Raw genomic sequence first — 116012 nt, forward strand, 5'->3', positions numbered from 1 at the left:
GCCACTCGGGAGCCCTAATGCATGTACTACTCCCCTTCCTCCACCCCCCTTCACTTTTCCCCCTTTTTTTATTTTGGTTTCTTTGGTTCTTCTCTCTTGAAAATAGCCTGTGGAAATACTCCCGAGCCTGAGATTATAGTGTGTGCGTTATCTGTTGAACCCTTATCTATTGGCGTCATGTGAAGTGTGTGCGTGTGTGTGTGCCCGCGCGCTTGTGTGTTTTACGAGTGTGCGCGCACCTCTCCATGATCAACAACCAACCAGAGGCGGAGCCGAGGCGCTGACTGTAATGCGATAGCTGCTCTGTTCAAAAGTGCTATTACACACACTCTCACTCACTCACATACACACGCCGCTGGAGCGCATAGAGACACTCCGCTACAGACAGAAAGACTAGAGTGGTCCCAGAGATGGAATGAATTCTCCTTCGGAAGATATTATATTCATGTTCGTCACACTTCTCATGATTTGCGCTCCATTCTTGTCCTAAATACGGAGACTTCTTGTCGGTTGATAGTTCAGTCAACTGTGTCTTATCGGTCGTAAATGCAGGAGTAAATGACCGGAGTCCTGGAATCCCTGCGAGCACAGGAGAGAGAAGGGGGGGAAGGCAAGCGCTTCAGTCGTATTTGGAGGTAGACTAAGAGCCGCTTATCAGACCCTATAGGAAATACCCCAGGAGGTTCCAAATCAGTGGACAAGCTCTGTATGGAACCGGGGAATTAAGAGGAGTTTATTTCATCCACGTTGCTCCACGAGGCTAGATAACCCAGTCATGACGAAAATATTAAAGTTATAATTTGTAAGTCGCTCTGGATAAGAGCGTCTGCTAAATGACTTAAATGTAAATGTAAATAAGGTGGCATCCCAGTGTGTCAAGTAGCCTATATGCCTGCTTCGGAGGGAAAGCTGTTCACCGCTGTCTTTAGCCCATTTTTATTCAATTAAGTACACTTGGAACAAACATTATTCGTTGATTGTTTTAGTAAAATAGGCTACGTGGAGTAATAACATTTGTTCCTACATTTTCTGGAAAAAAAGGGTCTCTACATTTTCTGCAAAAAAGGGTGTGTATTTTCTTGATGGACAACTGATTTGATCCTGGGAGGTAACATTTATAAATAACAAGACACTGAACATTGCCAAAATGGATATGCTACCATCGCTGATTGGATTTTTACTTGCAATGTGTCTAACACCGGGAGTCCGTGGAGACAAGGGTAAGTTCTCTTCAACACATGGGCTGTCAAGAAACGTGTCCGAATGTACCCGACACTACCCTTTATGGGTGATTTAAATTCTGAATTTACTTTAAACTATGATAAAAACTGAAAGCTCACATAGTTTTTTTATTATAACATAGTTTTTTTTATTATACCTGTGTCTTGGAGACTGACAGGGAAAATAGCTTGTTTTTCTCAGGTTTGGAAAACTCGTTTGGTTTTAAAGCACGAGCTCCATTTGTTTCAAATCAGGAATTTCAACACATAGGCCGTGAATGGCATCAGATAGCCTACTGGTTATCAGACAATGTCTATCATGTGTAGTGTAAGCGTACTGGTATTTCCCACAAAATGTTCTCTCAGCCTTGAAAGATGAGCCCATTCTCATTCGTTATCCTAGTTTGTCCAGAACAATATTGCAATTCCACTTCTTTCGTATACCAAGAGTAATTGGACAATATTCCACCCATGAAAAATTACTGGGTGATATGTTATTTGATACTCAAAAGCTATTCTATTATGCCCCCAAAATAGGTCATTACCATTTAATAAAAGTTGCCATAGCATGGGGGGGTACATGTTAAAAAGTTCCACTGCCGTTCATCTTAGGCAGGTTTTGTAATTTTATGATCACAGATTTTTTTAAAGTAATAACCCTACATACATTAGCATATAATAGCCCAATGACTGCTTTGTAGGGTGATAATTCCATAATAATTATATAATTAAAAAAGGGGGAAAAACGGACCTACTTTCTTTTTGTTGTTGTGTTTCTTGGTAGAGTTCATGAATGAATGCTAAACTCTATACGCGTCTGTAGACAACATAATCCATTGACCAAACCAAAATAATGCGCCTCAAGTGGTATTTTGCTGTTATTGGATAATGACAAGAATATTAGTTAGACTAACCACCACCATCATCATTAATATCAACAAGAACACCAACAACTCGCTCATTATCTCAAGAGTCTTGCAATCATTATGGTGATGGTTTGTGCCCGAATCGCACTTGTGCCTCCGCAGCTCGAGGCGGCGCCACACAATCAGTTCTCCGCTCGCGCTGCAACATTAAGACCAGAGGACACATTTTGACAAAAGGCCACCTTCCATTCCATTCAGGGAATCGTGCTGATTTTACACTAGCTGGCTTGCTTCTTAAGTCACAGTAGTTGTATCCATAATTCATGCGTAAGAGTTGTTCTTTTGGTTGTAGTTTTGGAATCTTGTCTAAGTTCCGACTCCCGATCTAGAGCTCTCCTGAGCTTTAAAACACTGTCTGGTTTCTCACTCCCGTTCTGCTCTGTCTCTGTGCCCTACTCAGTGTCGCATCCCTGGCTGGTTTACGGGACTAGTCCTATGGTTCTTCCTTAGAATGTGCTCCAAAGTGTGTGGTGTGTGTGTGTGTGTGTGATTCTTGTTTGCATACATTCAAGTGTGTGTGAGAGTGGTTTTGGACCTGCCATTTAGAGAGATTCAATATGATCTGTTTGCAGTGTTGGCTGCCTGTGTGCCCGTTGATCAGAGACAGATGTGGGCCTTTGGCAGCTCTCCCCCAGCTTGCTCAGATACCTCAGCCTGCCAAAGCACTCACTGTTCCAGCCTTCTCCTGTCCTCCTCAAAACAGCACATCTTGTACATACACACAGCAGCACGAGAGAGAGAAAAAAGGAGATGTGGGAAAGACAGGAGGTTGTGAGAGAAAGAGTGACAGAGATGTTGTGCAGGACAAGAGCATGTTTTTCAGGACAAACACCAGAGTGAGAGAGAGAGAGCACGAGAGAAACAGATAGAGATGAGGAGGAAGGGTACAGTATTTGACAGGAGGGGGTTGAGTACCAAACAGCAGGGTCACAGAGTTTTAAGAACAGAGGGCAGGAAGAGGAACTGATGATGTTGGGCGTATGAAAATGAACACTACACTCGGGGGTCGGAGAGCAGAAGAGAGAAGTCTGTGTCTTTGTCCCAAATATCACCCTTTTCTGTATTTAGTGCACTACTTTTGACCAGAGCCCATAGGGCTAAAGGAGGGAATAAGCTCTGGTCAGAAGTAATGCACTACAATAGGGTGACATTTGGGATGCACAGAATGTAACCACAACAGTGTGACTCATGATTGTGTTAGTATAATTAAGTCATTCGTAATAATTAACTAGTAATTAATTGAACATACAGGACCAGTGTGTGTCTTCTTTGTCTCTGTATGTTTACCTTTCTATCTGTTATAATGCAGATGAATGAAAAGCTTTATTTTCCTCCTCTCTCTCTCTGCTTGCTTCTTTCTCTCCCTCGTTCGCTTCTTTCTCTTGTCTCCCCCACCTCACTGTCTCCCTCTCCATGGCCCCTCTCCGCTGCCCCCCCCCCCCTTTCCCTCTCTCTCCCCCAGAATCTTTTTTAATCTGCCCCAGACTCCTATAACACATCAGCAGCGGAGAAACAAGGTCAGAACTGTAGTTGTTAGCATTCAAGAGCTGAAAAACAAAGGGGCTGTGGTTCAATACCTTGGCCAGGAGACGGGCTGGGGGGAGGAGGGGGCCACGCCAGTCCCCTGGAACAAGCCGACTAGGGTGAAATTATAAACAAGGTCACCATAAATAATACACCTATCGGCTAGCTGGTGGCCCCTCGGCCTGCTGCTTAATGTGTGTGCACGCACTCACACACACTGCACACACACTGCACACACAGGTCATTTATCTGGACAGCAGTATTTTAGCAAAGCAAAACCCAGCGAAACGCAACCATCTGCTTGTGGTCAATTGATCCGTTGATTAATTGATTGCTATACCCAACCCAATGCATTTAGTTGATTAGCCAAAACCACTTAGCCTATTATGAAGAGACATGCATGCGTGCTCTAACTCGGGTTAGAGAGGAGGCTTTTGTCTAGCATGCTAATGGTGAATTAGGGTACCAAATCTGTGTGTTGTTCATTTTGGAACTGAAGTCTAAATGTGTACACTTGAATAGCTATGTTATAACTACGATTTCTGCTGCATATTCATTTAGTATTGTTCCATTTTTTTCTTAATCCTTAATATAATAACAATAGAAGTTATAACATGTCGTTTAGCAGATGTCTTTATCCAGAGCGACTTAGTGTGTGCATACAGTTTCATATGGGTGGCCCCAATGGAACTCAAACCCATGATACCGACGTTGTCAGTGCTCTACCATCTGAGCCATACAGGACACTTTAATATTATCTAAAGGTAGGTAGGCCCTTATGGTAGGTGCCTAATGATTAAAGTAAAGAGCTTTGAAAGTCACAAATCTCTTTCCCTCCCTCCCTCCCTCCCTCCCTCCCTCCCTCCCTGTCTCCCTCCCTCCAGTCTTGTGTGGAGTGGTTAGATTAACAACAGTCGTGGACACAGCCCCTGTGTAGGGATGAACGAATAGTGCCTCTCATCTCTCTGTCCCCCTGATTCCCTCTCTCGAAGCGATATCACTTTTTAATTAAGGTGGGAGAGAGAGAGAGAGAGAGAGCAAAAAAGAGAGAGAATGATGGGGAGATTTATAATGGCCCTTCCACACATTCACAGCTGTTCCCAAAGTGTGACGCCACAGTACACTGATAATACCGCTAATAGAAATTGGTGCATACACACACAGATGTGCAGTCATATGCAGATACTGTATATATAGACGGAGACTTGTACAGTAGATTTGAAGACTTTAAAGCACACATTTTGCTTGCATCCAAGTTCACGCACACACTCACACATGTGCACATATACACCATTATGTGTAGACCCACACATGGCCTCAACTGTTATTGCTACATATATGTTATATATTCTATATCAACATTGTTCATATATGTTGAGGTCGCTATGGCATGTCTGTGCAGTGTTGTGTGCATGCGTGTGTGGAGATGGATGGAGTCCTGAGCCAGCACAGACACAATAATTCATGAGGCTACCTCTCTACTGAACGCTCTCTCCTCATCCTCCCTCCTTATCACACAAACACACATGCACATATAAGACATAGTGTCCTGAAAAACACACTGTATATTCATAAAAACACAAATATTCACATCCACCCTAACAGAGGACTTATACAAAGACATACCCAGTCGATAACATACACAATGCGTGTCCGTACCCCCCCCCCCCCCCCCCCCCCCTCACACGCACACCTCTCCCCTGCATCTACTGTATATCCTACTGACAGCCCATCAGCTCCTCCAGGGTCAGTCCCCACAGGGATGGTCATGTCTTAATGAGCCTCGTCAGGCTCTCTCCATCTCCTCCTCACACTCTCTTTCTTCCTCCCCCTCGATCACCTCCCTCCCTTCCTTCTCTGCCTTAATCCGTCTCCGTCTCACAACCTTTCTCTGCCACTCTCCATTCCTTCTACCCCTCTCTCAATCCCTCTTATCTCCCACTTTTTTGTCCCTCTCCCTCCATCACGCTCCCTCTCCTCCCTCACCCCCCATCATCATCCTCATCCCCTTCATCTATCCCTCTTTACCTGCCTTTCTCCCTGCTGGCATCCCTCTCTCCACCCCCCGTCTCCCCGTCGCCCTCCTCCTTAGCTGTACATGAATGGTCTGCTCAGTTCTGGGAGCGGAAAAGTCCTGAGGCTGCAGGATTCTCCCAAATGGCTTAATCTTCCCCTGGCGGTACTACTGACAACTCCGCACAGCTTTTGGAGAATACAATAGGAGACATGGGTTGCGTCCTAAATGGCACCCTATTCCCTATATCCCCCATACTCAACTGGCGGACCGCGGACCGGATCTGGACTCAGAACGGGGTCAATACGGACCTCTGTTCCAGGAAAAAATACAAAATAAATATACATATATAGTACCAGTCAAACGTTTGGACATACCTTCTAATTCAAGGGTTTTTCTTAATTTTTTACTATTTTCTACATTGTACAATAATAGTGAAGACATCAAAACTATGAAATTACACATATGGAATAATGTAGTAACCAAAAAAGTCTTAAACAAATCTAAATAGATTTTAGATTCTTCAAAATAGCCACTCTTTGACTTGATGACAGCTTTGCACATTCTTGGCATTCTCTCAACCAGCTTCACCTGGAATGCTTTTCCGACAGTCTTGAAGGAGTTCCCACATATGCTGAGCACTTGTTGGCTGCTTTTCCTTCACTCTGCGGTCCAACTCATCCCAAACCATCTCAATTGGGTTGAGATTGGGTGATTGTGAAGGCCAGGTCATCTGATGCAGCACTCCATCACTCTCCTTTTTGGTCAAATAGCCCTTACACAGCCTGGAGGTATGTTGGGTCATTGTCCTGTTGAAAAATAATTGACAGCCCCACTAAGCGCAAACCAGACTGGATGGCGTATCGCTGCAGAATGCTGTGGTAGCCATGCTGGTTAACTGTGCCTTGAATTCTAAATAAATCACAGACAGTGTCACAAGCAAAGCACCATCACACTTCCTCCTCCATGCTTCACGGTGGGAACCACACATGCGGAGATCATCCGTTCACCTACTCTGCGTCTCACAAAGACACAGCGGTTGGATCCAAAAATCTCAAATTTGGACTCATCAGACCAAAGGACAGATTTCCACTGGTCTAATGTCCATTGCACGAAGCAAGTCTCTTCTTCTTATTGGTGTCCTTTAGTAGTGGTTTCTTTGCAGCAATTTGACCATGAAGGCCTGATTCACGCAGTCTCCTCTGAACAGTTGATGTTGAGATGTGTCTGTTACTTGAACTCTGTGAAGCATTTATTTGGGCTGCAATCTGAGGTGCAGTTAACTCTAATGAACTTATCCTCTGCAGCTGTAGCAGAGGTAACTCTGGGTCATCCTTTCCTGTGGCGGGCCTCATGAGAGCCAGTTTCATCATAGCGCATGATGATTTTTGCTACTGCACTTGAAGAAACTGTCAAAGTTCTTGAAATTTTCCGCATTGACTGACCTTCATCTCTTAAAGTAATGATGGACTGTTGTTTCTCTTTGCTTATTTGAGCTGTTCTTGCCATGAAATGAACTTGGGCTTTTACCAAATAGGGCTATCTTCTGTATACCACCCCTACCTTGTCACAACACAACTGATTGGCTCAAACACATTAAGAAGGAAAGAAATTCCACAAATGAACTTTTAACAAGGCACACCTGTTAATTGAAATGCATTCCAGGTGACTACCTCATGAAGCTGGTTGAGAGAATGCCAAGACTGTGCAAAGCTGTCATCAAGGCAAAGGGTGGCTACTTTGAAGAATCTCAAATATAAAATATATTTTGATTTGTTTAACACTTTTTTGGTTACGACATGATTCCATATGTGTTATTTCATAGTTTTAATGTCTTCACTATTAGTCTGCAATGTAGAAAATAGTAAAAATAAAGAAAAACCCTGGAATGAGTAGGTGTATATATTGTTTTTACGAGCTCGTGCTTTGACCCCTGGTATCATATAAAGACACATAAGACATAGAATAATGCGTGGAATTGCAGGAAATTACCTTTAAAACATTTTTTTTAAATTCTCTACCATGCAAAATGTGTATAATTGCCGACAAGAGGGGTGTGAACAGTTTGGGGTTGCATGGGTTGCGAAGTGGGGGTTTGTTACTATGGTGATAAATTACATTATCCATCCGGAGTTTTGCCAACTAGGAAATTTGTGTGACCGGACCTTCTCAAATAGTACTTGAGTACCCTTGCCGTCTATAGTACACTACTTTTGACCAGAACCCTATGGGATTCCCTATGGGCCCTGGTCAAAAGTAGTGCACTAAATCGGGATAAGGGTGCCATTTAAGATGCAGACATGGGGAGAGAAGTACACGCCATAGGCAGACTTTATAGTCCTGCATGTCTGAATCCTCCAGGGGAGATAAAGAGACTTTTCTCTACTTTTGGTTATCTTTTTATTTAGCTTTGGTTGCAGTATTGAGTGATAGGTGTGTTGAGTGATAGGCTGGACTGGCATGTGGGGGGAGTGTGTGCATGTGTGTGTGCGTGTGTGCATGCCCACGTGTGTATACATAAGTGTGTGTGTGTGAGTTTCTATCCCAAGTAAGAATGGTAGGGTTTCGCTATTATATCAAATGTCACCAAATCCTAAGTGTGCCTTTTAAAATACAATAGCCTTGAAAATGTCAACCCTTGAACAGTCTATTATATTTCAACCCTCCAATCTTTTCCCCCTGCTTCCTTTGATGAGGTGCTCACATAACTCGGGAATAGGTGAAGCAGATGAAACAGAATATTGAGTCATCGCCATTTTCATTGATGTCCTCATAATCATTGGGCTGCCGAGTGGCGCAGCGGTCTATGGTACTGCATCTCAGTGCTTGAGGTGTCACTACAGACACCCTGGTTCGAATCCAGGCTGTATCGCAACCGTCCGTGATTGGGTGCCCCATAGGGCGGCGCACAATTGGCCCAGCGTCATCCGGGTTTGGCAGGTGTATGCCGTCTTTGTGAATAAGAATTTGTTCTTAACTGATATGCCGAGCTAAATAAAGGTTAAATAAAAAATTCACACTCAGTCTTCCTTTTCCGATGGTCAGGCTGTGTTCCAATTCTCTACCCTTCTCCCGATTTGTTCACTTGTACACTCCCCCTCATGGATTTAAAAGGTATGAACTGGTGTTGGGATAATGGTGGAAACTCCCTCCAGCCATGCTTGCACCAAATGCATGAGGGGGAGTAAATGAGTGCACACTTCGGGATAAGGGTAAAGAATCGGAACGCAGCCCTCTGTCAGCACGGAAAGAGTTAACCACCCCTAGCATCGTTGTCATGGTGAACATTGTGGAGAGACATTTTTGTCTTCCTAATCTCGCCTTCCATTTAGAATAATAATGACTGGAAAATCATATACTGCAGTAAAATGACTGATGAGAGGCCTCACTGTATTGTCTGCCGATGTGTTTGTGTGTGCTTTGCGTGTTTGTGTGAGATAGGGAATGGCGAGCGAGGCGTGGGCGTACGGCGAAAATAAAGGCTTTGTTACTCTGGCTTCTCATTACAGATTCGGGGTGAACCCTTGTACCCCTAGACAGGGGGTCTGCTGTCACTTCCTGTCTTGGCCAACCGAGCGATGCTATTGGCAGGCTATTGTTCCTGGGAGAGAGCCGATAGGATCAGGGAATGTGTTCTAATGTTTGCAGATTGCCTTGCCAGAACAACAATTACATTTAGAGAATGCTCCCAGAGGAGAGATAAGAGCCATGGTGTGGGATTAGTTTGTCTACATGGGAGGACGTGCGCGTGGTTGTCTACTTTGTTGCTATAGTAGAATTCATGTGAACACTACGTATGTCTGACACAGATATTATTACACATCGCGCGTCACTACATCACACATCACTATGGAATAAGAAGACACATTCTCAAATCAATAACTTATCACTTGAATAGCACAGTTTTTATTCGTAGATGTTTTGAGTCTGTGTATTAACCATATGTCTCTCTATCTCTCTCTCACACTCTCATACTCTCTCTCCCTCTCTTTCTCTCTCTCTCTCAGGTGAGGTGTGTGGGGGCACCCTGGATGCCAGCGACGCAGGGTACATCACGTCCCCGGGCTACCCTCTGGAGTACCCGCCCCACCAGAATTGCCAGTGGGTCATCACGGCCCCGGAGCCCTCCCAGCGCATCGTCCTCAACTTCAACCCCCACTTTGAACTGGAGAGACTGGACTGCAGGTGAGAGAGAAGGGGGAGAGGGGTGATTTGGGGAAAGAGGGCGAGGGAGGCCTTTTGGATATACTTAGGCTAGACAAATGGTAGAGGGAGGAGGAGAAGGCGAGAGGGAGGGAGAGAAGGAGGGAGATTGACCAGGGATGGTTTTAACTTCAGATCTGCCTTTTAACTGGTTAAACATATGTAACAGAGTGTTCATAGTGAGCCATAGTTACAGTTTTGGCCATTACAGTAGGTAAGAAAGGGCCAAGACTGTCAGGGTTAATACTTGAATATTGAGGGGATGAACGAATAGAATTGGTTGATAATAGAGAGGAGGATGAGGTTGATCGGGTGGAGGAGAAAAGGAACGTGGATGAACGAATGGAGAGAATGGTTGAAAGAAAGACGGGTGATGTGGTGAATTTTACAGGAAAACAGATTTGAGAGAGAGTTCAGTGGAGCTATTACAGGCCAGATGGGAACCAGCTTGGTCAGTTTCCTCTTTCATAGAGATGTATAATATGAATCATATGCCTTTCTATTGTCTCTCTGACCTCATAGCAGTCAGTCATCATGCTCTGGCCTGGCTTTAGCCCCTGCCTCCTACTGCTCTCTTAAAGCTGCACTATGAAGACATTTCTCAGCCATTTCCTGGTTGCAAAAATTCTAATAGTTCACCTAATTTCAGTTTACGTGACAAAACAAGCAAGTATAGTGTAGAGAATCATTCTACTATCTAAATCGCTGTGAAATATATTTTCCATAAGCAATATTTTCAGCTGTTTGAAGCTGGTGTACAAAACTGAAAGTAAAACACGTAAAAACTAAACGTAAGAACGGGAAGCATAGAAATTCCGCACATAAAACAGATCTACCTCTTCTTAGACTTGCATTCAATGAGAATGAGATCTATAACTTTTTTTCTATTTCTTTTTGTTTTACCCCTTTTTCTCCCCAATTTCGTGGTATCCAATTGGTAGTTGGATACCACGAAAACACAACCCAACCAACAATGCCCACTTAACCCGGAAGCCAGCCGCACCAATGTGTCGGAGGAAACACCGTACACCTGGCGACCGTGTCAGCGTGCACTGCGCCCGGCCCGCCACAGGAGTTGCTAGTGCGCGATGGGACAAAGACATCCCTGCCGGCCAAACCCTCCCCTAACCCGGATGACGCTGGGTCTCACGGGTTGCGGCCGGCTGCGACAGAGCCTGGACTCGAACCCAGAATCTCTACTGGCACAGCTAGTGCCTTAGACCACTGCGCCTCCCGGGAGACCCATAACTCCCATTTCTATGTGGCTCGGGTGGTTGTTGAACTTGATGATGTCCCTATCTGGTCTTGTGTAACGTAATGCCCTATTAAAATCCCCCTAGTCATAGATAGCATGTGTAGTTCTGTGATAGACGGATACAATGAATGTGCTCACTGTCGTTAAGCAGTATTTCAAAGAGAGAGAGAGAGAATTGAAAAGCCTCCTCAGAAATCCTCTACTTTTTTGTGGATTGGTTTTGTATTAGCCTGAGGGGACTGTGTGATCTCAAGCTTTGCCCTCTCACACTTCCACTCAGATGTGTGTGGGTGCTTTTTTGTAAACGCTGAGTGTGGGTGCACATGCCATTGTTTGTTTGTGTGTGTGCCCCGTGCGTGTGTGAGTGTGCATGTGTGGGTGTGTGTTTCTTCGTGCGTGCTTCTCTCTGTGTGTGTATTTCCTTATTTATGCGTGTATACCTGCACATGCACACATGTTTGGGAGAGCGTGTGTAATCGGCAGGGAACACATGGCAACCACTATCCATTCCGCATCCTGTCCCCCATCCTCAGAGAAAAAGGCCCATACTTTACAGCCCCATTAGAAAAGAGAGCCACATCAACAATGTTATTTATTCATAAAGACAAACCTATAACTCCCTTTTCTCACTAATGCTGCTATAGCCTTTTTATGTAGGATGTGTCCCAAATTGCACCCTATTCCCTGGATGTTTTTTTTTTTTTTTACCAGAGAACACTGTACTGTAATAGGGAATAGGGTGCCATTTGGGACACACACAGATTTAGTTTGTTGAAGATGTGTTCCTAGGCCCTCATGGCCAAAACAGCAACAAAACAAAGTGGAGAAAGCCAAAGTGCAGGCCGACACGCCCCCCCCCCCCCCCCCCCAATCTCCCACAGGGTGCTTTAGACTGGGTTCAAATAGCTTCCAGTTAGTGTTTCTGGTGCAGCTGTGTGTTGTTTCCTCCTTCCTGAGTGATTAGGCATAGCAGTATGTCTGACTGAGGAGACAGCAGGGAGACTTGGAGTTTTTCCTCTCCTGGTTTGAGGTGAGGGAGCGGTAATGCTGGACTGTATTCATTAGTGCACACCGTAGCAAACAGTAACAATTTTTGGGCAACGGAAAACATTTTGAAACGAAAACAAGAGTTTCTTAATTGAACAAGTTCAAGTTTGTCCCTCCTCATTTCGGCCCGTTTTGTTCTTAGTGAATAAATCACTGGAGGGGCAGGAGACTTGGCCAGGGTATTATTTAAATGCTATCTGAATATACTGTATATATAATGTAAATATTACAAATGGACTGTGTTTATTGTAAATATGTGATATAGTTGCGAGAGTTGTAAAGGGCTTTAATCTATGGACAATTACAGTTACATGTCTTTTGTATGTCTCATCACCTCATACACATTATGTCAGTGCCATGGTCTCTCCTGAGAGTAAATTACTCTGAGACCCTGAGCATGCGAACTCAAGGAAAGTGTTCGGTTGGCCCACCTAAGGTCAGCCTTCAATTATAACCCACACCATACTGATGAATTAATCCCTCTCCCGGCCAACCAGCACTTTCCCGGGGTTCAAAGAGTCAAACGCTCTGGTAGCTTCAACCGCACAGATCATCACTGCTGCAGCAATAAAATATCCAGTGTTATGCAGACTTCACATATCTGAGGTGGCACTTTAATTCAGAATTTCATTTCCGGCAGGGTGCCAAATGGCTTTTACCTCCAAGCCCAGAGTAGATTGATGAGGAATAAATGCAATAAAGGCTGAGATGAAATATCAGGCCGATATCTCTAATGCAATCTGCCATTGGCTGGGACCAGGGCTGAAGGGATGATACCGATATGGAGTGCAGGAGGTGCATCCTACTTTCTCCTTAGCTCTCTCTTTCTTTCTCTCTCTCTCTCTCTCTCTCTCTCTCTCTCTCTCTCTCTCTCTCTCTCTCTTTCTGCCCTGGTATGGAAGTACTTTATTTTGCACAGTGGGATTAAACTAATTGAAGGATGTTCGCGGCACACCTACACAGTACACACACACACACACACACCATAAAAGCTGACACACACTTTCGCAAAGATCAATTTTCCACTCATATTGTTTTTATGCAGCTTTTTTTTATTAGGTCATTTTTATTGTGGGCCCCACATTGGCAACTGGAGGTGACGATTTAGTAGAGCTTTGATATCCGTACAGTTCTATCAGGCTGCAGACATGTTCCTCCGTAGAATTGATCATTCAACTTTACAAACGGCACCCCATAATAATGCATCCCAAATGGCACACTATTCCATATTTAGTGCACTAATTAAGGAATAGGGTGCCATTTGGGACGTACACTTAGTTTCATCACGGGGGAAGTGCCATTGAGGCGTAACAATAGAGAGGTTCAACGTGTGAGTGTGATATCATCCTCTGTGTCTGCTACACTCCCTGGGGGGAGATGGGAGCTGTTGGAATCAGATCAATGGCTGTTTTCCGCTTGTAATGAGGAATTGATGGGCCATAGACGTGGGGAGTGTGTATATGGGGGGGGGGGGGGGGGCAGATTAGTGAGGTCATTGCTTCAGGTCTGATCTGCCCAGAGTCACAAGTCATGATCACTGAGTTACGGTCACATTACGGTCCAGTGTACTTGACCACACCAATAGCCACTAATAGTCAACCAACCGATCACTCCGGTCTTTAAATACATATACACTCTCTCATGCTCAGAGAGAGAGAGAGAGGGAGAAAGACAGACAGACACAGACAGAGAGAAACATATATTTTTTAATACAGACGTAAGAAGGTCATACAGGGCATCCCAGCAGTAGATACTCACACCAACCAGACTGGCGGGATCGATGGCGATGCCCCTTTAAAAAGCCTTAGGCCGTAGCCTATAGGCCTATATAGAGTCTTTGTGGTTAGCTGTTAGCGGTTTAGCCCCAGCCTTTGTCCCAAATGGCACCCTATTCCCTAAATAGTGCACGTCCTATGGGCCCTGGTCAAAAGAAGTGCACTATATTAAGGAATAGGGTGCCTTTTGGGACGCAACCCCAGTTATCTGTAACTGTAAAGTTACTGTAAGCAACGGCTCAGAGATGGCCGCTCTGAGTGCTATTTGAGCTATTTTGTTCTAAGGCCAGATTGAAGACGGCAGCCGGGGGAATCTGTTGGGATTTCTCTCCCAGCGTCTACTTAATATTTCAGAGGCACTTATGCCTTATTAGGCGTACATGAGGTGCATGAGGTGGCTCTATGCTAGGCAGACTAAGAAGCCTTACTTCCTTTTAGTGTCTGGGCCTCAGCCCTGTTGTTGACCATCAGTGCCTGATATAGCTGTGGTTGTTGAGCACTTTAGATTAAGAGTGAATAGTGGTAACAAATATATATATCGTCCGGAATGGAAGCAACACTCACACAAATTCATAGCCATTTTTGTTGTTGTTGTACACCTCTCAAAATTGCATTTTGTCAGTATAAACTACACAGTTCAGTTGTGAGTGTAGATTACACCTGCCATGCCTCTATTTTAGGAACAGATATTTGCAATTTTTGTCAAGTGCAACACTCATCCCACAGAGTGGTGGAAGTGAACTCGATTAGACTCTGTTCTCAGTGGTGAGTTTGACAGTCTGGGGCAAAGGGTTAGGAGAAATGGTTTCACCCTGGTTATACCATGGTGTTTTCAGAGTGGTTGCTGTGTGTCTCCCTCTCCCAGACACACACATGCAAGTGCACACACAGACGCACACATGCAAGCGCACACACAGACGCACACATGCAAGCGCACACACAGACGCACACATGCAAGCGCACACACAGACGCACACATGCAAGCGCACACACAGACACACACATGCAAGCGCACACACAGACGCACCAATGCAAGCGCACACACAGACGCACACATGCAAGCGCACACACAGACGCACACATGCAAGCGCACACACAGGCAAGCACGCACGCACGCGCATACACACATACTCCCAGACGAGGCTATCTGTCTGAGGGTCGTCCCTGGCCTGGCGCCTGCAGGGAATGCACAGAGGTGGAGGAAAGTCCCAGAAAAACAAGGAAGGTGTGGAAGGTAATTAGCAGGTTCTGTTAGCAGTTGCGAGGAGGAGAGAAGGATGAGGGGAAAGGAGTAGAAGAGTGAAGGCATGTCTGGACTGGTGCTAAACAACACAGCCCCGAAGGACTTCCTTAAGTTTACACTGCTCACCCCTTATGGGTTTCTTCTGGCCTCTATGGAGAGCTGGTTGAAACCATCATGGGTCCCAACAAGCAGGACTCCACAACCCATAAAGACCCAGTCACATAGTGAGGGAGAAGGGGGAAACGAAGGAGTCAGAAAATGCAAGGTGAACTCTAATGGACTGAGTGGGATTAGGGTCTGTCTCTGTCTGTCTCTGTCTGTCTCTGTCTGTCTGTCTCTGTCTGTCTGTCTGTCTGTCTGTCTGTCTGTCTGTCTGTCTGTCTGTCTGTCTGTCTGTCTGCGCACACATGGATGTGTGTGTGTGTGGATGTGTGTGTGAGAGACTGTTCTCCCACTCGGCCAGCCTTCATACATGTATTCATCAGGGCCTGGGGAGAAGGAGAGCTCAGGTCAATAATCACATCTGAGAAACACTCAGTCATCGCTTCTAATCCACGACAGGCGAGAGAGCCCACTCCCAAATCAATTAAAACCTAATTAGGCTCTCAGTTTCTTCTCAGGCCTTTTATCTTTTACGTACACACTGTAGTGTGTGTGTGTGTGTGTGTGTGTGTGTGTGTGTGTGTGTGTGTGTGTGTGTGTGTGTGTGTGTGTGTGTGTGTGTGTGTGTGTGTGTGTGTGTGTGTGTGTGTGTGTGTGTGTGTGTGTGTGTGTGTGTGTGTGTGTGTGTGTATTTGTCTTAAGCATGTGTCAGTTACAGCCAAAAAACACACATACTTTGTACACACACACACACTCATGGATTGCTAGTTTTCTAAGCTTCACCAAGGGAGCTCTGGAGTAATCCTCTTTTAATAGCCACCGTGATGTAGCATTAGGTGGGAATGTGTGTGAATTGGATCAAGGCCCTCATATTAGTGTAGTTTGATCCTGGGCCTGTGCAGGTTTTTGTTCCAGCCCAGCACAAACACACTTCACTCAACTCATCAACAAAATCATCAAGCCCTTGATGAGTTAAATCAGGAGTGTTAGTGCTAGGCTGTAACAAATATGTGCACACCCTGCGAGGTTCCCAGAACAACCATTAACGGTCACTGATCTCTAGAGACTATGTCAATCGAAACATTCCTGCTCCCAATGACAGTGTATGGGGCTGTATTATTTGCGTGTGTGTGCATGCGTGCTGTTGTGTTTGCATGTCTGTGTGCATGTGTGTGTGCGTGCACACGTGGGTCCAACACAAAACAGTGATCCAGTGCTGTGCTGAAGGCTGCTGAAGGCCTTTCATTGTAATTAGATGTGAGACTGTTTCAACGGCTCGTGTTTGACGGCTCTGTCACATATCCAAGGGGAGGGTTGAGGGGGACGCTTATTAATTATTCGTCCCAGGAAGTCCACTGTGGAAAAGCTGAAATTCGCTGTTTTCATTAATCTGCTTGCTCTGCACTCATATTTAGCCTCACGTTGAAGTGTTTTACCTGTTTCCTTACAGGACAACCAGGGCTACAAGTTGATAAACAATTTGACATGAACAATTGCATTCATGAATTTGATTGACGAATGTCAATAAAGATATAAGGTCTGCCAAGCAAAAACCTGATAAAGATTTCAGGAAAAAAAGTACAGAAATTGTTTGCTCACTGGGAAATGAATATCCAACTAGTCAGTGACAACTGTGTGGAGTTTGGAGGTTGTGACAGCAACTATGAGCTTATTACAGTATTATAGACACTATGTCCTGGGATTTCTTCTGATCTTCTATGTAGAAGAACACACAGGCATGCACGCACACACGCACTCTTACGCACATGCAGGCACACGCACACACACAGTATCTCATTCTCAGGTATGCCCCTTTCCTAGCTTCTTAAGTGTCAGTGACTCGTTTCTGTTGAGTTGGCTAATTTTGGAGAGGCAGGTGGGATTTGTCTGAGTCCAAGTTTCCCCTCTCTCTGTCTCTGAAATGACAGTTAAGAATTTGGGTTAGTTCAGGGAGGTCAATAGGTCTTAGGTCAAAGGTCATATGGACTAGAGTTCAATCACATTGAGCCCCAAAGCTGTTTTTTCTCTATTCTTCTCTTTGTCCTTGGTTTTAAGCTTGAATCATCCATTCAAGCATTCTACTGAAATCAATACATCCTTCTCGAAGCACCTCTTTTAACATATACATGATTAAATAAATCCATAGGTAAGATGTCCAAATTAGGACAGTCTTAGTTTTGATTAAACAGCTCTTCCTGAGAGTAAGGGAACTCCTGCTGAGATTGAAACAATTCCTGCGGCTGTCCTAATATGGACGCCGCACATCAAAACATTTCAAGGATTTTTCATGAAATTCTCTATATCTCATTCTCAGGTATGATTTCATTGAGATCCGTGATGGTGGTTCGGACTCAGCTGAGCTGCTGGGTAAACACTGCAGTAACATCGCCCCCCCAGCCATCATCTCTTCTGGTACTGCCCTGCATATCAAGTTTGTCTCCGACTACGCCCACCAGGGGGCTGGCTTCTCACTGCGCTACGAGATCTTCAAGACAGGTGAGCCAATACTCAAATTATGTCCGGCACCTCGTTATTGAGGCGTTTTTATAGATTTTTATTTGTGGGGGGGGGGGGGGGGGTTCATGATCTTTAAGACAGGTGAGTGAATTCTCTAATTCTGCCTGATGAGCTCTTATTGGGGTGTTTTGATTGGTTGTTGATCTTTGGGGGGGGGGGGGGGGGGCGATGTTATTGGTTGTGTGATTGGGACGTTGATGTTTGACTGGTTGCTGAAAGGTTGGGATGGAGACATATGTAGAGAGATTTTGGCCAATCTTAGATGGACTTCAAGTTGTTGCCTCCGAGCATTCTATTTATTCAATAGAAATGTGTATTTAGAAACCTGTGGACTGCCATTGGTCAACATTGCCCATGAGGCGCTAACATGGCTTTCATCAAACCATGTAATGTGATCTAAGTTCATCCTAATACATTTTTGGGTTGAAACCACAATGTCTCTGGGTGGCCATTCCCCTAACTAGCTAACTAGCCTTGTGAAACGGTGGGATGGTTGACTGAGTTCTTGCTATGGATGCCTTGGGCAGAAGGACCTATGATGACCTTCACCTTCACGTGGGGGAGTCTACCTCACACACGCACACCCATAGACACACTCGCTCACCTCGCAGACTCACACACACCCCGACCAATTAACTTCAAAAGAGGCAGGGAGGAAAATAAACATGGTTTTACAGGAAAGGGGGAAAAAAGCCTTAACTCTTTTCATCCTGTCTGAAAAGCATCTCAGGAATGCCTCTTTTAACTGGCCTGGGATCTGCTTCATCTAGAGGGGGGGGGTGGTGGAGAGAGGTTACAGGCTGTATAGGGAGATGATGAGGAGGGAGGGGTGAGGAGGGGGCAGGATGGGCGAGGGTGATTGAGAAGGGCTACAGGCAGTGAGGAGATGATTACTGGGAGAGGGAGAGGGTAGGGTGAGGATGGGTTGGGATTTGAGTTTAACGACGGTGCTGGTGGTGGTAGTGCATACGAGGAAGTGTACTTGACATACAGTCCACTTGCGGTAGTGTGCTGATACACTGTGCTGAGCTATGCTGATACACTCTGTACTGAGCTGGGCTTTGCTTGTAAGATCCCATTGACATTGATTTGTTTGGGTGGGATTCAGGTAGTAGTACCTCTGTTTCAAAACGTATTTAAACGTGATTTGAAAAACAACCGTTTTGAACGTGGCCCAGTTTTGTCATTTAGCTCTGTTACCAAGGCCACCAGCACAATGATATGATGATGTGATAGAGATAATATTATACACACATACACACACTCTGTAACAGAATGGATGGGTATGCTGTTGCCATGGTTTTAACAAGAGCCTGCTATGCATTTGGGGTGCAAAAAACAATGGTATGCGTGTGTAGGTGTATATTTATGTATGTGTGATATGTGTTCGTGGGTGGTTACAGTGTGCTTGGGCGTTATAGGATTCTGTTTGTGTCTATGTAGGCGTATAGATGTGTGTGTGTGTGTGTGTGTGTGTGTGTGTGTGTGTGTGTGTGTGTGTGTGTGTGTGTGTGTGTGTGTGTGTGTGTGTGTGTGTGTGTGTGTGTGTGTGTGTGTGTGTGTGTGTGTGTGTGTGTGTGTGTGTGTCTGTGTGTGTTTCTGTGTCTGTGTGTGTTTCTGTGTGAGAGAGATCGACACGCAGAGCATATGTTTTGGAGTGCAGTCTTCTCTCCCTTTGCATCCTACACCCATCACGGTTGTTTATTTTAACAAGTCAGGCTCGGGCCAAATAGTTCCGCAAACCCAGTAGTTTACGAGTTCTGGGAGAACATTAGAGACTGCCAGGCACAACCCACCAGTGAGAGAGCGGTTGTTTATTTACAATGATGTTTGTGCACGAGGGATGTGCGTTCTAGGCTTATTTGTGTGCACTTGCAGTGTGTGTGTGTGTGTGTGTGTGTACATGCTCTAGTCCGTATGTGTTTTGAAGGAGGGCGTCACTGGTGGAGATATGATCTTAGGTCAATACACAGCTTGGAGGTGTGTCTGTCCGGCTGGCGGTTGTCCTCAGCCAGAGCCTGACCCTTCAGTCCTGCTTTCGCTGCCGATCAGGGTTGTATTCATTAGGGCACACAATGGAAAACGTTTCAAAATAGTTTGCAACTGAAACTAAAATCAGTGTTTCTTATTGGGCAAGTCCGGGTAATAGTCCCTTCCTGTTTCAGTCTGTTTTCTGCCGTTTGGTGCCAAATGAACACGACCCTGCAGTATATCTCTTCTCTTCTCCTAGATTGTCATCAGCACCCAGGGTTAATGATGAGGAGTATGTTGTAGCTTCATTCAGAGAATACACAGTTAAGTAAGCAGAGTGTGTTTGTGTATACTGTGCCCACCTTCCTATGTTCAGTGCCGATAATGGATACAGGGATAATAAACAGCAATAAGATATTTGACTCCTCACCCTTAACTGTATTCCCAAATCCCTTTTTCCCTGAGCCCCCATCCCATCCCCCTGAGGGAACATGTGCCCCAAAACAACAACCCAAACCCACCCCACCCCCATCCCACACGCCCGCACCACAACCCCACAGTAGTGAATGTACACCCACTGCCCTCCCTCCCCCCATTATTGTTGTGCCCTACTTTCCTCACACACACTGGCGTATTAACCCCTCTTACTAAACCAGCCCCCCACTCCGCCCCCTGTCATGTGACTCTGTTACTGTGACGCTGTTACCACGGCTAGTACGGGAAGACTTCCCGCCAAGCGGCCTCCTCCGGCCTCTAGCACTAGCAGAACCAATCGTGATTCGTCTTTCTGTGGTTCACCTTGGGGGTCATGGTAGCTCCGCCCCCAACCCAGTCTGTCGGGTCACCTTTAGAATGTAGTGGAATGTAGCCCAGATTGACCAGGGTGACTGACCTAGCTGTGACCCCTTCCTAACTGAATAAAGCATGGCTTCAGTGTAGTGTTCTCTGATCCAGTGGTCGTGCGAGCATACATGCACGCGTAAATAGACTGCTGTGTCTTAACTCGCCAAGCTGTAGTACGCTCACAATGTTGTTTAGCTTTTCTTGGGTTTCCTGTTTTGCTTTTCTTGCCCCCCCCCCTCCAGACACACACACACACAAACACAAACAACACACACGCCTCAAGTGTATTTCCGTGAAACCCTTGAGTTTACTCCAGCGAGAGTAGGCTGCGAGACAGAGAGAGAGAGAGGGAAAGATAGAGACTGAGAGAGAGAGAGTGTTAAAAGAGGTTGTAATGTGCAACAGACGGGCGCAAATGTGGAGGTGAACTCTCACAGCATGAGGTGCATGAGGAGAAGGAAAGGAAGACGAAAAAAGGAGGAGGGGGAAGAGGGCGAATGAACAGACTGCGCATCCCTCCTAGGGATGGGGGCTGAAGGAATGGAGCGTGGGAGGGAGGGGGGATTCCCTGACACAACATGTGCACAGACTACTCCGTCAGGCACTCGAGCGGAAAGCGCCGACGCGTTTCTACCCAGCAACTCACCCACTCCCCCCTCCTCAACCCCCCCCCACCGACAGACAGCTCTTGCCAAATGGCTGCTCGTGGTGAAATGTGCAAGCCAGGCGAGTGGCTGCTGTGCCAGACTTGTGTGTGAGGGGAAGAGGGGCTTGTTTTTGTAATGTTCATATAGTTGAACTAATAAGGACTAACAAAAGGGAGAGTACTCATGCATACACACCATCTCTCACACACACGCCACACACATATTTGGCATGTGACGATGTGAGCGTGCGAGACGGGTGGTAACACACACTGGGCTAATATAGACATGCAATGGTGTGATTGAAGCCCTCTTTCTTCTGCCTGGGTAACAGTCTAGTGCACCCTGACCCAGTATTGAGGATAACAGGGCCAGTGGGCCAGTGTGTCTCACACAACATGCTGAGGCTTAACACACGCACGCACGCACGCACGCACGCACGCACGCACGCACACGCACACACACACACACACACACACACACACACACACACACACTGAGGCACACTTTCATTCACAAACACATACCCTGTCTATCATAAACCACAAAACCTATGGAGCATGCAGTATGCGTTTTCATTCAATCACACACACTGGCACACTTTCACAGTGTCACGCCTGTTCTTCCACACAAACACACACACACACACAGCATTCCCTATTCAGTGAGGGGCAGTCAATGAGCAGTAGTAGACCTTGCTGGAGTAGTGCTTTAGCATGCTTTCTCCTGGACTTGTCTGTTGTGTGTGCGTGTGTGTGCGCGCGTGTGTGTGTGTTTCCTCTCTTCCTGCGGTAAAAGGCAGCAGTCCCTATCTCCATGAGGTCTATAAAAGTGTGTCGGCATAGTGACGGGTTAAGGCAGGCATCACACTGGCCTTGTCTCTACTCGTTAAACGAGAGGGTCTGACTGACCAATGGAGGCACAGGAGACACAAACACGCACACACACACACACACATATATGTACACATGCACGGATGGACAACACCCATGCACAAGCACGCACGCACACACACACAACACACATGCGGCCTTTGGAGACACATAGTGAGAACATTCAGACACTACACGTGGTGATGGTTGTGGTCGTTGTGATGTGGTTGAAGTACGGTCATACAAGGTCAAATCAGATCTGGGGGGGGGGGGGGCTTTGCCTCTTCCTCTTTGCTGCTCTTTCTGTTTGCCATGCCCCTCACAGAATCATTGCTATGTGCTGTTGGTAGAGCTAGTCTGTGTATTCGCAGTTTGCGTGGTGTAAGTATGCGTGTATGTGTGTCCCAGCAATGTTTTGAATAACAAGAGAGGTAGAGGAGAGGGAAGAAAAAGAGAGAGAGAGAGAGAGAGAGAGAGAGAGAGAGACAGCGCGCGAGGGTGAGAGGTGGGAACACAGAGAGTTTGGGGATTGTAAGGTGCAGGTGTATATGATCCGTGCTTCGAATAAATGAGAGAGCGAGAGAGACATGCACACAGATCATTAATGTGCACGTCCATAAACACTCAGTAACTCAGGGGTAAGTTTATATGGGAGGCACATCTGTCGAGAGCTCAAGGTGAGCCGCCCAGGGCGCATAAATCTGCATAGCTAATGAGCTGCCGACACGCCGTGCCGCTTAGCGAGCTTACCCCCGTTTGTTTTGGCATGTGTTTTTCTTCACTCTTCTTCTCTTTTTTTTGAAGCAAGGGAGTAAACGCAGAGCTTACTGGGCTGTGGGTTGTGGGTACGGTTATGAGGTTTATGATGAGGCGTGTGTGTGTCAAAGGTCAAATGGGGCTGCTTATATTTGTCCTGTTTCGCTGCATGTACAAGAAGGGTAACCTGTACGAGTGTGAGGTGTGAAATGGAAATGTGTTTTTCTGAATATCCCAACTCCCCCTGAGACACCCTCGGAGAGTGGGGTCATGGCCAGGGATCTGCCATTATTGACGGCGACCCTGAAGCAATTAGGGTTAAGTACCTTGTTCAAGGGCACATCGACAGATTTTTCACCTAGTCAGCTCGGAACCAGCGACCTTTTCGGTTACTGGCCCAACACTCTTAACCACTAGGGTACCTGCCACTCTGTGTGTGTGAGAGAGTGCGTGCATGCGTGTGTATGTGAATATGTGAGTTACACAATGAACTGCAACTGGATTCTATTATTGCTGTCTTGCAGTGACAAATGTATTTTCTTTAAAAAGATACCCTAGTAAAAAAATGATTGCTTTTCTGTGGTAAATTACTCATGTCTGTGTTCTCCATAGGATCGGAATTCTGTTTCCGGAATTTCACCAGTCCTTCCGGAGTGATCGAGTCCCCCGGCTTCCCTGACAAGTACCCCCACAACCTGGAATGTTCTTACATCATCATAACTCCGCCCCACATGGACGTGACACTGACCTTCTTGACCTTTGACCTGGAGAACGATCCCCTGCTGTCAGGAGAGGGAGACTGCAAGTACGACTGGCTGGACGTGTGGGACGGGCTGCCCCAGGGTGAGTGCTTACCAGACACATACACGCATGCATGTCTACACACACATTCACACATACACTTTCATACACACACACATACACACTATATGAGGTACCTGCATGTATTTGAACACAAACACACACACATACGCACACACGTCATCTACAATACCTCAATGAAGCTTTTCCTTCAGCCTTTGTCTCAATAACAATCCCGGAACTAGCCCGTTCCTGCATTAGCCATTCTACACCTCCCAGGACTTTCCCATGACCTGTTTCCCATTCATCCCCTTCATCACGCCTACTTTGCCCCACTTCCCCCTCACTTCAATCTGCCATTATCACACAGCTCTTCCTGTTTGGTAATAGGGAGTATGGTGAAGTTGCCCCTAAATCAAATCAAATCAAATTTTATTAGTCACATACACATGGTTAGCAGATGTTAATGCGAGTGTAGCGAAATGCTTGTGCTTCTAGTTCCGACAATGCAGTAATAACCAACAAGTAATCTAACCTAACAATTCCACAACTACTACCTTACACACACACACAAGTGTAAAGGGATAAAGAATATGTACATAAAGATATATGAATGAGTGGTGGTACAGAACGGCATGGCAGATGCAGTAGATGGTATAGAGTACGGTATATACATATGAGATGAGTACTGTAGGGTATGTAAACATAAAGTGGCATAGTTTAAAGTGGCTAGTGGTACATGTATTACATAAAGATGGCAAGATGCAGTAGATGATATAGAGTACAGTATATACATATGAGATGGGTAATGTAGGGTATGTAAACATTATATTAAGTGGCATTGTTTAAAGTGGCTAGTGGTACATTTTTACATAATTTCCATCAATTCCCATTTTTAAAGTGGCTGGAGTTGAGTCAGTATGTTGGCAGCGGCCGCTAAATGTTAGTGGTGGCTGTTTAACAGTCTGATGGCCTTGAGATAGAAGCTGTTTTTCAGTCTCTCGGTCCCTGCTTTGATGCACCTGTACTGACCTCGCCTTCTGGATGATAGCGGGGTGAACAGGCAGTGGCTTGGGTGGTTGTTGTCCTTGATGATCTTTATGGCCTTCCTGTGACATCGGGTGGTGTAGGTGTCCTGGAGGGCAGGTAGTTTGCCCCTGGTGATGCGTTCTGCAGACCTCACTACCCTCTGGAGAGCCTTACGGTTGTGGGCGGAGCAGTTGCCGTACCAGGCGGTGATACAGCCCGACAGGATGCTCTCGATTGTGCATCTGTAGAAGTTTGTGAGTGCTTTATGTGACAAGCCGAATTTCTTCAGCCTCCTGAGGTTGAAGAGGCGCTGCTGCGCCTTCTTCACAACGCTGTCTGTGTGGGTGGACCAATTCAGTTTGTCCGTGATGTGTACACCGAGGAACTTAAAACTTTCCACCTTCTCCACTACTGACCCGTCGATGTGGATAGGGGGGTGCTCCCTCTGCTGTTTCCTGAAGTCCACAATCATCTCCTTTGTTTTGTTGACGTTGAGTGTGAGGTTATTTTCCTGACACCACACTCCGAGGGCCCTCACCTCCTCCCTGTAGGCCGTCTCGTCGTTGTTGGTAATCAAGCCTACCACTGTAGTGTCATCCGCAAACTTGATGATTGAGTTGGAGGCGTGCATGGCCACGCAGTCGTGGGTGAACAGGGAGTACAGGAGAGGGCTCAGAACGCACCCTTGTGGGGCCCCAGTGTTGAGGATCAGCGGGGTGGAGATGTTGTTACCTACCCTCACCACCTGGGGGCGGCCCGTCAGGAAGTCCAGGACCCAGTTGCACAGGGCGGGGTCGAGACCCAGGGTCTCGAGCTTGATGACGAGTTTGGAGGGTACTATGGTGTTAAATGCTGAGCTGTAATCGATGAACAGCATTCTCACATGGGTATTCCTCTTGTCCAGATGGGTTAGGGCAGTGTGCAGTGTGGTTGCGATTGCGTCGTCTGTGGACCTATTGGGTCGGTAAGCAAATTGGAGTGGGTCTAGGGTGTCCGGTAGGGTGGAGGTGATATGGTCCTTGACTAGTCTCTCAAAGCACTTCATGATGACGGAAGTGAGTGCTACGGGGCGGTAGTCGTTTAGCTCAGTTACCTTAGCTTTCTTGGGAACAGGAACAATGGTGGCCCTCTTGAAGCATGTGGGAACAGCAGACTGGGATAAGGATTGATTGAATATGTCCGTAAACACACCAGCCAGCTGGTCTGCGCATGCTCTGAGGACGCGGCTGGGAATGCCGTCTGGGCCTGCAGCCTTGCGAGGGTTAACACGTTTAAATGTTTTACTCACCTCGGCTGCAGTGAAGGAGAGCCCGCAGGTTTTGGTAGGGGGCCGTGTCAGTGGCACTGTATTGTCCTCAAAGCGGGCAAAAAAGTTGTTTAGCCTGTCTGGGAGCAAGACATCCTGGTCCGCGACGGGGCTGGTTTTCTTTTTGTAATCCTTGATTGACTGTAGACCCTGCCACATACCTCTTGTGTCTGAGCTGTTGAATTGCGACTCGATTTTGTCTCTGTACTGGGACTTAGCCTGTTTGATTGCCTTGCGGAGAGAATAGCTACACTGTTTGTATTCGGTCATGCTTCCGGTCACCTTGCCCTGGTTAAAAGCAGTGGTTCGCGCTTTCAGTTTCACGCGAATGCTGCCGTCAATCCACGGTTTCTGGTTTGGGAATGTTTTAATCGTTGCTGTGGGTACGACATCGTCAATGCACTTCCTAATGAACTCGCTCACCGAATCAGCATATTCGTCAATATTGTTGTTGGACGCGATGCGGAACATATTCCAATCCGCGTGATCGAAGCAGTCTTGAAGCGTGGATTCAGATTGGTCGGACCAGCGTTGAACAGACCTGAGCGCGGGAGCTTGTTGTTTGAGTTTCTGTTTGTAGGCTGGAATCAACAAAATGGAGTCGTGGTCAGCTTTTCCGAAAGGGGGGCGGGGGAGGGCCTTATATGCGTCGCGGAAATTAGTATAACAATGATCTAGGGTTTTCCCAGCCCTGGTAGCACAATCGATATGCTGATAGAATTTAGGGAGTTTTGTTTTTAGATTAGCCTTGTTAAAATCCCCAGCTACGATGAATGCAGCCTCAGGGTGTGTGGTTTCCAGTTTACAAAGAGTCAGATAAAGTTCGTTCAGGGCCATCGATGTGTCTGCTTGGGGGGGAATATATACGGCTGTGATTATGATTGAAGAGAATTCCCTTGGTAGATAATGCGGTCGACATTTGATTGTGAGGAGTTCTAGATCAGGTGAACAGAATGACTTGAGTTCCTGTGTGTTGTTATGATGATCACACCACTTCTCGTTAATCATAAGGCATACCCCCCCGCCCCTCTTCTTACCGGAAAGATGTTTGTTTCTGTCGGCGCGATGCATGAAGAAACCAGCTGGCTGCACCGACTCCGTTAGCGTCCCTTGAGTTAGCCATGTTTCCGTGAAGCAGAGCACGTTGCAATCCCTGATGTCTCTCTGGAATGCTACCCGTGCTCGGATTTCATCAACCTTATTGTCAAGAGACTGGACATTGGCGAGTAGTATGCTAGGGAGTGGAGCGCGATGTGCCCGTCTCCGAAGCCTGACCACGAGACCGCCTCGTTTGCCCCTTTTTCGGCGTCGCACAGGGTCGCCGGCTGGGATCAGATCCATTGTATTGGGTGGAAGGCAAAACACTGGATCCGTTTCGGGAAAGTCATATTCCTGGTAGGAACGATGATGAGTTGACGTTAATCGTATATTCAGTAGTTCCTCCCGACTGTATGTAATGAAACCTAAGATTACCTGGGGTACCGATGTAAGAAATAACACATAAAAAAACAAAATACTGCATATTTTCCAAGGAACGCGAAGCGAGGCGGCCATCTCTTTTCGGCGCCGGAAGTTGGATGATGCTAGATGCTGTTCTTGGGTCAGTTTGGCATTTTTCTCACAAATAGTTAAGGTTAGGATTGGGGCAGGGGAAGCTAATCCTAGATCTGTACCTAGGGGAAACTTCACACCGAAGCGATAGTGAGAGTGCAGTGCATGAGGGGTATCGGTTGCCGTGGCGGTGAGGCGCCTGTGGGCAGAGTTACATATTGCACCATAGCTACATGCTAGTGGTATCAGGAGAGATCAGGAAAGGAAGGGAAGGGGAACACTAGTGGGAGAAAGCTCTGGAGAGCGGCATCAAAGCGCTTCGTATCTACCGCTGGGGCTGGGAGCAAGATGATGTTAGATTAGTAGAGAGGAGAATTTTGACTCTCACTTGCTCAAATATTTTAAACTTGAAATGGGGGCCCCAATACAACAGCTTCAATACCTCCTCACTTAGGGACAAACTACTCCCATTTTCAATGTGGTTTAAATGGTTGGGTCAATCACACAAGCTTAATAGAGATTCGTCTTGGGAGCAGTGTACTTTTCTATTACATGACCCATGTGGGAAGTACATTACATTTACAGACTAAAACCATACATAATAAAACTAAAGTATTGGGCATCAGTTCCATTTTAACTCAGAGAAGAGAGACAATATTCGTTGAAATTCCAATTCAAGAATCGTTTTTTTTTGAGCAAGGGATTTTTCATTACTTGAATTAAGAATTTCAATTAACTTCCTTGATTGTCTGAACTGAAACGGAATTGAGCCCAACCCCATCAAGCACATTAGTCGGAACACTGAAGAGTCTTTAGATCTGAAGGAAAGGAATGGAAAACTGATTTGGGGAATCTTTAGGAACATTGTGTGTGTGTCTGTAATCCTGGGGAGCTGGGTGGGATTGGGTGGGTTTGAGAAGATTGGGTGACAGCAGTGTATAATCTAAAGTCTGCCCCCACAGTGGGTCTTAATCCCAGCCTAAACCACACGAGAGGGAGAGTCTCATGCTGAGACACAGACCTTCAGCGTTTTCATTAGTTGCTTACTCCAGTTTAAGCCTATGTCTGGACTAAAAAGCACTTTCATGGGAGATGCTCACATTCCATAAAATAAAATACACTGATGCTAATAAAACATGTTAAATCCTGAAATAAATATATAAAAAATAGGAAACACATCCGAGTTTGCTTTTTTGCAGGCGTGTAGGAATCCTTTGATGATATCGAATAAACGTGCACGTTTTTATTTAATTTTATGAAATAAATACATTAAAAGGTCTAACAAGTATTTTCTTCAGTTTTTGTCAAACACGGAAAACATACTGTATATGTTGCATGAAGATCCCTCCTAACTATTTGTGTCTGTCTGGGTTTCCAGTGGGCCCTCTGATTGGTCGTTACTGTGGTACTAAGATTCCTCCTGAGATCAAGTCGTCGTCTGGTTTACTGTCTCTGTCCTTCCACACGGACATGGCTGTGGCCAAAGACGGCTTCTCAGCCCGCTACGACATGACACACAAAGAAGTCAGTGACAGTAAGTAGCCCAACCCCTCTGTCCGTCCGTCTGACTTTCGTTTTCTCGTTCTCCTGTTCTCGCATTCTATATCCCTTTCTTTTTCTCTCTCTCTCCTTCCATCTCTCTCTCCCTCTATCATTCTATATGTGTCCTATTGTCTGCATAGTCACGTTCTATCTCTACCTCTCTTGATCTCGCCTCTCACTCCCTCTTTTCTCTCTTTCTTTCCCTCTCCCCAACCTCTCTCTCTCCCCCCTCTGGTCTCTCCCCCTCTAACTCTGGTCCCCCTCTTTCCCCCAAACTCTCTGTCTCCTAACAACACCCTCCCTCACCTGCCCCCCCCCCCCCCTCTCTCTCTCCACAGCTTTCCACTGCAGTACAGCGTTTGGTCTGGAGTCAGGGAAGATTTCGGATGACCAGATCTCAGCCTCGTCCTCCTTCTACGACGGCCGCTGGTCCCCTCGCCAGGCCAGGCTCAACAACATTGACAATGCCTGGACACCCAGCGAGGACAGCCCCAAGGAGTACATCCAGGTCAGACAGTCAAAAAGAGACACAGCGAGAGAGACCGAGAGAGGGAGAGCGAGAGACAGAGATACACACACACACCCTCCCCCACCACACAGACACACACACACACACACACACACACAGACACACACACACACACACACACACACACAAACAATCAAACACTGTTTTGATAATATGCAGTGTGCGAGGCAGATGCAGGATGCTATCTGTCACTTGATAGATGAGTTTGCTACTCAGGAATGCGATGTTAACAGTGGAAGAGTGTGCCATTGATTTTTACCTCCTCTCCCTTATGCCGCTCTCCCTCCCCAACAGCAGCCTCATAGGGCCTGACAGCACTCCCCACTGTCTTTGTGACCGATGGACATAGCTCTTAACCTGACAGTGATGTATAGATCTATCTATGGGGGTATATGACTCAAAGGAGTGCAGGATCTGCATAGTTACTTCATATCTCTATTGTACCAATAACCTTACCTACTAGGTCTCTCGTTCTCTCTCTGTGCCTGGAAAAATGGAGGACGGTAGAATAGAGCAGAATAGAATAAAATGGAATCAAATAAATAGATACTTTATTGTCATCTATTTGTAATAAATGGAAATGTATCTTCCGCTTCTTCTGAAATGTATCTCATTATTTTCAATCTCTTCCCCCTTCTACCTCTCTCTCTCTCTCTCTCTCTCTCTCTCTCTCTCTCTCTCTCTCTCTCTCTCTCTCTCTCTCTCTCTCTCTCTCTCTCTCTCTCTCTCTCTCCCTCTCTCTCTCCCAGGTGGACCTCCACTTCCTCAAGGTGCTGACAGGCATCGCCACCCAGGGAGCAGTCTCCAAGGAGACGCAGAAGTCCTACTACGTGTCCACCTTCAAGCTGGAGGTCAGCACCAATGGAGAGGACTGGATGACCTATCGCTACGGCAGCAAGAATCACAAGGTAATCTAAAACCCCAATGTGGCACCTGGAACCTAGAACCCAAATGTGAAACCTAGAACCAAATGTGGAACCTAAAACCTAGAACTCCAATGTGGAACCCAGTTCTCAAAGTCTCAGTTGGTTGTATATCAGTTTTTTCAACTGCAGCCTAGCTGGCAAAACTGGTTGAAACAACGTCGTAAGGAATGTGAAATTGGTTGTAATGACGTCATTTCTAACAGTTTTGCCCGCTGGGAGACTAGCTGGTTCAATTTGCTCTGGATAAGCATGTCCTATCCAGACATTTAAATTACTCAAATGTAAATGTAATGTAATTCCCACACGGGTCATGTAATAGAAAAGTACACTCCTCCCAAGACGAATCTCTATTAAGCTTGTGTGATTGACCCAACCATTTAAACCATATTGAAAATGGGAGTAGTTTGGCCCTAAGTGAGGAGGTATTGAAGCTGTTGTATTGGGGCTGTTTTAGTCAAATATACAGACTAAAACTAGATTAAAACGTTCTTAATTTGTCTGAAATATATCCCAGTTATCAAGGCCAGGAGAGTTAGCTGCTCTGTTGGTGCTCTTCCGATGATACTGTGGGAATGACTGGGATTTATTTTGAGATTCCTGCTGGGAATGTGTATTGACATGAGTCATGTCCCTATCCCATGAAGTGTCTTCCTGATAGATTAACGAAAAGGGGGAAGGAGGGAGAGATGGAAAGAAGGAGGGAGGAACCTGCCAAACATGAACAATAGACTCCTCTGTGTGCCCATATCTATCTCTGCAATTCATCATCCTTTCACACACACACACACACACACACCAGTGGGGTTGTAAACACAGCTGGAGTGTGGAAGAGGTTTGTGTGTGTGTGCGTGCATGCTTGAGTTTGTTTATGTTTTGTCAATGGGATAAGGTATGAATATAGTACTCATACTCAATGTAAACGCGAACTTTGACCCAGATATGTCAACTCAGCAAAAAAAGAAACATCCTCACTGTCAACTGCATTTATTTTCAGCAAACTTAACATGTGTAAATATTTGTATGAACATAACAAGATTCAACAACTGAGACATAAACTGAACAAATTCCACAGACATCTGACTAACAGAAATGTAATGATGTGTCCCTGAATAAAGGGGGAGGGTCAAAATCAAAAGTAACAGTCAGTATCTGGTGTGGCCACCTTAAGTAAGTTAAGGTTAACCTTAACCTTAAACATTAAGTACTGCAGTGCATCTCCTCCTCATGGACTGCACCAGATTTTCCAGTTTTTGCTGTTAGATGTTACCCCACTCTTCCACCAAGGCACCTGCAAGTTCCCAGACATTTCTGGGGGGGAATGGCCCTCGCCCTCACCCTCCGATCCAACAGGTCCCAAACATGTTCAATGGGATTGAGATCTGGGCTCTTCGCTGGCCATGGCAGAACACTGACATTCCTGTCTTGCAGGAAATCACGCACAGAACGAGCAGTATGGCTAGTGGCATTGTCATGCTGGAGTGTCAGGATGAGCCTGCGGGAAGGTACCACATGAGGTAGGAGGATGTCTTCCCTGTAACGCACAGCATTGAGATTGGCTGCAATGACACAACCGCAACTCGTCAGTGAAGAGCACTTTTTGCCAGTCCTGTCTGGTCCAACGACGGTGGGTTTGTGCCCATAGGCGACGTTGTTACCGGTGATGTCTGGTGAGGACCTGCCTTACAACATGCCTACAAGCCCTCAGTCCTGCCTTTCTCAGCCTATTGGTGTTTTTGAAAAACACCCTTTTGGTGTTTTTCAGCGTCAGTAGAAAGGCCTCTATATTGTCCTAAGTTTTCAGTACTGTGACCTTAATTGCCTACCGTCTGTAAGCTGTTAGTGTCTTAACGACCGTTCCACAGGTGCATGTTCATGAATTGTTTATGGTTCATTGAACAAGCATGGGAAACAGTGTTTTAACCCTTTACAATGAAGATCTGTGAAGTTATTTGGATTTTTACGGATTATCTTTGGGGTACTGAAAAAGGGACGTAATTTTTTTTGCTGAGTTTACGTTAAAGCCACCGTGGACTGTAGAGAGGGGGAGAGTCATCAGCTTTTTTAATCCCAACCTCCTTTCTCCCTTTGGGGCCCCTGTGTGTCTGTTTCAGCTTTGGGTGGCAGTGGGGGGCATACAATGTCTGTGAGGCGATTATTTGAGGAAATGGATTTAGAATTAAATTTAAAAAACTCAACAGCTGGAAAGCCCCCCTCCCCCCCCCCCCCTTCCGCACACATACCACCTCTGACCTTAGAGCGGACTGTCTGGGCCGGGGTTTGTACATTTTAGACTATTCTATTGGTTCATACACACGCACAGGTCTGGTACACACACACACACACGCACACACCCTAAACCTCGTAGAAACAGGTCACGATACTCATTCTAACCGCCTCTTTCAATGCCCTCTCAGTGGACGTTATCTGGAGCTGTACAAGATAGAACGTCCCCTGTCCATTTGTATGTTCCGTGACAGTTAATCCAACAATGGTGGCGTCTGACAGACACACAGAGTTTGAGTTAGCCTGGCCCTAAGGCCCTAAGCCCTTAGAGATCCTTTAAGTGTTTAAACCAGGGAACACGATGGGGGGGCATGGCAATGAAAGGAGATTTGCCCTTCTGATTGTCATTTAACAGTTAGTTTCTAGCTAAACCAATGGGCTGGTTATGGGAGTGTCGGAGTGTGTGTGTGGGGGGAATGTGTGTTCATATGTGTGTGTGTGTGTGTGTGTGTGTGTGTGTGTGTGTGTGTGTGTGTGTGTGTGTGTGTGTGTGTGTGTGTGTGTGTGTGTGTGTGTGTGTGTGTGTGTGTGTGTGTGTGTGTGTGTGTGTGTGTGTGTGTGTGTTTGTGTGCACGTGCATGTCCCACTGGTGATATGTTGTCAGGTATAAGTCAACTACAGTATGAGTGAAGGGATTGGGACATCCTGTCCGTCTGCTGAGCATGTCTGTGTGTGTGTGTGTTTGCAGGATGTGTTTGTCTATGAGTCTGTGCATGTCTGCGTCTGTATTTATTTATGTGCAGAAGTGTATGCGTGTGTGTGTGAGTGTGTGAGGATGCCTGCCTGTATGGGTGCCCATACAGCTCTGGAATTAAGAGACCACTGCAAAATTATCAGTTTCTCTGGTTTTACTTTATATAGGTATGTGTTTGGGTAAAATGCACATTTTTGTTTTATTCTAGAAACTACTGACAACATTTCTCCCAAATTCCCCCAAATAATATTGTTATTTAGATCATTTATTTGCAGAAAATGACAACTGGTCAAAATAACCAAAAATATGCAGTGTTAGCAGACCTCGAATAATGCAAAGAAAATATGTTCATGTTCATTTTTAAACAACACAATACTAATGCTTTAACTTAGGAAGAGTTCAGAAATCAATATTTGGTGGGATAACCCTGATTTTCAATCACAGCTTTCATGCGTCTTGACATGCTCTCTACCAGTCTTTCACATTGATGTTGGGTGACTTCATGCCACTCCTGGCACAAGAATTCAAGCAGCTCAGCTTTCCTTGATGGCTTGTGACCATCCATCTTCCTCTTGATCACATTCCAGAGGTTTTCATTGTGGTTCAGGCCTGGAGATTGGGCTGGCCATGACAGTGTCTTGATCTGGTGGTCCTCCATCCACAACTTGATTGACCTGGCTGTGTGGCATGGAGCATTGTCCTGCTGGAAAAACCAATCCTCAGAGTTAAATCTGTCCGATTCCAGCCTTGCTGAAGCACCCCCAGATCATCACCGATCCTCCACCAGATTTCACAATGGGTGCAAGACACTGTGGCTTGTAGGCCTCTCCAGGTCTCACACCCACTGTGAAATGTTATTATTTTTGACCAGTTGTCATTTTCTGCAAATAAATTCTCTAAATTACAATAGTTTTATTTGGGATTTGGGAGAAATGTTGTCAGTAGTTTATAGAATAAAATAAATAATTTAATTTTACCCAAACACATACAGTTGAAGTCGGAAGTGTACATACACTTAGGTTAGAGTCATTAAAACTAGTTTTTCAACCACTCGACACATTTCTTGTTAACAAACTATCGTTTTGGCAAGTCGGTTTGGACATCTACTTTGTGCATGCCACAAGTCATTTTTCCAACAATTGTTGACAGACAGATTATTTCACTTATAATTCACTGTATCACAATTCCAGTGGGTCAGAAGTTTACATACACTAAATTGACTGTGCCTTTAAACAGCTTGGAAAATTCCCGAAAATGATGTCATGGCTTTAGAAGCTTCTGATAGGCCTATTGACATAATTTGAGTCAATTGGAGGTGTACCTGTGGATGTAGTTCAAGGCCTACCTTCAAACTCAGTGCCTCTTTGCTTGACATCATGGGAAAGACCTCAGAAAGTCTGGGTCATCCTTGGGAGCAATTTCCAAACGCCTGAAGGTACCACGTTCATCTGTACAAACAATAGTACGCAAGTATAAACACCAACACAACAGTTGTCATACCGCTGAGGAAGGAGACGCGTTCTGTCTCCTAGAGATGAATGTACTTTGGTGCGAAAAGTGCAACTCAATCCCAGAACAACAGCAAAGGACCTTGTGAAGATGCTGGAGGAAACAGGTACAAAAGTATCTATATCCACAGTAAAACGAGTCCTATATCGACATAACCTGAAAGGCCGCTCAGCAAGGAAGAAGCCACTGCTCCAAAACCACCATAAAAAAGCCAGACTACTGTTTGCAACTGCACATAGGGACAAAGATTGCACTTTTTGGAGAAATGTCCTCTGGTCTGATGAAACAAAAATAGAACTGTTTGGCCATAATGACCATCATTATGTTTAGAGGAAAAAGGGGGAGGCTTTCAAGCTGAAGAACACCATCCCAACCATGAAGCACGGGGGTGGCAGCATCATGTTGTGGGGGTGATTTGCTGCAGGAGGGGCTGATGCACTTCACAAAATAGATGGCATCATGAGGGAGGAAAAATATGTGGATATATTTCAAGACATCAGTCAGGAAGTTAAAGCTTGGACTGAAATGGGTCTTCCAAATGGACAATGACCCCAAGCATACTTCCAAAATTGTGGCAAAATGGCTTGAGGACAACAAAGTCAAGGTATTGGAGTGGCCATCACAAAGCCCTGAAAAATTTGTGGGCAGAACTGAAAAGTGTGTGCAAGCAGGGAGGCCTACAAACCTGACTCAGTTACACCAGCTCTGTCAGGAAGAATGGGCCAAAATTCACCCAACTTATTGTGGGAAGCTTGTGGAAGGCTACCCGAAATGTTTGACCCAAGTTAAACAATTTAAAGGCAATGCTGCCAAATATTGAGTGTATGTAAACTTCTGACCCACTGGGAATGTGATGAAAGAAATAAAAGCTGAAATAAATCATTCTCTCTAGTATTATTCTGACATTTCACATTCTTGAAATAAAGTGGTGACCCTAACTGACCTAAAACAGGGAATTTTTACTTGGATTAAATGTCAGGAATTGTGAAAAACTGAGTTTAAATGTTTTTGCCTAAGGTGTATGTAAACTTCCGACTTCAACTGTACCTATAAATGGTAAATCCAGAGAAACTGATCATTTTGCAATATGTCTATGTAATTTTTTCCAGAGCTGTATGTGTGCGTGTGTGTGTTGGTGTGCGTGTGTGTGTGTGTGTGTGTGTGTGTCAAAGTATGTGTGGGAGCAGGGTGCCGACACACGGATACAGCAGCTGGAGGTCTCTAGTCATTGTTCCGTAGTGAGCGACAGAAGGTTGAAAACATCAGCCGTTCTCATAAAGAGGATCTGAAGAATCACGCAAGTAGCACCAGGGTCTTAGTCATTAGAGCACGCCGTAGCAAACAGAAAAACAAAAATAAGCAATTCTTATTGGACAAATTCAGTTGGCTCCCTCCCCTTTTTCAGCCTGTTTGATTCAGTTTGGTTCCTAGGAAATACACCCCATGTCTATGATTTTGACTGAAATGGCATCATAGCATAGAGTTCCTTTTGTGCCAAATTGCTATTCCTCTTCCTCTGTGTGGGACTGGCAGTTTATTGTTGGAGCATGTGTGATTTATTAAATAGGCATCATACTACTCACACATGCACATCGTTACTTGACACAGCTCTCTCACATACATATACACACATTTACTCATAAAGACATACACACATGCATTCACATTCGCGCACACAAACACACATTGTGCCTGAATGGGGGAATCACATTATCCCAAATAATAAACAGACACGGTGTGTGTCGCGGAAATGCATTGTCTTACTGTGCTAAATCTGCCACCCTGTAACCTGGGAGAAAAACAGCCCACACTGCAGTTACAGCCTGTTACTCTCAGTCACACACACTAGCTGTGTCAAACACACACACTCAAATGTAGAAACACACACATTTACGCAGGCACGTAGACACACACACACACACACACACACACACACAAACATATACACAGGCATGTCTACACACTCAAGCACATAGACACACACACACATAGGCATGTAGACACACATACACCTAACACACACACACACACACACACACACACACACACACACACACACACACACACACACACACACACACACACACACACACACACACACACACACACACACACACACACACACACTCCTCAGCCCTGCTGGCCCCCTCTTCAAGCCACTAGTGGAAAGCAGCCAGTTGGAACCAATTGTCAACATCTTCATACGGAGCGAGAAACGGAAGGCGGGAGGGAGGGAGGGGGATGGATAGAAAGACAGACAGAGAGAATGTCTTGTGCAGAGCTTGGCCACATCTCCCTGTGGTGCCATCAGCTTCAAGGGAAACACAGCAGAGACGGCAGCGTTGTGCCAAAAGCACCGGGACAGGGAGAGAGAGAGGGGGGGACAGAGAGAGAGAGATGGGGGGGGGGGCAGAGAGAGAAGGCAAATGGATCATCTCGGGATGAGTTGAGCTTCTCTCTCTACTTTCTCTCTCTCTCTCTACAGTAGGTCTCCATTTGTTATTCTTTGTTTTCTCTCCATCTTGTTTTTAGAGAACTGTTTTCATCTGGGAGACTCAGCCCAGTCTGACACTATCTCCTTCCACTACTCTGCACACACTCCCTCTCTTTCGCCGTGACCTCATTCTTCTCCGGAGGGTCATCAATAGTTAAATATCCACGGTGCCTCTGTCCCGCCGGTGTCCATCCGCTCCAGGCATTTGACCGTCACATAAATGTGGGAGGGTTTCCGGGGTGTGTATATGTGTGAAGTGGTGCAGTAGGGCTAGGGTAGGGTGGGTTAAGGGGTTCGTTGGGGGGTTCGTTATAATTTCATGACCTGCCACACGAGGAGACAACATGACAATGTTAATTATTTAGCCCTCTTTGCCCTGTGTGCTGAGTAGGGGCGAAGCTAGACTGGTCACCCCCCCACCTATTCCTTCCCGTCGTCAGGCAGATTACAAGGTTTGCCCAGACGACTGGCTGAATGACACCCACAGTCTGCCAGAGCAAGAATGGCACATCCCATACCATCACATACAATAACACACTCATGTAATTTGCATGAACACATATGATGTACATAGAGCGTACACATGTTCTAACAAAAACTCATGCACATCAACTCTAACCCACACACACACACACACACACACACACACACACACACACACACACACACACACACACACACACACACACACACACACACACACACACACACACACACACACACACACACACACACACACACACACACACACAACTTTATGACCCTTCACGTTTCCAGCAAATGTCCAGGTGTCTAATGAGCGGAATGACTTTTGACCCTGCTGATAGGGTAATTGAGGTCAGGGGTAAGGGGTAAGGATGTAACTAGAGAGAGGAAGAGGAAACAGAGGGGACTGGGGATGTCTGCAGCACGACTCTCATTCTCCCATCCCCACCCTCTCTCTCTCTATTTCTCCTTCTCTCATATCCTTCTTTATTTTCTAAAAACCCTCCCTCACGCCCTCATGTGTCCCCCCCCCCCCCCCCCCCCCAAAAAAAAAGTTATGTTGAATGTCTGACATCACAAAATGAAGTTCTAAAATGTCGTTTTAAGTCTAAGGACAAATCTGTGTGGCGGATGGTGGTTTGGGCCGTTAAAAGATAAGTGACATTATCTCTATACCATCTGGCAGTAGGTGAGAACTGGTTTTCTTCTGGAGGGCGGTTTATGGTTTGGACTCATGGGTGTTAGGTTAACACACACACACATGCGTATGAGCATAAGCAGTGCACAGGGCCAAACAAAATACCGGGGGACAGAGTGGCCTCGGACACAGGGAGAGGAAGATCGGAAGAGATAGAGAGAGTGAAAAGACTGTAGTGAGGAAGAGGAAGAGGGAGTGAAGGAAAGGTTGGCAGAATGATTATAGCCTCCGATACATAGAAGAGAGGGGAGGAAAATATAATACAAATAAAGTCAGAGAGAAGAACAGACAAGTAATGATATAGAGAGTGAAAGAGAGAGAGAGGGAAAGCGAGAGAATTACCATAGACACAAAGGAGAAGAGCGAAAGAGACGCATTGAAAGCACATTCAAGTATTTGACTATAGGCCTACATTGCATATGACAGTAGGCCGGCATTTCATGCAAAAACATTGCTTGAAATAAGCCTTGTTAAAACCTCTAGCTCTGGCGCCCTCTGTGGTCAGTTGGTGTAACGACTCTCCCTGGCTGTCAATCTGGTGCATTTTAGGCCACAACACACGTTTCTACAGTGTCTGTGTCCCAAATGGCACTCTATTGCCTTTGTAGTGCACTACGTAGGACATAGAGTCCCATTTGGAACACAGTCAGTGTCTGCTTTAACTGATATTAAGCTTTTTGCCTGTGGTCCTTTCTTCTTCTGAGGTCCTCTTATATCTGGAGTTGGACGGTCCAAACGGGGGGGGGGGGGGGGGGGGGTCTGGGTGTGTTATCGCATCCCAGAGGACGGTCTTGTGGTTTCCTGTGTCTCTCTGTGGTTTCAGACTTGCGATGAGCCTCACTGGAAAGAAAGAGGGGGAGATGGACAGAGAAGGGAGAGAGAGTAGAGAGAGAGAGAGAGAGAGAAAGATGTTTTTATGGGGTGTGGTTGGTGGAAGACCTCCAGACCGGATAGAGGGATAGGACATGAGGTGGGTCAGACGTCTCTCACCATTGGTTCCTCCCACAAGCATGAGGGGACGTCTGTTGTCTGTCTGTGTCCTTCCTCTAAACAAGGGAGAGGCTCCTCTCCTACAGTCACATTTACCCTCTGACCTCTAACCTCGCTCCCTGAGGGGTCAAGAGAGGAAGGGAGGTGTAAGGAGTGGGGTGGACGTTCAGGACGGATGCCACAGGAAGTAGTCCCTGGTCTTGTCCTGCCCTCCTGCAGAGACTTCCTGTTATTGTTACAGAACGCCCAATCCTGTCCGACCTTGCCCTGTCATGTCCATCAAGCATTTCTGTCCACTGTTCAGTCCCCCCAGGGTGGTAGTGTGTGTGTGCGGTGTGGGAAAGGGAGTGTGTGTGTGGTTGGGATGTGTGTGTGTTCGTTGCGTGTGTGTGTCTGCCCTTCCAAACCCCTACCATCCCTCACCGTTTGCCCCACAAACAGAGACAGAGAGCTGGGTGGGTGTCATTGGATCTGTGTTTAGGTTGTCTGTGCTTAGCTGGGGCTCTGTGTGTGTGCAGCGAAGCGAGACTCACACTGCGGGCTATGGATGTGTGTGGTAGAGAGAGAGATTGCGAGGAAGAGAGAACTGAAAACTTGCTCGCACACTTTTTCACTTTTTGTAAAAAATCAAGTCCCAAAATTATTGTTTGGAATGTGAGGACAAAAATCCCCTCTTTTTGACACGCACAGCTCATAGCTCCATGCACCTGCAGATTTAATTTACATTTACATGTTGGTAATTTAGCAGATGCTCTTATCCAGAGCGATTTACGGTCAAGAAATTGAGCGAGGCAATCCTCTCCTTTCACTGTGTCACTCACTCATTCACTCATCCCCATCACGCCGGCTGATGCATCGGGCAGCAACAAAGGCTATCCACTTCTGTCGGTGTTTGGCCACCTTCAACACTGTGCCCTAGCACTGCTGATGTGTGTGTGGTATAAAATGTGTGTGGTATCTTTTGATTGGTATAAACGTCTAACCGTATACCCCTCTTTGTGTGTTCTCCAGACGTTCCATGCGAACACAGACCCATCTGAGGTGGTGTTGAACCGCATACCCCAGCCCGTCTTAGCCCGCTTCGTACGCATCCGGCCTCAGAACTGGAAGAACGGCATTGCCCTGCGTTTCGAGCTCTACGGCTGCCAGATCATAGGTGTGTGTGAGAGGGAGCCAAGGGAAAAGAGACGTCTCAGTTATTTTGCCTTAGATACTTGAGGCATCTTTTACATTATATCCTCTGTCCCACTGCACGTCAAAACAGAGTATTTTTGAGAGACAAAATGTGTTCCGGCATCTCCTGCTCTCAGTGAAGAAACTTTAAAAATTCCCTTAGAAGAAATGCCAGCCAGTTTATGCATTAACTACGCAGTAACATGAGCACACACACACACACACACACACACACACACACACACACACACACACACACACACACACACACACACACACACACACACACACACACACACACACACACACACACACACACACACACACACACACACACACACGCATACATAAGAACTTCCGACAGCAACCAGAGCATTAGTCTAATCAAAGTTTTACTCCATTCTCAGCCAGCATGTCTCCAATCACTTCCTCGTCCGCATTCGTCTTTTTTCCCTCACTCTCATTCTCTCTACCTTTCCACTATGTTTCTGCTCCCCTTCCTCCTTCTCCTAAATTTCTCCCTCGTAATCATTATTTTCTCTCGCTTTCATTTTCTCTCTCATTCCATACTCTGTTCTTGCTTTTCACTTTTTCTCCCCCTCTCGCTCCCTCTCCACCTACTTCAATTCTCTCTATCAATAGCCTTTCTCTACCTCTGAATAATACTCTGTCTCTCCCCGTTTCCCTCTTCCTCTCCCTCTCCAGCCCTTTAAACTGTTTTTGACTTCAGGATATCAGCCTACTTTCTCTCAACCCCATACAATCTCGCAGATGCAGTATGTCACAAGAAAGGGTCACAATCAATCATTCATGACACTCTTGTTCACTTGTAAACCTTGAACTGTGATTCACAGAGGGAGAGAGAGTACCACTCATTAGCTAGTATTGCAAGTGCATGTTAGACTGGCTCTCACCGTTCAGGTACACACATAGTCACTTGAAGACAAGCACGATGACCTCACGTCGATACACACACTCACATACACACACACACATACATTTCTGTTGCCATTTATCCATAATTTACATTCATTGCCAGTGCTGTGACATAACAGCATGAAACTTTGATCTGTGTGCTCTTAAACCGTCAACCCTACTAATGCTCTCCTCTCTCTCTCTCTCCTCTCTCGGTCTCACTCCCTCTGTCTCGTCTTGTCTCTGGTCTTCTCTCCCCTGTTTCTCCCTCGGTCTCTTCCTCGCTAATCTCCTCTACCGTCCTCTTTCTCTCTCTCTTTCCCCTACCATTCTCCCTCGCTCTTTCTTTCTTCTCTCTCCTAGTTCCATCTCTCTCTCCTCCTCCTCTATCATCTCCTGGAACCCCTCCCCTTCTCTCCCTCCTTCTCTCTCGTTGCTTCTTTTACAGATAATATGTGAGGGTTGAAATGTGATAGTTTTGTGTAATGTATGACATTGACCCAATAAAGGGGATTTTGATCAATAATTTCCCTTCCCACTCCCCCTCCCTTCCCCATCCCTCTCCCCACTCATCTTCTTCCATAACTTCAGATGCTCCGTGTTCAGAGATGCAGGGCCTCCTCTCTGGCCTGCTCCCCGACGCCCAGATCTCAGCCTCGTCAGCTCGAGACATGCTGTGGTCCCCTGGGAATGCCCGCCTTGTGGGCAGCCACTCAGGCTGGTTCCCCAGCCCCGCTCAGCCCCTGGCTGGGGAGGAGTGGCTCCAAGTGGACCTGGGTGTCCCCAAGACTGTCGGGGGGATTATTACCCAGGGGGCGAGGGGCGGAGAGGGGACAAGCAGCACGGACAACAGGGCCTTTGTGAGGAAGTACCGCGTGGCTCACAGTCTAGACGGGAAGGACTGGGGGTACGTTATGGACAGCAAGACCAGCCTGCCCAAGGTGGGTGTGGGGGAGGGGGACATATGTAGGGGTGGGGGTGATGTCGGGGGTTGTGTGTGCGTGCGTGTCAGTGTAAAGTATGATTATACGCATTTAAATAATCTACACAAAGATTTTTGCTTTATTTCTGTTTGTGTGTTGCAGATATTTGAGGGGAATACCCACTACGACACCCCTGAGCTACGGCGTTTTGAGGAGACCCTGGCCCAGTTCATCAGGATCTATCCAGAGAGGTGGTCTCCTGCCGGGATCGGGATGAGAGTGGAAATATTGGGCTGTGACGTGCCAGGTAAGCCCGTGGTATTCTATTAACTTTCCCGGCTTAGACACATGTACACTCCTCTCCCCACCGGAGACCGAGGTTCAATCCCCGCTCCAAACGTTCAATCTGTTTCTCCTCTCTGTCATTTCATAACTGCCAAAATATCCTACAAATATACACTACCGTTCAAAAGCTTGAGGTCACTTCAAAAATGTCCTTGTTTTTGAAAGAAAAGCAATTTTTTTGGTCTATTAAAATAACATAAAATTTATCAGAAATGCAATGTAGACATTGTTAATGTTGTAAATAACTAAATTAGCTGGAAACGGCTGATTTTTAATGGAATATTGACTTAGGCGTACAGAGGCTCATTATCAGCAACCATCACTCCTGTGTTCCAATGGCACGTTGTGTTAGCTAATCCAAGTTTATCATTTTAAAAGGCTAATTGATCATTAGAAGACCATTTTGCAATTATGTTAGCACAGCTGAAAACTGTTGATCTGATTAAAGAAGCAATAAAACTGGCCTTCTTTAGACTAGTTGAGTATCTGGAGCATCAGCATTTGTGGGTTTGATTACAGGCTCAAAATGGCCAGAAACAATTAACTTTCTTCTGAAACTCGTCAGTCTATTCTTGTTCTGAGAAATGAAGGCTATTCCATGTGAGAAATTGCCAAGAAACTGAAGATCTCGTACAAGGCTGTGTACTATTGTCTTAACAGAACAGCTCAAACTGTCTTTAACCAGAATAGAAAGAGGAGTGGGAGGCCCCGGTGCACAACTGAGCAAGAGGACAAGTACATTAGAGTGTCTAGTTTGAGAAACAGACGCCTCACAAGTTCTCAACTAGCAGCTTCATTAAATAGTACCCGCAAAACACCAGTCTCAACGTCAACAGTGAAGAGGCGACTCCGGGATGCTGGCCTTCTAGGCAGAGTTGCAAAGAAAAAGCCATATCTCAGACTGGCCAATAAAAAGAAAAGATTAAGATGCTCAAAAGAACACAGACACTGGACAGAGGAACTCTGCCTAGAAATCCAGCATCCCGGAGTTGCCTCTTCACTGTTGATGTTGAGACGGGTGTTTTGCAGGTACTATTTAATGAAGCCCCCAAACTTTTGAACGGTAGGGTATATTTTTTAAAAGTGTGTGGGCGTGCGCGTACTATATATCATCTGTGAGTCTACTGGATACGCGATTAGGGAGTTGGAAAGCAAGTGGAAGTGGAAAAATCAGGGGAGTCTTGGAAAGAGTGAAGGTTAAAGTTACAGGGAGTGGAGAAAGGGTTGGACGGGTTTTGAGCAATCTGTCCCAAGGGTACCACACACACACACACACACACAGGCACACACTGCTGGTATGGTCTGCTATCCAGATGTGAGGTAGTAGACACATCTGGTCTCTCACTGCTCACTACTCCCACTGGGCCTGCGCAGGACACCTGAGCTACAGCACCAGACAGTGGGCTCAACACCTACACACGCACACGCATACACACACACACACACACACACACACACACACACACGAACACACACACGAACACACACACACACAAACAACACAACACCTCGGCTCCACCTGTCACACAAACACACACACCCTCACTGCAAGCATACAGTACACACACACACACACACGCATACACACACACACACACACACACACACACACACACACACACACACACACACACACACACACACACACACACACACACACACACACACACACACACACACACACGAACACACACACGAACACACACACACACAAACAACACAACACCTCGGCTCCACCTGTCACACAAACACACACACCCTCACTGCAAGCATACAGTACACACACACACACACACACACACACACACACACACACGCATACACACGCATACACACACACACACACACCCACACACCCACACACACAAACACACACACACACACACACACACACACACACACACAGACACACACACACACACACACACACACACACGAACACACACACGAACACACACACACACAAACAACACAACACCTCGGCTCCACCTGTCACACAAACACACACACCCTCACTGCAAGCATACAGTACACACACACACACACACACACACACGCACACACACACACGCACACACACACACACACACACACACACACACACACACACACACACACACGCATACACACACACACACACACACACACACACACACACACACACACACACACACACAACACCTCGGCTCCACCTGTCACACAAACACACACACCCTCACTGCATGCATACAGTACACACACACACACACACACACACACGCACACACACACACGCACGCACACACACACACACACACACACACACACACACACACACACACACACACACACACACACACACACACACACACACACACACACACACACACACACACACACACACACACACACACACACACACACACACACACACACACACCTCAGCTCCCCTGAGCTGGTTCTAGGCTCCTCTCTCTGTTCCCACCCTGACTAGGATGTTCAACACATACACATAAACACACACAGACAGACACTATAATGGCTCCTAATGGGCCTACACAGGACGTCTGTGCTGAAGTCTCAACACCTACACCTACACACTGTAATCAGTGTTAGGGGAGAGCTTGTCTGTGCGTGTGTGTGTGCGGTGTGTGTGTGTGCGTGTGTGTGCGTGTGCGTCTGTGCGTAAGGAACACAGCCCTGTTCGGTGGTGTAAGGAGGATGTGGACCTCTTAATATTTCATCCCACTCTTCTCTGACTCACTCACTATGCCATTAGGGAGGAGAAACAAGGCCAGAACCCTCCATTAACACAGAACAAGAGGACACAAACACACACACGCTCTCTCTCTGTCAGAATAACAGGCTAGTGCTCTTTGTTAGGGACCTTCAGTGCCACACCCACGATTGGCCTACATGACTGACTGACAAATGAGCTGCATTCCTCCCCTCCCTGCATCTCTCTCTCTCTCCTTGCTGTCCTATGTCACTCCCTCCTCACCCCATCACTTCCTGCTGCTGCCCCCAGTGGGGTCTACACATAGGCCCTGGGATTCAAACCGGCAACCCTTCACCTTGAGGCCACAGCCATGCCGATGTTAACCCTGCCACATGTAAAAGGCATTGAGACCAGGTGAAAGCCCTGTGTTAAAGCAATCCGTCACAGGCTCCTCTTTATTGGACATGGAGGATATCCCAGAGAGATGGAGTAGTTTAACACCACACTGGTGTTCAACAAAGCATTTGGTCCACAAGTGTTCACAGCGCTTGAGTGGGAGGGTTGGAGTGCTATGCCTCGTAACACAGGAGGGAGGATTGTAAATCTTTTGTCACCCCTCCTTTTTTCCTCCCACCACCTCTCTTTCTCATTCTTCGCTCTTCTTCTCTCTCTTTCTCTCCTCGCTCTGTATCTGTCTCTCTTTACCTCTCTCTGTCTCTCACTCGCTCTCCCTCTATCCTCTGTCTTCCTCTCTCCCCCAACTATCTCTCTCGCTCTCTCTCACTCTCTCACTATCTCACTGTTAAATCCCACACATGGCTCTGTTCTCTCCTCTCCTCTCTCTGTTCCCACCCTTAGGCATAGTGCGTGGGTCTGTAAATATTTTTGTTCTTCTTATTTCCTCCACTCTCCTCTGCTGTTTCTCATCACACCCTCCCCCTCTCTGTTCTCTGCTGTCCATTCCAGGCTCTTTGGTCTCATTTCTTACACACACACCTCGCACACGTACACACTTATGCGCACACACACACACACGCACGCACATGCTTTGGACACAAAACTCCGAGATATCTCTTCTGTCTTCTTTCAAGATCAACTTCGGAGGTTTCTCTTAGGCTTTGTTTCACAGTCTTCAAGGACATAATGGGCTCTATTTGAACCTCTTACTGCAGTGGGCTAAATTAGGGTCACACAGAGTGTTTCTCTGTAGTCTTAAACAAATCTACTTTGAAACAAAAGTATACACCTCACACACATGGTTATGGGCTTTTTAAAAAAGCCCCCTGTAGAAGAAGACACCATGTCAGATATAGAGTTGAAATGTATTCAATTTCCACTTTATATACATCACAAGAAGAAGGAAAAAAAGTTTGACATATTTTTGGGACGATTTAAAAAAAATAATGTTGATTAATTATGAATTTATGAAAAATATGAATAACATTCTGGCTTTTGATGAATAAATAAATTGGCCTGTCAACACATTTCATGGCTTAATACTGCGTGCTGTTGTCTCCGGTTGCGTTGTCACCCAACTACAATTAGGCTGGTGGCACGGAATATTATTTTCCTAGTCCATTGTGGATTGAATAGCATAGGCTACAGTAATGAGTAATAGCACAGTAAAAAAAAAAAAAACAGCTGGTGTTTGCTCAATATGTTTGGAGTGTTGACAGTCATAATTGTTGTAATTGGCGTCAATGAATAAAGGCCTTTACGCATCGCACTTAAAAAAAATTAGTAATACTAGGCTCCTGTGAATGGTCTTGTATGTGCGAGGCACGTTCTCAATAAGCAATATATAGCCTGGGCCTACCGTTGATATGGTGTTATAGGACTGAATAATTTGAATATGTGCATCTTTGCTAACTGGACAAGATGTGCTCTTTGGAACGGGGATGTGTACAAGCCGAATAGAGTTGCCTTTGCACTGCAGGTAGGCCTATGTGAATTGGGAATAATGCAAAAGCATGATGACTAAGAGTGAAACATTTCAGGGGCGGCAGGTGGCCTAGCGGTTAAAGCGTTGGGCCATTAACCGAAAGGTTGCTGGATCAAATCCCTGAGCTGACAATCTGTCGTCAAGGCAGTTAACCCTCCACGCAGCCTATATGCCCATCATGGAAGGATAGATGAGATAATCCGGTGACAATTGTATTTAGAAACATTTAAGTTAGGTTCCTGTAACAATGTTTTCTGTTTTGTTTGATTAAAAAACAAGCCCTTGTAGGCTACCCTTACCCTACTATAACGAAACAGAAATGTAGGCCGACATTGTAAATAAGATTTTGTTCTTAACTGACTTCCCTGGTTAAATAAAGGTTAAATAACAAAACAAAAAAAACATTTAGAAACCTTTTATGGATAGCCTACTTGGCTAATGCATGGCCAGGATAAGAAAGACACCAGACACATTGCTGTTGAACCAGCTTTCGTTATAGTAGGGTAAGGGTAGCCTATAAGGGCTTGTTTTTTAATCAAACTTAACAGAAAACAAGCAATTGTTACAGGAACCTAACTTAAGTGTTTCTAAATACGATTGTCTTCGGATAATATAATCTGTCTTTCCATGATGGGCATGTGGCCTGTGTGGATTTTTTTTTTTACGCACATCCAAAATAATAACAGGAGCTGGCTAAAATAATGTACAATAGTACATAGATAAAAAGGGGATGTCTGCTCACTGTTTTTGCTGCTCCCTAACTTGATGCTTTAATAAAGCTTTGGTGATTAAGATGTATTTCAAAGTGAGCGAATGGATTGAGCAGGACAAAAAAATGCATTGGGCAGGACCAAAAAAAACCTGAGGCTATGCTTGGTTTTTAATAATAATTAAATGAAATGGGAGAAGAAAGAAAAACGTTTTTGTGTGGGTTTCTAAATACGAGGTTTACGGGCCACAAAAAGTACATATCTCTTGTTTTCCATGTGCGTATGGGTACTGTGCGTCATGGCTGGATAGGCTGCACTTCTGCTGTCAAAATCCATGCCATAAACAACCGTGTTATTGCTAAAACCAGCTTTTGGTTGGTTTTAAATATCCCCACGAGCGCTGCCTGAAATTGGCACTTTGGCGCACGTTTTTAAGGACACAGCTAAAATATTGACACCCCTCCCACCTCCGCACAAGCAAGCTCATATAAACCAGGTAAATTACCAATCCTGGCGCTAGGGTTTGAAAATAGAAGAGCGCCGGCTTTAACAGGTCGAAATTGCAAAGGAAGCGTGCGTTTGACAATTGCGCTGGTTTAATGGGTGTGCGTGTGGGCGGGCGGGTGTGTGTGTTTGTTTTACAGAGGCTCTTTACATAATTGACACTTTTTTTTTTGCTCAAATTTTGTTGAGTCAGATTGTTCAGAGAGAGCTATGGCTGTTTTCCAGAAGAGAAGGAGCGGAGTAGGGGGCTGGGGGGGATTGAGAACAGTGAGAAAGGGGGAAGGGGTGGAGCGCTGTTCACTGTATTCTCTGAAACATGACAGTTCCCCTGGTGCCGTTTGTATCAAGCGTCTCAGTGTAGTACTGATGATTTAGGATCGCTTTTGCATTTTAGATCACAGTAAATGACATAACATAGATAGAGGGCTGAGTAGATCCTAAAAAAAAGTATTCCTACTATAAGACACTTGATACTGTACATATGGGCCCTGTACTCCTTTCCGGTCGGAGGTGCAGCGCTTCCTCATCCCCCTCGACTGCACATTGACTCTGTACCGGTACCCCCTGTATATAGCCTCCCTATTGTTATTTTACTAATGCTGTTTAATTATTTGTTACTTATGTTTTCTTTTTTTTTTACTTACCACTTTTTTTCTTATAAAACTTCTTAAAGCATTGTTGGTTAAGGGCTTGTAAGTAAGCATTTCACTGTAAGGTTTACACCTGTTCTATTCGGCGCATGTGACAAATCACATTTGATTTGAAGGGGCTGTTCCTGCATGAGGAGGCCTTCTGATGCATGAGGCCTTTTGATGCATGAGGGGACTCTATACCTGAATAAGGAGGCCTTCTCCTGCATGAGGGGATCCTCTCCCTGCACGGTTAGGCCTTCTGCTTCTGCTGCACGAGGAGGCCCTCCTGCACGAGGAGGCCTTCTGCACAAGGAGAAAGGCACAGTGATACTGTATAAGGGCCGGCCTCTCGGTGCAGCTCTGTAGCTGTTTCCTCACACATGTCAAGGAGTGGGGAGCCCTCGGGGAGAGGCAGGCTGGTCATAGCTCCTTGTCTCTCTCCCGTTACCCCTGACACCTCTGTCATACACCAGACAGACACACACACACCCCTGTCACACCCCACAAAGGTCAAGCCGTTTCCACTGTGACAAGGCCTGACCTTTGAAAGCACAGAGATGCAATGGCTTGGAGGAAAGGCTTGCGCTAAGGGGGATAAAATAACAGGATACACGGTCCTCGGATGTGAAAAAGGTTAGGGAGGAGTAGGGGGTTAACGTATTTCCGGTGGGGTCCCCATAGCTCCTTGGTGATTAAAATCTGATCGGCCAACTAATTGCCTCAGTAAAGGGTGTGACATTAACGTTAGGCTAATGTCACGCAGTCAGAGACCTCAACAGCTGGGCACTATTCTTTCATGTAGCGGTATTTTAGCTGTGTCTTTCCACAGCGTCAGACGTCCGGCTGTGTCCGTTTCATTCATTTCATCCGTTTCATTTTTTCCTCACAAGCAGTTGTGTCACGGTAAAATGTCAAAGGATCAATCAACTATGGTGTCCATATTAGGACAGCCTCAGTCCCAGCAGGACTCGTTTCAATCCGTCCTAATATGGACAACGTAATCAACTTCCCTCCATGTTTGTTGTCGTCTGTGTTTCTCAATCGCCGCTAAACGCTAACTGTGCTAGCCATGCCCAGGAAGCATCATTACACTGATGTAGCTATTAGCTAGCAGCTATGTTTTTGGACTGCAGATGCATCCAGATTCTGCCCTAGCAGTCTTGCTTTCCAGATGTTCGAGTTTGGTGTGTCTCTCCAGTCATTGCACTCCTAGATGACATCTTGGGGAAAGTATGAATGCTTGGAAAAAAAGGTTTTGCCATCTTGGATGCAGAGTTTTACATAGAAATTATCAGAAAGCACAAGTATACTCTAAAGCAGTGGTTCCCAAACTTTTGGAACGGAGCCTGGAATAGAGTTTCCGCAAATTCTCATGATGCGATATATGGGGCCATGGGTGGATGATAATATGATTAGGACCTTGGTTAGATTGTGGTTCGAATGCAGAGATGACCCAAACCTTTCCCTCTGTCATTGCATAACGGAACCAGGGTTGTCCCATCTGGTCCCAATAGCATGGCCACTTATCGCCGATAACATTCCTAATGCAGTCTGTAGACCATGTGCTGCTGGAAGGAGTGTGTGTGTGTGTGTGTGTGTGTGTGTGTGTGTGTGTGTGTGTGTGTGTGTGTGTGTGTGTGTGTGTGTGTGTGTGTGTGTGTGTGTGTGTGTGTGTGTGTGTGTGTGTGTGTGTGTGTGTGTGTGTGTGTGTGTGTGTGTGTGTGTGTGTGTGTGTGTGTGTGTGTGTGCGCGTGCACTCGCATGCATCCATGTGTGTGTGTGTACGTCCATGCTCGTGTGTGTGATCATCCATTTGAAGGTGAACTAGCTAGGCCCATTCATCACCCATGGAGCCAGTGGTGTCTGGCCTGTCCTGACAGGGCCCCAGCCACTGGTCTGACTGGGCTGTGGATGGAGGTGGAGACAGTGGAGACAGTCGAGACCCATGGAGGGAGGGAGATGTCTGGGCTAACAGACCCATGGAGGGAGGGAAATGTCTGGGCTAAGAGACTATCACCGCCTGGCTCAGTCTGTCACCTCGTCTGGGAGGGGGAGGGAGGAAGGACGGGAGGGAAGGAGCGTGGGAGATGACCTCAGACTCTCATTTAGGTGTGTGGAGTAAGCACTAGTCTGTGAGAAGCTGAGGTTGGGAAATTGTATTCATGGGCAAACTGTTGATTATTCAGAAAGCTGTGGTCACATTCACAATGCGGTGTTTCATTGAGTATGTTTCATTTTGAGCATCTTGGATGTAACTGACAACACTTATGTGTTGTGCCTCCATAGAAACCAGCACGCTGGCTGACACAGCCACGCCGACTTTGTCTGGTCCAATGGAGAGTAGCACTGCCCAGCGGTCGGGCAGAGGTGAGTGTCTGTAAGCATGCTGTGTGGAAATGTTGCATATAGATACTTTATGTTTGTATAATATTGTAGAATGTTTGATGATTGATGTCTCTCTCTCTCTCTCTCTCTGTGTCTTTCTCTATCCCTTTCCCACCCTTTCTCTCCAGGAGCTAGCTCCTCCCCTCCGTCAATGGGTGGTGTGTGTGACTTTGAGCAGGGTCTGTGTGGCTGGACTCATGACCTCAGCGCCCCGCTCCATTGGTCCCTCCACAGCAGCTCCAAAGCCCCAGCCCAGGGCCCCAGCCTGGACCTCGCTCTGCCCCCCACCGGTGAGTCTCCCTGAGCATAGCACAGCTAGCTTCCCCCCCTAAGTCAGGGTTGGCAATGGTGGTTCCCAACAACTATGTTCAGAAGGTAAGAAAGAGGTTAGATAGCCACTTGGGCTAATTTAGCTTGATATACAGTAAAGTACTTGTTTGGTGTTTGTGAACATGTGGATGTACAAAAACTCTGTTTGAGCCCCAGCCGAGGCTGATTTTGTGACTTATAAACACACACAACCACACAGACCTAGACACACACTCACACGCACGCACTTATAACGTGTAACTCATCCACTCTGCTCTATGTGACTGCGCTACAACTCTGTGATGCTAACGGATTGTTCCGGGTGCGTTCTGGGCAGGAAAAAGTTAAGAACCAGTAGCACTTATTAACTACAGAGGCAAGAGATTCCAGAGGAAAAAAACAGGAAAACCATATTCCCAGCCGAGCATTCCTGCCCCTCGATTACCTTGCAGGCAAATCTCTGGCTCCCTAAGTAGCCTTCCATGTACTTAGAGCAATTATTAAGTCCCCTTTATACCCCCAGATCAAAAAAGAGTGAAGCTTTTGGCATATTAATTAAAGATATGAGCAGTTTGGAGTTTTTCTTTGAGGTTTTCTTACACTGACCGTGCTATAAATGGCATCCTATTCCCTATATCGTGCACTACTTTTGACCAGGTCCCTATGAGCCGGTCCAATGGGTCCTGGTCAAAAGTAGTGCACTATAATAGGGAATAGGCGGCCATTTGGGACTCCGCCAAATGAGGGTTAAAGGGATTGTTATCCTGACCTTGTTTTAAAATTCATTGGTTTTTGATATATTTCGAATGGGGCCCATGAAATATTTAACAAGCTGCAGCTGTGAAGAATTAAAGGGGGAGTTTCAGGACCTGCTCGCACTCAAAGTGGTTGGGAATCTCTGATGTCACCTGGGCTTTAGATCGGGGAATCCCTGGGTACGTAGGTCGAGGATTGTAGCCAAATCATCCAATCGGATCGCACTGTTAGTGGTTAGCCTAAGAGAGAGGTTCTCTCTCTCTCTCGCTCTCTCTCTCTATCACTCATTCTCCCTTTCTATCTCTCTCATTCTCCCTTTCTCTCTCTATCTCACTGTCCCACGCTCCCCCCTCTTTCTCTCTCTCCCTCCCCCTCTCTCCCTCCCTTTCTTTATCTCTCTCGTGACCCAGAAAACCCAGACCCAGTAACCTCTTGATCTCTCTCTCTCTAAAATGTAAAAACATAACAGCTGGAGAACTCGCGCCGTAGCATATCAACGTGTGGTGCCCGCGGCGTCGATAACGAGGCCCGTGTTTGTGGATTGAGTTCTCTTTGTCTTCGCTCGCTGCAGGAGACTGCTGAGAAAATGGATTAATAATGCTGTTGCATCACATCACGTGAACGCGCCCCTCTCGATTATGAGCTGTCTGCCGAACAAGCTGCGGAACAATGGGGGGAGCGTTCAGAGACGCCGGGTTCACCCGAGGTGTAGGGAGAGGGGGGTCTCTGCGAACGCATTAAGATCAGTTTGATAAAGTGGGGATGTTTTCTGTGTGGTGAAGACCCGCACGTACACACACGCAGACGTACGGACGCATGCACACACTCGCGCACACACACTCATACACCCATATACACACAGTCACACACACACACACTTGCATTCACACACTCGCGCATGCACACACTCACACACAGATAGACGCACAGCGATCGACAGTGCTATATGGTGCTGCATGGGAGGGCTCCTTACAAACACACACACACACTGATGTGACACACACACTAGAGAGCAGAGGGGGGCTGTCATCATGACAGACTATTAGGGTGGCTACACACACATGCACATACTGCACAGTATAATACACACTTCAATGTACTCAAGCTTTCTCTCCCTCTCACATACAATACAAACTTCAGTCGTCTCCCAGATTTAAGTTAGGTACAAATTGTAGAGTGTACATTTCCTTGATAAAGTGTTAAATTCATTACAAGTGAGTTATCTGCATTTGCATTATGGATGCTGATTGCTGTCCTTATACAGTTGGTCTAAACCTTTAATACAATCAAATAAATGATTTAGTTCCCTCCACGACAGCACATTCTTTTACGACATACATGTAGCTACAGTAACCACCATAACATGGACACAAAAGAGCCATGCTGAATTTAGTTTGCAATCAATCAAACATTTATTTTTCTATGAAAAATAGTCAAGCTTGTGGTTCTACAGCTTCTTATGCTGTGATCCACACGTCAAGGTCTCTGTGATGGACTGAGTCTTTTGGCTGTGACACTGACCCTCCATTTTTGGGAAAAATTACCCTTAAGAGTCTCTCACATTTACATCCTCCTACTCTTGGGGTCAAACACCTGGCAATTGCTGCTGCTCCTCATGTCGTCACCATCTCTCTTAGTGCAGGCTGCTGATTGGTTGTTGGAGACTGCTGTCTGGCTCGATGGCCAAAATATAGCGGCATTCTGCTGGCTAGATGACAAAAATGTAGCGGCTGCTGATTGGCTGGGCCCGACTGTTGTCTTGGTAGTGGCTTCTGATTGGCTGGGCCAGGCTGTTGCCTGGCCTTTAGCTGCTGATTGGCTGGGCCAGACTGTTGTCTTGGTAGTGGCTGCTGATTGGCTGGGCCAGACTGTTGCCTGGCCTTTAGCTGCTGATTGGCTGGGCCAGACTGTTGCCTGCCAAGTGGCTACTGATTGGCTGTTGTCTTTCACCTCCACAACAACATTGACATCCATTGGCTCCATATCCTGATGACAATGCACTTGATTGTTGTTGTTGATCTGGGGCCCCTCTTTCCAGTCCATAAAATGGTCCTGGTCTTGTCCATAGCTGGAGTTTAGCTGAAAGGTGGCAGGGGCTGAGTTGGGCTGGAGCTGGCATGCAGGTTGGGTGTTCAAAAATGGACTTTGCCATTGTCCCTGCAATGAATCAATCAATAAAACACATTGTACTTATAAAGCCCTTTTTACATCAACATTTGTCACAATGTGTTTTAGAGTAAACCGCCCTAGGCCCTGGGCTCTGGTCAAAAGAATTTCACTAGCTATATTGGGAATAAGTTGCCATTTCAGACTAGTCACTATAATCTAGGCCAAACAAACCTGGTTCAGGACCTGGTAGGTAGCCACTCCAGGCGCGGGAGATCCTCCAGTCTGTGTGATCAGCCATGAGGCGAGAACGTCCTTTGGAACCATCCTCAACACTTTCCAGATGAACTGGTCCAAAGGGAATGGATGGAGGGGCCCAAACTGGCTCAGATATTGGAGATAGTCCATTATTGAAAGAACTTGGCGTAATTATATATTGTTTAATTGTTCAGAGCAGATAGCAATGTGATAGGCAATGCTTTCAAGTGCCTAAATGATTTGGTTGACCTCTAGAACGTTGCTTCACAGGTGTTCGGATGACATCACAGCTGCATCACAATCGAGGTCAATGACTATGACATTGTGCACTGTGCTCATCGAGTTCTGTTTCTATGGTCTAGCTTCAACTAAACAGATATAAAGGCCCATTCCTGAATGAAAATGTATTTTCTATGAAATAAATCAAATAAATGTTTTCTATGAAGCTGAGGGATGAAGCTGGATAAATGTAATCACCAAACAATTCGTAGATGGAGCTATAGATGCAAGGACTGAAAGTCCATGGGGTCAAAATGATAATTTTAATCATATTTTGAAGATAGACATTGTTTTCAATTTACACCTGTTGCCTGAGTACAGGGGATATAACATATACTATTTATATATATATTACATAATTACATGTCAGTTTGTAATATATAACGGTTTATACATGAACATTCAGCTGGAATATGGGGATGCTAATATCCATAACTTCATTGTACCTAGTGCCTCTTGGACAATACACACACACACACACACGCACGCACGCACGCACGCACGCACGCACGCACACACACACACACACACACACACACACGCACACACACACACACACAATGATTTTTATCTGTAGTTCCCTCACCTAACTGCTCTAACACACACTGCGATAAAGCACAGGTGATCTTGTCAGCAATGTGTTGATACTGGTCCGTAGCCCACTTAACTCTACATACACACGCCCTGTCAGGTTCAATCCCTCAAAGGATTCCGAAGTCCACATCCAATTTACTAACTAAACATCCTCTTCTATAAACAACTGTCTGCGTTGAACCCAATGCTATTATGTAATGGGGTCTACCTGAATAGCAATGGGAATGGCTCCCTTGGGTTGGCTGTGAATTCATCACCTTCCCTTAGTGCTTGACTCTCTCACTGACCCTATTCTTCTGTTAGGTGTGTTTTGATATGTATCATATCCCTGTGCTATTGTAAGTCTGACCTTGTAGTTGTGGTATTGTGTGGTTTTATTCTTGTGTGTGCAGATGCACTGATGTGCGCACGTGTGTGTGTACACTCCCTCGTGTGTGTGCACATGTGCCTACGTGTATGTATTGCCCATACGTGTGTGTATACGTACTGTGTTCCCCTCACTGCAATATCTCAAGTCTCTAAACCCACCACTGCATTGTCTCCCTTCCCCACACAGACCTGAATAGCTACCTGTACATCGAAGCCAACCCCAAGATGGCGCGGCAACGAGCCAGGATCCTAAGCCCCATGGTGGGACCTGACACGGGGCCTCTCTGCCTGCTCTTCTCCTACCAGCTGTGGGGAGAGGCCCAGGGCACCCTGCGCATCCTTCTCCGCGATGCCCATCACAAGGAGACCCTTCTCTGGGCACTCCGCGGCGACCAGGGCCCCGTTTGGAAGGAGGGTCGCACCATCCTGCCCCGATCCCCCAAAGAGTTCCAGGTATTCGGGCGTCAGCATGCTCCCCTCTCCCTTCCATAGAAATTGCCTGTTGGAGTTAGCTGGAGAAGAGTTAGCTGGAGAAGAGTTAGCTGGAGAAGAGTTAGCTGGAGAAGAGGTAGCTGGAGTTAGCTGGAGAAGAGTTAGCTGGAGAGGAGTTAGCTGGAGAAGAGTTAGCTGGAGAAGAGTTAGCTGGAGAAACAAGCAGAAGTATATTACTAGTGGTTATGTGTTGCAGTGGTCCATATTCATGGTTATCGATTCCATGTATAAGATGTATCCCTGCATCTACATGTAGGTCATTTGCTTCTTCCTCCTCCTTCCCCTAATCTTCCTCCTCCTCATTCCCTTACTCTTCCTCCTCCTCCTCCTCCTTCCCTTACTCTTCCTCCTCCTCCTTCCCTTACCCTTCCTCCTCCTCCTCCTCTTCCTCCTCCTCTCAGGTGGTTATGGAAGGCTTCTTTGACCACGGAACCAAGGGCCATATCATGATCGACAACATCCACATGAGTTCTGGTACACCTTTGGAGGAGTGCACACGTAAGTCTGCAGATTATACAAACATGTGTACACACACTCACTGACACATATACATACATGTGCATACACACACATACATACATGTGTATACACACACCTGACCCTCCAGCACCCCAGTTATTTTCCTCCGTCATCCCACCACACCACTCAACTTCTGTTCCCCCCTCTATCTCTCTCTCTCTCTCATTTCTTCTCTACCTCTGTCTCCTCCTCCTCCTCCTCTCCTCCCTTGGGGTCCCCGACCTGTCACTCCAGTTGTGCTTTAAACACCCCACACACACACAAACACAAACACACACCACAAGTTCCCTCATCAGAATTTCGGGGATAGACTGACTGGTACTTCTGAAAGCCGGGGCGAAGAGATGAAAGGAGAGAGAATGAACGAAAGAGTGGAGTGTTATTCCTCTGCCAGAAAAAGAAAGGAAGAATAGAAAGTAGGCCATAAACGCCCCGTGGGCCCCTGCGATGCTAATCTATGTTTCGTTAGATTTCTTCTTCTCCTCTCGTATCTGTAAACAGAGCTTTCCAGAGCCGTCAAAGCAATAGATCCGGCACAGGTGTGTGTGTGTGTGTGTGTGTGTGTGTGTGTGTGTGTGTGTGTGTGTGTGTGTGTGTGTGTGTGTGTGTGTGTGTGTGTGTGTGTGTGTGTGTGTGTGTGTGTGTGTGTGTGTGTGTGTGTGTGTGTGTGTGTGTGTGTGTGTGTGTGTGTGTGTGTGTGTGTGTGTGTGTGTGTGTGTGTGTGTGTGTGTGTGTGCTGGGCTTTTTAATCTAGCCAGAGCAGGGGGGGTTTAGGAGTAGGTCTTAAACAGATCACAGACAGACCGTGGGTTTTGAGCCAAAAACCTGCCATCATCGAGTTTGACTTCATAGAGTTAGGCTGTGTGTGTGGGGGGAGGGGGGGGGGGGTGTACGGTAGTGTGGTTGTGAGACGAAAGATGAAAACCCGTCCTCCCTCTGTCAACCGGTGTGGAAGTGCCTCTCCCCCTCTCTACCCATTTTCTCCTTCTTCCTCATTCCCAAGGCATGCTGGGAGTGCTCTTATCAACCAGCGCAGTCGAGTTTGTTCACAGCACATTGGTGTTACCGCCAAAAAGTCTCCCCTTCCCAAGTCACCCCTCTCACAGGCCCCAATTCTTTTTGTTGCCTTTCCAAGTCAATCAGACTCAACGTTGTGTGTGCAGTCAGCCAGCCAGGCAGCAATCTTCCCCAGCTCAACTGGACTCCACAACTTTGAATGACTCAAACTTCACACAGTCGCCCTCCAAGTCTCCCAACTCACAATAACACACTCTTTGACATTGCATTCTACCCCAAGAACACATACCTACAGGCTCTTTCATTCTATTTCTTTTGAGTTGCAGTACTGAGAAAGTTGTCAATAGGCTATAGAGTGATATCAGTGCCAACAGAATCCGAATTAAATTTGTTTAAATGTTTTTAGCTGACTTTCCTAGCTATTGTTCAGGTTATAAACAGTCTTGTTTCTCTCTTTCAGATCCCTTTGCTGCCTTCCCTCCCGACATGACAGGTGAGTTTGCGCCCCTTTAGCCGTGTAATGATGTCACTTCCTGTGCAAATCTTTCCGCTTCCTGCTCGCTGCGCTGCACTGTACAGCTTTGGCTAATGGGAGCTTTGCTTGATGGCACCCATGTGACAAGCCCAGTCCAATCAAGAGAAATGGGTGTGCAAGAGCTGTGTTCGCCACTTGATTAATGCTGCCTTGGGGACAAACGATTCCCAAAATCATCATCAGCATCCAGACATCATCAAACGACATCAGAGCCCACTGAATCCAGCAGAATCCAGTTTATTGCAGAGAAATTCATACTATTGCTTTGACATGTCTGCCTCAATAGAAATATTGGGAGAGCTATAGGGGATTGATGTTATTGCTTGATATAGCGTTTTTGGCTGCTGATTCCAATACGATAAGAGCTTGGGAATTTGTGTGTGTGATGTGTGCAATTTCTTCCTCCACCGCGACGCACGCAAACATACACACAGACACAGACACACACAGACTCATACACACACACATGCACGCACGCCCACACAGACACACAAAAGCACACACGCAAAAACTCACACATACACACTTCCTAGTGAAACGTAATCAAATAGAGTGACTCAGCTGCGACGCCGGTGTCTCTCTCATCCTCTCAGCTCTGTCTAATGAGCGTGTGCACAGTGCAGTGGCAGGTACACGCACCATTTCCCTCTGTAATTATGTGACATGGTCGAATACTCAGGGTGGCTTCAACTCTACACCGTACATGGAGTCTCTCAGCTATCTCTCACTTTCTCCCTCTCTCCCTCGCTCCCTCTCTCTCCTCTCTCTCTCTCCCTCTCTCTCTCTCTCTCTCTCTCTCTCTCTCTCTCTCTCTCTCTCTCTCTCCCTCTCTCTCTCTCCCTCTCCCTCTCCCTCTCCCTCTCCCTCTCTCCCTCTCCCTCTCCCTCTCCCTCTCCCTCTCTGTCTCCCTCTCTCTCTCTCCCTCTCTCTCTCTCTCCCTCTCTCCCTCTCTCTCTTAAACTGCTGGTTTTGGTCCATTTTCTTAGATGAGACCTAAGAGTTCTTGGAAACTGTTGTCGGCGTATGATTTCACAGACGTGTATGAATAGGAAGACGTTGTTAGGGCGATTGCGCAAAGAATGTGAGAGGGGTTCATAGGATTGAAGTGGAGGAGCTGTGTTAGTAGAGGAGGGTCTCCACTGAGATACTTCTTGGCCTGAAGAGGAAAGAACTGACCAAGAGAGCAACAAAAACAAAGACTAGAACAGAACAGCAATGTGTCTTCCAAATAAATCCATTTGAACCTGCCAAACATATTCCATCACTGTCTCCAAATTAAAGAGAGAATAATCCAGAACATTCCTATGTGGGCTCCATGGGGTCTTATGATTGGTCAGTGGAGCACTGGGATTTCCTGTACCAACAGGAAGTAGTGGCTCCTCGTTGGGGGGGAAAATATTTTACTTCATCAGCGTCGTCACGTAACGTTGCATCAGTGACTTTTCAATTGAATGTACAAAAAGTCAACAACGTACACAGTTTGTGTCTTGATCCAACCCAGGTGTCAATCATAAATCAACCACAGGGCTTGAAACCTCTTTGGTTTGATTTCGTTCAAACTGAAATGATATTTGTTGTCAAGTTAATTAGGTATCAATTCATATTGTTCAGATGTCTCCGTCCAGTGGGTCTGTGTGTGTGTGTGTGTGTGTGTGCGTGCGTGCGTCCGTTCTGTTACAGCTAATTATCACACCCTTTGTTTCACACCCAAGTTATTACATGAGACCTTTATTCATTGGAGCATTGGATCAATTCAATCCCACAGACTCATTTCAAATCTGTAGCTATACTCCACTGCTCTTAGTGTGAAAATCACCTCTCTCACCATCGACTGCCACCCAAGCTTCAATCCTCAGATCAAAAAAACCCTGATGCATTTGATTTGTTTTAGCCATTATCTGTGATGAATAACTTTTTTCCCCCGTTTGAGCTGGCATGCTTGTGCATGCCCATGTGCTCGTACGCCTGCTGTTCATGTGATGGAAAGCCACAGGGGAGAAAAAAAAACACAAAAAACAAAGCAGTCCATTGGATGTGCTTAGCTTGCCTCCTCTCTACTACCCCCCCGAGCCAACATATTCCTTATCTCTCCACCAGGGGGAGGTGTTCCTGGCGGGAGTGACCCCACAGTTGACACGTTGGCGCTGCCACTCATACCCACCCTCTGGTACTACCTCGTGGCCGCCGGGGGTGCCCTGATACTCCTGGCAGTGGCCATCTTGGTACGGGCGCTCTGTTGCCATCGACGAAGGCTGGCAGCGAAGAAGAGCCAGCTCTCTGTGGCCTACCACAGCCAATCCCAGTACTTTCAGTACTCCCAGTGCTCAGCCAGTAACCCGGTAACGGCCGCTCCAGGGACGGAGCCGGTGCTCACCGTGAGGCTAGACAACCACGGCCACCAAACATATGCCCTCTGCTGAAAGGAAGCGGTGGGGCTTACAGCTAAACACCTCCCCTTTTTGATGGCATGGATCACGGATGATGCAACGGGGGACAAGGATCGGAGTGGTATTGACAGTGACATTTTCTGTTAGGTCCTGCTTTCATCAGCAGCGGATGTTATTGTTCACAGACTAACTCTTCGAACACTATTTCTATCATTTGAATCTGCCTACGGACTACGGACGTAGTTTCGGTCACTGTTTTTATGGGGGAGTTGGTCGTAGGACATTTCACACTTCAAGCTGTGGTGATGTGATTCAGAGAGAGATGAAGCGATCTATGTGAGTGGCTCGTTTCAAACCCAACCTCCAGCCTTACAGGACTATTGGTTCTAGTTCTGGTTCCTACCCCCCCGGGGATTCCTGAAATCGCACCAGCACGGACACACTCGGTGTGGGCTAACCTCCCGGCCTGGTGTGGGTGTAGTAGTTCAGCCATGTAAGACCTCCAGCGCTGTCGGACCACAAACAGACAAGTGAGAGATACTGTCTTACTGACAGCTCCGCTGGAACACTCTGAGGAGAGAGAAGAGCGGGAGGAGAGGGAATGCTACAGTCAGAGACAATGGATGCGCTACAGGAGAGGCTTCATTATAAAGATAGCGCGCCAGGACAGGCTAAGGTGTCAGTGTTACTATTACTGAAGGAAATGTTATAATAGATACACTGTAACGATTACTTGTGTTTTGTTTATTATGCGCGGGCCGGGTTATTGGGTATTCCAGTGTAAGACTAAAAGCATGTTTGAATATGAAGTTGAGCATTTTTTGTGTCACTCTTATTGACCTGAGGAATCAACCTCATTCACGCAGCTCAATAATAATATTTCAGTGGTCCCACACTGGAAACCCTGCATCAAGCTTTTGATTGAATTATGACCCCTCAGTCAGTCTGTGAGCAGAGTCCCTGTCTTTATAATATCATTATCAACCATCATCATCATCATCATCAGTGATTAATGCTCATTCCCACATTGTTTGTGTTCTATCTTGGAAAGTCCTCAATGGCGTCACCCATGTGACAACATGTGGCTGGTAAGCCCCACATCCAACTCTATGCAATACTCTCAAACAGCTGTAAGACTTTTTTTTCTGTTGCGTGTGCTCTTAGTTGAGAATGCACCAAAACATCATGGAAACCAGAGACAAACTACAAACAATGCTTCCCCATAACTTAAGAATGATGCTGGCGGGATGCATCCCTCATTAGAGCATTGAGGGTATAAACAAAATGGCAAAGAATGTAATGGTATAACTGGTGGCCAAGAGAATTGGAAATATGTTTCAAATGGGACCAGGCCCAATTATGATAATAGTTAGCACATATTTAAGTTGGCTGGTTTGTTAGTGGTTATGTCGAGCTCTGAGAATCAGATGGCCCTTAAAGGGGAAGTTCACCCAAATTACAAAACAGTGGCCATGTAAACAAAGCCTAAGCATGGGTTATATAGACTGCTTTCAGGGGATTTTTTTTGTTTTTTTAATTGTGTAGTTTGGTTGAACTATCCCTTTAATGATAAACAGTTGTCTATCTCACCATTATAGTACATCCAGAGCTAGTTTAGTTCAATACCTGCCCATTTAACCACCAAATATGTCAAAGGTGTTTTCCGATCTCAAAAGTAGTCTATGAGATGAGTCCACGTCCCATAGTTGTGTAGATCCAGCTATATGCCTCAACCTCGAATGAGTGGAAAAGATAAACACCAAATAAAATCAGCAAATGATGGTGCTTCCATTTACAACCGGTGGCCTGGGATGTGAACTTATCTCAACATAAGACCAATTCCCAGGTCTGAAAGCATCTGACAAACTTTGAGTTTGGAATGAACTGTCCCTTTAAGTAGGACAACCGTGTTTGGGTTAGAGTGATGCCTCCACACAATTAAATAGAACATTTCTACGGAAGCCACCATGTTATCTGGGGGGGTTTGAAGAAGGCTATAAGGACCATAGAGTCTTCCTATTAAGTTGGGTGAATGTGTGTGGCAATCAGGCTTTTTACTTTTCTCAGAGTGAAGAGGAGTTTTTTGGCATCCACTCACAATGTGCTTTTAAATCAACTGGGGGTTGGGCACCCCACTCTGTCCATCTCACCGTAGGTCCGCTCCAAGCTCTTAATATCTCTAATTAGGTAATGGAGCGATAACATTTATTTAGGCTGTAGTAAGCACTTTTCTCTTTTCCCATCTCCTGCACACACAGACACAATCTCTCACGCAAACACACACACACCCACATGCAGTCTCTCTCTCACACATGCGCACATGCACCCCTCCCCCCACACACACACCAGCAGCCAACAGCAGTTGCCCCTGGAGACAATATTAATGATTCTCGTTGAGGGCTCCAGTTAAGGTGTTCCTGCCAAGCACTTACTCCCACCTCCGTCCACATGCCAAGTGTTGCGCACACACCACTCAAGATGAAAATAAACCTGAAGTTAAAGTGGCGTTTTCAAAAACAGCGTCGGGGTGAATTTTGGGGGGGTTGAACGGAGGGCTAGGCTTATGCACTCCTAAGCACCACTCTCAGTGCTGATACTCATTGGTATCTCATGATGATCACACCACATCGCAACGCAGTGGGTGGAAGCCAGGATGGGAACTGTGTTTGATTATCTCTTTGTCTGTTTAGCGCTCAATGCATAATCTATTTGTATGATGATGATGATGATGATGATGATGATGATGATGGTAAAATTGTTTGCTGATACTTTACTTGGGCTTTGCACCTCTTTGTGAGCTATGTCGAAAGTGTGATTTGAAATAGTTAAATGAATGTGAATATAGTATGATCTGTGGTAATAAAGTGATATTTTTCTACATTGTGGTATGTGTCTGTATGCCATTGGACTTTAGCAGCCCCAACACATATTATAGCAATTCATTACTGTAATTAGTAATTACAGTGAAAGAAGATTTGACATAGACAGCTTACATTATTGCATGAAACCAAAATGTACTGTATGGATGCTTGGCATTGTACATACTTTGTACAATTGTTCTGTTGTATCTTCTTCTCTCATAGATAGGAGACCAGAGTTTGGAGACAGCAGACTTTTTAATGGCAGGGACGAGTTAGATGGAGGTAAGTGCTTCCATCAACTACAATGTATTTCATGTGTCCATTACTGCAATAAGTTTTTCCAAATGTGAAAAAACACCTCGTTTCTAATAAGCATCTCTCTTTTTCTCTCTTTCTCTCTCCCTCACTCTCCCCTCTCTCTCTCTCTCCCCCCCCCACATCTCCCCTCTCTCTTCTCTCTCTCCTCCCTCTCCCTCTCTTTTTCTCCTGTCGTCCAGGCTGGGCGTTCCCCGAGGAGTTGAGTACGGCGGCCCCGTCCTCCGAGCCACTGGAGACGCGCGTCTCCTCCTCGGCAGACAAGGACAACTCGTGGCTGTACACGCTGGACCCCATCCTGGTCACCATCATCGTTATGAGCTCCCTGGGCGTGCTGCTGGGCGCTGTGTGCGCCGGCATGCTGCTCTACTGCACGTGCTCCTACAGTGGCCTGTCATCGCGTAGTTCTACCACGCTGGAGAACTACAACTTTGAGCTGTATGACGGCCTCAAGCACAAGGTGAAGCTCAACCAGCAGCGCTGCTGCACCGAGGCATGAGGAGAAAGAGTGGGGAGAGGAGAGGGGTAGAGGAAAGGAGAGAGGCGGCCATTTTGAGGAGATTATCTTCTCCTTTGTTTTCTCTCCTTTGCTTGGAATGTGAATTTCCTTTCTGAGCTGAAGGACTACACCTGCCAGATGGAAGGACATTTTGGGGAAATTACACTTTTTAGACTGATCTTGAGACCCCTCCACCCTGCTTCAATCAAAGCGGTGCAGTCCAGGGTGGGGTTTTCTGGACCAAAACCAATGAGGGAAGGACTGGGTATTTCCCAAAGTGGTCCCTATAGCAGACTGTTCCATTGCCAGGGGAGTTCAAATATCAACACATATCAATACCTACTATCCCCCCCCCCCAAAATTGAGAACTCCATATAAATACATCATAGTTTTCTAGGTCTAGTTTTTAAACTGGAAAGATGTTATGCTAAACTCCTTGACACAGAAAACGCCTTAGACAGGTGTTCATGCAGTGCTTAGATAGTATTTCTCTATCACGTGGACACAGTGGCCTAGAACCTAGTGAAGTGAATTCTTTATGAAGTGTTTTTGTTGAGTTAGACTCTTGCGTCTCTGTAACACATCAGCCTCAGTTCTCCGCCCCATTTTCTGACAGGTCTGGGGTATTTTTAGACTAATCACCGTCTTTGGTGTGTCTTTTTGTTATTTGTTAAATTCTTCTCTGTTTTCTTTCTCGTTTTGGCCTGTTGCCAGCCTGTGAATGCTGATAAAGAAAGGAGGGAATGGGGGGAGAAGGGGGGGGTTCTAATCATGTTCTCTTCTAAACGTGTTCCGTTTGAAGATAGAAAGCAAGGGAGTTTATTGTTAGATTTAGTTTCAGGCAGTGGTTGCCGGTGGGTTTGTATCGAAAAGGTTGGCGGTCGTGTTTACAGTAAACTGTGGCTAGGTGAAGTAAAAGGTTAAGGTGGAGATGGTTTTGGCCAGTGCAACCTATGGATTGCTGGGAAATCCAAGCAGAGACTGAATAGCCATCTACAAATGAGAACTGATGAAGAGAGAAGAAGGAAACAAAAATATGAATCAATGGAGCACAACGTCCTAAATCAACCTCTCTGGGGACAATGTACTCTGTGTGTTGGATGAGTAACGAATCGACGATAAAACGCAAAGTGGGATACAAAAACAAAAATATATATATATGTTCTAGATCGTTACTTGACAGTGGACACACATCTGAGCTTTAAGTCAGCGATTGGTAGAGGAAACACCAATGGAAGGAGACCATTTCCTCAGAGTGGACCAATGTGGTCTTGGTGTCATGGTTCTTCACTTGTGCGCTCCTCGTTTGATGTTTGTTGCTCTTTTTTTCACACTTTGACTCCATTTTGCGTTGTCACGGTGAGGCTGGCGTTTTTAACAGGAAACAGGTTTATGGGGAGAGGTAAATCAGGAGGATTTAAACACACATCTGCTCCCTCTGGACTCTCTAGCCTTGTGAAGGAGGAGTGGGAAAGAGAACAGTAAATCTTTCCACTGTACCTCAGACTTCTCACTTTCACACACACTGATCACACACACACACATGCATACACAGCGTGCACATGCTAGCACGCACACACCGAAGAAAGAGTATCCTGGTCATTCTGGTGCAATGATGGGCATGTATAGGGCTGTGTGCGTCTGGATGCACTGAAGTGGACCCAGGCTTGTGCTGACCGAGAGGCCCAGGTTGTTGGGGGGGGGTCGCTGGGCCGTGAGGTAGAGTCTATCCCCTTCCACCCTCCACCCCACCAACCCACATTCCCTCTCCTATCCCAGAGGCTCCCATCACTGGACCCCACTGACTCTCTTCCAAGTGCCTTGGAGCTTCTGTGATCCAGCTTGCCTTTGTAGCCCATATCAGATTACAGATACAGAAACAGTAGCACAATCTGTCTGGGCAGGAGGGGCTAAAACACACCTCCCTGGGCAAGAATGAGTCAAACTCACCCCTCTGGGCAAGAGAGGGGCTAAACCTCACAAGGACGACCCTGACACTGGTCAGACCTAATTGTTGCTTGGGGGCTTTGTACAGAAATGTTCTTTTTATGATTGTTATTAATATTGTTATTATGATTATTTAATAAAGGATTTATACCATACAGAGAATGTTGGTGGTCATTTGTCTTGCTTTGTGTGAGTTTCAGATGGGTTGTTAGTATGAGGACACTGAGGTAACCTCGGCTTATACACACCCACACTCATACACAGTACATTGTGTCGTCTATAGCCATGTACACACTTGTACACTCTAACAAACACCCTCACAGGCACATTTCTATTCACACACTGTACACTGTTTGTATTCACAAACTCTCTGTATAGGTCACACACACAGGCTTTCAAACACAAACATGAAAACAGACATGCATACACACAGTGTCAGCCAGCCATAGTTTTCCTCTCATCTCTCCATGGCCTCCCATTAGCCCAGACCTCTAGTCACCCTTGTTCAGGAGCTCCAACATCAAAGCTTTGAAGTGCCCAGCGTCTCTCTCACACACACACACAAAGCACACACACAAAGCACACACACGCATATGATTACTCTGCTTCCTCCATTTACATGGCTCCCCATCTCCTACACATGGTTTTGTTTGGCCATGTCAGCCCTCATACCTAAACACTAACACAACCAGAAGGTATGGCGTGTAACATATCCGTGATTTCAAGGATTTCTCTGGCTGGCATTGGTAAGAGGGAGGAAATGGATACAGTCATAATATGAATAGACTGTGTATTGAATTTAAAGGGAAGTTTTAATGAAATTACGTCAATTCGCTAAACTATCCCTTGAAGGGGGAAATTTGTCTCACAACAGACCAAAAAGGTAATTGTCTCATATCTTTTTATATCCCTCACAATGGATTGACAACATTCACTGTTAGCTACTTCCTGGGAACTGTGGCTCAGCTTTGAGTTGGGCTCTTTACTGACGGTGTAATACCCACTGCTACACAACCAGTGATTCAGAGCCTCGACACATGTTGTTACCCAGTCAAAGTGGGTGCGCGGCTGTTAGCACGCTCTGCGGTGCAACATAACAGCCCAATTATGGTCCCTAAACGCAACACCCGAACCAACAGAGGAGCACACCACCATCTGTTAGCTAGCGAGCAAGTGTGATTGATCCCAGCAGAAACGAGCACACCAGGCACAAACCATGACCGAACCGTCAACAAGAAATGACCAAAGAAGCCTGATTGTCGTTGTTCTGTGCAGGGGGGGGGCTCTGTTCTTAGACTCAAATTATAAAGTAAAATAATGTTTTGCCAAATGATGTTTTTTCCCTTTTCTCTGTGAGTTGGAAATGGAATATTCCACATGAGCTTTTTCCTTTCCTGACATCAGAGAGACGTCTCGCTTCTAACGTTGCACCCGGCCAGACCAGCCTTCAAAGCATCTGTAAACTGATAGGGCCAGATTAAGAGCGGCAGCGCCAGTAGTGGACACACAGCTCATTACTCATTCTGTAATCACAGTGTCTGTGTGAGGGCTACAGTGGTTGCTCCACTAAAAGTTTTGCGATTATGCTGCGGGACTTTGTAGGTCCAATCATTTATTTGTATCTTGATTATATGTAGAGAGGAGAGTGTTGTGTGGTGTGATTGGGTGTTGCTGTATATTTTGTTGGTTGTTGGTGTATTTGTTGAATGTAGGTTCGTTGGTTTGAGTGGATTTTCTCTGTGACTGAATCGACAGATGAGAGAGAGACCTATTGACAGTCTGGGCGAGTGGGATCTGATCGAGATGGAGCGACAGTCCATTCAGCCCATCAGTGATGAACAGGAGCGGACCCCAGAGAAGCACCAAGAGACTGACCCAGTATCCCTTTCAGCAGTATCCAGACCCCTCACATCACTCCCTCCCTCCCTCCCCCCACACACACTCCTTCTCCCTTCCACTGAGCAGCCCCCCTGTCTCACAAGGCACGCTGGGAAGTCAGCCCAGTCACATCCCTGCCTGTCATGTCCTGTGTGCCAATGGTTCAAAGCTTATATCTGGGTCAGAGGAGGGGTGTACAGGGGATCCGGGCTGCTGCTGCCATAGAAATGGAATTAGATTCTAGAATGTGACATAAGGTTTGAACCAATCTAGAATAGATTATCCCATTCAAGTCAATGTTCTGTGATAGGTGGACCGGCGGCCACATTGAGTGTACCCATAGGAGTATTTCCATGGACTAACCTAATTACGTCCCTTCTAGTAATTATATTTCTATGACCGCTATCGCCCAAACACAGTGACATCCACAGCCACCTATCTAAACATTTACAGAAAGACAGGCTGTCACTCTTTCCTGGCGATTCATTCTCATCTCCGCCACTACAGGATATGGCTTCTGAAAGCAAATAAATTGAGGAAATATTAGAACAAGAACATAGAGTATCTCTGTTTGTGAGCTCAAACTAGGCCAGACTCAATGTGAGGTCTGTGTCCCAAATGTAACCCTATTCCCTGCATAGTGCACAACTTTGTAGTAGTGTAAGTACACCACTATATAGGGAATAGGTTGCCATTTGGAATGCAACCTGGTTCTCGCTCCCCTGTCATGGAAGGTCATCATGGAGGAAATTCACTCAATATACATATTCCCTGTGAGCTGATTGAATGATGCGCTCTTAAAGCTGAAGACAGCACTCCAAGAGGAAACGGTCAATTGTCAATATATTGCTCTGTTTGTGATTACCATTCAGATGGTAATTTCTCAAGTTATTAGTCGACCTTTGAGGTCAAATGTTTTTCATAAAGATCTAATATCTATGGGGCTCCCGAGTGGCGCAGTGGTCTAAGACACTGCATCTCAGGCGTCAATGCAGTTCCTGGTTTGAATCCAGGCTGCAACACATCTGGTTGTGATTGGGAGTCCCATAGGGCGGCGCACAATTGGCCCAGCGTCGTCCAGGTTTGGCCGGGGTAGGCCGTCATTGTAATTAAGAATTTGTTCTTAAGTGACTTGCCTAGTTAAATAAAGGTTACATTTAAAAAATAAAAACAACCTCATAGATATAACGTCCCCTGTCTATGGGACCTGTGTGGTTTTGGTACTGGTTCCGACCAACATTTTTGCTTGTACATAGATCTGTGGACATTGTAGATCGAAGCGGTAGCCCTGGTTCTCACGGACACAGAAGTATATCTCTTCTGCCTGTGTCACGTAGGATGTGAAATCTGACACCACTTGAAGCTGGGATTTCCCTCCTACCATTTCATTCGCTCTTATGACTGTCCATCAACTTCTGGCTAAACCCTACGTTAAAGCCACTAATTAAGCACATGCCTGCAATCCTTATGCCATTCAAAGCAACTGGGAACTCCGACTTCAGTGCATTCAAGACAACTGGGAAAAATACTAGCTCCGACTGAGAAAAATCGTTTTGAAGGGTCATCCAACTCGGAATTCCAAATCGGAAACGCTGGCATCTTTCTAGAGCCCCGAATTTCTGACCTGGAGATCACAGACATCATGATTTGACCAAGGTTTTTTTTTCAGAGTTTCCAGTTGTCTTGAAAGCACCATTACATCATAGAGCAGCAGGGGAGAGTGGTTTGGTCACTCTAGTACATTCAGAGATTGATTTATAGCCAACTTTATCAAAGTAATCTAAAATAATTCAGAGATTTTAAACAAAAAACATATTCTGTTTGTCATAGATGGACATGATTAATATGAGATGAAAGGCAAGTTCCTAACGAGTTCAGGAAGCCAAGCTAGAGCTCTGTGTGACGTTCACAGCGGTGGGGGAAGACGTTTTGTTTAAGAGAGACCTTTACATTTTTATTTATTTATTTCACCTTTATTTAACCATGTAGGCTAGTTGAGAACAAGATCTCATTTACAACTGCGACCTGGCCAAGATGAGGGCAAAGCAGTGCAACACAAACAACAACACGGAGTTACACATGGAATAAACAAACATGCAGTCAATAATACAATAGAAAAAGTCTATATATAGTGTGTGCAAATGAGGTAGGATAAGGGAGGTAAGGCAATAAATAGGCCATAGTGGCGAAATAATTACAATATAGCAATTAAACACTGGAGTGATAGATGTGCAGAAAATGAGTGTGCAAGTAGAGATACTGGGGTGCAAAGGAGCAAAATTAATAAAATAAATAACAGTATGGGGGATGAGGTAGTTGGATGGGCTATTTACAGATGGGTTATGTACAGTACAGGTGCAGTGATCTGTGAGCTGCTCTGATTGCTGGTGCTTAAAGTTAGTGAGGGAGATATGAGTCTCCAGCTTCAGTGATTTTTGCAATTCGTTCCAGTGAAGGCGGCCAAAGGAGGAATTGGTTTTGGGGGTGAGATATACCTGCTGGAGCACGTGCTACGGGTAGGTGCTGCTATGGTGACCAGTGAGCTGAGATAAGGCGGGGCTTTACCTAGCAAAGACTTATAGATGACCTGGATCCAGTGGGTTTGGCGACGAATATGAAGCGAGGGCCAGCCAACGAGAGCATACAGGTCGCAGTGGTGGGTAGTATATGGGGCTTTGGTGACAAAACGGATGGCCCTGTGATAGACTGCATCCAATTTGCTGAGTAGAGTGTTGGAGGCTATTTTGTAAATGACGAAGTCAAGGATTTAGAAAATATGCACATTTATTCCTACAGTTTTGTTGAATAGGAAATATAAAATATTAAAAATATGATATATTTTATAGGATGTATCATATTTGCACTGTGTACTTGAGCTTGTGCCCTCAAAGGTGATAACACCTCAGCAATGTATGACTATTTTTACCAGAAAGGTGAGATTTGAACTTTTATTGAAGTATGCAGCATTACTAGAAATTGTTAATGCCCCTCATGATAAATAACTTTTTGGGAATACATAGATTTGAGATCACCTTTTGTCGCTACTTTCACTGTCTGTTTGTGACAGAAAATCGGTCCTCAGTTGTCTGCACAAAGTCCTCTTCTCTCTTCTCAATGCAACATGTCAACTGCCACCACAGACAATATTTCACTCTGGCCCCATACACACTCAACTGATGTACAAACCATTTGATACACTGGTTGTGATTAGGGCTGTTACAGTGATCATATTACTGTCACACCAGCGGTCACGAGTCATAACAGCAGTCAAATTCCACGTGACCATTTAGTCACGGTAATTAAGCTTCTCCAAGCTCTGATGCTGCTGATGGTCATTAGTAGCCTACCAAACTTGCTAACTGCCTGGTACTCGGCACTCTATTGTCCATCTAATCTAATCAAACACTTCATGAGAGCCCATGAGCTCATGTTGCACAACATTTCTATAGGCTATGCAATTGCGTGAGAAAACAGAGTGATGGCCTCTATTAAAAAGAGGAGGATCCCAACAGCTTTCTATAGGCTAGGCCTACTATATTTACTTCTCAACTTTGCTAATATTAAGCACATTGCTTATCTTTACAACAGGAGTATAGCCTACCTGGCTGGCATGAAAATAAACCACAGGGAAAAGCGTCCTCCATTCGCTATAAGTGCACAGATGACATGTATTTTTTCTGCTGCCTGTTTCGAGACAGTTACATGATAATGGTCCATTCTAAAAAAAGAAATATGTGTAGGTACACGGAGTGGACATTCTGAACCTTGTTTGAAGTCACCAGGTCACATGACTAAGGAGCTATTGAAATTCAACATTTTGAAAAGTTCATGTAAAACCATATGAGATGAAAATTGACAAACTAAAGGGTGTGCAATATGTAGGCCCACTGAGTGGACATTCTGAACCTTGTTTGTACAAACTAAAGGGTGTGCAATATAGAAGGGTAGTCAGTGGACATACTGAACCTTGTTTGAAGTCATTAGGTCACATGACCAAGGAGCTATTGAAATTTGAATGTAAAAAAGTTTGTACTTTGTTTACGCTCCCTAACTAATTCAACTAGGAATATAAAATGCTGCTCACATTTCCACGTGTTTATTCACTTTGGAAAGTGAATTGATGTCCAAATTGTGAAAATAAGACCTGGGCAATGTTGTGTGCAATATTTCCAACATCATGACACTTGTTTGGAGTCTGTGGCTCAAGTGGTTTGAAAGCTATTGAGGTTTGAAAGCGCGAATATCTGTCGAATATCCAACTTGAAACTGTCTTTACCTCGGTCATTTACCGGGTGGGGAGAGAGAGAGAGTGGAGGAGGAAGCTTGACTTGAAGCGTTGGGCAACTTGTTGTTATGACATGGATTATCTTAAACTTCTCTAGGATAGGGTGCAGAGTTTTCACTTAGGGAAAAATAGCGTGCGCAATTTCAACTTCGTGCTACTCATCCCCAGAATATAAGATATGCATATAATTAGTAGATTTGGATAGAAAACACTCTGAAGTTTCTAAAACAGTTTGAATCATATCTGTAAGTATAACAGAACTTATATAGCAGTCAAAACCCTGTGGACTAACTTTTTTATTGTTCAGTTCCTCTATGTTCAATGGATTGTGTTGGGCAAACCAGAATTCTAATCAGTAAATGCGCAGTTTCTACTGCTTCCACTGGATGTCGCCATTGTATGGAAAATGGTTAAGGTTTTTTCATAGTGAGGTGAAAACGATATTAACCCGGAAGTGGAGTGACGTCGTTTGTTTATGTTTGAGATTTGGGCAAGAAATGAAATGTTCCGTGAGTTTGTTGATATCCTGTATTGAAAACAGATTGACCTGTCTTCAATTTGATCGATTATTAACGTTTACAAATACCTTAAGCTGTATTACAAAAGTACTTTGAAATGTTTTGGCAAAGTTTAGAGGTAATTTTTTGTTAGATATTGTGTCGTGATTTTGCTCAAATTGAACGCTGTTTTTCCTGGTACAACGGCGCCAAATAAATGGACAATTTGGATATATATGGACGGAATTAATCGAACTAAAGGACCACTTGTGATGTTTATGGGACATATTGGAGTGCCAACAAAAGAATCTCATAAAAGGTAATGCGTTTTTTATATTTTATTTCTGCGTTTTGAGTAGCGCCGGCATGGTTGAAATATGCTTCTCTCTCTGTTTACTATGGTGTATCCTCAGATAATAGCATCGTTTGCTTTCGCCGAAAAGCCTTTTTGAAATCTGACATGTTGGCTGGATTCACAACGAGTGTAGCTTTAATTTGATATCTTATATGTGTGATTTAATCAAGTTTAATTTTATATAATTTTTTTGAATTTGGCGCTCTACATTTTGACATGGCTGTTGGGACGCAAGCGTCCCATCTATCCCAGAGAGGTTAAAACTTTTTAAGGCTAGGGGGTAGTATTCAGAAGTTTGGATGACTGAGGTGCCCAAAGTAAACTGCCTGTTACTCAGGCCCAGAAGCTAGGATATTCATATGTATGGTAGTACTGGATAGAAAACACTCAATTTTTGATGTCATTGGAGTTTTCAATGCTTTTCTATGGGAAAGTCTAATAGTTAGGACCCAGATTGCAGTTCCTATGGCTTCCACTAGATGTCAACAGTCTTTAGAAATTGGTTCATGCTTGTTTTTTGTAAAATGAAGTATTCGTATTCTTTCGAAGTATCCCTCAGAAGGACTCTAAGTCTTTTGGCGCGCTTGAATGAGTGCGCACTCCTTGTTCTTTTTCTCCGGTATTAAACACAGTTTATTCAGTCTTAAATTTGATCAAATATTTACATATTAGGGTACCTGAGGTTGGATTAGAAACGTTGTTATAATTGCTTTGACGAAGTTTACAGGTAACTTTTTAGATTCCTTTGTAGGCATGTTGGGCGAGTTGGAACAGGTGTATTTCTGAATCAAACGTGCCAAATAAACTGACATTTTTGGGATATAAAGAAGGACTTTATCGAACAAAACGATCATTCAGTGTGTAACTGGGACCCTTTGGATTGCAAAAAGATGAAGATCTTCAGAGGTAAGTGATTTATTTTATCGCTATTTCTGACTTTCGTTATGCCTCTGCTTGTTTGGAAAATGTTTGTGTGCGCGCCAGTGAGGGCGCACAATCGGTTATTTATCTCCGGGAATGAACATACTATTTTCCGTCTTACATTTTATCGTTTATTTACATATTAGGGTACCTGAGGATTGATTAGGAACGTTGTTTGACTTGTTTGGACGAAGTATATTGGTAACGTTTGGGATTAATTTTGTATGCATTTTGAACGAGGGGAAACCAATGGATTATTGAATGAAGCGTGCCAACTAAACTGAATTTTTGTGGATATAAAGAAGGACTTTATTGAACAAAACGACCACTCATTGTGTAATTGGGACCCTTTGGATTGCAAAAAGATGAAGATCTTCAAAGGTAAGGGATTTATTTTATCGCTATTTTTGAGTTTTGTGACACCTGTGCAGGTTATGAATTCATGTTAATGCAGGAAGTGGGTGAGGCGCTGTCCTCAGACGATCAAATGCTATGCTTTCGCCGTAAAGCCTATTGTAAATCGGACAAAGCGGTTCGATTACCAAGATTCTAAGCTAAAGAATGGTGTATAACACTTGTATTTTTATGAATGTTTAATATTACTACTTTTGTTTTTTGAATTTCGCGCTCTGCAATTTCACCGGATGTTGTCGAGGTGGGACGCAATGATCCGATTAGGCCCACAGAATCATACCTACAGAGGAGCGGCTTCTATGAAAGAATTTCGAGTTGGCTTAATTTTGGACTACCAAGCTAGCTAACAAGCTTGTGTGTGCAGAGTGGCACCAGAATTAAAATACAAATTTTCCAGTTTTCGGTTCTGTTTCTTGAACCGGTTCCAACCCCTGATTTGAATACTGATCTCAGATAGTAACTTTTGAGAAACTATTGGATTCGCTGCATTCAACTAATGGCAGGGCTGTATCTGGAAACGCATGTTGAAGATCGAAATAGATAGAATAGAGTACACACCATCTCCTATATTATTCCAATCTATCTGAAAGTCATATTTGGTCGACACAATACATTTCTATCGAAACATTCTGAATGTCCATTGTCCCAGGTGTACGTTATAAAGTCAAACCAATGATATTTTGTACAGATAAGTAGAATGTCACGGCCGTCGTAAGAAGCGGACCAAAGCGCAGCGTGGTGAGCGTACATATTCCTTTTTATTAGGATGATGCTGCCAAAAACAATAAACAATACAAAAACAACCGTGAAGCTTAAGGCTATAGTGCCACAAACTAAGACAACTTCCCACACTGAAAGTAGGGAAAAGGGCTACCTAAGTATGGTTCCCAATCAGAGACAACGATAGACAGCTGTCCCTGATTGAGAACCATACCCAGCCAAAACATAGAAATACAAAGTCATAGAAAACAAAAACATAGAATGCCCACCCCAAATCACACCCTGACCAAACCAAATAGAGACATAAAAAGGCTCTCTAAGGTCAGGGCGTGACATAGAAATAAGTTTTATGCTCAAATACTGTATGACTCTCAATATGCCACTGAAAAGGTTGAAAGCTGCAATAATTGTATTGTAGCTGAAATACTGCAGAGTAATTCAAAGCCATTTGCAAACTTTGCAAATAGAAAGTTGAATGCTTAGCAAAATCAACTTTGAGCATCTTTTTCCATCTGAGGGTAAGTGTTCTTGTTTCAAACACACACTATACTATATTTAAATGGATAATTTACCCAGAACACAAACTAACATGGTTTTCCACCTACCTTGGCTGTAGTTGATTCAAGAATGCAGTTTTTGGATATTTGGTTTCGTTTAGACACTTAATAGCCATATTTTGTTACTGTTAGTATTCTCAGTAACACTTAACATTAAACTGTTCTTGTGCCTGTGTAATAAAATTGCAATTACTTTTGGAGCATGTTTTATTAGCATATTGTTACATAATACTTTTCTAATTACATTTAATTGCATATGTAATGAGCTGAGAGTTGTTGTAACTACTGTACACAAGAGGAATGTTCTTTATTCCATTTATGTATTAACTCCATTAACATGCAAATATAAAGCAATTTCCAAAGTCCTATGTAACAACAATGTTGCTACTGTAATAATCGCAAAGTTACTACACATGTGTAAGAACTTGATGTCAAGTGTTACTGTATTACTTCATGTCTTACTCTTACTTACTGCCAAAGTGGTTGAGGTGTGTTGCAGTGATTCCATATCCTTCATGTATTTAATTCTAATATTATTAAGATTCATATCTAAGGGCCCTCCAAACCATGTGCTTATGATAATATATTTAGACAAATTCAACTGTTGTAGTTTTTGGTTCTTCATCAAACATTTGGCAGCCATCAAATAGTTTTGCATATATTCAAATACCTTCAAATATTATTTGGTTTCCTGAGAGGTATTCAAAATACTTTCAAGTATTATTTGTTTTTCTGAGACCTGTATTTGAATATCGAATAAAATAGTTGCCTTTTAGTTGAAACTCTATATAAACTACAGTATGTACAGTTGTGGCCAAAAGATTTGAGAATGATACAAATATTAATTCTCACAAAGTTTGCTGCGTCAGTGTCTTTAGATATTTTTGTCAGATGTTACTATGGAGTATATAATTACAAGCATTTCATAAGTGTCAAAGCCTTTTATTGATAATTACATGAAGTTGATGCAATGAGTCAATATTTACAGTGTTGTGTCACGACTTCCGATGAAGTCGGTCCCTCTCCTTGTTCGGGCAGCGTTCGGCGGGCGACGTCACCGGCCTTCTAGCCATCGCCGATCCACTTTTCATTTTCCATTTCTTTTGTCTTTGTTTTACACACCTGGTTTCAATTCCCCAATTACTTGTTCATTATTTAACCCTCTGTTCCCCCATGGTTTTTTTGTGAGTGATTGTTTGTATGTATACGGTCCGTTATTGTGGGCTAGTTTATTGTGTTGTATTTATTGATTCCATGAGTAAATGACGTTCCTTACTCATTTCTGCTGTCCTGCGCCTGACTCCTCCACACCAGCTACACACTGGCCGATTACGTGTTGACCCTTCTTTTTCAAGACCTCTGCAATCCGCCCTGGCATGCTGTCAATTAACTTCTGGTCCACATCCTAACTGATGGCAGCCCATTCTTGCATAATCAATGCTTGGAGTTTGTCAGAATTTGTGGGGTTTTGTTTGTCCACCCGCCTCTTGAGGATTGATCACAAGTTCTCAATGGGATTAAGGTCTGGGGAGTTTCCTGGCCATGGACCCAAAATATCGATGTTTTGTTCCCCAAGCCACTTAGTTATCACTTTTGCCTTATGGCAAGGTGCTCCATCATGCTGGAAAAGGCATTGTTCATCACCAAACTGTTCCTGGATGGTTGGGAGAAGTTGCTCTCGGAGGATGTGTTGGTACCATTCTTTATTCATGGCTGTGTTCTTAGGCATAATTGTGAGTGAGCCCACTCCCTTGGCTGAGAAGCAACCCCACACATGAATGGTCTCAGGATGCTTTACTGTTGGCATGACACAGGACTGATGGTAGCACTCACCTTGTCTTCTCCGGACAAGCTTTTCTCCGGATTCCCCAAACAATCGGAAAGGGGATTCATCAGAGAAAATGACTTTACCCCAGCCCTCAGCAGTCCAATCCCTGTACCTTTTGCAGAATATCTTTGCTGCCCTTCTTGACACCAGGCCATCCTCCAAAAGTCTTCGCCTCACTGTGCGTGCAGATGCACTCACACCAGCCTGCTGCCATTCCTGAGCAAGCTCTGTACTGGTGGTGCCCCGATCCCGCAGCTGAATCAACTTTAGGAGACGGTTCAGGTGCTTGCAGGACTTTTTGGCCACGACTGTATAGTACCAACTCATTCAAGGGTTTTTCTTTATTTTTTACTGTTTTCTACTTTGTAGAATAATAGTGAAGACATCAAAACTATGAAATAACACATGGAATCATGTAGTAACCAAAAAAGTGTTAAACAAATCAAAATCTATTTTATCTTTCCTAACTGACCTAAGACAGTGCATTTTTACTAGGTTTAAATTTCAGGAATTGTGAAAAACTCAGTTTAAATGTATTTGGCTAAGGTGTATGTAAACTTCTGGGATACAACACGATGGCACAGCATTACAGGGGGGAAATTATGTTTGAACTTGCTCTGAAACGTCGACATCCAGACACTGGTAAGAACTAGCTAGCTAAGTAGAATTCTTTTCTTCTTTTTCTTTTTTAGCTAGCTAAGTAAATCTGAGATCAAAATTAATTAGCTAGCAAGCTAGCTAACTAGCTAGCGAGCATAGACCAATGCTACCTGCTCTCATAAGAGAGATCTGCAATTGATACTAACTTCAATCTATTAGCCATATAATGAATTACATTCAGAAATGTCACCTGATGGTTTCTTTGAATCAGTACACCATACACACAATTTCTAGCCCGTGACAGCCACCTAGCTAAAACTGACGCGCCCCTACCAAGACGTCAAAACCTACCTAGCTAGCATTAGCTTGAAGCAATAGATTTGTGCTACATGCTCCCATAAGAGGCGATCAGCAGTTTATACTAGCTTCAATCTATTATACCTAGAATTAATATAATCCCTATAGTTGTATTGTGACATTTAATGAGTTATTTGAATCAGTAACGTTACACCACACACACTAGCCAGCTGATGGTCAGTTGGACGTGCACCCCATACTGAATTGTCAAAAGCCATGCACACTCGTTTCCCGGTTGAGCACACACACAGCATTGCTAGCTCATTAATAATATAGCTACTCACATGTTCAGGGTTTCTGGTTTTCTTTTATATTCCAGAATTGCGTGACTGTACCAGTCAGGAAAGTTAAAATCCCAAATTGTAATCATCATCTTTGTTGGTGGCATATGTAATTAGTACAACAAGCTTTGACATGCCAAATGTGTGTTCAATGTGTCTGCTTCAGTGCCATCATTACACGAATGCAGGGGAAACAGTTTTGCCAAAATGACTTCAACCAATCCCTGTGGTCTAGATGATTGGCATCTATGCGGATCAAAGTTGCCATGTGAGGGTGTATTAGGACAGTACAACCACGTCAATACTAGGTTTTATTCCTGGCAATGTCCATCCATGCAATTTTTTTGTAAATAAATAAATAAAGATGCAAATTTAAGAGCCTTTTTGGGAGCAGGTATGAAATTAATAGATGAACTGAGTTATGACAGTGAAAATGATAATGATAATGTTTGCACAAGATAAAATCAACGTTGATTATATCCTATATTATAGAAGAACTGAAAAGGAGTATGATCATATGTTTGCACACCACATGTCAGTATCAATTATTATCATCCATGACACAATAGAATCATTAGGATGCACGTCCCTGATTATTTGCTCGATTAATTTCAGTTGAGTTTGAGGGCCACATTCCAACAAAGATTGATAACATATCCCCTTTATCTGAAGTCAGTGTCAACACTATTTGAAGAAATAGCACAAGTGGCAGCTGAGCCCGTGGACACAACTCCAGACAACCCATCAAACAAGAAATCCAAGATTCCACCCATGGGTAATCCATGTGGTCCCAAATGCAAGAGGCAATGTACTCAGAATATTTCAGAGGGTAGACAAAGGGAAATATGGGAAAAGTATTGGGAGATGAAGTATAAGGAGAAGAGGACATGGATCTTCCACATGGTGGCACAGCAATCTAAGAAAAATATCACTGTTGGCGCTGACAGTCGACGCTGCAGGTCGTTTCTGTACCGTCTTCCAAACCAGAGCGGTTCTGCACAACAGGTGTGCAAAGTGTTTTTTCTGACAACATTGGGCTACCACCCCAAAAATGCAAGTCAATCACAAAGCTTCAGCGAGCAAATTGAACATGAATCCAATCCTGTGTCGTGTCTTTGGCTATGCCGGATTAAGTGATATGACATGCTATTCTATAAAATCCTTTCTCTGTAATTAATATTACCTGATTGAGCTAATCATGTAAATGTAATTAACTAGAAAGTCGGGGCACCACAAAATAATATTTATAGAGCAGTTATCTTCGAATAAACTCTTAAAGACCTAGTAATATTTTACATCAATAGCAGTCAATATTAATCGTCACCTTATTTCAGTCTCATCTGAAAGTTGAACCCTGGCTAACAAGTTGAATCAGCAATACAAAATTGGGTTTAATTATATATTTACTAAATACCTAACTAATCACACAGAATTACATATACACAAAATGAATCATACATTGATTACAAATTACGTCATAAAGGAAAACGTCCCTAGCGGACGGAACAGATATGACAGCTGGTTACCCAAAGAAAAGGGGGTTGGGTTTGAGTGAAAGAGCGGGAAGACTGAAGAACAAAGTGAGAAGCGATGTCTCTATCGGGCCGTAGGCAGCTACTCTATCGTAAATACAGAATCTTTTGCATTCTAAATTACCGCCCATTTGGAAAAGGAAAATGCAATAAATATTTACTCTGAGCTGCGCTTCAATAGGTTGGTGGTAGATGGAAGGCCGTGTTGCCCAACAGAGTCCTTTGAAGAGTGTCTCTGGTGGTGAACAGGAAACGTTGTAGTGTCGTTGTTGTGTGGTAGACGGGATACTCTGTCCGTCCTTTCCTAGCCCACGTTTACAGCGGCCGCTGCTAACTCAACGGCTAGGAGGTATCACTTCTGTAGCGAATAAGAGTTCAAAGTTCATACCATTCGCAACCAAAGCTCACGCTGAGGTTGGCTTCGTTCTGTAGTTATTATCTGAATCGTTCTGACATCGGATCATCATCCTAATGTACCCGGAACAGAAGGTTACATTTTCGTCAAGGGCTCATATAGTGGAGGGAGAAGGGTGTGTTTCAAAGTTTTATAACCCATGTCTCTTCACAGGGGCGGGCCACTGATTGAGCAGAGCCCTAACCTTATGAAAACCCAAATCTCTCATTTGGAAGCTAAAATTACATTTAATCCTTTCACCAATAATTTATATTTAAACATTTCAATTGCACAACATTTCCATGTGAATCTGATAACTATAATGTGTAGACTTTCCCAGATACAGTTTAGGTCGTCCTGTCATCAGTCATAATGTCTCAGATGAAAACCTTACTGACATCATATTCATTAAGTACCAATGCATATTTTCAACTGGTTCTATTACAGAAATATGGTTCCTTTCCCTCCACTTGTTTGATGTTCCAAGACTCTCTGTGTCAGGTTTTGGCCAGGATTATTCCGGTTTTGGTCACTAGATGCCCCCATTGCGCCTTTTTGAACCTTTTGTTTTTCCCTTGTTCTAGTTATTATTTGCACCTGTGCCTCATTTCCTTGTAGGTATTTAAACCCTTAGTGTTCCTCAGTTCTTTGCTCTGTGTTTGTATGTTAGCACCCAGCCCCAGCCATGCTGTGTGTGGTTTTGTTCTTGTTTATTTTTGATTATTCTTTTGAGGTTTGTTTTTTCCCTGCTGTTCTTACCACTTTGTGGATTTTCTTTGTATCTTGGAGGATATTTATTTTTTCTCTTGGCATTACTTTTGACGTTGTGGATTTATATTTTTTGCCTGAAGATCTTTTTCCTTTATTAAACCACCGTCTCTAGTACTGCTGTGTCTGCCTCATCTTCTGGGTTCTGCCGACTATTAGTGACTGTTTCTCACACCGGGTCCTGACAGAAACACAGAGCCATTATAATGAACCCAGAGGCAGCCAGTACCCAGGATTTTTGTCCCATGCTGTCCCACCACGAGGGGACTGTCCAATGCCACGAAGCTGCTCTGGTTCAGCAAGAGGCCTTAATGGCTAGACATTCTCAACTTCTGTCGGAGATGCTGACTTCCATAAAGCAGATTTCTGATCGACTGTCCCCGGCAACCGCTTCTGCCCCAGTACATCAGATTCAAGTGCCCGTGGCAGTTAACCCCCTGGCTGAACCTCGTCTGCCGCCTCCCCAACGGTTCTCAGGTGATCCGAGTGTTTGTAAGGGGTTTTTCACCCAATGTTCTCTCTCCTACGAGCTGCAACCCTCGTCGTTTCCCACCGACCGGTCCAAGATAGCATATATCATCACCCTGCTGTCGGAAAAAGCCCTAGCCTGGGCTACTGCTGTGTGGGATGCCCAAAGTCCTTGCTGTGCCAGCTACTCTACCTTTGCTGAAGAATTCAAGCGAGTGTTTCAAGGTCCTACCAGCGGCCCTGACTCAGCCAAACAGCTCCTGACTCTCCGCCAAGGTCGGCGCAGCACGACGGACTATGCCATCCAGTTCCGCACGGTGGCAGCAGCGAGTGGCTGGAACGACGAGGCGCTCACAGTGTGCTTTTTGAAGGGTCTTTCCGACACCATCCAAGATGAACTGGCCACTCGGGAACCACCGGACAACCTCGAGTCCCTGATCAAGTTGGCCTCGCGCATAGACCAGCGTCTGAGAGAGAGAGAACTCAACCGTAGACCTCTCACCCTAGCTCCTGTCGGTCCCAGCTCCGAGTCTCCACCTTTATCCTCGCTGGCTCCACCAGAACCCATGCAGGTTGGACGTATCTCCCAGGCTGAGAGAGACCGCCGGATGAGGGAGCGATGCTGTCTATATTGCGGCAAACCGGGCCATTTCCGCTCCACGTGTCCCGGGCTCCAGGGAAACGCACTCTCCCGTGCAGGCCTGGGAGGACTGTAACGGGAAACATAACCTCCTCCCATCCATCTAACTCCCGCCTGCTCATTCCAGTTACCCTTTCCTGGGACAACCACGAGCTTCCCCTTCAAGCCTTGGTAGACTCTGGAGCCGCAGGTAACTTCATGGATGGTGTCTGGGCGAAGGAGAATGGCGTTCCCTCTGAACCTCTAAGTGACCCCATAAGGGTTACTACGTTGGATGGAAGCCCTTTGGGATCTGGACTTGTCACTCGTGTCACTACCCCCTTGCGACTTTCAGTTTCCCAACACCAGGAAAGTGATGAACTTTCATCTGATCTCCTGTTCCGAGTTCCCTCTCGTCCTTGGATACCCCTGGCTTCACAGCCATAACCCTCACATCGACTGGTCTGTGGGCACTATCAAGCAGTGGGGTCCTACGTGCCAAGCCACTTGTATCTTCCCGAGTTCCCCGAGTTCCCCTCCCGAGTCTCTAGAATCCATCGACCTGTCCCAAGTTCCCGAGTGTTACCATGACCTCAAACCGGTATTTAGCAAACAGAGGGCCACCAGACTACCACCCCATAGACCTTACGATTGCCCCATCGACCTGTTTCCGGACACCTGCCCCCCCAGGGTCGGATCTTTTCCCTATCTCCTCCCGAACGAGCTGCTATGGATACCTACATCAAGGACGCTCTGGCAGAAGGCTTCATGCGTCCATCCACCTCGCCGGCGGGAGCAGGGTTTTTCTTTGTGGCCAAAAAAGACGGTGGATTACGTCCTTGCATCGACTACCGGGGACTCAATGCCATAACCGTCCGTAACCGCTACCCGCTACCCCTTATGGCCACAGCCTTTGAGCTGCTCCAGGAAGCAGTTGTCTTCACTAAGCTTGACCTGCGGATCAGACCCGGTGACGAGTGGAAGACCGCTTTCAACACGCCTACTGGTCACTACGAATACTTGGTGATGGCCTTCGGCCTGACCAACGCCCAGGCTGTGTTCTAAGCGCTCATAAACGATGTGCTTAGGGATATGCTTAACATCTTCGTGTTTGTTTACTTGGATGACATCCTCATCTTTTCGAGCTCCCTTCAAGAACACACTAAGCATGTCAGACAAGTACTCAAACGCCTCCTAGACAGCCATTTGTACGTTAAGCCGGAAAAATGTGAATTCCATTCCTCCCGAGTACAATTCCTGGGATTTGTAGTGGAACCCGGTCGAGTCCAGATGGACCCCAGGAAGGTAGGGGCGGTAGCGGATTGGCCCACCCCCAAGTCCGTTAAGGAAGTTCAGCGTTTCCTGGGCTTCACTAACTTTTTCATCAAGAACTTCAGCTTGGTGGCAGCCCCTCTCTCAGCTTTAACCAAGGGTGGCAACGCAAGGTTTCTGTGGGGAAAAGAAGCTGAGACGGCCTTCCAAGGACTCAAGCAGCGCATCCTCTCTGCTCCCATCATGACACTACCGACGGCGGATGAACCTTTTGTGGTGGAGGTAGACGCATCAGAGGTTGGTGTTGGAGCTGTCCTGTCTCAGAGGGGTGAAGACAAGAGGCTTCACCCTTGCGCCTTCTTCTCTCACCAGCTTACCCCGGCCGAGAGGAACTACGATGTGGGGGATCGTGAACTCCTAGCGGTTAAGATGGCATTGAAGGAATGGAGACACTGGCTCGAGGGGGCTTCTCAACCGTTTCAAGTGCTTACGGACCACAAAAATCTGGAGTATATCCAGCAGGCGAAGCGGTTGAACTCCAGACAAGCTCGATGGTCTCTTTTCTTCAATCGATTCCAGTTTATTCTCACCTATAGACCCGGGTCGAAGAATCTCAAACCGGACGCCTTGTCACGAGTCTACGCTCCTGCCATTCGAGAAGATACTGACATGCCTGTCCTTCCTACCGCTAAGATCATGGCTCCGATCTCGTGGCAAGTTGAGGATACCGTGAAACGAGCTCAAGCCATCGAACCGGGTCCTAAAGGAGGTCCTGCCAATCGGTTGTTTGTTCCCAAGGCAGCGAGGACCCAGGTCCTTCTGTGGGGGCACTCCTCTCGCCTCACCTGTCACCCGGGCGTAGGTCGCACCTTGGAGTTCATCCAGCGAAAGTTCTGGTGGCCCACCATAAAAGAAGATGTTGCCACTTTCGTCAAGGCCTGTCCCGTGTGCTGCCAGGGCAAATCTTCTCACCTCCGCCCTCAAGGACTCCTTCACCCTTTATCTATTCCCCACCGACCCTGGTCCCATATCTCGTTGGACTTTATTACTGGCCTTCCTCCGTCCCATGGTAATACTACTATCCTAGTCATCATCGACAGGTTTTCTAAGGCGTCCAGGTTCGTCCCCTTGACTAAATTACCTTCTGCCAAGGAAACGGCTGAGTTGGTGATTAACCATGTGTTCCGAGTCTTCGGCATTCCGCAAGATATGGTTTCCGACAGAGGTCCCCAGTTCGCCTCAAGGTTTTGGAAGGCCTTCTGCGAACTCATAGGGGCCACTGCCAGTCTATCTTCAGGGTACCATCCGGAGTCCAACGGCCAAACCGAGAGGATGAATCAAGAGCTGGAAACCACCCTCAGATGTATGGTCTCCAACAATCCGTCCACATGGTCGTCCTTTATGGTTTGGGCCGAGTACGCGCACAACACCTTGTGCTCCTCCTCCACTGGTATGTCCCCGCACGAGTGTCAGTTTGGCTATGCTCCTCCATTGTTCCCGGACCAGGAGGCAGAAGTCAGAGTGCCTTCAGCCTTGAGGTTCATCAGACGCTGTCGGCTTACGTGGAAGAAGGCCCGTCTTAATCTTCTGCGTTCCTCACAGCGGTACCAACGACAAGCCAACAGACGTCGCCGTCCCGGGCCTACCCTGCGCCTCGGCCAGAGAGTATGGCTCTCAACTAAGAATCTACCGCTACGGGTGGAGTCTCGCAAGCTGTCCCAGAAATTCATCGGTCCATTTAACTTCTTATGGCTGCAGGGCAGTATTGAGTAACTTGGATAAAGGTGCCCATTTCAAACAGCCTCGTACTCAATTCTTGCTCGTACAATATGCATATTATTATTACTATTGGATAGAAAACACTCTCTAGTTTCTAAAACCGTTTGAATTATATCTGTGAGTAAAACAGAACTCATTTTGCAGCAAACATCCTGATAGGAAGTGCAAAATCTGAAATCGATGCTCTGTTCTAGGGCCTGCCTATAAATGGCCTTCATATATATCAGTATACATGCACTTCATACACCTTCCACTAGATGTCAACAGGGAGTGAGAGAAGAAATGGAGTGTATTACTTGATCTGGAGTCGAATAAAAGCTCTTGGCATGACGTGACCCCAATTTCCTGTTTCCTGGAACGCGCGAGAAGGGACCTGGTATTGCCTTCTGTAAAGCTGTCGTTATAGACGACTAATATCTCCGGCTTTGATTTTATTTGATACATGTGACAATATCATCGTAAAGTATGTTTTTTCAATATAGTTTTATTAGATTTTGAATTTTTTGGGGGAAGTTAGGCGTGTTGCTTTGTCTGCGTATGTTCAGGAAGGAGAGCTTCGCGCCACTTTGCTAGCTTTCCGTGCTAATTGACTGGAGAAGAGGACATTCTAAATCCAAACAACGATTGTTCTGGACAAAGGACCCCTTGTACAACATTCTGATGGAAGATCATCAAAAGTAGGACCCATTTTATGATGCTATTTCATATATCTGTCGAACATGTTGTACTAGTAGTTTGCGCCCAGATTTTGGGCACTCTCTCGCTATAACTAAGCTGGATGTCGTAATGAAGTTATTTTTAGAATTCTAACACGGCGATTGCATTAAGAACTAGTGTATCTATCATTTCCTATACAACATGTATTTTTTAGTAATGTTTATGAATAGTTATTTGGTCAGAATATGTGAGTGTCAGAAAAATATCCGGACGTTGTGGGAAAAAGATGCTACGTTAGCACAATGTATAACCACTGATTTCAGCTCTAAATATGCACATTTTCGAACAAAACATAAGTGTATGTATAACCTGATGTTATAGGACTGTCATCTGATGAAGCTTATCAAGGTTAGTCAAAAATTATATATATTTTGCTGGTTTGTTACGATCGCTAACTTTTGCTGCTGGTAAATGGCTTGTGTTTCTGGCTATTGTGGTAAGCTAATATAATGCTATATTGTGTTTTCGCTGTAAAACACTTAAGAAATCGGAAATATTGGCTGGAATCACAAGATGCCTGTCTTTCATTTGCTGTACACCATGTATTTTTCAGAAATGTTTTATGATGAGTATTTAGGTATTTGACGTTGGTGTCTGTAATTACTCTGGCTGCTTCGGTGCTATTTCTGACGGTAGCTGTGATGGTAGCTGCAATGTAAAACTGATTTATAGCTCAAATATGCACATTTTTCGAACAAAACATAGATTTATTGAATAACATGCCCGAAGCCGGGCACAATATGACAACAGCCACTTCAAGTGCAGGGCGCGAAATTCAAAATATATTTTTTTGAAATATTTAACTTTCACACATTAACAAGTCCAATACAGCATATGAAAGATAAACATCTTGTGAATCCAGCCAACATGTCCGATTTTAAAAATGTTTTACAGCGAAAACAGCACGTATATTTATGTTAGCTCACCACCAAATACAAAAATGGACAGACATTTTTCACAGCACAGGTAGCATGCACAAAACCAACCTAACTAACCAAGAACAAACCAAACTAACCAAGAAACAACTTCATCAGATGACAGTCTTATAAGATGTTATTCAATAAATCTATGTTTTGTTCGAAAAATGTGCATATTTGAGCTATAAATCAGTTTTACATTGCAGCTACCATCACAGCTAAATTTAAAAGGAAAACATCATGGCATGGAAAGCTGGCCATTCCATCGTCAAGCTGAAGAAGGCAGCAGCACCAAAGCTGGCAGAGATGTCTGAGATCCAGTTGAGGCGTGGATCCAGGAGCCTCTTCTACAAAGTCTGCCATGAAGAAAAGGACTTCACAGAGCTTGACTTTATCAGAAGAAAGTCACTCTAGAGACACCCTCGACACTACGTACACAGGATAGAGGGATAGAAGAGTCCAAGAAGATGGACATAATCACCAAGCGGTGTCTTCTGATGCCTGCAAATCGAAGGCAGTTCTGGAATGCCTTGGCTGTGAACAGCATTGCTAAGGATGAGGAGGGATATGGAGGAGCACTGAAGAAGTGTTACTTAAAAATGAAATGTTACTTAAAAATGAAATGTAACTATTCAGCATTTTATCAATTGTAGCTAAATGTCATTTGTGTCCTCTTATGAATATGAACATGTAAATATGTTTAAAATGTATTCTTAAAGCTGTTATTTATTTATTCATTCAAAAGTGTCATTTGAAAAAATACAAATAAAATGTTTTTATTAGCAATCTCATGGTAATTTTTAAAAATTAGTATTTCCCTACGCCATACTTCTATCATCTTCCATCATTATATATTACAAGACAGGTAATCATTTCATGTAATTCAAACAATTGCATTGCTGCTTTTCATATTTATTCTTATAACAAGACATGGGCTACTTGTCAAACACAGTATGTAATGTGACTGACGCAGAACCTACATCTCTATGTAAATGCAACGGGTATCTTAGTGGAAGACACACAAAGGATGCAGCTTCAACTCTGTTACACTGTCAGTAATTACACTGCTCTTGTATTAATAGCATAAATGAGAAGTATAGTAAACTAACAAATGAAAATGGACTAACAAATGAAAAGAAAAATATTTCTCTTTGCTTTGGTATTACCCTGCAATTTATAACATGTCATGCCAAGGAAGAAGGCAGTAACTGCCGTTTAAGGGTCAAAGGTCATGTTAGAGGTCAGGGTCAACATTAATAAAACATTCACTCATAGTAAGGCAACAGATCATTACATCTCCAATGATCTCCCTAGAATTAATTTGGCTGGACAATTAAAAAACTTTGAAGCCATTTTTCTCAGTTCCACGCTATGAGCAGTTACTGCTTTTTTTCTTCCATATGTGTTATTTCATAGTTTTAATCAAATCAAATCCACGTTTATTTATCACGTGCACCGAATACAACAGGTGTAGTAGACCTTACAATGAAATGCTTACTTACAGGCTCTAACCAATAGTGCAAAAAAGGTATTAGGTGAACAATAGGTAGGTAAAGAAATAAAACAACAGTAAAAAGACAGGCTATATACAGTAGCGAGGCTACATACAGACACCGGTTAGTCAGGCTGATTGAGGTAGTATGTACATTTAGATATGGTTAAAGTGACAGTAGAGTAGCAGTAGCGTAAAAGAGGGGTTGGCAGGTGGTGGGTGGGTTTTGATGTCTTCACTATTATTCTACAATGTAGAAAATAGTACAAATAGAGGAAAACCCTTGAATAAGTCGGTGTGTCTAAACTTTTGACTGGTACTGTATATTTGACTACTTTGAGTATTTTAATTTTATTTTAATTTTTTTGAAACAACAAAATACAAATATTTTCTGTCCAGGTCTGGTTGCCATATAATTACCCAATTATTTAAAAGGGAGTGAGTCAATATGAATCTGGGTGAAAAACAAAGTGACATACTGTATTTCATATTGAAAACCAGCAATCAAGTATGTAAAATCGAAAATCCTTTACTTTCAATAGAAATGAGTCAGCCCTAACAACGGAATGCACTGAACACAACTTGAGGCCCATCATTCAGCCAATTGTTCTCAAGATCTATCTTTTGTTTTTATTATGTGGCAGGCAGATTTCTCTTGTTTTGTCTTTTGTTTTGTGAATAATAATTCAAAATGGCCTTCTCATAATTTCCCTCAAATTACTTCTCTTTCATTACAGACTCCATTGAAGCGATAATCAAATTCAATAGCACTTCAATATGTTTCAGAATAATTGACAATGTTGTTACAAAAAAAAAACGTTGAGCCTATAAAGTTTGCCCAGAAATAATCTGCATCTGAATTCACTCTTCTTCGACAAATGATTTACCCAATCTTCAATATTTAGCCAATCTAGTCATATTCCAACTGTTTAATCATTTTTAGAGTGAGAAGCTTGGGTGACTATGTTTCTGCAGTATGAAAGTATGAAAGTATGATATGGGTACGTTTACTTTATGTACTCTTTTAATGTTGACTGATGGTTTATTCTGTTCATTTTCGCTCACTGAGTGAGCAGGGGTTTTGTTGACGGACGTTCCCATGCCTTGTAGGAGATACGTTTACAGACCTTGACAGTGTGTGTCTGCGTGCCTGCATGCGTGCGAGCACATAAACACACACACTTTTGTCCACGTGGGCAAGTGCCCGCGTGTGTGTTTGCCCGTGTGTGAGTGTACTTTATGTAATGACTGTGATGATACCCCTCTCGGCTCTTTCCCCTTTCCCTCTGACTGATAGTTCTGTGCTGCTCTAAGTAACAGCACCCAGGGGAGAGAGGATTTACAACCCGTCAGCTGCTCAAAGACTAAGCTTAGCATCATTCAAACCACTGCCTCCGACGTGCACACACGTGCACTGAAACACACTCAGGTACGCACACACACATGAAAGCATGCACACACACGTGCACTCACGCAGGTAAGCAGACGCACACATACGTGCACCCAAATCAGAACCTCTTTCAATCACTTATGAATGATGATATGGAAGTGTTCATTAGGAATTTATGGAAGACATATGGAATGTAGAAGTTATCTTTGCAAATCCTAGGAATGTTGCTGCATGGTATTGTTTTAGCTAGAAGATGATAATGCCCAGTACAGGAGATAGGAATCTCTATGCACAGTGTGGTAAGACTCCGCACACACACACACACACACAAATACGTAGAAGCGCACACACACTGAGAGAGGAGGGGGTTGAAGATAGCTAGAAGACGGTGCAAGGATGAAAGAAATAGCTGGGGATGAAAGTAACGGAGAGAGAAGACAGAGGAAAGGTCCTAAAGTCTTGTTTAATTTTTGTTATACAGTAAAATATAATTGATGGGAAATAGGGGCCAATGCTGTTATCAGTCTCTCTCAAGATTTTATTTTGCAGGGCCTCTGAGACAAAGTTTTCATCCCAAATGTTACCCTATTCAATATTGGCACTGGTAAAAAAAAAAGAAAAAAGAACCTGAACGTGTTCTTCGGCTGTCCCCATAGGAGAGCCCTTTGAAGAACCCTTTTCTGTTCCAGGTAGAACCCTTTTAGGTTCAATGTAGAACCATTTCCACAGAGGGTTCTACATGGAACCAAAAAAGGGTTTTCCTATGGGTACAGCCAAAGAACCCTTTTGGAACCCTTTTTTTCTAAGAGTGTAGGGAATAGGGTGCCATTTGGGACAAAGACAAAACAGCACTGGGACAGTGGGACACTAGCTGTAAACAGTTCTCTGTAGGATAAGCAAGCCTCACAAAAGGCCTTCCTCTCATGAATAGACCGCACACAAAGAGGCAGCACTGCACCTTCCATAAATACACTACACAAAACAACAAACACCCCAGAGTCGCCGTGCAAAATATATCTCCCCAAATACCACGTAATGCATCAATATCCGGTCTTTATTTTTGAAACTGTTTAAAAAGGCATCACCCTAGGCTTATTTGTGTGAATGCCCAGTGAAGGGATCCTTGGACTCGCCACCAACTGCCTGGCCTGTCCTGCAAACAAATTTGGGGAGGAAACACAGACTTCACACGTGTGTGTTTGAGTGGGGGTTGTATGTGGGGGGACCTGTATGTGTGTGCACGTGTATATGCGCACACACATGTGTGTACATTCGTGCATATTCAGTGATATCCTGAGCTCTGTATTTTGAGTGGGAGCCGTCCTACCTGTCCTTGCAGAAACAACAATGGCTGTTATAATGAATGCAGTTGTACAGTAGGCAAAAAAGGGACACAACGTGATTTCCTATGAGCAAAATAACATAAGAACAGAGGTCAGTGGTGAGTCAAGCTTAACCATCAGTATCACATTTAAAGAATAAATGTGTGCCCAGAAATGGCCCATCTGGCATGCAACATTAGCACACAAAAAATATAATTTTTTTCCAGATGTTCCTACTCTTTGAATACACAAATTGTAACTGCTGAGTTAAATATGTGCATATTTGTGTAAAACATCAATGGCCCTTTGAGCTATTCAAGGTGATTTTCACATAGTAGTGGAAAAAACAGATCATTCCCCAACAGACTAGGAAAGAAACTCAGCTTCCCTCTACTCCAGACACTGGCTCCCTGCTGGGCTTAGTCCGGGCGAGGGTGTCGAAAACTCAGAGACGTACCATAGATAAAGTATCCCTACGAATATGACTCATGAAATCTGCTGCATTCAATGTTTGCAAGAAAGAGTACGGGCAGATAAGATCAGTGTGTGTGCATTCTTGTCCGTGTGACATCATCTATGTACTGCGTGATTGTGTGTATGTGTACATGTACTTGGGTGATTCCATGTATGTTTGTGTGGTACCGTAACATGAAACATACTGGCAGGGGAGCATGCCAGCCGGACACACCGTTATTCATCAAAAAGTAGATGTTTCCCAGATTCCCACGCCCCCAACCAAATAAATAATCGGCCCTGTTTGACAGAGTGAGAGCCCCTTGTCTCCAGATGCTCTGACCTGGCGTGTCACACACGCACACACACACACACACACACACACACACACACACACACACACACACACACACACACACACACACACACACACACACACACACACACACACACACACACACACACACACACACACACACACACACACACACACACACGCACACACACACACTGACGCACACCTAACCCCCTGACACTCACACACATATGCCTGCCTGTGTGTCTTGTATCCATCTGCACTACCCAAGGCCTCCCCATCCCCACCAACCCCACAGACAGACACCCAGAGGGGGATCGCATTGCCTGCAAATGATCACACACCAACATGATGGATGGCTATCCCCTCTCTGTAATGCATAAATGCAATATCTGTCACGGTCTGTCCCGAGGCAGAGGTAGTAGCTCTTTTTAAAATTGACGCTTACGTGGCCTGGGGTGGCCTAGCGGACTGCCAGCATGGGTTTAAATCCAGCGCACTGCACTTTCAGCAATCTCTCTATCTCTCTTTCACCTCTGTCTTTATCCAAAAACCTACAGAGACAAACAATATATGTGACTAAATGTTTTACACTTACTCTCAGGCATTTTCTCCAGCCACCTGCCAGACCGGGAGTAGGACCCACTCTTGCGGAAAGAACATACCCCTCCTCCGAGTGCTCCCCGGGTGCCAGATCACAACCCTTATACTTAATTGAACACTTCCTACAGTTCTTATAGTTCATTATTCATAGTTGCTATGATTGGAACTATATATGCTCACTTTGGGGACCCTGAACTGTGTGCCTCTGTTGGTAAAGCATGACTCTTCAATGTCATGATTGTGTGTTAAAATCCCTCAAATGAAAATGTACAGTGGGGCAAAAAAGTATTTAGTCAGCCACCAATTGTGCAAGTTCTCCCACTTAAAAAGATGAGAGAGGCCTGTAATTTTCATCATAGGTACACTTCAACTATGACAGACAAAATGAGAAAAACAAATCCAGAAAATCACATTGTAGGATTTTTAATGAATTTATTTGCAAATTATGGTGGAAAATAAGTATTTGGTCACCTACAAACAAGCAAGATTTCTGGCTCTCACAGACGTGTAACTTCTTCTTTAAGAGGCTCCTCTGTCCTCCACTCGTTACCTGTATTAATGGCACTTGTTTGAACTTGTTATCAGTATAAAAGACACCTGTCCACAACCTCAAACAGTCACACTCCAAACTCCACTATGGCCAAGACCAAAGAGCTGTCAAAGGAAACCAGAAACAAAATTGTAGACCTGCACCAGGCTGGGAAGACTGAATCTGCAATAGGTAAGCAGCTTGGTTTGAAGAAATCAACTGTGGGAGCAATTATTAGGAAATGGAAGACATACAAGACCACTGATAATCTCCCTCGATCTGGGGCTCCACGCAAGATCTCACCCCGTGGGGTCAAAATGATCACAAGAACGGTGAGCAAAAATCCCAGAACCACACGGGGGGACCTAGTGAATGACCTGCAGAGAGCTGGGACCAAAGTAACAAAGCCTACCATCAGTAACACACTACGCCGCCAGGGACTCAAATCCTGCAGTGCCAGACGTGTCCCCCTGCTTAAGTCAGTACATGTCCAGGCCCGTCTGAAGTTTGCTAGAGAGCATTTGGATGATCCAGAAGAAGATTGGGAGAATGTCATATGGTCAGATGAAACCAAAATATAACTTTTTGGTAAAAACTCAACTCGTCGTGTTTGGAGGACAAAGAATGCTGAGTTGCATCCAAAGAACACCATACCTACTGTGAAGCATGGGGGTGGAAACATCATGCTTTGGGGCTGTTTTTCTGCAAAGGGACCAGGACGACTGATCCATGTAAAGGAAAGAATGAATGGGGCCATGTATCGTGAGATTTTGAGTGAAAACCTCCTTCCATCAGCAACGGCATTGAAGGTGAAACGTGGTTGGGTCTTTCAGCATGACAATGATCCCAAACACACCGCCCGGACAACGAAGGAGTGGCTTCGTAAGAAGCATTTCAAGGTCCTGGAGTGGCCTAGCCAGTCTCCAGATCTCAACCCCATAGAAAATCTTTGGAGGGAGTTGAAAGTCCGTGTTGCCCAGCAACAGCCCCAAAACATCACTGCTCTAGAGGAGATCTGCATGGAGGAATGGGCCAAAATAACAGCAAAAGTGTGTGAAAACCTTGTGAAGACTTACAGAAAATGTTTGACCTCTGTCATTGCCAACAAAGGGTATATAACAAACTATTGAGATAAACTTTTGTTATTGACCAAATACTTATTTTCCACCATAATTTGCAAATAAATTCATAAAAAATCCTACAATGTGATTTTCTGGAATTTTTTTTCTAATTTTGTCTGTCATAGTTGAAGTGTACCTATGATGAAAATTACAGGCCTCTCTCATATTTTTAAGTGGGAGAACTTGCACAATTGGTGGCTGACTAAATACTTTTTTGCCCCACTGTATGCACGAGCCATTGTAAATTGCTTTGGATAAAAGCATCCGCAAAATGGCATATATTATTATATTCTGAACTATTACTAGATGAAGGCTGTATCTGTAAAAGCGCATAATGATAGAAATTAGAGTCATGTTCAAAGGCAACCCAGTAAATCAAGGCAAAGTCAGACTGTAGCGATGTGCTATGCTAGCTCATGTTAGCCTTCTGAGGGGTAGGAGAGGCCACCAATGTAATCATCAAGATGCTACACTGAACAAAAATATAAATGCAACAAGCAACAATTTCAAAGATTTTACAGTTACAGCTCACTGAGCCAAGACCTCAGAAATACATTTGTAGACCTCCACAAGTCTGGTTCATCCTTGGGAGCAATTTCCAAACGCCTGAAGGTACCACGTTCATCTGTACAAACAATAGTATGCAATTATGAACACCATGGGACCACGCAGCCGTCATACCGCTCAGGAAGGAGACGCGTTCTGTCTCCTGGAGATGAACGTACGATGGTGCGAAAAGTGCAAATCAATCCCAGAACAACAGCAAAGGATCTTGTGAAGATGCTGGAGGAAACAGGTACAAAAGTATCTATATCCACAGTAAAACGAGTCCTATATCGACATAACCTGAAAGGCCGCTCAGCAAGGAAGAAGCCACTGCTCTAAAGTCACCATAAAAAAGCCAGACTACGGTTTGCAACTGCACATGGGGACAAAGATCGTACTTTTTGGGAGAAATGTCCCCTGGTCTGATGAAACAAAAATAGAACTGTTTGGCCATAATGACCATCGTTATGTTTGGAGGAAAAAGGGGGAGGCTTGCAAGCCGAAGAACACCATCCCAACCGTGAAGCACGGGGGTGGCAGCATCATGTTGTGGGGGTGCTTTGCTGCAGGAGGGACTGGTGCACTTCACAAAATAGATGGCATCATGAGGGGGGGAAATGATGTGGATATATTGAAGCAACATCTCAAGACATCAGTCAGGAAGTTAAAGCTTGTTCGCAAATGGGTCTTTCCAAATGGACAATGACCCCAAGCATACTTCCAAAGTTGTGGCAAAATGACTTAAGGACAACAAGGTCAAGGTATTGGAGTGGCCATCACAAAGCCCTGACCTCAATCCTATAGAAAATGTGTGGGCAGAACTGAAAAAAATGTGTGCGAGCAAGGAGGCCTGACTCAGTTACACCAGCTCTGTCAGGAGGAATGGGCCAAAATTCACCCAACCTATTGTGGGAAGCTTGTGGAAGGCTACCCAAAACGTTTTGCCCAAGTTAAGCTATTTAAAGGCAATGCTACCAAATACTAATTGAGTGTATGTAAACTTCTGACCCAACGGGAATGTGATGAAAGAAATAAAAGCTGAAATAAATCCTATTCTCTACTATTATTCTGACATTTCATATTCTTAAAATAAAGTGGTGATCCTAACTGACCTAAAACAGGGATTTTTTTCTAGAATTAAATGTCAGGAATTGTGAAAAACTGAGTTTGAATGTATTTGGTTAAGGTGTATGTAAACTTCCAACTTCAACTGTAGGTTTTCAAGCAGATGTAAGTCAAAACTGTAACTCAGCCACTCAGGAACATTCACTGACTTCTTGGTAAGCATCTCCAGTGGAGATTTAGCCTTGTATTTTAGGTTATTGTCCTGCTGAAAGGTGAATTCATCTCCCACTGTCTGGTGGAAAGCAAACTGAATCAGGTTTTCCTCTAGGAACTCCTCTTTTTTTATCCTGAAAAACTCCCCAGTCCTTAACGATTACAAGCATACCCATAACATGATGCAGCCACCAGTATGCTTGAAAATATGGATATTGTTACTTACTAATGTGTTGTACTGGATTTGCCCCAAACATAACAATTTGTATTCAGGGAAAAAAGTGAATTGCTTTGCCACATTTCTTGCAGTATTACTTTAGTGCTTTGTTGCCAACATGATGCATGTTGTAGAATATTTTTTATTCTGTATAGGCTTCCTTCTTTTCATTCTGTCAGTTAGGTTATTATTATGGAGTAACTAGAATGTTGTTGATCCATCCTCAGTTTTCTCCCATCCCAGCCATTACATTTTGTAACTGTTTTACTTAAAGTCACGATTGGCCTCATGGTGAGCGGTTTCTTTCTTTTCCAGCAATTTGTCCAGCCAGTGCCAATTCTCAATCTAATCCGTTTATAATTCAGGCTGTAACACAACAAAATGTGGACAAATGTAAGGGGTGTGACTACTTTCTGAAGACACTGTATTCTGTTGGCAGAAAATCTGTGATACTCCTACACTGTAACTAATGGAACATAAATGTTTTGAATACAATGTCATATGACAACACCCAAGATGACAGACAACAAAACAGTATAGTTACCACTGCTGCTTGTCATAAGAGTGATTGTTTTTCAATATTTCACCAAAACTATAGGCCCATAGCAGGTCAATGGCAGGCAGACAGAAAGGTTGTCATTCTGACAGAGGAGTCCTGCAAATGTATTCTTTCCCTTGCCAGCTGCCAGTGCTTTCAGACCTTTGGTTACAGAAAGCCTCGGAGTCACTCTAGCTATGATACGAGACTGCCCCTGGTGACCAAAACGCACTGTTGCATGGTAGACATGGTACTCAAATGAGTGAAGATGTGAAGATGTACGAAAGCTGCTGCTTGTCAAGAAGAAGTCCATTGCATACTACCTTACTATGCTACCCACCCACTCATATACAGTGGAGTTAATGCATCGCTCGTTCAAGCTACCTATATTTCTTGTCTCTCTCACAGCCACGCTCACTGACGTGTTCATTAAGCTTATCTTAACTGTGGCACTATCTCTCACTCTTCCTTTCTTCTCTCTCTTCATATCTCCCTTTCTGGCTCTTTGTCTATGTGAGTCTCTCTCTCCAACTCCCCCTTCTATCTCTCTCTTCCTCTCCCCCCTCTCTTACTCTCTCTTGAGAATGTACTAAACCTTTATTTAACTAAGCAAGTCAGTTAAGAACAAATTCTTATTTACAAGAAGTGTGGTAAAGGTTTAGTGTTTGTCAGCGACAGCCTGACTGACTGAGAGAGATCTTCTCCCACTTCCCTCTTCTCCTTTCCCTTCCTCTTCTCCCCTCTTCACCCCATCCTTTCCTCTTCTCCTCCCCTCCCATCTCCTCTTTTCACCCCTCCTCTTTCTTCCTCTCCTCTCTCCTCCTTTCCCTATCTCTCACACTCCTCATTAAGAGGACAGTGCTTACAGGGACCAACGACGTGTCCTTCTGAACCATTTCACCTGGGTGTAAAGTGTATTGAATACCTAAAGGATGTGGTATAGTGGTTAGTGCCATACCTACACCACTCATGTACCAGCGTCTACGATTCACGTTCCGACCCACTTCCTATGAAACACTCTATTCCTATTATTCCCTTTCTCTCCTGTCCAATAAAAATATTAACAAAAACTTTAAGAATTTTAGACAGGATATTGTGTTTAAAACAAGATAGTAGATTACCCTCACAGTGGAAACCGACATTATCAAAGTTGGTTTGTCAAGGCAGTGATGTTTATTATGATCTTACAGAGAGTTGATACTGGCAGACTCGCTTGTCTCTTCGGAGGAGTTCTAGTAAATATTAAGAAAGACATTTGGAGTGCTCTCCTACTGTACTTATTCAAAGATAGAAGTAGAAAATGATTTTTCCATATTTTCTGGGTAGATTTATAAAAGCCTGTGGCATTGGTGGTGCTAAACATGATGTCCTGCTCTTTCTGAGATTCTGAAATTTGACATCGGCATTTTTGGGACGGAACATCTACGCAAACTGTGTACAATGAGAACAGCCAAAGGTGTTAATATCACAATCTCAACTGATTCAACTGAGGACATGATCTGAAAACAAAACAACCCTCCCCTCCAAAGAAAGATATACCACAAAGTTGAATGGGTTTATAAACTGGTATCCCTTTGGTCTCTGTTGAGATCTGAATGTAACATTTCTCCATGCTCCAAAGTGCAAGAATACAGGCCTACCATTTTACCGCTGTGCCAAAGCTTTGGATTGATACACCCCCTATCCTTCTCTCACTCTGCCCATCAAACTGTCAGTCAGTCAACCCACTTCAGTTCAGACGGAAAGCAACAACATGGAGAGGGGAAAAGAAAAGGGAGAAGAATGAAATAAATAAAATATGGACCTAAAAGAGGCCTTACGGTCCTGCTGTGCTGCACAGTGAGGTTGAGCCAGGCCCCACAATGAACAGGAGATACGAGCACTGTGAGGGTGTGTCCCAAATAGCACCTTTTTCTCTATGTAGTGCACTACTTTTGACCAGAGCCCATAGGTTGACATTTGGGACGCACATTGTGACAGACAGCCCATGGCAGCCATCGAATTCATTGGGGACAAAGGAGACGTGTGAGAGGCAGCTGATTGACAGAGGGCCCATTTCCACTCGCACAAAAGACTGGAGAGATGAAGCAGATAAGCCACTCTCTAGACCTTTTGTGAGCGGGCCAAATGATAAGATTTCCCTTTTCGATTCCTACTTATGTGCGTATGCTGCACGGCGATGGACATACGTTTTTTTAAAGGTTCTTTTATTCCCCTTCTTTTTAAGCAGCTCAGATGTGACAGCTGCCTTTTCATTTCATCTCTGGTCTCCTTTGTCCCTTGGCTGAATTGAAAGCAGGATACTGGTGATAGGCTATAGGGCTTAAAGTGTGGCCCTCATCATGAAAAAGTCGATATACTCCGATATCCTCTCCAGGATTAGGTGCATTCTGCTGCATTCTGTAGAATATAAAGCATAGTTACACATCAGAAATATCTAATTGCAGGTATCTTCTTAAAAAGCATAAAACTGCCAATAAATGTAATATCATGTGTTGTTCTTGTGCCACATTGAATTTACTTATTTTCCAATCCTCAACACCACTAACAGTAAATTGTTGACACCTTATGGACCTGACCTACTGCTCTGCAAAAGTACCCATTGATTCTTGGAGAATATAACTACTACTAAATGCCTCATGAGTTTATTACATCTGTCTTATCCTATCATAACCCAAAATATAAGGTTATTTTTCTCTATTGTAAATGATTACAAATATTCTATAAAATTGTATAACTTCACTCCTGGGCTACTGGGTGTGCAGGCTTTAGGTCCAGACCTGCAGTAACACACCTGGTTTTGTTTTATGGTCCAGAGAAGACTTTGCTCAGTACAATACCTGAATCAGGTGTGTTAGTGATGGGCAAGAACCTAAGTCTGCACACCCACTTATAGTAAATTGGTCTGCATGAGAGCATCTGCTAAATAATGCTCTTAGGTAATGTGAATGCACAAAAACACATATTGGTACAATGATGTCTCTGTGACAGGGATGGAGTGGATAAAGAAGCACCTAGTCAGGTTAGAAGTAAGAAAGAGCATTTTCACATTAGAACATCAAAAAATGTATGTGGAAACCTTCCGTTGCCAAGAAGCAAGAAACAGGCCCATGATGCAATCATGGTTCACATCAGTATTTTCAATCTGTTATGTTTTAATCAGTGACCTTTACCACTGCACTCTGCTCTCTCATCACAAGCACTCAGCATTTCGGAGAAATTATTTAAATTTAAATAACAAAGGAACACAAAACGTACTCTGTTCGAGAAACGGCCCAAAAGCAGATATGAAAAGTGCTACTGGCTGTTTAAGATATGTAAATGAAACGTGCTACTGGAGCAAGAAAGTTCACATCAGCATTTTCAATCTCTGATCTTTGAACCTATCCGTGGCCTTTCCACTGCACTCTGTTCTCTCCTCTCATACGATAACTGAGCAAAAGCAGACATAAAGCTAGTGGTGTGTCACAACACATCAGCAGAGACAGAATGTGTACAATGGCTTCTGTCACAAAGCTGAACATTCGACTGGCTGTTCTGATGGGAAACATCCATGATGTCTAAGAAACCTATTAGATTAAAGCAGAAGGAGAAAATTATGCTTTTTACAACAATCTTGCTTTTTACAACTGTTTGATCTTTAAATCCGAAGCTGAAGAGAGCCTGCTTTTGTGGAACTCTTCTAACGCTTCACCTGAAAATTCCACACTGAATGCCGAATTAAGGGATCCACTGAAACTGATTCATAACATTTCACCTGTCCTGATCCAGAACATCGCTGTCAGACACTGGACTATATAGGGCGGAGTGCTGGACAGCTTGCAAGGTGAAACTCCAGAAAAGCATCAACCTCAGTGTCTGCACTACTGAAGCTGTATAATCAGTTTTGTAAGGGCTGTCTCTCTCCTCATCCTCGGACGAGGAGAGGAGAGAAGGATCATCAGACCAAAATGCAGCATTAGGGAAATAAGCCATCTTTTATTTAACACGACGATGGCAACACGAAAAAACAAAACACTTTCAAAAATACAAAACAAGAAAACGACGTAGACGAAACCTGAACATAAACTTACATAACAAAACGTAACACTTACGGACAGGAAACAGACTACATCGAAACGAAACGAACAACCGAACAGTCCCGTATGGTGCAAGACATAACACAGATACGGAAGACAATCACCCACAAACAAACAGTGAGAACACCCTACCTAAATATGACTCTTAATTAGAGGAGAACGCAAAACACCTGCCTCTAATTAAGAGCCATACCAGGCAACCACAACCAACATAGAAACAGATAACATAGACTGCCCACCCAAAACACATGCCCTGACCTAAACACATACAAAAACAACATAAAACAGGTCAGGACCGTTACAAGTTTATACGTATGTATGCTCATTTGGGAGGGAAATTGGACCTGCAGTGTGGGGATTCTTGGAGGGATGGTAACTTTACAGTCAGATGGCTCCGCAAGCACGTTTGGGACATGAACAAATCCGCAAAGCCCTTCATGGAGGAAGTAAGGGGCCGGGTGCTGCTGCCTGACAACGGATCCTCTCTCCATATGACCAACTTCACATTTAATGCCTGGTAGTGGAGAGACAGCGTTGTGTTTACAGTCAGACCATCTTCACGGTCTACTGTATAAGGCAGTGTTAAGTCACCATTATGTTGGAAAGAAGGCTGTGCTTCCCTGTTTCAGCCCTGACCCCAATGGGACAAAGACATGGTGGGGGAGAATCCTCAGTCATCAAGGGAAGCAGACATCGTACGTCGTGAATGAAAGATTGTAAGGAGATTACTCCCTAGTCATCCCATCACCGATGCTCAACATCTCGGGGTTTTATGATTGCCAGAAGAAGCCGCCATCAAGAGTCATCGTATCATATTGTCTAATGGTGTACCCTAAGTCTGAGCCCCTCAAAGAGTTCTTCTCAGAGGGAGGGGAGGTTGCCCTCACATGCAGCTGATGTCCCACAGTATGACCGGGTGGAGTGGTAGAGGAAGACTACAAAGGTGGGCAATGTTATTCTGGACACAAGATGTATGGATAAGTATAAACAATTCCCTGAAGTTTTGGAGGGCAGAATGAATGTATTTCGCCCTTAGGTCTCTCTGGTCCTCTCTAACCTCTCACCAGAGAACAGTGGGATACTGGTGTGCTCTCATCTCTGACCAGAAGAACATGGTCTGTTTATCAATAACTACAACCTTCTTCATTGAAGGGTAGAGAGACCCGTTTGGCATCGACTCCACATTCTATGCTGTGGACTCTTCACTGCTGGGCTGTGCTATGGGGATGGACTTTGCTGTGATCACTGTAAACCTTAAGACCAGGAGAAGAGACCAGGCTTCCATGGGCACCAGGAGAAGTTACCAGGCTTCCCCTGAAGATCATGAAGTCTGTAGCCAAGACGCTGAGCAGCAGAACAGCAGAGTGGAAGAGGAGAGTGAATAAAGGGAAGAGAGAGAGAGAGGATAGTGAAGAGAAAAGAAAGTGAAGAATAAAGAGAGGACTTTAACATTTTATCTGTTTTTTCACTTGCTCAATTGATCCAGATAGGTTTAAAGTGCACATTCGGCTTCTTTTTTTAAATTGTTACTTTCAGTAGCTTCTGGCCAGTATTTTTGTGCATGTAACAAAACGAATGTAATTGTGTAGGGCAGCTATACCTTAGCGCAAAAAAAATATATAATAATCCTTTTAAGTATTTCCTAAATAACCTGTACAGTGACTTTGTCTTAGGAGTTTACACATATGAATGTTGTCACGAGTCCCGCCGAAGATGGTGCCTCTTCCTGTTCGGGCGGCGCTCGGCGCTCGTCGTCACCGGCCTACTAGCTGCCATCGATTTCTTTTCCTTTTTGTTTCTGTTAGTTTGGGCTGATTGGGTGCACCTGTTTTGAGTTTAGTTTTGTGGGTTGGTTATTTAAGGGAAGTAAGCCCGCTGGGTTTTGTGCGGGCTTGTTATTCTGTTTTTTGGTGGTGGTGATTTAGATAGTGGATTCTGTCCTATATATGTTGGACTGTATTTTTGACGCGCCCTTTGTTGTGTGGCGTAGCCTTCTCATTTGATTATTTCTGGTTGAAATAATAAATTCCACTTGCTCGGAACTCCCTGCTCTCTGCACCTGACTCCTTCATCTCACCATTGGAATTGTAACAGAAGCCCGCACCATACATGGAGTCAGCAGAAGCAGCAACCACCCCTCTTCCATCGATGGAGGAGCGTGTCCTCCATCACACCGCCGTACTCCATAGGATTGGGTCGGCAATGGACATGATGATGGAGAGAATGGAGCGATGGGAGAGGAGTGGTTTCCCGACGACTACCCCAGCTCCTTCACGGACGTCGCAAACTACTCCTTCCACGTCGGCGTCTGGTTCCGGCGCGTTGCGTCTCGCGCTCCCGAGGGAGTACGACGGAGCGGTGGCTGGGTGTCAGGGATTTTTGCTCCAGTTGGATCTTTACTTGGCTACTGTTCATCCGACTCCCTCGGGAGAGGAGAGTGTTAGCCTCCTCATCTCCTGTCTGACGGGTAGAGCCCTGGAATGGGCTAACGCGGTCTGGAACGGTCCAGACTCGGTTCGAGACCACTACCCAGAGTTCACCCGCCGCTTTCGGGCCGTATTTGACCATCCTCAGGAGGGCCGTGCGGTGGGTGAGCGACTGTTCCACCTCAGACAGGAGACGAGGAGTGCGCAAGACTTCGCGTTGGAGTTCCGGACCTTGGCTGCTGGTGCGGGGTGGAATGACAGGGCCCTGATGGACCATTACCGATGTAGCCTTCGGGAGGACGTCCGTCGGGAGCTAGCTTGTCGGGACAATACACTCTCCCTCGATGAGCTGATTGACATGTCAATACGACTGGACAACCTGCTAGCTGCCCGCGGGCGTTCAGAGGGGGTCCTGTCAGTTCCACCTCCCAGCCCTCCCGCTCCAACTCCGATGGAGTTGGGAAGAGCTGCATCTAGGGGGACCGGAGGAGGTGGCTTCTCTTGCACCTATTGTGGCCGGAGAGGACACACTTCGGATCGGTGCTGGAGGAGTCCATCTGGGAGTCGGGATGGCAGGCGGAATACTCCTCGGCCACCCCAGGTGAGTAGGCACAAGACTCACCCAGAGCTCCCTGTTGGTCACATGTTTTTGGTAATTTTTTTCCCTGCGTTTTTCCCCGCTCTTCAGCATAAGGCGCTAGTCGACTCAGGCGCAGCTGGGAGTTTTATGGATCGCGGACTCGCCCGTAAGTTGGGTATTCCGCTGGTGCAGATAGACCCACCTTTTCCCGTGCACTCCCTAGATAGCCGACCGTTAGGGTCAGGGCTGGTCAGGGAGGCCACGATTCCGCTGGACATGGTAACCCAGGGGGATCATAGGGAGCAGATCAGTTTTTACCTAATTGATTCACCTGGGTTTCCAGTGGTGTTGGGGGTTCCCTGGCTAGCCATTCACAATCCCCACATTTCCTGGAGACAGGGAGCTCTTCAGGGGTGGTCAGACGAGTGTTCAGGTAGGTGTGTGGGAGTTTCCATCGGTGCCACGTCGGTGGAGAGTCCAGACCAGGTTTCCACTGTGCGCATTCCCCCAGAATATGCCGATTTGGCTATCGCTTTTAGTAAGACAAAAGCGACCAAATTACCACCTCATCGACGGTGGGATTGCGTGATAAACCTCCAGGAGAACGCTGCACTTCCCAGGAGTCACGTGTACCCATTGTCACAGGAGGAGACGTTGGCTATGGAGACATATGTCACGGAAGCCCTGGGACAAGGGTTCATTCGGCCCTCCATGTCACCCGCTTCCTCAAGTTTCTTTTTTGTGAGAAAAAGGAGGGAGGACTGCGTCCGTGCATTGATTATCGAGGTCTAAATTCAATCACAGTGGGATTTAGTTATCCACTACCTCTCATCGCTACGGCGATGGAATCATTCCACGGAGCGCGTTTTTTCACAAAACTGGACCTCAGGAGCGCGTATAATCTGGTGCGTATTCGGGGAGGAGACGAGTGGAAAACAGCGTTTAGTACCACATCAGGCCACTATGAGTACCTCGTCATGCCGTATGGGTTGAAGAATGCTCCAGCCGTCTTCCAATCCTTTGTAGATGAGATTCTCAGGGACCTGCACGGGCAGGGTGTGGTAGTATATATTGATGACATCTTGATCTATTCTGCCACACGCGCCGCGCATGTCTCCCTGGTGCGCAGGGTGCTTGGGCGACTGCTGGAGCATGACCTATACGTCAAGGCTGAGAAATGTGTGTTCTCCAAATCAGCCGTTTCCTTCCTGGGATATCGTATTTCCACCTCGGGGTTGGTGATGGAGTGTGACCGCGTTAACGCCGTGCGTAATTGGCCGACTCCGACCACGGTAAAGGAGGTGCAGCGGTTTTTAGGGTTTGCCAATTACTACCGGAGGTTTATCCGGGGTTTTGGTCAAGTGGCGGCGCCCATTACCTCACTGCTGAAGGGGGGGCCGGTGCGTCTACGGTGGTCGGCCGAGGCAGATGGAGCCTTCAACCAGTTGAAGGTAAGGTTTACTGAGGCTCCCGTATTGGCGCATCCGGACCCTTCGTTAGCGTTCATAGTGGAGGTGGATGCGTCCGAGGCTGGTGTTGGAGCCGTGCTATCACAGCGCTCGGGCACGCCACCGAAGCTCCGTCCCTGTGCTTTTTTTTCTAAGAAGCTGGGTCCGGCGGAGCGGAACTATGATGTGGGGGACCGGGAGTTGCTAGCTATGGTAAAAGCCCTGAAGGTGTGGAGACACTGGCTTGAGGGGGCTAAATACCCTTTTCTCATCTGGACTGACCACCGCAATCTGGAGTATATCCGAGAGGCGAAGAGATTGAATCCGCGTCAGGCTAGGTGGGCCATGTTTTTTACTCGTTTTCGATTTACAATCTCTTACCGACCAGGTTCCCTCAACACTAAGGCCGACGCGCTGTCTCGTCTTTATGACACGGATGACCGGCCCATCGATCCGACTCCCATCCTTCCAGCCTCTTGTCTGGTGGCCCCGGTGGTATGGGAGGTGGACGCGGACATCGAGCGGGCGTTAAGGGCAGAACCTGTGCCGTCCCAGTGTCCGACTGGCCTGAGGTACGTACCGCTTGGTGTTCGTGATCGATTGATTCGGTGGGCTCACACACTACCGTCTTCGGGTCATCCGGGGATTGAGAGGACAGTGCAGGGTCTTAGGGGGAAATACTGGTGGCCCACCTTGGCTAAGGACGTGAGATCCTATGTCTCTTCCTGCTCGGTATGCGCACAGAGTAAGGCTCCTAGGCACCTGCCGAGAGGGAAGTTACAACCCCTCCCGGTTCCACAACGGCCATGGTCTCATCTATCGGTAGATTTTCTGACTGATCTTCCCCCTTCACAGGGGAACACTACCGTTCTGGTCGTTGTGGATCGGTTTTCTAAGTCCTGTCGTCTCCTTCCATTGCCTGGTCTCCCTACGGCCTTACAGACTGCGGAGGCTCTATTTACCCACGTCTTCCGGCACTACGGGGTGCCGGAGGACATCGTATCTGATCGAGGTCCCCAGTTCACGTCCCGGGTGTGGAGGGCGTTTATGGAGCGTCTGGGGGTCTCGGTCAGCCTTACCTCTGGGTATCACCCCGAAAGTAATGGGCAGGTGGAAAGAGTGAACCAGGAGGTGGGTAGGTTTCTGAGGTCGTATTGCCAGGACCGGCCAGGAGAATGGGCGAGGTACGTCCCGTGGGCAGAGTTGCCCAGAACTCGCTCCGCCACTCCTCTACTGACATGTCGCCATTTGAATGCGTACTGGGGTACCAGCCGGTCCTGGCTCCGTGGCATCAGAGCCAGACCGAAGCTCCTGCGGTGGAGGAGTGGGTACAGCGCTCTAGGGAGACCTGGAGGGCAGTCCAGGACTCTCTCAGGAAGGCCAGTGAACAGCAGAAGAAGAGCGCTGACCGCCACCGCAGTGAGGCCCCTGTGTTCGCACCAGGGGACAGGGTCTGGCTCTCGACCCGAAACCTGCCCCTCCGCCTGCCCTGCCGGAAGCTGGGGCCGCAGTGTGTGGGGCCATTTAAATTCCTGAGGAGGATAAACGAGGTGTGTTATAGATTGCAACTCCCTTCTTACTATCGTATTAACCCCTCGTTTCATGTGTCTCTCCTCAGGCCGGTGGTAGCTGGTCCCCTTCAGGAAGGTGAGGTGCCGGAGGTCCCTCCGCCCCCTCTGGAAATCGAGGGGTCCCCGGCGTACACAGTACGAGCGATTCTGGACTCGAGACGCCGGGTGAGGGGCCTGCAGTACCTCGTTGACTGGGAGGGGTACGGCCCGGAGGAGAGGTGCTGGGTACCGGGGAGAGACATTTTAGATCCTTCCCTCTTGGTTGATTTCCACCGTCACCACCCGGATTGTCCTGCGCCTCGCCCACCGGGTCGTCCTCGAGGCCGGGGTCGGCGCGCTGCGGGAGCCGCGCGTCAGAGGGGGGGTACTGTCACGAGTCCCGCCGAAGATGGTGCCTCTTCCTGTTCGGGCGGCGCTCGGCGCTCGTCGTCACCGGCCTACTAGCTGCCATCGATTTCTTTTCCTTTTTGTTTCTGTTAGTTTGGGCTGATTGGGTGCACCTGTTTTGAGTTTAGTTTTGTGGGTTGGTTATTTAAGGGAAGTAAGCCCGCTGGGTTTTGTGCGGGCTTGTTATTCTGTTTTTTGGTGGTGGTGATTTAGATAGTGGATTCTGTCCTATAAATGTTGGACTGTATTTTTGACGCGCCCTTTGTTGTGTGGCGTAGCCTTCTCATTTGATTATTTCTGGTTGAAATAATAAATTCCACTTGCTCGGAACTCCCTGCTCTCTGCACCTGACTCCTTCATCTCACCATTGGAATTGTAACAAATGTACACCGTTCGTTTTTTTAGACATTAAGCATTGATATTGAGTAAGTTTTGATAGGTCCACTCATTAAAAATAGCTCCACAAAAATGTTGCTTTACCTTAATAATGTGTTACTTCTTTGTAAAATTGCGTTCAAGGATTTTGTTAATAGTTCTATGTTAAGTTTAATTTAAGGAATTTTGCTACAGCCACAATCTAGAAGATGTCCTGCACTTCATTTGATTCGTCATTTCAATTAATGATATATACCCAGCTAATTGAATATAATGCCTCATAAGCTTAGTACAACTTTCTTACCCTATCATCATAACCCAAACTATAAGGTTATTAAAGACAAACAAACTGCCTAATTCACAGTAATGGGATTTGTACCGCACACAAATGGTTTCTTCACACACCACACTAAGACATTCTATAATTGTACAAGGCAAGACCCAGATGCAGACACAGGAGGCAGAAGGTTGGTGTCTTGCAATATTTATTAATCCAATAGGGTAAGGCAAGAGAATGGTCGTGGACAGGCAAATGGGTCAAAACCAGTTCAGAGTCCAAAAGGTACCGAAGGGCAGGCAGAATCAATGTCAGGGCAGGCAGGATGATCAGGCGGGTGGGAAAGTAGTCCAAAGTCAGGCAGGGGTCAAAACCGGAAGACTATCAAAAAGAGAATAGCAAAAGGAGTACGGAGAAACATACCAGACGAACTGGCACAGAGAGACAGGAAACACAGGGATGAATATACTGGGGAAAATAAGCGACACCTGGAGAGGGTGGAGGCAATCACCGGAACAGGTGAAACAGATCAGCGCATGACAGGTATTGGAAACCCCTGCCCCGTGGTCAAACCTTCAGGAGGCGTCTCACTGTATACGCTGGCTGGCCACCGATGACCCGGGGGGAGGGATGGGCCTGGAGACAGAAGACAAAGGACAGTAAGACACAGGCTTAATCCTAGACACATGGAAGGTAGGGTGAATACGGAGGGTACGGGGTAACACAAGACGGACAGCAGTGGAACTCAGGACTCTGGAGATGGGAAAAAGACCAATGAACCGGGGAGACAGCTTGCGGGACTCTACCCGAAGGGGCAGATCCCGAGTGGAAAGCCATACCCTCTGCCCAATGCGATAGTGGGGAGCTGAGATTCGGCGACGGTCCGCTTGTCGACGATACCTGGAGTTGGTCTTGAGAATAGAGGGTGGAAACAATCACAGGAAGAGGTGAAACAGATCAAGGCATGACACATTATCCCATTCCACTACCTTTTCAAGATTTTTTTTTATACATGGAAGTAGTCCATCAGGTTTGTTTAAGTGAGCTTTATTCACATTCTCAGTTGGAGTGCTGATGTAGTTTGGCCTTTTAGATCCTAATCAAGAACGCTACGTTATGTTACGAAAGAGCGACGTCATCAGAGCGCGCAACAGGACACTGTACTGTCTACACTCGGTTTGTTGTTTACATTAAAACTTTTGATTTTAATCTGAACTAATGTTTTGTTATTCCACAACGCGGTTAGCCTTTATGGCTGGGACTGCAAGTTTGTGTTCCTTTTTTTTGCGTGGATTCCACGAGTGCTAGCTGGCTGTACTACAGACACCTGTCGTCGTCGTGGGAAAGACTCATTGTTATCTTTTCGTAAAACAACTGGTTGCAGTATAGAGCCAATCTGGATACCAAGCAGATCCTGAGGGAAATCGACGAGTACCAACAGCTTTACACTATGGAGGAACAACATACTCCTTCTTGGAAAGATCCGACCACCTCACAAAATAACTTTAACCCGACAAAAAAAAGAAAAACAGATTAATCTACAGACACGGACGATTTACTTACCATTGAGGTAGAGGCTAGTGCTCTGGCTGGAATCCATGCAACAATGGAAAAGTTGTGTGAGGAGGTAGCAGGGCTGGGGGGGGAGTTTGGAGTTCAGCCAGAGTGAAATTCTCATGCTCCAAAGAGAAAACAAGACACTCACAGCCAAGGTAAAAATACACGATTCCAACATGGATTGTCTACTCAGGGAAAACAGGGTGATGAAGGAGACGCTACTAGACATACAAAGTCGTAGCACGCGTGAAAATAAAAAAAATTCTGATATTCCTGAGGACGCATCCAATAATCTAGAGGGCGCGATCAGAGAATTCATGAAATCCGCATTGAAACTTCCTATAGAGACTGTAAACAAGGTGTCTTTCCACAGACTTGGAGCTCAGAGCGACAAGACCAAGGGTCCCCGACCGATCATCGCAAAATTTGAACACTACCAACAAAAGGAGCTGATCAAAAGCAGAGGAAGGGAGCTTAAAGGGACCAAATTCGGTCTCAATGACCAATTTCCAAAGGAGATAAACGAATGTAGTAAGAGACTGTATCCGGTACAAAGACAACAAAGGATGGATGGTAGGCGTGCCTTTATCATTGTGGACAAACTCTTTGTAGATGGACAGCTATTCCGAGACAGCTCCATAACACCATGGCTGTACTAAATTCTACAGGGACTTCAGGTTACGAAAAAAAAGAAGCTATGGGAACTGTTTAAAATATCTGAACATTATGAAGTGGATATGAACACACACGTACTCAACTACATGCTTGCTTACACATACAGACTTATACATACACACACACACCTGATCTCGCTCTATTCTCTCACTCTCTCTTTCTCTCTTTTCTCTTCTCTTCTCTCCCTCTCTCTCTATTGTCGAGAACTGTTTTATAATTTAATGTGTTTATTGTTTGTCTATCTTTTTTTATGTATTTGTCTACAAGTTTATATATGTTTACAACAAGCAAGGGGAAGATATCAGAATAGGGGCATTGGGGAATAATAACATATTGTACGGAATTTGTACTGTAGTGAAGCCGTCTCTAGAGTAATGCAAGGTCTCTTTCATGATCATGTGAAACGTCAATTGCTATGGAAATGCTGGGATGTATTTTTCAATTATGTTAAAGGTAATTATGATGCAACTCTGATGGTGATACGATATGGATTACAATTGTGAATATTAAGGCTATACGCACTACATGTTACACACATAGACACTCAAACATGCAAATTGGCAGAGTTATTTATTTGGACATCACACATTATAGTCTTACTCTTATACAGACATCATACACACTCTCATCATATCATATCCAATATCATACACATCAATCTACTCAGATTTGTTACACACATAATTTGTCTAAATTTTCTAACATCTGTGGCATTGGCTCACAGGCAAACAGGCAAGGGAATAAAACAAATATTGCTAGAACCTATTTTTTTTATTCTAAATATCAGACATTTGAAAGCTCTAGTTTTGAACTTCATAATACCTCTGATGGCAGTAACTTTACAAGCACTAATTATGGCCAATTTAGCCTGAGAATAGTGTCTATTTATGGTAAGGGGTGAAATAAGTATAGCTAGTTATAATTGTAACGGTTTGGCAGATTATAAAAAAAGAACATCAGTCTTTACTTGGCTAAAAGTAAAGGAATATAACATATATACTGTTTACAGGAAAATCACACTACATCATTAGATGAAGTTACGTGGAAAAAGGAATGGGGTGGTGAAGAAATTTTCTGTCATGGACAAAGGAACTCAAAGGGTGTGATGATATTAATTAACAAAAATGTTGATCTGAATGTGCAAATAATCAGGAATGATTCGCAAGGAAGGTGGATCCTTTTGAATATGAAAGTGGACAAAAAAGAGATTTGGCTCATTAATCTATATGGTCCAAATCAGGATGATCCACACTTCTTTGAAAACATTTATACCAATTTATTGAACTTACAGGCAACAAATGATCTAATCATTATGGTAGGAGACTATAACACAGTGTTAAGTACCTCAATGGACCGTAAAGGTAATTACTCTACAAACTATCATCATCGTGACCTTAAGAAAATCACAAATATTATGGACGCATTAGAAATAGTGGATATTTGGAGACTAAAAAACCCCGACCTAGTGAGATATACATGGAGGAGACTTAATCAAGCAAGTCGTCTTGACTACTTTCTTGTCTCTTTCTCTCTTGCATCAAAGGTTAAAAATGTTTTAATAGGAGACAGAATGCGATCGGATCATCATCTAATTGGCATTCACATAACTCTTATAGATTTTCCACGTGGACGGGGAGATTGGAAATTTAATCAAAGTTTACTGGAGGACAACTTATTTTGAACTAAGACAAAATAATTTAGAACTGAATTTTTCCAGTATAATATAGGTTCAGCAAATCCCCTTATTGTTTGGGATACCTTTAAATGTACCTTCAGGGGTCATTCAATTCAATATTCATCAATAATAAAAAAGTTGTTTCTGGCTAGAGAAACAAGACGAACAAGGGAAATCCATGAACTAATAGTACAGGTAGATAGCATAAAAAACGATACTACAGAGATACAAAATAAGTTAGAGGAAAAACAAAAAGAACTCGAGGAACTTATTCAAGGACGATCTAATGTAATCTATTACAAAAATAAAGCAAACTGGATGGAATATGGAGAAAAATGCACAAAATTCTTCCTGGATCTCCAATACAGGAACGCTAACAAAAATAATTTGCAGAAATTCATTAGTGAAAACGGAGTCGTCTATGATTCTCCGAATGATATTTTAAAAGAGGAAGCTAATTATTTTAGGCAGATGTTCTCTTTTCCATCTCATCCTCTCCCCCTGAATGAAGATTACGGTAAGGAATTCTTTCCAAATAATATAAAAAATGGAAAATTAACAAATGTACAGAAAGATCAGTGCGAAGGACAAATTACAGAGGAAGAACTTTTTGAGGCTATTAAATCCTTTAGTCTGGAAAAACCCCAGGGCTTGATGGCATACCGGTAGAGGTATATCAAGTATTTTTTTATATACTAAAAGCTCCATTGTTAAATTGTTTTAACTACTCCTATAAAAATGGTAGTCTGTCAGGTACTCAGCAGGAAGGTCTGATTTCTCTATTATTAAAACAAGACCCAGATGGCAAATATAAAGACCCGGGTCTATCTAAAAAACTGGAGGCCCCTTACACTTCAATGTTGTGATGCAGAAATACTAGCAAAATGCATAGCACTCAGAATTAAAAGGGTTTTACCAGGTATTGTTCATCCTGATCAGACAGGTTTTTTACATGGACAATACATTGGAGATAATATACAACAACTACTAGAAAAAATAGAACATCATGAAATATATAAGAAGCCAGGAATGGTATTTATAGCTGATTTTGAAAAGGCATTTGATAAAGTAAGACTGGATTTTATTTATAAATGCCTGGATTTTTTAAATTTCAGTAATTCTCTTATAAAATGTGTAAAAATAATGTATAGCAACCCCATGTGTAAAATAGTAAATAACAGCTACTTCTCAGAGAGTTTTGAATTGTCAAGAGGAGTTAAACAAGGGTGTCCGCTGTCACCATATCTATTCATTATGGCCATTTGAAATGATAGCTATTAAAATCAGATCCAATAACAACATTAGAGGATTAGAAATCCAAGGCTTAAAAACAAAGGTGTCCATGTATGCCGATGACTCAAGTTTTATGTTAAGTCCGCAAGCTAGATCCCTGCAATGTCTCATTAAAGATCTCGATAACTTTTCTGTACTCTCTGGACTAAAACCTAATTATGATAAGTGTACAATATTACGTATTGGATCCTTAAAAAATACAACTTTTACATTACCTTGCAGCTTACCTATAAAATGGGCTGATGGTGAAGTAGACATACTCGGTATTCATATCATAAAATATATAAATAAGCTCTCCACAATGAATTTCAATAGAAAACTTGTAAAAATAGACAAGATCCTGCAATGGACAGGTAAATACCTGTCTATTTATGGAAAAATTGCCCTGATTAACTCCTTAGTCATATCCCAGTTTACTCACTTAATTATTATGGCGCTGCCTACTCCTGATGATTCGTTTTTCAAATCATATGAGCAAAAAATATTTCACTTTATCTGGGATGCTAAACCAGACAAAATAAAATTAACCTATCTATATAATGAATATGAATTGGGTGGGTTGAGATTATTAAATATAAACGCACTAAACCTCTCTCTAAAAGCTTCACTCATTCCAAAGTTTTATTTGAACCCTAAATGGTTCTCAAGTAGATTACGAAGAAAAGCTCATCCATTGTTTAAAAATGTACTTTTTGCTTTTATGCAGATTGCCATGTCTCATTTTCGATTAATTGAAAATGATACTTTTTTCAAAGTATCTGTCTTTTTTAACAAGCATTGCAGAGCTGGCTACAATTTCAATTTCATCCCCCTGAAAAGATAGAACAAACATTACAACAAATATTATGGCTGAACTCAAATGTGCTGGTTGATAAAATTGTAATGGTAGAGTTATGTCCTTCATGGAGTTATCAGAACTGTACGGGAAGGTCTGCTCAATCCAAGAGTACAACCAATTGATTACAGCATTTCCCCAAAAATGGAGGAGGCGGGTGGCAGCGGGAGGAGGTAGGGAATTGGTCTGTCTGCCCAATATAAAGGATCAAATCTGGCGGAGGAATAAAAATAGCATAAATAGGAAAGTATACCAGTTTCATTTGAGGACCAGGATGTTGACAACTGTGCCATACAGATGGCAAAATAGTTAGGAAGAGATTTTTGATATACCGATTCCATGGTATGAGTTGATATATAAAACAACGCAAGATTCAAGACTTCGTGCTTTTCAGCTAAAATGTTGAATATTTGGGGCATAAAATCATCGAAGCTCTGCAGATTTTGTTGTACAGAATCAATACAGAATCAATAGACCATTTATTTTGGTATTGCCCTCAGGTAGCCTGTTTCTGGTCTCAGGTTCAGGACTGGTTGAAAATGCATAGCATTGATCTAAAATTGACCCTAGAAATAGCACTGTTAGGAGATCTGGAGAGACAGGGTCAGTCAATTACTAATATACTAATACTCTTAGTAAAAGTATTTATCT

The 116012-nt window shown here is 44.8% G+C and overlaps 1 protein-coding gene across 2 annotated transcripts; it reads left to right on the forward strand.

Moving 5' to 3' along the window:
- The first annotated feature begins 314 nt into the window (after positions 1–314).
- On the forward strand, positions 315–67381 carry LOC139532123 (neuropilin-2-like). 2 transcript variants are annotated; one of them, XM_071329308.1, is made up of 17 exons: positions 316–1220; positions 9692–9869; positions 17624–17805; positions 23525–23755; positions 28978–29133; positions 29480–29649; positions 30420–30578; positions 40761–40905; positions 42429–42778; positions 42923–43067; positions 51878–51958; positions 52105–52266; positions 56835–57100; positions 57541–57637; positions 59136–59168; positions 64681–64740; positions 64956–67381. In XM_071329308.1, exons 1-17 carry the CDS (start codon positions 1148–1150, stop codon positions 65270–65272), a joined length of 2805 nt encoding a protein of 934 aa, XP_071185409.1. In that variant the 5' UTR covers positions 316–1147; the 3' UTR covers positions 65273–67381. The 2 variants fall into 2 exon arrangements, with proteins under 2 accessions (XP_071185410.1, XP_071185409.1); XM_071329309.1 differs by lacking the exons at positions 64681–64740; positions 64956–67381 and adding an exon at positions 61308–64475 and having other exon boundaries at positions 315–1220.
- The last annotated feature ends 48631 nt before the right edge of the window (positions 67382–116012 follow it).

The sequence above is a fragment of the Salvelinus alpinus genome, chromosome 10 (assembly GCF_045679555.1).
Source record: "Salvelinus alpinus chromosome 10, SLU_Salpinus.1, whole genome shotgun sequence".
Taxonomy (NCBI): Eukaryota; Metazoa; Chordata; class Actinopteri; order Salmoniformes; family Salmonidae; genus Salvelinus; species Salvelinus alpinus.

Bases quoted from the DNA above. Each gene is read 5' to 3' on its own strand.
- LOC139532123 (XM_071329308.1), top strand. From the start codon at position 1,148: ATGGATATGCTACCATCGCTGATTGGATTTTTACTTGCAATGTGTCTA. The intron at 43,068-51,877 runs GTAAGCCCGTGG...GTGCCTCCATAG, and splicing joins ATTGGGCTGTGACGTGCCAG to AAACCAGCACGCTGGCTGAC. The intron at 64,741-64,955 runs GTAAGTGCTTCC...CCTGTCGTCCAG, and splicing joins CAGGGACGAGTTAGATGGAG to GCTGGGCGTTCCCCGAGGAG.